General features: G+C 44.1%; 3 protein-coding genes across 7 annotated transcripts; 1 reads left to right on the top strand and 2 right to left on the bottom strand.

Moving 5' to 3' along the window:
* Window positions 1–30,185: 30,185 nt before the first annotated feature.
* Window positions 30,186–41,333, bottom strand: TMEM42 (transmembrane protein 42). Its single transcript, XM_039528031.1, has 3 exons — window positions 40,837–41,333; window positions 32,726–32,872; window positions 30,186–30,788 (listed from the first exon to the last, which is right to left on the bottom strand). The coding sequence occupies exons 1-3, from the start codon at window positions 40,993–40,995 to the stop codon at window positions 30,645–30,647; spliced, it is 450 nt and encodes a 149-aa protein (XP_039383965.1). The 5' UTR covers window positions 40,996–41,333; the 3' UTR covers window positions 30,186–30,644.
* A 23,133-nt stretch (window positions 41,334–64,466) lies between these two features.
* Window positions 64,467–95,539, bottom strand: ZDHHC3 (zinc finger DHHC-type palmitoyltransferase 3). 4 transcript variants are annotated; one of them, XM_039524751.1, is made up of 7 exons: window positions 95,236–95,539; window positions 81,725–82,165; window positions 80,034–80,158; window positions 75,443–75,539; window positions 73,103–73,184; window positions 69,294–69,424; window positions 64,467–66,103 (listed from the first exon to the last, which is right to left on the bottom strand). In XM_039524751.1, exons 2-7 carry the CDS (start codon window positions 82,028–82,030, stop codon window positions 65,945–65,947), a joined length of 900 nt encoding a protein of 299 aa, XP_039380685.1. In that variant the 5' UTR covers window positions 82,031–82,165; window positions 95,236–95,539; the 3' UTR covers window positions 64,467–65,944. The 4 variants fall into 4 exon arrangements, with proteins under 4 accessions (XP_039380685.1, XP_039380686.1, XP_039380687.1 ...); XM_039524752.1 differs by lacking the exon at window positions 95,236–95,539 and adding an exon at window positions 95,073–95,208; XM_039524753.1 differs by lacking the exon at window positions 95,236–95,539 and adding an exon at window positions 94,312–94,327.
* Window positions 95,540–97,394: 1,855 nt separating this feature from the next.
* On the top strand, window positions 97,395–131,963 carry EXOSC7 (exosome component 7). Of its 2 annotated transcripts, none has more exons than XM_039524750.1 (8): window positions 97,395–97,550; window positions 99,129–99,230; window positions 101,084–101,178; window positions 113,340–113,505; window positions 118,927–118,997; window positions 125,977–126,100; window positions 128,201–128,356; window positions 131,764–131,963. In XM_039524750.1, the coding sequence occupies exons 1-8, from the start codon at window positions 97,494–97,496 to the stop codon at window positions 131,866–131,868; spliced, it is 876 nt and encodes a 291-aa protein (XP_039380684.1). In that variant the 5' UTR covers window positions 97,395–97,493; the 3' UTR covers window positions 131,869–131,963. The 2 variants fall into 2 exon arrangements, with proteins under 2 accessions (XP_039380684.1, XP_039380683.1); XM_039524749.1 differs by lacking the exon at window positions 97,395–97,550 and adding an exon at window positions 97,675–97,782.
* The last annotated feature ends 5,306 nt before the right edge of the window (window positions 131,964–137,269 follow it).

The following is a 137,269-nucleotide window of genomic DNA, read 5'->3' as shown; positions in this document are numbered from 1 at the left end:
GGACTGAAACAGAAGCCCTACAATGAATACAGATGAATAAATGTATAGGCCAAGCCATCTCATAGATCTCATGAGGCAAAAAAAAAAAAAAAAAAAAAGAGAAATATTTGAAACAAGTAAATGACAAGTACATTTCCAATATGCCATAACTTTAAACCTTCTTTCCTGGTTGCTACCAAACTTTCCAAAAAAGCTTTACTCAGGAATGAAATGTGACATGCAAAATTTCAGGAAGATCAATTTATTTTCAGGTGTGGTAGTAAAAATTATGCTTGCAGGGGAGTGCCAGCTTCAATCTTGACTGTGGCCCAACTCTTGCTGCACCAGAATAAAGCATTTGGATATAATATGTTATAATTTTCAATGTATTACACTATGTATATAGTTATATTATATTTTTCTGAATTTCATAAAACTCCTCGGAGTTTGCAGCAACAAATTTCTTTCAAAACACAGACAACACCTAAAGCAAACAATTATGTTCTTACAATTGTAAAAGGCGTTGATAAGAGTTAAATAAATTAGTAGACCATATAATGATTCAGGGGTAAAATGGTTTATCAATATGCAAAAATTATAGCAGTGGAGAACCAGGAAAATATTTGATCAAATACCTCTCCACCTTCAGCAAACGAATAGAGATGTGTGTGCACGCATGAGAAACAGGAATTTCCAAATCAGTGTGTTAGAAAAATATATTTCCTTTTTCAGGCCTCCATTCTTTTTTTTCTACAGTAAAAACAATCGTCTTTCATGTTTGCTATGGTTCTTTGGTATCTGGATTAAACAAAGTTAATACAGGAAAAGAAGATATAGGTGAGGTTAAGCAAAACTACATCTCTGCCAACTTGCACTGAAACTCAAACTAACAGTTAGAAGCAAACAAGAAGCTGATCCTGCACAGATGTGCAGGCCTGGGCATCTCTGGATAGGGGATCAGTCCCATAGCATGGCATAAAGTTACTTAGGTGCCCATGATATTGCAGGTTCAGGGCCTTTGACCCTGATCCTAGAAACTAGCACGTGTGATTTTATGTAGGTGAATAGTCCCATTGAATTTGACTGGACAGCTCATGAGTGTAAAATTACACACATTCATGTATCTCTGCAAGCTCAGGGTCTCGGGGCGTTAGTCTTTGCACTTACTGGCAGTACAGCAAACTGTGATTTCAGTAACGTGGAAAATCTGGAAAAAATCCACCCAGAGTCCGGTTGGTGTAACAGATCAGAATCTGTCCCAATAACTCAGAGTGGAGAGCTAGCAATGGTCTCAAGTTCTGGATGTAGGAGCAGGGCCGGCTCTACAGTTTTCGCCGCCCCAAGCAGGGCGCCGAATTGCCGCTGCAGGCGGGGTGGTGGGGGAAGCAGTCCCTGTGCCCTTAGGGCGGCAGGCGCGTTTCCGCCGCGGCGGCAATTCGGCGACAGCTTCTATGTTTAGCTGAAGCCATCCCGGACAGCTAAACATAGAAGCTGCCGCTGAATTGCCGCGGTCCTAAGGGCACACGGACTGCCCCCCACCCCGCCCGCAGCGGCAATTCGGTGCACTGCTTAGGGGCAAAAGAAGGGGGACTGCTGCCCCTTGCAGAATGACGCCCCAAGCACCAGCTTGGAATGTTGGTGCCTGGAGCCGGCCCTGTGTAGGAGTGTAGTGAAAAAGAAAAAAAGTCACTGAACCAGCCTAACTCCTAGATTGAGAAACATATGGCCACTAGCCAGCAGAAGCTACAAAACAGGGTACTACATTGAAATATGGAAAGTATACGGGCTGATTCAGTCCTCAGCAAATTTCTTTCTTTGCTTTCAATGAAAATAATCTAGACATTGCAATAATGGATTTGCAGTATTTATAGTGAATAATGTGACAATGTTTAGACAGTGGGCACGCTGTGACTGCTGCTTACCACACCAATCATTATAGTTTCACTGTTACCTCGTCCTCCTTCCCATTAGTTACTTCCACCTTCTGTGCCTTGTCACATACTTAAATTATAAGCTCTTTGGGGCTGGGACATCTTTTTTATTATGAATGTGTACAGCGCTGATCCCAGAGAGGGGGGCTCTGTGCACTAATGCAATATCAATACCAATAATAACTCATCACTCAGAAGCAGATTCCTGAAGATTTCTGATGCCTGGTATAAATGATACAATATTTTCAGTGCTTCTGAGTCAAGTCTGCCCTGTTACTACTATTCAGCAACCACTCTTCCTTAATTATTGTGCATTGAGAACAAAAACATCAGGATTATTAAACATACTTGGAAACCAGAACAGATTCCTTTATGGGATCTGAAAGTAATTGATTACTGAATTATTGATTCAATTATTAGAGAAATAATAGACTACTCACTGCTCGGTTACCACAGCAAAGCAAAAGGAAAGCACTCTATAAATGCCAAGCATTAGTAGCATTGTAGATTAGTGTTCTGTTGTGTTCTCAAATACCACCTCTCTCTCCCCTCCCTGCTTCTCAGCAGCTGCACTTCACAGCAACACTACGGCTAGTCAAGGCCAGGGAGGCTAGATTCAAATGGGTGAGCACAGGGGCGGCTCCAGGCCCCAGCACGCCAAGCGCGTGCTTGGGGTGGCATGCTGTGGGGGGCGTTCTGACGGTCGCCGGGAGGGCGGCAGGCGGCTCCGGTGGACCTACCGCAGGCATCCCTGCGGAGGGTCCGCTGGTCCCGCGGCTTCGGTGGAGCATCCGCAGGCACGTCTGCGGGAGGTCCACCGGAGCCGTGGGACCGGCAACTGGCAGAGCGCCCCCCGCAGCGTGCCGCCGTGCTTGGGGCAGTGAAATGGCTAGAGCCGCCCCTGGGTGAGCAGCCCAGTGTCTGTGGGTCAGCTGTGAAACAGCAACTGATAAAGATCAGGCTGAGCCTAAGCTTTGCAACCCTCAGGTCTTGCACCGCAGCCTCTCTTTCAGAAAACATCTGAACCATTTGGACTAGTCCACACTAGAAAGTTGTACTTTTAAACAGTCTCTCAGTCTAGTTAAATCAGTACAACCCCAGCAGTATAGATCCTGCTATCTTGGTATAAAGGTCCTTTATACAGGTACAGCTATTCCCTGGGAAGGAGAAGAATTATAGCAGTTGTGACAGACCCAGACCAGTGGGGTACAGGAGTCTGGTAGAGGGCAAATATACTGGTCACTGGATGAGTAGTTTTCTGTTCCCTGAGTGACCAGAGCAGGGGCTGCACTAGAGTAATCAGGAACCTGCTAGAACAAATTAAGACAGGCAGGATAATTAAGACATCTGGAGCCAATTAAGAAACTGCTAGAATCAATTAGGACAGGCTAGCTAATCAGGGCACCTGAGTTTAAAAAGGACCTCACGTCAGTTTGTGGCATGCATGTGAGGAGCTGGGAGCAAGAGGTGCTGAGAGTGAGGAAACAGACTGCTGGAAGACTGAGAAGTGCAAGCATTATCAGGCACCAGGAGAAAGGTCCTGTGGTGAGGCTAAAGAAGGTGTGGGGAGGAGGCCATGGGGAAGTAGCCCAGGGAGTTGTAGCTGTTGTGCAGCTGTACCAAGAGGCACTCTAGACAGCTGCAGTCCACAGCGCCCTGGGCTGGAACCTGGAGCAGAGGGTGGGCCTAGGTTCCCCCCAAACCTCCCAACTCCTGATCAGACACAGGAGGAATTGACCCGACTGTGGCTTCTACCAGAAGGGAAGGTCTCTGGGTTGTTTCCTGACCCACAGGGTGAATCGGTGAGGTGAGCAAATCCACCAATACGTGCAGGACCCACCAAGGTAGAGGAGGAACTTTGTCACACAGTATAAGGCACCTTTCTACTGGTATATCCATGTCTACACAGGCTTTTACTGGTATAACTATTGTTGAAACAAATCCCATCCTAGTTATTCTCTGCCTCATCTGGAATACTGTGTGCAGTTCTGGTCTACCATGTTTAAGAAGGATGAATTCAAACTGCAACAGGTGCAGAGAAGGGCTACTAGGATGATCTGAGGAACTGGAAACCCTGTCTTATGAAGGGAGACTCAAAGAGCTTGGCTTGTTTAGCCTAACCAAATGAAGGCTGAGGGGAGATACGATTGCTCTCTATAAATATATCAGAGGAATAAATACCAGGGAGGGAGAGGAATTATCTAAGCTCAGTACCACTGTGGACACAAGAACAAATGGATATAAACTGGCCATCAGGAAGTTTAGACTTGAAATTTATAGAAAGGTTTCTAACCATCAGAGGAGTGAAGTTCTGGAACACCCTTCCAAGGGGAGTAGTGGGGGCCAAAGATATATCTGGCTTCAAAACTAAGCTTGATAAGCTTATGGAGGGGATGTTATAATGAGATTGGTCTCTATTAGTGGTAAATATGCCCAATGGCCTGTGATGGGATGTTAGATGGGGTGGGATCTGAGTTACTACAGAGAATTCTTTCCTGGGCATCTGGCTGGTGAGTCTTGCCCACATGCTCAGGGTTTAGCTGATTGCCATATTTGGGGTCGGGAAGGAATTTTCCACCAGGGCAGATTGCCAGAGGCCTTGGGGGGGTTTTCGCCTTCCTCTGTAGTGTGGGGCACGGGTCACTTGCTGGAAGACTCTCTGCAACTTGAAGTCTTTAAACTATGATTGGAGGACTTCAATGGCTCAGACACAGGTTTGATACAGGAGTGGGTGGGTGAGATTCTGTAGCCTGCATTGTGCAGGAGGTCAGACTAGATGATCATAATGGTCCCTTCTGACCTTAAAGTCTACAATTCTATATTGATAAAACTTTTAAATGTAGACCAGGCCTTTGTTTGCTTGTTCTGAAGTTATGCAGATGCACTGATGACCTACTCACAATTATCACCATTTATTTTTTGTATTATCATAATGCCTAGGAGCCCTCATCATGGACCAGGATCCCATTGTGCTAGGCTCTGTACAAACAATGACACTTTTTTTTTCCAGAGTGGTTACAGTTAATTTAGAATCCATCACAACGTGAAGGAACACTGATTGTTTCTCCTGAGTTTGCACTTATCTGCATGGAATGTCATTTCTCATCACATTGCCCAACTCATAGACTCTAAGATCAGAAGGGACCATTATGATCATCTAGTCTGACCTCCTGCACAATGCAGGCCACAGAATCCTACCCATCCACTTCTATAACAAACGCCTAACCTATGTCTGAGTTATTGAAGTCTTCAAATTGAGGTTTTAAGACCTCAAGCTGCAGAGAATCCTCCAGCAAGTGACTCATGCCCCATGCTGCAGAGGAAGGCGAAAAACTTCTGCCAATCTGCCCTGGTGGAAAATTCCCTCCTGACCCCAAATATGGTGATCAGTTAAACCCTGAGCATGTGGGCAAGACTCACCCGCCAGCACCCAGGAAAGAATTCTCTGCAGTAACTCAGATCCCGTCCCATCTAACATCCCATCACAGACCACTGAGCATACTTAGCTGCTGATAATCAAAGATCAATTGCCAAAATTAGGTTATCCCACCATACCATCCCTTCCATAAACTTATCAAGCTTAGTCTTAAAGCCAGATATGTCTTTTGCCCCACTACTCCCCTTGGAAGGCTGTTCCAGAATTTCACTCCTCTAATGGTTAGAAACCTTCATCTGATTTCAAGTCTAAACTTCCTAGTGTCCAGTTTATACCCATTTGTTCTTGTGTCCACATTGGTACTAAGCTTAAATAATTCCTGTCCCTCCCTGATATTAATCCCTCTGATATATTTATAAAGAGCAATCATATCCCCCCTCAACCTTCTTTTGGTTAGGCTAAACAAGCCAAGCTCTCCAAGTCTCCTTTCATAAGATAGGTTTTCCATTCCTCGGATCATCCTAGTAGCCCGTCTCTGAACCTGTTGCAGTTTGAATTCATCCTTCTTAAACATGGGAGACCAGAACTGCACACAGTATTCCAGATGAGGTCTCACCAGTGCCTTATATAACAGTACTAACACCTCCTTATCTTTGCTGGAAATACGTTGCCTGATGCATCCTAAAACTGCATTAGCATTTTTAACGGCCATATCACATTGGCAGCTCATAGTCATCCTGTGATCAACCAATACTCCGAGGTCCTTCTCCTCCTCTGTTACTTCCAACTGATGTGTCCCCAATTTATAATTAAAATTCTTATTATTAATCCCTAAATCCATCACCTTGCACTTTTCACTATTAAATTTCATCCTATTACTATTACTCCAGTTTATAAGGTCATCCAGATCTTCCTGTATGATATCCCGGTCCTTCTGTGTTAGCAATACCTCCCAGCTTTGTGTCATCTGCAAACTTTATTAGCACATTCCCGCTTTTTGTGCCAAGGTCAGTAATAAAAAGGTTAAATAAGATTGGTCCCAAAACTGATCCCTGAGGAACTCCACTAGTAACCTCCTTCCAGCCTGACAGTTCACCCTTCAGTATGACCTGTTGTAGTCTCCCCTTTAACCAGTTCCTTATCCACCTTTCAATTTTCATATTGATCCCATCTTTTCCAATTTAACTAATAATTCCCCATGTGGAACCATGTCAAATGCCTTACTGAAATCGAGGTAAATTAGATCCACTGCATTTCCTTTGTCTAAATAATCTGTTACCTTCTCAAAGAAGGAGATCAGGTTGGTTTGGCACGATCTACCTTTTGTAAAACCATGTTGTAATTTATCCCAATTACCATTGACCTCAATGTCCTTAATTATTTTCTCCTTCAAAATTTTTTCCAAGACCTTACATACTACAGATGTCAAACTAACAGGCCTATGGTTACTCGGATCACTTTTTTTCCCTTTCTTAAAAATAGGAACTATGTTAGCAATTCTCCAGTCGTACGGTACTACCCCTGAGTTTACTGATTCATTAAAAATTCTTGCTAATGGGCTTGCCATTTCATGTGCCAGTTCCTTTAATATTCTTGGATGAAGATTATCTGGGCCCCCCGATTTTGTCCCATTAAGCTGTTCAAGTTTGGCTTCTACCTCGGATGTGGTAATATCTACCTCCATATCCTCATTCCCATTTGTCATCCTACCATTATCCCTAAGCTCCTCATTAAAGACTGAGGCCAAGTATTTGTTTAGATATTGGGTCATGCCTAAATTATCTTTAACCTCCACTCTATCCTCAGTGTTTAGCGGTCCCACTTCTTCTTTCTTTGTTTTCTTCTTATTTATATGGCTGTAGAATCTTTTACTATTGGTTTTAATTCCCTTTGCAAGGTCCAACTCTACATTGCTTTTGGCCTGTCTCACTTTATCCCTACATGTTCTGACCTCAATAAGGTAGCTTTCCTTGCTGATCACTCCAATCTTTCACTCCTTGTAGGCTTTCTGTTTTTTCTTAATCACCTCTCTGAGATGCTTGCTCATCCAGCTTGGTCTACAACTCCTGCCTAGGATTTTTTTCCCCCCTTTTCTTGGGATGCAGGCTTCTGATAGTTTATGCAACTTTGACTTGAAGTAATTCCAGGCCTCCTCCGCCTTTAGATCCACAAGTTCTTCAGTCCAGTCCACTTCCCTAACTAATTTTCTTAATTCTTTAAAGTTAGCCCTTTTGAAATCAAACACCCTAGTCCCAGATCTATTTTTGTTTATCCTTCCATCTAGTTTGAACTGAATTAGCTCATGATCACTCGAACCAAGGTTGTCCCCTACTACCATTTCTTCTATGAGGTCCTCACTACTCACCAAAACCAAATCTAAAATGGCATCCCCTCTTGTTGGTTCATCAACTACTTGGTGAAGAAATCCATCAGCTATCACATCCAGAAAAATCTGAGCCCTATTGTTACTAGCACTTGACCTCCAGTCTGTATCTGGAAAGTTAAGTCTCCCATGATCACACAATTCCCATTAGTGTTTACTTCATTAAAAACATTAAAGAGGTCTCTATCCATATCCAAATCAGATCCCGGAGGTCTGTAGCACACCCCAAGCACTATCTCGGGAGGCTCTAGTAGCTTTCTTTCCCAGTGTGATTTTTTTTTTTTTTTTTTTTTTTTTTGCCCAGACAGACTCTGTCTTGTCCATTCCATCACTTCTTATTTCTTTACAGTTAACATCATCATTGATATACAATGCTACTCCACCACCTTTGCCTTTATTTCTGTCTTTCCTAAACAGCACATAGCCTTCAATACCTGTACTCCAGTCATGACTACTATTCCACCATGTTTCTGTTATCCCTATAATATCCGGTTTCACTTCCTGCACCAGTAGCTCTAGTTCCTCCATTTTTTTTACCTAGGCTCCTCGCATTAGTGTACAGACATCTTAATTTTTGCCGTTTGGCTTCACTGACATTCTTTTACCCAGTTAGGCACAGACATTCTACCACTAGCATCACCTATTAGACTGGTAGCTACAGTACCCTTCCTCCTGATGTCCATTCTTCTGCCCACAGCTGTATCCTCTTTTACTTTGTTTTCTTCCCTCTCAATGTTAAATTCCGGCGTGGAGATTACCTGGACATCTCCCAACCATCTCCCTCAAATTCCTAGTTTAAAGCTCTCTTAATCAGTTGGGTGAGCCTCCATCCTAGAAGTCTATTTCCCTCCTTACTGAGGTGAAGTCCATCCCGAGAGAACAGTCTTCTGTCCATGAATGCTTCCCAGTGGCCGTACATCCCAAAGCCCTCCTTATAGCACCACTGCCTGAGCCATCTGTTGATCGCCATAATCTTGTCACACCTTTTTGTTGCCCTTCTCTAGGAACCGGCAGAATCCCACTGAAGATCACCTGAGCCTCGATTTCCTTAAGCGTCTTCCCCAGCCTGGCATAGTCTCCCTTGATACGTTCCAGCAAGAATCTAGCCATATCATTTGTTCCCACATGAAGGACAATCAACGGATTCTTTCCTGCTCCCGTTAGGATCCTTTTCAGCCTCAGGTCCTCATCCCGTATCTTAGCACCCGGCAGACAGCACACCCTTATGTTCTCTGGATCAGCTCTAGTTACAGGCCTGTCTATTCTTCTCAGTAAGGAGTCCCCAATCACGTAGACCTGCCTTTCCCTGGTGACAGTATGATTCTCTGGTCTATCCCCTGCTCCCATTGGCTGCAAGTCCTCTCGATTCCTATTCTCCCTTGCAATCCTCTGCAACCCTTCCCATATCCTCCTGGGGCTCATATTTGGTGTTGTCTCCATTGACTCTTCCCCTCTTCCTGTAGGACTAGCAGCTCTTCTTTTTCCTTGCCCTCTCACCTTCAGCGACCACCTGCTGTACCCCTTTTTCATTTTCCAACTCTGCAAACCTGTTCCTGAGCTCTATTTCTCCTTCACTGGCCCATCTTTTCCTCTGCCTGGTTCTCAGTCACATGCTTCCACCGTCCACTTTCGTCACCCAGCAGTCTCTCCTCAGAATTCTTTGGTCCTGCTGCCATCTGCAAGTCTGAGCTTATCCCTTCAGCCTCCTCATGTCTTTGCTCCATCATCTGCTCGAAGCCCCTTCTAAACTCTACCAGAATTTCCACCTGCATCTCCAGTCCTCGGATCTTTTCTTCTATCAGCTCTATCAGGCGGCACTTCATGCAGACAAAACTCTTTTCAGGTACCCCCTCCAGGATCATGTACATACTGCAGCTTCCCCATCCAGCCATCCTCATTGTGTCTCTCACTGCTGCCTCTGTATCGGTCATAGCCTTCCCACCTAAAACCTGTTAGTCCAAGAAACACAAACCAAAACAAACCCCCAACAGGCACCAGAACACTGGCAGACCACCACCCACTCCCTTCACTAGCCTGTCAGTTCCTCTGCCTAGGTCTCTTAGTCTCCCCCGTAAACTCCCAGTGAAACTCCCCTGTTTACAGCTCTGTTTGCTGGCTGCTGCACTGCTGCAACTGTCTATGCCACTGCCTGACTAGCTGGCTACTTTTATAGGACCCCTAGGCAGACAAGCCCCGCCCCCTAAACAGGGCTCAGCTTCTCTCCCAGCACACTGCCCCTAGCAGCCTCCACACATACAAGCTGCTCCTTCAACAGAACTCCCAGTGAAACTCCCCTGTTAGCAGCCAGCAAACAGAGCTGTAGTACCCCTGCAGCTGTCTAGTTTTTGTTTGGTCCTTCTGAAGCTCCTAATACCTGCTTTTAGCCTTGAATAACCTAAAAAAAAATTAGCATTATTCCCAAATTTTAGCACAACACCATTCTCTCTCTTTACTAGGTACTAATAAATACACTTTACTTGCATCACTGCCTTAATTCTTACTGGTACGGTACCGCCGCCGCCGCTCACAAAAATGTTCTGTGACTAGAGCCCTACACGGATATAAATGTATACCCGTGGGTGCAGATATCCACAGATAGAAATCAGTATCTGCTGAACTGCAGGGCTCCCCCAGGAACTGCAGTGGTGAAAGGAGAAGAATATGGGGCTGCCATTCTCAGGAGCCAGCGCCCCACGCCACCAGCTCCTCCAGTGTGACTGTACCACCTCCAGCCCTGCCTTCAGCCCTGTCTTCCAGTGGGGCTGTACAGACTCCAGATAGGAGATGCAGTTGTGTGGAAGGGCTTGGGCCACTACAGCTGTGCTGGAAGAGCTGCCATCATGGGGCGCTGGCTCCTGGGAGTGGCAGCCCCATGTTTTGCTCCTTTGGCCACTGTGGTTCCTGGGAGAGCCCTGCAGTTCAACAGATACAGATTTCTATCTGTGGATATCCACATCCCTGGGTATAAACTTGTATCTGCGTAGGGCTCTACAATTCATTCTTGAAAATGTCTTTCTGGTACAGCGTACCAGCAATAAATATCTTATGGTCAGGTACGCCATACCATTACCAGCTTACCTGCACCACTGGTTAAAGGGCAAGTGTTACATTAAACCTCCTTCCAACCTTGATAATAATCCAGTTATTTCTCCTGTTTGTTTTCTAATTCTGTCAACCAGTGAGTTTACATTAAAATGATCCCTTTGTCTGTCAACTGGAATGTGAACAATAACTCTTTCCCTTTCTGCAGGGTTGTTGTGAGTTAAGGAGAACAGGCTAAGATTCTCAACCGGTGTAAATCAGTGTGGCTCCGTGAGGATCTGGCCCAGAGTGTCAGACTCGGCTTTCGATTTCTTTGTCTGGATGTATCAGAAACTACACTTTCTGTTTCTTATTGAATAAATGAACACTTGGTGCTAAAGGAACCAAAGAACAACGCTGCATAGTTCTCCTGAGAGGAAGGGATGGCAGCCAGCCACATGAATGCCATAGGACAGAGGGTGCCAAGCGCCTCTGGCAACCTGACGGTTTAAGGCAGGGGTCGGCAACCTTTCAGAAGTGGTGTGCCGAGTCTTCATTTATTCACTCTAATTTAAGGTTTTGTGTGCCAGTAATACATTTGAACGTTTTTAAAAGGTCTCTTTCTATAAGTCTATAATATATAATTAAACTATTGTTGTATGTAAAGTAAATAAGGTTTTTTAAGTGTTTAAGAAGCATCATTTAAAATTAAATTAAAATGCAGAGCCACCAGGACCCAGGCAGTGAGAGTGCCACTGAAAATCAGCTTGCATGTCGCCTGTGGCACACGTACCATAGGTTGCCTACCCCTGGTTTAAGGCTTTGAAAAGATAAACTGTTATATCCTTGGGGCAGCCGGTTTAGGAAGAAATCACTTGAGGCCAGAGAGCAGACAGCTAACCAAAACCTCCATTTTATTTACAGAGACAGAGAGCTCACTCAGCCGGTTGAAACCGGCTGAGCTATCCCTTAATAGTCTAAATCAGTTGCCATAGTAACAAAACCCATGACAATCAAATACACAACATAAACACCTCTCTAATTTTAACACTCTGGATATTCTCCCAACGTCTTAATAAAGAGACTACAGTGTACGGCTGACTGAGAATGCATAACACTGTAAACGTGGCACATAAACGGATATAAATTGGGTGTGTTATTTTATTTCTTTATGATGTATGACTGCGGAAGAGGATATCTTTTCTTTAAAGAAGCGTTATCCACAATTTTGATTTTTCTTAGAAATAGGAAGAATGCCAAGTGTTGCCTTCCTGGTTCTAGCTGGAGAACTCATGGGATGGCTCAGAAATGTGGAGCGGCAGCTTTTTTCAGACTACAGCTGAAAGGACAGAAATGATGAAACTTTCACAAACAGCCTATTCCCATCTTCCCATTATTTACATAAGGGTAGGGCACTTGGAGCGAGGGTTAGGTGCCTAAGGGTAGGGCACTTAGAGCTAGGGTTACAGTTCCTGGGGGAAGGGTATCCTACCCTAGGGTGAGGGTTCCTACAGGTAGGGATTTACGCTATAGGGGTAGGGGGCATAAGGGTAGGGAACTTGGAGCTAGAGTAAGGGTTCCTATAGGTAGAGATTCCAGACAGAGGGTTAGGCTCCCTACCCATGGGAACCCTAACACAAGGGCTGGAAGCACTACACTTAGGAATCCTAACCTTAGGGTGGGAAGCCTTACCCATAGGAACCCTACCCTAGCTGCAAGGGCCCTACCCAGAGGAACCCGAACCGCAGCTCCACGTGCCCTGCGCATAAGAAGTCGAAACCAAGGTCGGGAAGCCCTACCAATAGGAAAACTAACACTAGCTCGAAGTGCCCTTCCCATAGCAACCCTAACCTGAGGTGGGGAACCCCTACCCATAGGAACCCTAACCCTAGCTCCAAGTGCCCTGCCCATTGGAACACTAACCCTAGCTGCAAGAGATCTATGCATAGGAATACTAACCCTAGCTCCAAGTGCACAACACGAAGGAACCCTAACCGTAGGTCGGGAAGCCCTACCCATAGGAACCTTATCCCTAGGTCGGGAAGCCCTACCCATAGGAACCTTAACCCTAGCTCTAAGTGCCCTACCGGTAGGAACCCTAACCCCAGCTCAGGAAGCTCTACCCGTAGGAACACTAAGCCTAGGTTGGGAAGCCCTACCCATAGGAACCCTAACCCTAGCTCCAAGTGCCCTGCCCATCAGAACCCAAATCCTAGCTCCAAGACCCCTGCGCATAGGAATGCAAAACCTAGGTCGGGAACCTCTACCAATAGGAACACTAAAACTAGCTTGAAGTACCCTACCCATAGGAACCCTAACCCTAGCTGCAAGTGCCCTATCCATAGGAACCCTAATCCTAGCTGCACGTGCCCCACCCATAGGAACCCTAACCCTAGATTGGGAAGCCCTACCCTTAGGAACCCTAACACTACGTCGGAAAACTCTACCCATAGGAAACCTAACCCTAGCTGCAAGTGCAATACCGATAGTAACCCTAACCCAAGGTCGGGAAGTCCTACCCATAGGAACCCTAACCCTAGGTCGGGAAGCCCTACCCATAGGAACCCTAACCCTAGCTGCAAGTGTCCTACCCATAGGAAACCTAACCCTAGGTTGGGAAGTCCTACCCATAGGAACGCTAACCCTAGCTCCAAGTGACCTGCGCATAGGAACCCTCAACTTAGCTCCAAGAACCCTGCTCATAGGAACCCGAACCACAGCTCCACGTTCCCTGCACATAGGAACCCGAAACCTAGGTCGGGAAGCCCTACCCATAGGAACACTGACACTACCTCGAAGTGCCCTACCCATAAGAACCCTAACCCTAGGTCGGGAAGCCCTACCCATAGGAACCCTAACCCTAGCTAGAAGTGCCCTGCCCATTGGAACCCTAACCCTAGCTGAAAGTGCCCTATCCATAGGTACCCTAACCCTAGGTCGGAAAGCCCTACCCATAGGAACCCAAACCCTAGTTGCAAGTGCCCTATCCATAGGAACCCAAACCCTAGCTGCAAGTGCCCTATCCATAGGAAGCCTAATCCTTGCTGCAAGTGCCCTACATATAGGAACCCTAGCCCTAGGTTGGGAAGTCCTACACATAGGAACCCTGACCCTAGATCGGGAATCCCTACCCATAGGAACCCTAATCCTAGCTGCAAGTGCCCTACCCATAGGAATATTAATCCTAGGTAGAGGAGCCCTACCCATAGGAATCCAAACCCTAGCTCCAAGTGCCCTACCGATAGGAACCCGAACCCTAGCTCCAAGTGCCCTGCCCGTAGGAAACCCAACCCTAGGTTGAGAAGCCCTTCCCATTAAAACCCTAACCCTAGGTCGGGAAGCCCTACCCATAGGAACACTATCATTACGTCGGGAATCCTAACCATAGGAACTCTAAACCTAGCTCCAAGTGCCCTGCCCATTTGAACCCGAACCCTAGCTCCAAGTGCGCTACGCATAGGAACCCTAACCCTAGGTCTGGAAGCTCTACCCTTAGGAACCCTAACCCTAGGAAAGAAAGCCCTGCCCATAGGAACCTAAACCTGAGCTCCAAGTGCCCTGCCCATAGGAACCCTAACCCTAGGTCGGGAAGCCCTACCCATAGGAACCCGAACCCTAGCATCAAGTGCCCTTCCCAGAGTAACCCTAACCCTAGGACGGGAAGCCTTACCCATAGGAACACTAACACTAGCTCGAAGTGCCCTAACCATAGGAACCCTAATCCTAGGTCAGGAAGCCCTATGCATAGGAATCAATAGGGCAACAAAATGGCAAATGAAATTTAATGTGGATAAATGTAAAGTAATGCACATTGGAAAAAATAACCCCAACTATACATACAACATGATGGGGGCTAATTTAGCTACAACGAGTCAGGAAAAAGATCTTGGAGTTATCGTGGATAGTTCTCTGAAGATGTCCACGCAGTGTGCAGAGGCGGTCAAAAAAGCAAACAGGATGTTAGGAATAATTAAAAAGGGGATAGAGAATAAGACTGAGAATATATTATTGCCTTTATATAAATCCATGGTACGCCCACATCTCGAATACTGTGTACAGATGTGGTCTCCTCACCTCAAAAAAGATATTCTAGCACTAGAAAAGGTTCAGAAAAGAGCAACTAAAATGATTAGGGGTTTAGAGAGGGTCCCATATGAGGAAAGATTAAAGAGGCTAGGACTCTTCAGTTTGGAAAAGAGGAGACTAAGGGGGGACATGATAGAGGTATATAAAATCATGAGTGATGTTGAGAAAGTGGATAAGGAAAAGTTATTTACTTATTCCCATAATACAAGAACTAGGGGTTACCAAATGAAATTAATAGGCAGCAGGTTTAAAACAAATAAAAGGAAGTTCTTCTTCACGCAGCGCACAGTCAACTTGTGGAACTCCTTACCTGAGGAGGTTGTGAAGGCTAGGACTATAACAATGTTTAAAAGGGGACTGGATAAATTCATGGTGGCTAAGTCCATAAATGGCTATTAGCCAGGATGGGTAAGAATGGTGTCCCTAGCCTCTGTTCGTCAGAGGATGGAGATGGATGGCAGGAGAGAGATCACTTGATCATTGCCTGTTAGGTTCACTCCCTCAGGGGCACCTGGCATTGGCCACTGTCGGTAGACAGATACTGGGCTAGATGGACCTTTGGTCTTACCCGGTACGGCCTTTCTTATGTTCTTATGTTATGTTAATCCCAACCCTAGCTCCAAGTGGTCTACCCGTAGGAACCCTAACCCTAGGACGGTAAGCCCTATCCATAGCAACCCTAACCCTAGGTCGGGAAACACTACCTACAGGAACCCTAACCCTAGCTGCAACTGCCCTACCCATAGGAACCCTAACGCTAGGTCGGGAAGCCCTACCCATAGGAACCCTAACCCTAGCTCCAAGTGCCCTGCCCATCAGAACCCGAACCCTAGCTGCAAGTGCCCTATCCATAGGAACCCTAACCCTAGCTGCAAGTGACCTATCCATAGGAACCCTAATCCTAGCTGCACGTGCCCTACCCAGAGGAACCCTAACCCTAGGTTGGGAAGCCCTACCCTTAGGAACCCTAATCCTATGTCGGAAAACTCTACCCATAGGAAACCTAACCCTAGCTGCAAGTGCACTACCGATAGTAACCCTAACCCAAGGTCGGGAAGCCCTACCCATAGGAACCCTAACCCTATGTCGGGAAGCCCTACCCATAGGAACCCTAACCCTAGCTGCAAGTGTCCTACCCATAGGAACCCTAACCCTAGGTTGGGAAGACCTACCCTTAGGAACCCTAACCCTAGCTCCAAGTGACCTGCGCATAGGAACCCTCAACTTAGCTCCAAGAGCCCTCCTCATAGGAACCCAAACCACAGCTCCACGTGCCCTGCGCATAGGAACCTGAAACCTAGGTCGGGAAGCCCTACCCATAGGAAAACTGACACTACCTCGAAGTGCCCTACCCATAAGAACCCTAATCCTAGGTCAGGAAGCCCTACCCATAGGAACCCTAACCCTAGCTCGAAGTGCCCTGCCCATTGGAACCCTAACCCTAGATGCAAGTGCCCCACGCATAGGAACCCTAACCCTAGGTATGAAAGCCTTATCCATAGGTACCCTAACCCTAGGTCGGGAAGCCCTACCCATAGGAACCCTAACCCTAGTTGCAAGTGCCCTATCCATAGGAACCCAAACCCTAGATGCAAGTGCCCTATCCATAGGAAGCCTAATCCTTGCTGCAAGTGCCCTACCTATAGGAACCCTAGCCCTAGGTTGGGAAGTCCTACCCACAGGAACCCTAAGCCTAGCTGCAAGTGCCCTACCCATAGGAATATTAACCCTAGGTAGAGGAGCCCTACCCATAGGAACCTGAACCCTAGCTTCAAGTGCCCTTCCCAGAGTAACCCTAACCCTAGGACGGGAAGCCTTACCCATAGGAACACTAACACTAGCTCGAAGTGCCCTAACCATAGGAACCCTAATCCTAGGTCAGGAAGCCCTATGCATAGGAATCCCAACCCTAGCTCCAAGTGGTCTACCCGTAGGAACCCTAACCCTAGGACGGTAAGCCCTATCCATAGCAACCCTAATCCTAGGTCGGGAAACACTACCTACAGGAACCCTAACCCTAGCTGCAAGTGCCCTACCCATAGGAACCCTAACGCTAGGTCGGGAAGCCCTACCCATAGGAACCCTAACCCTAGCTCCAAGTGCCCTGCCCATCAGAACCCGAACCCTAGCTCCAAGTCCCCTGTGCATAGGAATGCGAAACCTAGGTCGGGAACCTCTACCAATAGGAACACTAACACTAGCTCGAAGTGCCCTACCCATAGGAACCCTAACCCTAGCTGCAAGTGCCCTATCCATAGGAACCCTAACCCTAGCTGCAAGTGACCTATCCATAGGAACCCTAATCCTAGCTGCACGTGCCCTACCCAGAGGAACCCTAACCCTAGGTTGGGAAGCACTACCCTTAGGAACCCTAACCCTATGTCGGAAAACTCTACCCATAGGAAACCTAGCCCTAGCTGCAAGTGCACTACCGATAATAACCCTAACCCAAGGTCGGGAAGCCCTACCCATAGGAACCCTAACCCTAGGTCGGGAAGCCCTACCCATAGGAACCCTAACCCTAGCTGCAAGTGTCCTACCCATAGGAACCCTAACCCTAGGTTGGGAAGACCTACCCTTAGGAACCCTAACCCTAGCTCCAAGTGACCTGCGCATAGGAACCTGAAACCTAGGTCAGGAAGCCCTACCCATAGGAACACTGACACTACCTCGACGTGCCCTACCCATAAGAACCCTAACCCTAGGTCGGGAAGCCCTACCCATAGGAACCCTAACCCTAGCTCGAAGTGCCCTGACCATTGGAACCCTAACCCTAGCTGAAAGTGCCCCACGCATAGGAACCCTAACAATAGCTCCAAGTGCCCTACATGAAGAAATCTTAACCTTAGGTCGGGAAGCAATACCCATAGGAACCCTAACCCTAGTTGAAAGTGCCCTATCCATAGGAACCCAAACCCTAGCTGCAAGTGCCCTATCCATAGGAAGCCTAATCCTTGCTGCAAGTGCCCTACCTATAGGAACCCTAGCCCTAGGTTGGGAAGTCCTACCCACAGGAACCCTAAGCCTAGCTGCAAGGGCCCTACCCATAGGAACCCTAACCCTAGGTATGAAAGCCTTATCCATAGGTACCCTAACACTAGGTCGGGAAGCCCTACCCATAGGAACCCTAACCCTAGTTGCAAGTGCCCTATCCATAGGAACCCAAACCCTAGATGCAAGTGCCCTCTCCATAGGAAGCCTAATCCTTGCTGAAAGTGCCCTACCTATAGGAACCCTAGCCCTAGGTTGGGAAGTCCTACCCACAGGAACCCTAAGCCTAGCTGCAAGTGCCCTACCCATAGGAATATTAACTCTAGGTAGAGGAGCCCTACCCATAGGAACCTGAACCCTAGCTTCAAGTGCCCTTCCCAGAGTAACCCTAACCCTAGGACGGGAAGCCTTACCCATAGGAACACTAACACTAGCTCGAAGTGCCCTAACCATAGGAACCCTAATCCTAGGTCAGGAAGCCCTATGCATAGGAATCCCAACCCTAGCTCCAAGTGGTCTACCCGTAGGAACCCTAACCCTAGGACGGTAAGCCCTATCCATAGCAACCCTAATCCTAGGTCGGGAAACACTACCTACAGGAACCCTAACCCTAGCTGCAAGTGCCCTACCCATAGGAACCCTAACGCTAGGTCGGGAAGCCCTACTCATAGGAACCCTAACCCTAGCTCCAAGTGCCCTGCCCATCAGAACCCGAACCCTAGCTCCAAGTCCCCTGTGCATAGGAATGCGAAACCTAGGTCGGGGACCTCTACCAATAGGAACACTAACACTAGCTCGAAGTGCCCTACCCATAGGAACCCTAACCCTAGCTGCAAGTGCCCTATCCATAGGAACCCTAACCCTAGCTGCAAGTGACCTATCCATAGGAACCCTAATCCTAGCTGCACGTGCCCTACCCAGAGGAACCCTAACCCTAGGTTGGGAAGCACTACCCTTAGGAACCCTAACCCTATGTCGGAAAACTCTACCCATAGGAAACCTAGCCCTAGCTGCAAGTGCACTACCGATAATAACCCTAACCCAAGGTCGGGAAGCCCTACCCATAGGAACCCTAACCCTAGCTGCAAGTGTCCTACCCATAGGAACCCTAACCCTAGGTTGGGAAGACCTACCCTTAGGAACCCTAACCCTAGCTCCAAGTGACTCATGATAGGAACCTGAAACCTAGGTCAGGACGCCCTACCCATAGGAACACTGACACTACCTCGACGTGCCCTACCCATAAGAACCCTAACCCTAGGTCGGGAAGCCCTACCCATAGGAACCCTAACCCTAGCTCGAAGTGCCCTGACCATTGGAACCCTAACCCTAGCTGAAAGTGCCCCACGCATAGGAACCCTAACAATAGCTCCAAGTGCCCTACATGAAGAAATCTTAACCTTAGGTCGGGAAGCAATACCCATAGGAACCCTAACCCTAGTTGAAAGTGCCCTATCCATAGGAACCCAAACCCTAGCTGCAAGTGCCCTATCCATAGGAAGCCTAATCCTTGCTGCAAGTGCCCTACCTATAGGAACCCTAGCCCTAGGTTGGGAAGTCCTACCCACAGGAACCCTAAGCCTAGCTGCAAGGGCCCTACCCATAGGAACCCTAACCCTAGGTATGAAAGCCTTATCCATAGGTATCCTAACACTAGGTCGGGAAGCCCTACCCATAGGAACCCTAACCCTAGTTGCAAGTGCCCTATCCATAGGAACCCAAACCCTAGCTGCAAGTGCCCTATCCATAGGAAGCCTAATCCTTGCTGCAAGTGCCCTACCTATAGGAACCCTAGCCCTAGGTTGGGAAGTCCTACCCACAGGAACCCTAAGCCTAGCTGCAAGTGCCCTACCCATAGGAATATTAACCCTAGGTAGAGGAGCCCTACCCATAGGAATCCAAACCCTAGCTCCAAGTGCCCTACCGATAGGAACCCGAACCCTAGCTCCAAGTGCCCTGCCCGTAGGAAACCCAACCCTAGGTTGAGAAGCCCTTCCCATTAAAACCCTAACCCTAGGTCGGGAAGCCCTACCCATAGGAACACTAAACCTAGCTACAAGTGCCCTGCCCATAGGAACCCTAACCCTGTTCGGGAAGCCCTACCCATAGGAACCTTAACCATAGCTCCAAGTGCCCTGCCCATAGGAACCCTAACCCTAGGTCGGGAAGCCCTACCCATAGGAACCAGAACCCCAGCTTCAAGTGCCCTTCCCAGAGTAACCCTAACCCTAGGACGGGAAGCCTTACCCATAGGAACACTAACACTAGCTCGAAGTGCCCTAACCATAGGAACCCTAAGCCTAGGTCAGGAAGTCCTACCCATAGGAACACTAAACCTAGCTCCAAGTACCCTGCCCATAGGAACCTAAACCTGAGCTCCAAGTGCCCTGCCCATAGGAACCCTAACCCTAGGTCGGGAAGCCCTACCCATAGGCACCCGAACCCTAGCTTCAAGTGCCCTTCCCAGAGTAACCCTAACCCTAGGACGGGAAGCCTTACCCATAGGAACACTAACACTAGCTCGAAGTGCCCTAACCATAGGAACCCTAATCCTAGGTCAGGAAGCCCTATGCATAGGAATCCCAACCCTAGCTCCAAGTGGTCTACCCGTAGGAACCCTAACCCTAGGACGGTCAGCCCTATCCATAGCAACCCTAACCCTAGGTCGGGAAACACTACCTACAGGAACCCTAACCCTAGCTGCAAGTGCCCTACCCATAGGAACCCTAACCCTAGCTGCAAGTGACCTATCCATAGGAACCCTAATCCTAGCTGCATGCACCCTACCCATAGGAACCCTAACTCTAGGTTGGGAAGCCCTACCCTTAGGAACCCTAACCCTACGTCGGAAAACTCTACCCATAGGAAACCTAACCCTAGCTGCAAGTGCACTACCGATAGTAACCCTAACCCAAGGTCGGGAAGCCATACCCATAGGAACCCTAACCCTAGAAGCAAGTGTCCTACCCATAGGAACCCTAACCCTAGGTTGGGAAGGCCTACCCTTAGGAACCCTAACCCTAGCTCCAAGTGACCTGCGCATAGGAACCCTCAACTTAGCTCCAAGAGCCCTGCTCATAGGAACCCAAACCACAGCTCCACGTGCCCTGCGCATAGGAACCCGAAACCTAGGTCGGGAAGCCCTACCCATAGGAATACTGACACTACCTCGAAGTGCCCTGCCCATTGGAACCCTAACCCTAGCTGAAAGTGCCCTATGCATAGGAACCCTAACAATAGCTCCAAGTGCGCTACATGAAGAAACCTTAACCTTAGGTCGGGAAGCAATACCCATAGGAACCCTAACCCTAGTTGCAAGTGCCCTATCCATAGGAACCCAAACCCTAGCTGCAAGTGCCCTATCCATACGAAGCCTAATCCTTGCTGCAAGTGCCCTACCTATAGGAACCCTAGCCCTAGGTCGGGAAGTCCTACACATAGGAACCCTGACCCTAGATCGGGAATGCCTACCCATAGGAACCCTAAGCCTAGCTGCAAGTGCCCTACCCATAGGAATATTAACCCTAGGTCGGGAAGCCCTACCCATAGGAACACTATCATTACGTCGGGAATCCTAACCATAGGAACTCTAAACCTAGCTCCAAGTGCCCTGTCCATTTGAACCCAAACCCTAGCTCCAAGTGTGCTACGCATAGGAACCCTAATCCTAAGTCTGGAAGCTCTACCGTTAGGAACCCTAACCCTAGGTAAGAAAGCCCTACCCATAGGAACACTAAACCTAGCTACAAGTGCCCTACCCATAGGAACCTAAACCTGAGCTCCAAGTGCCCTGCCCATAGGAACCCTAACCCTAGGTCGGGAAGCCCTACCCATAGGAACCCAAACCCTAGCTTCAAGTGCCCTTCCCAGAGTAACCCTAACCCTAGGACGGGAAGCCTTACCCATAGGAACACTAACACTAGCTCGAAGTGCCCTAACCATAGGAACCCTAATCCTAGGTCAGGAAGCCCTATGCATATGAATCCCAACCCTAGCTCCAAGTGGTCTACCCGTAGGAACCCTAACCCTAGGACGGTAAGCCCTATCCATAGCAACCCTAACCCTAGGTCGGGAAACACTACCTACAGGAACCCTAACCCTAGCTGCAAGTGCCCTACCCATAGGAACACTAACCCTAGGTTGAAAAGCCCTACCCATAGGAGCCCTAACCCTAGCTCCAGGTGCCCTACGCATAGGAACCCAAACCCTAGGTCAGGAAGTCCTACCCATAGGAACCCTAAACCTAGGTCGGGAAGCCCTACCCATAGGAAACCTAAGCCTAACTCCAAGTGCACGACCCACAGGAACCAGAAGCCTAGCTACAAGTGCCCTGCCCAAAGGAACCCTAATATAGATGTAAGTGCCCTACCCATACGAACCCTAACCCAATGTGGGGAAGCCCTACCCTTAGGAACCCTATCCCTAGCTCGAGGTGCACTACCCATAGGAACCCGAACCCTAGGTCAGGGGCCCTGCCCATAGAAACACTAACCCTACCTCCAAGTGCCCTGCCAATCGGAACACTAACCCCAGCTCCAAGTGCCTTACCCATAGGAATACTACCCCTAGTTCCAAGTGCCCTACCCATAGGAACGCTAACCCTTGCTGCAAGTGCCCTACCCTTAGGAACCCTAACCCTAGATCGGGAAGCCCTACCTATAGGAACCCTAACCCTAGCTCCAAGCGCCCTGCCCATAGGAACACTAACCCTAGTTCCAAGTGCCCTACCTATAGGTACGCTAACCCTAGCTGCAAGTGCCCTACCCATAGGAACCCTAACTCTAGGTTGGAAAGCCCTACCCAGAGGAACCCTAACCCTAGGTCAGGAAGCCCAACCCATAGGAACGCTAACCCTAGCTCCAAATGCCCCACCCATAGAAACTTAAACCCGGGGTAGGGAAGCCCTACCCGTATGAACCCTAACCCTAGGTTGGGAAGCCCTACCAATAGGAACCCTCACCCTAGGTCGGGAAGCCCTACCCGTAGGAACCCTAACCCTAGGGTTCTAGTTCCTATGGGTAGGGCTTCCTGACCTAGGGATAGGGTTCCTATGCGTAGGGCTTCCCGACCTAGGGATAGGGTTCCAATGGGCAGGGCACTTGGAGCTAGTGTTCGGGTTCCTATGGGTAGGGAACTTGGATCTAGAGTTTGGACTCCTATGGGTAGGGCACGTTGAGCTAGGGATAGGGTTCCTATGGGTAGGGCTTCCCGAGCTAGGGTTAGGGTTCCCATGGGTAGGCCACTTGGAGCTAGAGTTAGGGTTCCTATGGGTAGGCCACCCTGACATAGTGTTAGGATTTCTATGAATAGGGCTTCCCGACATAGGGTTAGGGTTCCTACGGGTAGGGCTTCCTGAGCTTGTGTTAGGGTAGCTATGGGTAGGGAATTTTCAGCTAGAGTCAGGGTTCCTGTGGGTAGGCCACCCCGACCTAGTTATCGGTTCCTATGGGTAGGGTTTCCAGACCTAGGGTTAGGGCTCCTATGGGTATGGCTTCCCAACCTAGTGTTCGGGTTCCTACGGTTAGGGCACTTGCAGTTAGAGTCAGGGTTCCTATGGGTAGGGGTTCCCGACTTAGGGTTAGGGTTGCTACGGGTAGGGTTCTTGCAGTTAGGGTTAGAGTTCCTATGGGTAGGGCTTCCCGACCTAGGGTTAGGGTTCCTATGGGTAGGATAGTTGGAACTAGGGTTCGGGTTCCTATGGGAAGAGCACATGGAGGTAGGTTTAGGGTTCCTATGGGTAGGGCTTCCTGACCTAGTGTTAGGATTCCTATGGGTAGGGCATTTGGAGCTAAGGTTCAGGTTCCTATGGGCAGAGCACATGGAGGTAGGTTTAGGGTTCCTATGGGTAGGGCTTCCTGACCTAGTGTTAGGATTCCTATGGGTAGGGCATTTGGAGCTAGGGTTATGGTTCCTATTGGTAGAGCACTTGTTGCTAGGGTTAGGGTTCCTATGGGTAGGACACCCCCAACTAGGGTCAGGGTTCCTATGGGTAGGGCACTTGGAGTTAGGGTTCACGTTCCTATGGGTAGGGCACTTGGAGCTAGGGTTAGGGTTCCTATGCGTAGGGATTCCCGAACTAAGATAGGGTTCCTATGGGTAGGGCACTTGGAGCTAGCGTTTGGGTTCCTATGGGTAGGCCAGCACGACCTAGAGTTAGGTTTCCTATGGGTAGGGCTTCCCGACCTACAGTTACGGTTCCTATGGGAAGGGTTTCCCGAGCTAGGGTTAGGGTTCCAATGGGTAGGACTTCCAGAGCTAGGGTTAGGGTTCCTATGGGTAGGCCTTCCAGATCTAGAGTTAGGCTTCCTATGGGCAGGTCACTTGGAGCTAGGGTTAGGATTCCCACGAGTAGCACTTCCCGACCTAGGGTTACAGTTCCTACGGGTAGGGCACTGGGAGCTAGGGTTACGGTTCCTATAGGTAGGGCATTTTCAGCTAGAATTAGGGTTTCTATGGGTAGGGCACTTGGAGCTAGGCTTAGGGTTCCTATGGGCAGGGCACTTGGAGCTAGAGTTACAGGTCCTATGGGTAGGGCTTCCTGATCTAGGATTAGGGTTCCTATGGGTATGGCACTTCGAGCTAGTGTTAGGGTTCCTATGGGTAGGGCTTCCCGACCTAGGGTTAGGATTGCCATGGACAGGCCACTTGGAGCTTGGGTAAGGGTTGCTATGGGTACGCTATCCCAACCTCGGGTTAGGGTTGCTATAAGTAGGGCTTCACGACCTAGGGTTAGCGTTCCTATGGGTACGGCTTCACGACCTAGGGTTAGGGTTCCTATGGGTAGGGCACTTGAAGCTAGGGTTAGGGTTCCTATGGGTAGGGCACTTGGAGCTAGGATTTGTGTTCCTATGGGTAGGGATTCCCAACCTAGGGTTAGGGTGCCAACGAGTAGGGCACTTGGAGCTAGGGTTAGGGTTCCTATGTGTATGGTACTTCCAGCTAGGGTTAGGGTTCCAGTGTTTAGGGCTTCCCGACCTAGGGTTAGGGTTCATATGGGTAGGGCACTTGCAGCTAGGTTTAGGGTTTCTATGGGTTGGGCTTCCAGACCTAGGGTTAGCATTCCAATGGTTAGGGCACTTGCAGCTAGGGTTAGGGTTCCTAGGGGAAGGGCACTTGAAGCTAGGGTTAGGGTTCCTATGGGTAGGGCTTCTTGACCTAGTGTTAGTGTTCCTATGGGTTGGCCACTTGGTGCTAGAGTTATTGTTCCTATGGGTAGGCCGCCCCGACCTAAAGGTAGAGCTTCCTGAGCTAGGGTTATGGTTCCTACGGGTAGGGCTTCCTGAGCTAGGGTTAGGGTTCCTATGGGTAGGGCACTTGGAGCTAGGCTCAGGGTTCCTATGAATAGGGCTTTCCGACCTAGGGTAAGGGTTCCTTGGTGTAGGGCTTCCCGACGTAGTGTTAGGGTTCCCATGGGTAGGCCACTTGGAGCTAGAGTTTGGGTTCCTATGGGTAGGGCTTCCTGACCTACGGTTAGGGTTCCTATGGGTAGGGCACTTGAAGCTAGGGTTAGGGTTCCTATGGATAGGGCACTTGGAGCTAGGGTTAGTGTTCCTATGGGTAGACCACCCCGACCTACTGTTTGGGTTCCTATGGGTAGGGCTTCCTGACCTAGGCTTAGGGTTCCTATGGGTAGGGCTTCCTGACCTAGGCTTAGGGTTCCTATGGCCAGGGCCATTGGAGCTAGGGTTCAGGTTCCTATGGGTAGGGCACATGTAGTTAGGGTTCGGTTTCCTATGGGTAGGGCACTTGGAGCTAGGGTTAGGGTACCAATGGGTAGGCCACCCCGACCTAGTGTTAGGGTTTGTATGGGTAGGGCTTCCCGACCTAGGGTTAGGGATCATATGGGTAGGGCATCCCGACCTAGGGTTAGTGTTCCTATGCGCAGGGCACTTGAAGGTAGGGTTTGGGTTCCTATGAGTAGGGCACTTGGAGCTAGAGTTCGGGATCCTATTGGTAGGGCACTTGGAGCTAGGGTTAGGGTTCCTATGAATAGGGCTTTCTGACCTAGCGTTAGGGTTCCCATGAGTAGGGCTTCCCGACCTAGGGTTAGGGTTCCTATGGGTAGGGCTTCCCAACCTAGTGTTAGGGTTCCCATGGGTAGGCCACTTAGATCTAGAGTTAGGGTTCCTGTGGGTGGGCCACCCCAACCTAGTCTTAGGCTTCCTATGGGTAGGGCTTCCCGACCGAGGGTTAGGGTTCGTATGGGCAGGGCACTTGGAGCTAGGATTCGGGTTCCTATGGATAGGGCACTTGGAGCTAGGGTTCGGGTTCCTATGCGTAGTGCACTTGGAGCTAGGGTTAGTGTTCCTATGGGTAGGGCTTTCCGATCTAGGGTTAGGGTTCCTATGGGTAGGGCACTTGCAGCTAGAGTCAGGGCTCCTATGGGTAGGGCTTCCTGACTTTTGGTTAGGGTTCCTACGGGTAGGGTTCTTGGAGCTAGGGTTAGACTTCCTATGGGTAGGGGACTTGGAGCTAGGGTTAGGGTTGCTATGGGCAGGGCACTTGCAGCTAGGGTTAGGGTTCCTAATGGTGGGGCTTCCCGACCTAGGGTTAGGGTTAGTATGGGTAGGTCTTCCCATCTAGTGTTAGGGTTCACATGGGTAGGCAACTTGGAGCTAGAGTTATGGTTGCTATGGGTAGGGCACCCCGACCCAGGGTTGGGGTTCCTAAGGGCAAGGGACTTGGAGCTAGGGTTCAGGTTCCTATGGGTAGGGCACTTGGAGGTAGGGTTTGGGTTCCTATGGGTAGGGCACTTTGAGCTAGGGTAAGGGTTCCTAAGGGTAGCGCTTCCCGAACTAATGTTAGGGTTCCTACGGGTAGGGCTTCCCGAGCTAGGGTTTCGGTTCCTATGGGTAGGGCACTTGGAGCTAGGGTTAGGGTTCCTATGGGTAGGGCACTTGGAGCTACAATTAGGGTTCCTATGGGTCGGCCACCCAGATGACATATTTGGGTTCCTATGGGCAGGGCTTCCCAACCTAGGGTTAGGATTCCTATTTGTAGGGCACTTGAAGCTAGGGTTAGGGTTCCTATGGGTAGGGCAGTTGCAGCTAGGGTTAGGGTTCCTATGGGTAGGGATTCCATACCTAGTGTTAGGGTTCCTATGATTAGGGCTTCCCGACCTAGGGTTAGGGTTCCTCTGGGTATGGCTTCCCGAGCTAGGATTGTGGTTCCTATGCGTAGGGCAGTTGCAGCTAGGGTAAGGGTTCCTATGGGTAGCGCTTCCCGACCTAGTGTTAGGGTTCCCATGGGTAAGCCACTTGGAGCTAGAGTTAGGGTTCCTATGGGTAGGCCACCCCTACCTAGTGTTAGGGTTCCTATGGGTAGGGATTCCATACCTAGTGTTAGGGTTCCTATGATTAGGGCACTTGGACCAAGGGTTCATGTACCTATGGGTAGGGCACTTGGAGCTAGGGTTAGGGTTCCTATGAATAGGGCTTCCCGAACTAGGGTTAGGGTTCCTATGGGCAGGGCACTTGGACCAAGGGTTCATGTACCTATGGGTAGGGCACTTGGAGCTAGGGTTAGGGTTCCTATGAATAGGGCTTCCCGAACTAGGGTTAGGGTTCCTATGGGTAGGGCTTCCTGCCCTAGGGTTAGGGTTCCTATGGGTAGGGCTCTTGGAGCTAGAGTTAGGGTTCCTATGGGTAGAGTACTTGGCGCTAGGGTTAGGGTTCGTATGGGTAGGGCACTTGGAGGTTGGGTTAGGGTTCCAATCTGAGTACCGCTCAGTTCTTACAACTTCTTCTGAAAGAGCTGTTGCTGGCCCTTTTTATAGGCAGCATTGGTGTGATGCAGCCCAGCAATTCCTACGTTCTCCGCATGTCTGAGTTAAATAGGTTGGACCTAGTCTATTCACTAGTTTTTAACCAGTGTAAGCAAACAAGAATCATTTCCCTCTCAGCCAGTCTAGGTCTCTGTGCGTCAGAATCCTGCTAGCTCTGCAGTTATCAAGAGAGTCTTCAGGTTCCACAAAAGACTTGAATTTCCAATGTTAAAAACACAAACACACACACCCAAAATCCATTTAAAAAAAACAAAAACAAATCAGTTCTATTTTATACACCAGCAAGAAGAGAAAAATGGTGCAAGCATAACCTCTACCCCCACCCCTCCTTTGCAGGTTACGTTTAGATGTCTAGCAGATACTTAGCAGATTTGCCAGTGGTGACAAGCCAAGGATACTCACTGGCCAGGGTTCTGATAATGAATATGACTTAGATGGGCCCTAGGTGAGAACTGGCTCTCTGAATTTGCGGACAACTACCAAAATCATTTTAAATGTTAGTTAGAGTCAGGCCTCTCAAGACCGGCAGAATATATGTTTAGAAGATCTAGAAGACCAGATAAACTTGGTAACCCTAATGTTTGGCCAAAGTGGTGCCTCCCATCTCTTATGAACATGCAGAATGCTAAAATTATGGCTAAAGGCCTCAGTACCCATAGTTACAAGAAGATACTGGTGATCCCAGAACAAATTGGTGAAATATCCAGCACAGAGGAGCAAATCCTTATGTACCTTTGTTTCTCTGAATTAGGATTGTTGTTAAAAATTGCCTTCATAAAAGATGTGGTGAAAAAAGAATCTACCTACCTTATAAGTCACACTTTCTCCAGTATGTAATGTACTGAACCTATACACATTCAGAAACCTAGAGGACCAAAGTCCATACTCAGCAATACTGGCATGAATCCAGACTATGGAGGTCAGTGAAGTTACTTTAGATTTACACTGGTATAACTGAGTGCAGAATTTTGGTCCAGAGACTATGCCAAAAGGCAGTTGCTGTATCAATTTCATATCCCGTAAGCACTGGCTCCAATGACTCCTCTGACTTTCCATTGACTCCTTCCTTTCTGAAGGATTATGGCCTACCCTTACAGGGACCATAGACTCTTATGAGTCTATGAATATTTACTGAAATACTAAGGAATCCAAGTTTCTTCATTTCATCCCTTTTGTTTTCCATTTTTTTGTTTCTGACCTGTATGCAATCCACTCCAGTGGCAAAGTAAACTTATTGACCCATAGAAAATGGACCTGGACACCACTGTTAACATTTAACATTCTTTCCAAAACAGCTCTATTGTCAGAGGAAAGGAAAAACAGTCACGGTCCATAAGGCTCTGATGTCCCTACACCTGGAATATCGTTCTCAGATCAGGGCATCTTATGAGACAGATACAGTATTGACATATTTGAGGAAGTTCAACAACAAAACTGATGTGGAGTCTAGTGGGATTGGTTTACAAAGAAAGATTTAAATGCATATAACTTGGTTAAGCATTGACAAAATGAAGGAGACATAACAGGCTATAAATACGTGAAGAATGTAAACACCTTGGAGGGGGAGGAATTTTTTTTAGTGTGTTGAATAGGACAGAGATATGACTGGGGCTCGTAGAATGCAAGGAATATTTAGGCGAAAGATACAGAAAAAACTTCCTAGCAGTGAGGGATCCTGTGCTGAGCTTCTAAGGGAAGCGGTGGAACACACATTGTTTGGGACATTTAGAACTAGACAAGGGAACAACCCCACCCCGGTCAGTAAACAGACTGCAGCAGATGAATTAACAGGTCTCTTCCATCTCTACAGACTCTTAGCCAAATCTTGCTTTCAAGTACATCCTTAGGAATAAACAGGAGCAGAGTTTGGGCCAATGATTCGATACATAGTATCATACCTTTGCCTGCTGAAATGTAAAATAGGAATTGCTCCAAGAATTGTACCACTGGCTTGGAAAGACAAGAGTTCCCACCTGACTCCTTGAATAGCCACCTGCCAACACTGTGGCACATATTATTTACCAAGAACAGAGTGCTAGGTGCCTCACAGCGTACAGAAATGAAACCGTTTGTGTTGTTCTACTTCATGGTACAGTACAAATGCTTTAGTTCACCTTAATCCAGCCCGGTTGTCACTGTCTCTGAGGTCCTAAACAGACAATGCAACCAGGAAATAGCTGTACTATTTTCTATAAATATGGTGCATGGCTGTGTGTGTTTATGATGGGTCACTTACCATGGAGGTAGAGCAAAAGGGTTGTTAGAGGACCCAAGCAGGAAAGGTAACACAATAACATAGATGAGGGTTCTGAGGAAGCAACGGAGAAGCTGTTTATTGGGGAAATAACTCCTAGTAGACTCCAGCCAGGCTAGATTGCTCTTCCTAAGGCTAAGCCTAGGATCAAGAGGAGGATACTAAACATTAGAGGACCCTTGGCCTAGAAAAGGGTGAGGGCTGCAGGAGTGGCAAGAGGCTGCCCTGGGAGTATTAGTGAGAGCTGACAGGCTGGCAAAGGGACACAGAGACACAGCAATTGCAGCAGGGGCAGTCAGCTTTTCCCAATGTAGACAGAGACGACAGGCCTGGCTGAGACACATGAAAGCTGGCAAGGAAAGATTAAGGCTTAGGCTAAGGGAAATCTGCATGTAGCCCTTTAATGTTTGTACCCTTTGCTCTGTGGGAAGGAATACATGATGCATTGTTTTGAAGAAGCTGTTTTGAGTCACTTTTAACCAATTTGCTGGTCACAGGTCCCCAGAGCGAAAAGGCTTACAGATGCCTCACTCAGCTGGGCCTCAGATCACGTGGTTGAGAAACAAGAATTCTGAGACCCAGAGCCAGAGTGGTTGAACTGCATAGTTCCGCCCGGAGTGAGGAGCAGGCAGTCAGGCCTATCACTTAAGAGGAGGGAGTAAAAAAAACAAAAAAACAAAAAACAAAGCACAGTTCGCCCTGTAACCATGACAGCAACATATGGGGAGAATCATCCAAGGAGCAAGTCTGCAGGAGCATCACCCACCTACAGCAGAAAGGCCTGAAGGCTGATTTTGTCATTAGATTGTTGACACAAACTAATCCAGTGGGTTTAGTTTCTATTTGTCCTTCTTCTCAGAATGCTGCTGTTCTGTGTGAGGTGAAGCTGTGTGCAGCAGCAGGAGTCCACAGAGTGTCACGCTGATCCCTACCCACCACAAGAGTGCACGAGTCTCTCCAAAGAGCAGCTTGCCCAGGAAAGCCTGAGGGAAGGAAAGAGAAATACATTCACAAGGCAGAGTTGCCAAAAAAAAAAAAAAAATCTTCTCCAGTACAAAACCAGGGGCAGATCCTCAGCTGGCGTGTACAATGGCCTAGTTCCATTGAAGTCAGTGGAGCTACGCTGAATTACACCACTAGATGATCTGACCTGTGATTCCTAGTATAAAGCCTGCCTAACGAAACTACTGCAACCATCACCAACAGGAACATCTACTGTTACTTAGAATCACCGGAGTTAAAGTTGGAAAAGACCTACCAGGTCACCCAATCCATTTTACAGCCAACACAGGATTAGTCCCTGTTGCTCTGTCCAGCCCAGTAAAAAAGAGGCTTGGCAGATGCTGATTTTTGTTTTTTTTATATAATTTTGACAGATGATAATGTTGACTTTTAAGCATTTTTTTCCAATTTAAATATTCACAGCTGAGGGAAATTAAGGGGCATCAGACAATTATTTAATGAAAACAGATATTGAGATTCAAACAGTTAAAGTTTTATAATTATTAAAACACACAACTGTCAATATCACGTCAAAATATACAAAATAAATATCTTTCCATCAAACTCTAATATGTTCTCAAGCAGCATTCTTCTTACTTTGCCTAGCTGTAACTTTTAATGATCCCTGATGGAAATATGTTTCAGTGGTTTGTGTGTGTATGGTGAAATTGACATTTACCGACATTTACTGATAAAAATCGAATCCTTCCAAGCCTTCTCTTAAGTGTCCCAAGTGATGTGACTACCCTGAAACACTATTCTGCAGATTAAGATGGGAATGTCTTCTTCATATTTGATTTTAATTTTCTCTTTCTTAATTTTATCCCATTACTCTTACTTATAGTCCCTAAATTCCTCTCTATCCTTGGCAAAATTCCCATTTTGTTCAGTGGGCCCAGAATGTTACCTCTAATATTTAACTCAGGGATGGGCAATCTTTGGCATGCGGCTCACCAGGGTAAGCACCCTGGTGGGCCGGGTTGGTTTGTTTACTTGCCGCGCTCGCAGGTTTGGCCGATCGCGGCTCCCACTGGCCGTGGTTCGCCGCTCCAGGCCAATGGGGGCTGCAGGAAGCGGTGGCCAGCATATCCCTCGGCCCTGGTTGTTTCCTGCAGCCCCCATTGGCCGATCCCTGATTTAAGTCATCTCTTGGCCAAACAAGCGGTTTTAAACCTTCCTTGCAAATCAGTGCTGCAGACCCTGATCTTTTTTGCTGGTCATCTCTGTAATCTCTGAATATCTTCTATGGTCAATATCTTTCTGGAAACAAGGGGACTGATCTAAAGTTCACTAAAGTCAATGGAAAGACTTCACTGGACTTTGGATCAAGCCCATAGTGCTAAAAACTGGACAAGAGTGATCTACAGTAGGGGAAAAGAGATCAATATGTCAGTTGAAGAGTTACAGGTAAGCAGGGGCAAGTGTAAAACACCTCATATTCCTAAAGGCATGATGGTTTTGGCTTGGGGCTTGCTAAAAAGTGGTGCAAAGTAAAAAGCAGTTTGTCTCCTCTCCAGTCCCCCTGGAGACATTGTGCATTCTTAAGCATGCACAAAGACAAGGCCAGGCTGTTTCAACCTATCAGAAAATTATGATAAACACTAAACCAATCACAAGCCATTGAGCAAGATAGCATTCGCTTATGTAGTTAGGGAAGAATAATTCCCTTACAGTAATTACTAGGAGAAATTCTACAGCCTGTGTCATGTAGGAGATCAGACAAGATGATCATTGGTGTGATTATCCCACATCTGCCTAATATGGCGTTCTTACATTTTCCTCCGGAGTATCTGGTGCTGGCCACAGTTAGACAGAATACTAGGCTAGATGGACTCCCGGGGGTCTGATCCAGTCTGGCAATTCCAGCGTCACAGAGATCCCTTCTGGCCTTCAAATCTATGACATCAGTTCTACTCACCGAAGAGATGAAGTTGGAGGCTGTTGTTGTCACTGTGGCGGTCGCTGAGGAAGAGGAGTGGTGGAGGGCTTTTGCAAAGAAGGTCCACATGACAGCATTGCACGCAAACACCAGACCGACGCATCCTACTCTGAGCACCACGTGTAACTGCAGAAGGGGGGTGGTGGTGGAAATACAGATGTTTTTTCACTGACAGTTGACTCTCCCAATTATTTTGCAAACACGTTATGCAAAATAAAATGTCACAAGCTGTGAAATGGCCTAGACCTGAATTACAAACATTATTTTGTGAAATCTCAACTCTTGTGTTTCTACATTTACTAATATGCCGTATAAAAAGGAGGCAAATTATGAAGACTGTTCTGACATTTTAAACGGATGATACATTAGAGGAACCGATGCCCTGTTTTTTCCCTCACCACTAAAGAAAGAAAATCTGGAGGGAGGAAAAAAAAAAAGACACGTGGGAAAACAGAACGGTTGCTCTTCTCTTTACCACCTACCACTGAATGAAGGAGAATCCCTCAGTAAGTGCTTGATCCTACAAGATACCAAGCGCCCTCCACTACTATTAGCTTCAAAATCATTTGATGGAGCACATAACCCTATAGGAGATGTTGAGCTTCTGAACAGACTTGGGGCTTCAGAGAATGTCAGTTTCTCAATTTCCTTGGCCTACATTCCCGGAGAAGTAAAATCGCCTACCCTCCAACTGCATCCAAGCTCCACATGTTCTTTATCTTGTGGTCAGACTCTAGTTCCTGGGGTGGGAGTTGGGGACGGACGGACTGGAAACTGCTTTATGGAGGAAAATTCCCTAAGAAGTGGATCCATCCTTGCTGGAACATCCTTAGAAATGCATTATCTGAGAGATCTGCTCTCAGCCTTTGAGCTTAGGCTACCAAAGAGGAGCCAGAGGCCAAAGTTCTGCAAAATCTCAGTCCCCGGATTGACTGTTCTGGGCTGTGAGGAGAAGAAAGGAAACCGAGTGCCTGTGCCCATCTACCAGTTGCTGCTGCTGCTGTATGTGGGTGTAGGGGGTGTCACTGGAGCAGAGGCAGTGGGATATTGGCATATGGAGATGCTCGTTCTTTACTGCTGTTGCACAAGTGATAATGAAGGAAGCTGTAAGAAGACTAGATAGCTCATTGTTCATGGGATTGTTCATGGGAATCAGCAGTATTCAGCAGCTGTTCAGGACATCATTTCAGTTCAGGCCTACAGTGAGTATAAGTTATTAACTTCTGATCATTTGCTCAGTTACCAAGCTGAAATGAGCTGGTCTCCCACAATTCCTAGAGAACAGAAGGCTGCTCCACCAAATCTCCCCCACAACCTGAATCCTCAGCAGAACAGCCAAAAGGATTGAATGGTCCCGCAGAGTGAACTTCTGCCTTGCTAGCAGTGGATCCTGCAGAACAATACTGAGGAGGCGTGGTTGTAGGGGAGCTTACACTGCTGCTACCTGTAGTGCTGTACTACACAAGGACTTCTACCTTTGTGGCTGTCAATCAACACTTTACATGACCACTGAATAACTCCCCACTTTATGTTACATTAAAATAGAAAAGGGAAATGAGCCGCATATAATTGTGTGTCTCAAACTAAACAAACGAGTAAAAGAACATACTAAACTGGCATACTAAATTGCAGAGGACAACCAACGCCACCATAGAAGGAAGCAACTGGAATGTGGATGTAACAATCACAGATGGAGAATGTCTATGTAAAAGAGTGGAAAATCGAGCCTCTCCAACCCCGGTGGGTTGGCCCTTTTCAAGTCCTTCTTACCTCCCACACTGCAATTCAAGTAAGGGAACGGGATACCTGGATCCACCACACCCGAATCAAGCTAGCCCCTAGGCCAGGGCCAGAAGCAGACGACATCAGACTTCGAGGGAGCACCGCCAGCTCTTCCCATCGCGACCCGGAAGAGCCAGAAGCAGTCGATACCTGGAAAGCTGAACCTCTCAAGGGACTAAGGCTTTTGTTCTGACGAACAAAATCCTGAGACTTTGTGACTATGGGTTCTCAGACGGTGCTGCGGTGGCTATTATTTCTGAGCCTGCCCCTTGTACAAGCTAACCCGCACCCAGCGGCTAAACCTCTTCAGCGACTGGCCACGTTGGGACACTTGTCTGACTGTTGGTTGTGTCACCGAACCCATTCTGAGGAAGGAATAGGACTGTGGGCTGTACCTTTAAACCTCTCTGAAACTCTCTCCCTACAAGTGGTGCGGAAAGCTGAGTGGTGGTGGAAAGGAGAATACCAGTCCGATAAGTATGGGAAAACGTCTGAGGTTTGGCATCATAGTTGGGAGGCCCAAGGGGTCCCTCTCTTCGATATCCTTGGGTTTGGGCATAAGCTGGCCCTATGTTTTGAGGCTGTTGACGGGACTGGGAGGGAACTGGGTTACATCCCCTTAGAAGCCTGCAATCAAACCCTTAGGTTTAGTGTTAGAAATGGAACCTTTTACCCCTTAAAAATTGGTGTAGACACCCAGAGACCTCCCTGCCAGTTTCAAAAGGTCTATATTGCGAAATTGACAGGTGAACGTTATCAAGGGGAGTGGTTTCCTTCATTCCTTCCCTTGGGTCCCATAAATGAGACCCAGGCATATTATATGGACGTCTCCTCTGGCATTTTATCACCTCACTCATCCCTTGTAAAAATCTCTGAATGCCATGGGGCGCTAGTAAGCTTTACATCACACTTGTTTGCTGTTACATACTGTGGGGGTATCTTAAACAACACCCACACCATGGGACATTTGAATGCATCCCATTGGCGGTGCCGGGGCTGGATATTTGGCAACTCCAAACATCGAGATGTTAGGGTAGATTGGCGCCACCGAGTAGCAGGAAGCTCCCTCACCCTTTATTTACAGAGCCCTGGTCTGTATTTTATTTGTGGCCATAATGCTTATAAAGCCCTCCCGCCATGTTGGCATGGCCGGTGTGGTGTGGCCAGAGTATTACCAGACATTCAAGTAAACACCACACTGGACTCACGCCAAACCTGGGGACTTATTCTCACAAGCTCTTCACACCCTTGAAAGGGGCTCGGGTTAAACGTGCCGAAACCCCCCTAGTAATCAGGCAAATGGGATTTCATTCCTTTATACATGGACATATTCCTGGACTGGGGGTAGCGGAGCTGGAAAGGGCAGTGGTAAACATTTCTGCAGAACTTAAAAAGCAGCTAATGCCTCCTTGGACGCTTTCCAAAAGTTACAACGAGAAATCGATGACATAGCAGAAGTAACACTGCAAAATAGGCGTGTGCTAGATGCCATGAATGCTGAAGTAGGGGGGGCCTGTGCTCGCATTGGGGAAAGATGCTGTTTTTATATTAATCACTCTGGTTTAATTGAGGAGGATTTGCAGGCCATCAAGGATGAAGCTGTTGTTTTTCACACTGTATCTCTTGATCATACCCTTAATTTTGAGGACCTCCTCCCAGACCTTGGGTCATAGTTTACTGGCCTTTTCCGTAAAATTGTCAAATGGATTATTTTCTCTCTTTTCCTTCTATGTGTCGTTTGGGTAATGTTGCAATGTGCAAAATGTTTGTGTAGTGCTGTTACTAAGGGCTCTACGGTCCATAGGAGAACACAATATCTCTCCCTCCAGCTTGATCGCAAATTGCGTAACGGGCCTGACAATTTGGATTATCAGGCCAGAAGGGGGGACTCTGACAATCAGCAGTGACCCCCTAACAGCTAGTAGCCTTATAATAGCTGGCAACCATTAGGGGAAATTGGACACCTCACGAACACAGTAGCCTGAACTTTTGAACTGTCTTCCCTTATCGGTCTTGAGGCAGTTGAAGCTGGTCCTAAGCCGGTTTTGCTGAGCAGATTGCAGAAGTGCAGGGTTTGCTAACCACTAATCAAATGCTAACACGACCGAAGCCTGTGTGTGATTGTGTATAAAAGATTCTTGGTTTTTGTATGGAGTAGTCTTTGTACCAAGGTGCAAAACTCTCCTTCTTCTGCAGAATAAAGCAACCTTTCCTTATCCCTGTCTGGCTGTCACTGGCTCTCAGCTAGGCGGACCTGACATTTCGGTAACAACTAACTGATAGATTATGCAATAAAATCCAGCCCCTCTGGCTATCTCAGACTACAAACCGTATGGAAGACATACGCGAACAGTCCTATACTGGTAAGGAAGACAAAACTATCTAGAAAGCCCTCTGATTCAGGCTTCAATGCATCTAAACCACTTATTTCCTGCAGCACACAATGGGCCACATTCAGCCCTGGCATAAGAGAGCGCACTGAACCCTGCAGTTGTGCTTGTTTAAGGAAAGGCTAAATCTGATCCAGAATCTGTCCAAAGCATGATATGAAAATCAGATAGAAACCAATGCTCCCTACTACCCTCCTGCTAGCTATTTTGACACAGCGTTTGTAGGGAGACGTTAGAGCAGGGGCAAATCATGTTTCTGCTGAGAGGCATTTGAGAGAACTAAGTTCTATTGTAAATGGTTCTGCACACTCCAGGGAGAGCTCTGCGCTGCAAGGCAAACAGCCAAGTGCAATCCGGCGGCTGCTGAATTCAAGCATCTTCCAGCACTAGCAAGTTTCTAAGACAAAATGAACCTGCAGGTCTAATTAGAAATAGAATCCAGGGTGTGATCCTGCCATGAGCTGTGGGTGAACAGGCCCTTCTGTCTGTGTACAGCTCGTTGTAGGATCAGGGCCTCGGTCTGGAAAAAGGCTGCAGTTTTGTTTTGTTATTTGCAAATCTCCCACTTCCCCCATTAATATACCCGGGTTTCATGCCATGATCTGCTCTATGTTATGTCCTTGAAGTAAGGATATGGAGAGGTGAGGGAGGAAACTGAAATGGCAAAAAAGCCCTGCAAACATCTCATGAGTGCCTGAGAGCAGGAAAAAACATTTTTTTCCTGTGCATTAGATTAATGGCCAAGTCTTCATCGTATATATCTTTATGCTAGATCCAACTAAATACCTAAAAGACATCAATCTTCAATTGATATCAGTACATGAGCCTTTGAACAAACACACCTGAAGGTGTTGCCTTCTCCATGGGGATTAACTATGCTTTGCCTCACCCTCAGGTGCCTTAATAGCAAAGGAGGCCTTTGTTCATGGCAGGGACAAACTGTTTACTGCCAGCCTGGGGAGGCAATTGGATTTGTGACACAATACCTGGTGGTCAAGATTAAAGACAATGGCCCACATAGTAAATTCAGAGACTCTTAATTCTTCAAGTTTTTCTTATTAGGGCCCTGATTTGACTTTACAGCAGGTCTTTGAATGCAGCTTGTTGGGAATAGAACTTCACATTGGTCACGTCTACTCAACCCCAATGAGCCAGTTTATACCTCTGCTCCATTGTTTACACTGTCCCCTAGTGGGCTGACTGTAGGCGATTAGGGTGAGATTTTGAAAAGACTCAGCACTGGCCTAACTCTGTTCCCACTGAAGTTAGTGGTAAAGCTCCCCTGACTTCAACAGAAGCCGAGTTAGGCTAAGGCTGAGCACTTTTGAAATTACTTCCCTTAAAGTCCTTAACGGGATGAGCCCTCCCACTCCATACTCACCACTTCTTTGGTGAACCTTGTCCCGAGCAGGGATTGTGTTCAGACACCACCTGCCTCTTGGGGCTTCTCTGCTCTGTCCTGGGTCAGTGAGTGCTGGGGTGGGCCTGACGGTGCCGTATTTGCTTCCCTTTGTGCTAACCCCTTCTTCATAGCCTGGCCCTCTGTCCCTTTTGTATCGGACAGTCTCCGCTTTCTCAGGGTGGTGTTACATTTCCATATAGTGTTACTGTTGGGTGGGGGGATGTGGGGATTTAGAAATAAAAACCCAACCTCTACATTTTAACTAAATTCAACATATTATTTTTATATTTTAAAAGGGCCCAACAAGATGTGCCTGTAACAAAAGTACTTCTCATTACCAGGCTAGGTGATCATAATGGTCCCTTTTTGGTCTTAAATCATCTACCTTTTCCAGCCACACTTGCCTCCCAGGCTTACCCTTGTTGTCCAGTTTCCCTTGCTAACCTTTGTCTAACATGGGTCTCAATGCTGTAGAGAGTTATTTCCACAGGCAGCCCAATGAAATCAAATGAACTATGCTCTGGAGTAAGCATGTATATGGAAATGACTCTTTGCAGAATCAGGCGCACTGAAGTCATAGACTTTAGAGTCACAGACTTTAAGGTCAGAAGGGACCATCATGATTGTGTAGTCTGACCTCCTGCACAACGCAGGCCACAGAATCTCACCCACCCACTCCTGTAATAAGTCTCTAAAATGCTATGTATGCCTGTGCTGCTATAGAAATCATTGTTTCATTGTTATTACTATTTATTTTCACAGGAAAGGACCAAAGCATTTCCTTGTTTCTAAAAATTGAGCGATCTTATCTTGTTTCTAAGAACTGTTTTGAATATTCAGCCTAATAAATCAAGAGTTACTGGATAGAAAGTTCTTAAGAGCTGAACCTCATTTGAATTTATACTTTAAATATTCCAGGATCTCTCTCCTGTCCCAACAGAGGTAAAATACAATGAAAATGGGGTAGGGGGGCTATTTATAATCTCTTGCCTCAGATTAAATTCAAACCACAACCCCTCTGCAGTACAGAGCTAGTAAGCTGTTGTGTCAAATCAGCCACAAGAGGTAATGAGGAGCCACAGCAGTGCTTTTTTGTTAACTGTCTGCTCTCACAAAACAGGACACGTACCATGCAGCCACTGATGATGGCTCTGTGACAAAAACTAAGAATCATCACCTGGTGAAATGTCTTCTACGCCTCTGGAAAGTATGTTACAAGTTCTAAGTAACACTAACCATCATTTCTTCCAAACCTTCCCCTGTTCATCACACAGTATGTAATGTAGACTCTGCCCAGTCTCCCACTGACATCTCCGGATGACTTAATGCAGGAACAAAAACAACAAGGAGTCCGGTGCCACCTTAAAGGTTTATGCCCAATAAATCTGTTAGCCCTTAAGGTGCCACCGGACTCCTTGTTGTTTTTGTGGATACAGACTAACACGGCTACCCCTTGATACTTAATGCAGGAACAGTTCTTTTCCAATTCTTTAAAATAGCCATTTTAAAAATGCACATGATTATTTCATATTAGTCAACACCAAGTCTTGACCTGGATCTCCACTACCTGCTCTCCCTGGACAGCAGCCACTGAGATGTATGTTTTAAGACTTAAATTCTTAAAAGACTTAAATTCAGTTTCATTTTCACAAGGGAAGAGGGATGCAGACTAGAACTGCTGGGGCAGCAATACAGGACACAGGGTGCACACTGCAGGGCCTTCCAATGTCCTTCTTTTCTCTCTGAAAGGATGGCTCACAGCTTCATTCAAAACATGGCCTGTCCTTGTAGTGGAAAAACTTCCCCCCTAAGCACATACACAGGAGAGGGGACCAGTATTTAGAAATTTAGTAACCCTTCTTAGTGTACGTACTCCCAGCCAGGATCTTTGGATATTAACCTGCTCCTGACAAAGCCATACCCAAGGGTTGGTGTAGTATGTTAACGTCTTATCGGAACTTTGCCTGAGCTCCCCAGAGACACAAGGAAGAGTGAGTGGCTCTGACTGTGGGGTTGATTGCGCAGAGATGGGTGTGCACCGGCGTGGCTCTGCGTAGCTAGGAGAGCAACGACAGCTGTGCTGGGGCCCTGGGAGTAGGATGACCAGATGTCCCGATTTTATTGGGACAGTCCTGATTTTGGGGTCTTTTTCTTATATAGGCTCCTATTACCCCCCACCCCCTGTCCCGATTTTTCACACTTGCTGTCTGGTCACCCTACCTGGGAGTGAGATCGGCTGGGGGAGGGGGTTGCAGGCACTGACTGTGCATCTCAAGTGACCAGATGTCCCGATTTTATAGAGACAGTCAAGATTGTTGGGTCTTTTTCTTATATAGGCTCCTATTACGCCCCCCCCCCCCAAACCCCGGTCCTGATTTGTCACACTTGCTGTCTGGTCACCCGATGCGTGTCTCTTCCAAGGCAGATCACACAGGGGCTGGTTTCTCCGCCTCCCTTAATGGGGGAAGCGACGCTCAGTGGCCAGCCAAGGCAAAGAGCAGCTGCCCGGCTCTTACCCAGACACAGGCGCCGGCGGCCGCCTCCTCCCCTCCGGCCGCAGCCGCACACGCCTCCCGCAGGTAATCGGCGCCCAGAGCCAGTTTAGCGGAGCAGGCGGCCAGCGCCCCCAGCAGGCCAGCCGCGGCCGAGTACGCGGCGCCCCAGGCGGCCAGCATCGCTGCAAGCCGAGCCCGCCGGCCCCGCAGGAGCCGAAGCCGCGCGGTGAGGCCGCCGGCCGCTCTTCCGGATCTCTGACGAGCTCACGTGACGGCTCGCCCCGGCGGCGAGCTCCCCTGGCGGGGTCGGTGCTGGCGGAAGCCAGGGCTAGCGGGAGGAGCTGGCTGCATCGAGCGCCGCCCCCCGAGCCTCTGCTTCCTTGTCGGGGGGCGTCCCCTGCACCCGCCCCGTAACACTCGCGGCTGCCTGTGGGGCCCACGCGCTAAAGCCCTGGTCGGGTGGGAGGCTGCTGGCCCCGCCTGTCTGCCTGACCAGGCGCGGGGGAGCTCTGCCCTTCTCCAGCAAGAGCTCCTCTGGGCGGGAAGGAGCACGCCATGCTTCCTCACACGGGTGGCTACGGTTAATCCTGTCAGAGGCCTGGGGGCTTGCTACCTACTGCTGATGCAGGGTCTGTACCTGTGGCTGATCTGAGATAGTTCCAACCAGCTTTTGTCAAGTAGGATAGCACTCCGGGGGGGCCCAGCTTTGAAAGATGTGTCCTCAGTCCTTTCTCATCAGGGGTTGTACAGGTCCCGGAGGAGCTGGATCATTTCATTACTGATGAGTAAGGCTATGATTTAGTCGGGATATCTTTAGTAAAAGTCATAGACAGGTTATGGGCAATACACAAAAATTCAGGTGCTGTGACCCGTCCATGACTTTTACTAAAAGTATCCCTGACTAAATCTTAAGGGGGTTGCTGCGGGGGAACCCAGCCATGGCACCGGCTGCTGGGGGCTGCCACAGCAGCTGCACCGGTGGCCCGGGGATGCTGCTCAGGCAGTCCCTGGGGCCAACCGCACTGGCCACTGCTCAGGCGGCTCCTGGCAGCTAGCCCTGGGGACTGCCCAAGCAGCCACCGATGCGGCTAGCTGCAGGGCCGCCAGAGCATCTGGCTGCAGAGCCACTCCAGCAGCGGCAGATGTGGCTGGCCCCAGGGCCAGCTGCTAGGGTGGCTCTGGGGTCAGCCACACTGGCCCCTGCAGAAGTCACGGAGCCCTACTGATGAGGAAAATAAATACCTCACTTAAGAGCAGTCCAACCTACCTTGGCTGACACTATGCTCACTAATTCTAGCCTGGACCTTTCTAGGGAAGGTTATAGGAAAAAGTATTGGTGGCTTTTCAACTTGAGTCATAATGAGACAATCTGGTTCTGGACCACTTCCAGTCTAGTTTGCTTTATGAAGACTCTGCTAACGTGACAAATCTGTGTTCAGTGGCTGCTGTGGCCTGATGGCCAATGATCAGTCTTGGTCATGCTCCCTTTGTGAGCTTCCATTGGCACTGTCGAACATAGAGTGTTGCTGTTGTAAATAAGGACCATCACACATATTCCAGAATTGTTTCCCAGTGCATCAAGTTATGCCTGGAAGGCAGTGGTAATGGCCTAATAGTACTCATTCATAGGCCACGTTTAATACACCCCAATGCTTTTTTGTGTGTGGCTTGTTTGCATGTTGCTATAATTTTTTTTTCTTTTTATATACATGGAGCCCTTTCAGCCATGCATCGACATTAGACATAGGAAAGACCAATTAAGCTCATCTAGCCCATCTACCTTCCTGGGCCATCCCAGGACACTGAAGGTAAGATTATACCCTTATGAAAAGCACAAGGAAGTCTTTACTGACCACAAGTCATTATGATATTGGTTTAACAGCTAGTGCAAAAAGTGACAACTTCAGCAGCACAAGGCAAGCAAAGAGCACCACCTACCTACTTCCCTGCAGCACTGAATTTTTCCTGGAGAGCGACTGACAAGGTCCCGCTCTGTTTAGCTTGCAAAATGAGAGGATGACAACTTGAGGTGGTAGGTTTACTGGCCAGAATAACCGTAGTCAATTTTGTGGAGGTCTAAAACAAAAATGTAGCCCCAGCTAATTTCCCTACCTCTCAAAACAGAAATTCTCCCCTGTGTGCAGATGTAATGGCTCTTCCATTGAAATGGAGCTCAGTTATCCGCTCTCCATGCTGAGGCTGAAAGGGGAGAAGGGGCATTGTTCCCCCATCAGTTTTGTGAGGATTACCCAGTAAAAGCAGGAGAGCTCTTTTCTTTTGCTGTAGCAACCCTCTGCACTGCAGAACACTTCCTTTAAAAGGGGATCCAAGGAGAACTACAATCAGACGTGGGTCTGTTAGAGCAGCTCCAATGAGGCTGGACTGCCAAGGAGTGGAGGACAGGAGCTGTTGGAAGGTGTATGGGTGCAGAAGGTCTTCACCCAGCTGGTCCTTGCCTCCTGCAGACTCAAGAGGAACCACAACTCATTCAGCTGTGTGTTGCGCTCTAACTGCCCCAGGTGGACCCTGCTGGACTATGTTAACACACTATAGGTACCAAGTGCCCCAACTCCTGCTGACGCTCACCAGTTTGCCTCTGGCTCAGCTCACACTGCACAGACTGCAGTGTGGAGGAGGAGAAGCTGGAGGGGCAGGAGGAGTGGCGGCAGCGAAGAGCGGGAACAAAACAGAGGAGGGAGAAGAGATGGATCATCCCAGGAAGGAGGGCCCAGGCCCGGCCATGGTAATTAAGGGCCCTCAGTGGCATAGAAGGGCAGCTTTCCCAGGGCTGCTCATCCCCGTGTCCCTGTTTGAGGGTGCCACAGATGGGGAGCGGAGGAGCAAGAGGTTCCCATTTCTCCAGGAGGAGGGGAGATGTGTTGAGAGAGGTCCATGCAACCTCCCTAATTTTCCTCATAGACATCCCTAGACGGGGGCATGCGCAAGGGGAAGGCAAGCAGGGGCACAGCCCCACCAATAATCGGCAGTGGACGCAGAACTCCTCCTGCCCAGGGCTGTGGCGGGGAGAGCGAGAGAGCTCTGCCCACCGCAGCCCTGGGGCTGGAGGAGTTCTGCACCCCTAGCCGGGGCCTTGGGGGTGGAGAATTTCTGCGTTCTCCACTGGGCCCTGATGCCGAGCTCACTCTCCCTGCTGCAGTCCCAGGGTGGGAGGTGTTCTGGGCTCTGCACCTGGGCCCTGTGTCTGGAGGAGCTCTCTCCCCCCCACACCACCATTTTCTACTATGTTTTTTTCTCTTAACATGCAGTGTGCAAACTCAGTGAGGTCATACATGTAACCCCATTACATGAGGTTACAGATACACGTGTGGCAACTTGGTTTGCATATGTTCTCCCCATAAGGTTAAGGAACCTGTATTCCAGGTGCATTAAAGGTACAGTTCATTGATATGGTGAATATACTGCTGTTTATTTCTTTGTATAAGATGTACGTGCATGTGTTGACAGGGTGTAATGTGTGTATTTAATGTGCTCCCTGAAAAGTAGTAAAATTTAAATTCCTGCATACGTCCCTGTCCCTAGAAGTGTCAGAGCAAGCTTGGCATCTCTGTTTGTCTGTTCAGCCTTGCTGAAGGAATGATACACTGAATCTAAATTGTGTATAGAAATGGGTGAAACAGGGGCGGCTCTAGACATTTTGCCGCCCCAAGCACGGCGGCATGCCGCGGGGAGCGCTCTGCCAGTCGCTGGGAGGGCGGCTCCACTAGAGCGGCGGGACCAGCGGACCCTCCGCAGGCATGCCGCTGAAGGCTGCCTGCCTGCCGCCCTCCCGGCGACCGGCAGAGAGCCCCCCGCGGCATGCCGCCCCAAGCACGCGCTTGGCGTGCTGGGGCCTGGAGCTGCCCCTGGGGTGAAAAATGCTGAGTAGTTTCCATGGAAAAAATTGTCAATTTTGAAAAGAAAAAAATTTATTTTTTGCAAACCACTTCTGTATTGTGAACTGAGAGCTCTAGTTGAAAGATCACTTCCACTTCTGCAATCCAAACTATTGCCTAGGAGGTGCCTCCCCAGACACAGAGAGCGGGTAGGTTATCTAGGCAGCATCTGAATGGTTTAGAATATTTGAAAACACAAATCTGAGGTGGATGGAAATATTTAATTCTTTAATAAGTATAACATCTATTGAAGGCACAACATGGAGTTACAAATAGCAAAACAGAACATTTTTCAATGCATAAATTCCTTAGCTGCATAGAACAGCTGTCTAACAAGACCCACAGATGTATATAAAACATAGGAGTACTTTACCCAGCTCTCTTATCCCTATCCCTGATATATTAAACTTTTGTGCTGAAAGATCTAACATTTTTCACTGTATCATGTACCCAGAAAGCTGTATAACTCATTCATTTAAAAACACATTGTTGGTGGAATAGCTCACTACCATAGGCTAATCAGTATTTTTATAAAAGCAGCAAAGAATCCTGTGGCACCTTATAGACTAACAGATGTTTTGCAGCATGAGCTTTCGTGGGTGAATGCCCACTTCGTCGGATGCGGTATTTTTATAACACTGTAAACATATGGTAGGGCTGTTCAGAAAAAAGACAACATCCCTACTCCAAAGACCTTACAATTTAAGGGACAGATCCTGCATATGCTTACCACTGGGCATAGTGCTTTCTTGTGGAGAGTAGACCTGTTGATTATAAGGGGACTACTCTCAGTAGCAGTCAATATGCTCAGTTTGAAGGATCAGGCACCAAGTTAAGACACAACTTGACAAGGGATGGTAATACACATTGGAAGGGGAAGGAGAAAAGTGTTACAGTGATAAGAGCCTGTGGTTTTTTTGGTTAACCGTGACTGTGTCTGGACAATTTGGTAAAAACAACAAAAACATTTGTCTCAGATTGCCAGATAATAATGAAAGTACAGGCTGAGGCAAAACAAGACTTTCCTATTCATTGTAGGAGACTGATTCCATGAAGATATTCTATCACTAGCTGTCTTCTTCAACAGAATCTCAGCTGGCTTTGAAAACACTTACATCACCTTCCATTTGGGTTACAGTAACTCCTCGCTTAACGTTGTAGTTATGTTCCTGAAAAATGTGACTTTAAGTGAAATGATATAAGCGAATCCAATTTTCCCATAATGTAAATGGGGGGAGTTAGGTTCCAGGGAATTTTTTTTCATCAGACAAAAAATTATATTTTATATATATATATATATATACACACACACACACACAGACAGTATAAGTTTTAAACAAACAATTTAATACTGTACACAGCAATGATGATTGTGAAGCTTGGTTGAGGTTGTGAAGTTAGAAGGTGGAAGAGGGAGGGATATTTCCCAGGGAATGCCTTACTGCTAAATGGTGAATTAGCATTCGGCTGAGCCTTCAAGGTTAACACATTGTTGTTAATGTAGCCTCACACTCTACAAGGCAGTACGAATGGAGGGAGGGGAGACAGCATGGAAGACAGAGACACACCCCCTGTGTGTGTGGGAGAGAGAGAGAGATGCGCATTGCCCCTTTACGTACGCTGACCCCACTCTAAGTTTAAAAAGATCAGGAAATTGAGAAAGCAGCTGCGGCCAGCAAGCTCTCTCTGTCCTGAGCCCTGTCATGTTCCCACTCTGCTCTATATGGAGAAGGGGTAAGTGGGGGACAGGAGTAGGGGGAAGGGGGACACCCTGACATTAGCCCCCAACTACCCCTCTCCCCTGCACAGCAAGCAGGAAGCTCCCGGGAGCAGCTCCAAGGCAGAGGGCAGAAGCAGCACAGGCAGTGGTGGGGAGGAACAGCTGAACTGCTGGCAATTGGTAGCCTGCTGGACAGTTGCTGCACAGGAAATTTAGGGGAGTGGGGAGCTGATAGTGGGGTTGCCGATCCACCCTGGTTCCAAGCCCCCACTAGCTCGCTCCAACAGGCTGCTCTTCCTGCAAGCAGTGGACAAAGCAGGCGTCTGCCAAACAACGTTATAAGGGAGCATTGCACAACTTTAAACGAGCATGTTCCCTAATTGATCAGCAATATAACAACAAAACAACATTAACCAGGACGATTTTAAGTGAGGAGTTACTGTATTTGCTTTTGTGTGCCTCTTCGTTTTGCTTCTTAGTTTCAGGTAGGCCCAAAAGCAGAGACACAACCACATAAAAATAATAAGGGGAAGTAAAAATTAGGGCTGTTGATTAATCGCAGCTAACTCACACGATTAACTAAAAAAATTAATGCAATTAAAAAAATTAATTGCGGTTTTAATCACAAATTCCAGCTGAAATTTATTAAATATTTTTGGATGTTTTTCTACATTTTCAAATATATTGATTTCAATTACAACACAGAATACAAAGTGTACACTTTATATTATTTTTATTACAAATATTTGCACTGTAAAAATGATAAAAGAAATAGTATTTTTCAATTAACTGCATACAAGTACTGTAGTGCAATCTCTTTATCGTGAAAGTGCAACTTAAAAATGTAGATTTTTTGTTGTTACATAACTGCACTCAAAAACAAAACAATGTAAAACTTTAGCACCTACAAGCCCACACAGTCCTACTTTTTGTTCAGCCAATGACTAAGACAAACAAGTTTGTTTACATTTAGTGGGAGGTAATGCTGCCCACTTCTTATTTACGTCACCTGAAAGTGAGAACAGACTTTTGCATGGCAATTTTGTAGCCGGCATTGCAAGGTATTTATGTGCCAGATATGCTAAACATTCATATGCCTCTTCATGCTTCAGTCACCATTCCAGAGGACATGCTTCCATACTGATGACGCTTGTTAAAAAAATAATGCATTAATTAAATTTGTGACTAAACTCCGTGGGGGAGAACTGTATGTCTCCTGCTTGGTTTTACCTGTATTCTACCATATATTTCATGTAATAGCAGTCTTGGATGATGACCCAGCATATGTTGTTTGTTTTAAGAAAAAACAGTTACTCACCTTCTCGTAACTGTTGTTCTTTGAGATGTGTTGTTCATGTCCATTCCAATCAGGTGTGTGCGCGATGGCTGGAAGATTTTTCCCTTAGCAGCATCCGTCGGGTCGGCCTGGGCACTCCTGGAGTCGCGCCTTCATGGCACCTAATATATAGCCCTGCCAACCCACCACCCCTTCAGTTCCTTCTTGCTGGCTACTCCGACAGGGGGGAAGGAGGGTGGGTATTGGAATGGACATGAACAACACATCTTGAAGAACAACAGTTACGAGAAGGTGAGTAGCCGTTTTTTCTTCTTCGAGTGCTTGTTCGTGTCGATTCCAATCAGATGACTCCCAAGCAAAATTAGGAGGTGAGGTCGGAGCTGTCCACTGACTGGAGTACTGCTCTACCAAAGGCCGCATCATCTCTGGCCTGCCTAGTAACTGCATAGTGTGTGGCCAAAGTGTGTATTGAGGACCACGTCGCCACCCTGCAGATTTCCTGTGTGGGGACTTGAGCCAGGAAAGCTGTTAATGAAGCTTGCACCCTTGTAGAGTGCACCATTATTGGGGGCACTGGTATTCCTGCTAGATTGTAGCACTCGGTAATGCAGGCCACAATCCATGATGAAATGCGCTGTGTCGAAACAGGCTAGCCCTTCATCCTGTCCGCTACTGCGACAAAGAGCTGTACCGACTTCCTAAGGTTTCGTCCTTTCAATGTAAAAGGCCAGTCGAGAGTGTGGAGCCTCTGCTCCCTGCTACTCGCATGAGGCTTGGGGTAGAAAACCGTGAGGAAAAGTCTTTTATCAGCCAGTCGTTGAGGTATGAGAACACCTGTACCTGATGTCTCTGCAGAAAGGCGGCGACAACTGCCATGCACTTGGTGAAGACTCGAGGTGCTGCTGACAGGCCAAAAGGGAGGACAGTAAATTGGTAATGGGAACCATTGACCACAAACCTGAGGAACTTTTTGTGGTTGTGCGCGATTGCTATGTGAAAATATGTGACCTTCAAGTTGAGGGCGGCATACCAGTCTGCTGGATCCAGTGAAGGGATAATGGAAGTCAGGGAGACCTTGCAGAACTTGAGTTTCCTCATAAACTTGTTGAGGTCACACAGGTCCAGGATAAGCCTGAGGCCGCCTTTGGCCTTCAGTATTAGGAAATAACGGGAATAAAAACCCTCACCTCTGTGCTCCAGTGGAATCTCCTCCACCGCCCCCAGTGCTAGGAGTGACTGCAACTCCTGAATGAGAAGTTGCTTGTGAGAAAGGTCCCTGAAGAGGGACGGGCAAGGGGGGTGAAAGGGTGGGAGGGCACAGAATTGGATGGAGTATCCCTCTACCATGTGAAGCATCCAGCAGTCTGAAGTTATATGGGGTCATGCATGGTAGAAAGGGAATAGTCGGGAGGAAAAGGTAAGGAGAGGTGAATCCAGTCTCTGATTTGGTGCGCTGTCCTTGACCGTACCTTCAAAAGGCCGGTTTAGGGCCAGAGGGTGGTTTGGGCTGGCCTTGATTAGCAGAGGGACGTTGCCTTCTCCTACTGCTCTGGTTCCTCCTCCTAGAATTGTCGCGGCGGTTCTGCTACTGGAACCTTTGATGAGGTTGGGGGGAAGTGTCTCCGCTGTATGGCAGGGATATGCTAGCCCAAGGATTTGAGGGTGGCTTGGGAATTTTTTAGTCCATAGAGCCATTTGTCCATCTTCTCTGAAAACAGAGTCTCACCCTCAAACAGGAGGTCCTGAATTGTTTGTTGGACCTTGTAGGGTAACCCTGAGACTTGCAACCAGGCCCCCTGCTGCATAGTCACTCCTGTCACCATGGCTCTTGTAGCAGCGTCTGCAGGGTCTAAAGCTGCCTGCAATGAAGCGCAGGAGACCAATTTCCCTTCTTCCACCAAGGGGGTGAATTCTGACTGAGAGTCCGTGACTCCTGGGGCAGCGTTGGAGGAGGTTTGTTAGCGCATCTGGTGCTGGGCCCGTAGGTGTCGTAGCAAATGTCGGGCGTCAGCATCAGTCTCACCAGAGGCAGCTGCATCAGCACGCTTACAGGAGCCGCCGGAGTTGGGGGGCCCTGTGCTGACATTGGCACCGGGGCCATAGGTGCCTGTATCAAGGTCGACGTTGACAATGGTGCAGGCATGGGAGACGAGTGCATCGACGTCGTGAAGGCTGGTGCTGAAGTTCGAACCAAGCACAGTGCCGGAGTCGATGACAGGGGCCGGAGGCAAAGGCGTTGGAACTGTAGGCGCCGGGGGCAGATTCACAGCGGAAGGTTGCATGGAAGTGGCAGAAGTGACTGAAGACGTGACTGAGCGTGGGTCCTGGGTTCCTCCCTGGCCCTGGTGATAAGCCCAGGGAGTCCAGAAGGGTCACTGAGGGAGATTCTGCCACTGCGGAGGCCATGCCTGATGCTCCCTTCTGTCTCTGCCTGACCTTGCTCTACGGCTTCTGCTCCTACTCAAGCGATAGGAGTCGGGCTCTGACTCAGAGGTCTCAGACACTGAAGACCACGGAGGAGCCGATCCTTGGTGCCTCGAATGTCGAGAGCTCGGGGAGCGGGAAGGCTCTCTGTCGGAGCGTGTAGGTGCCAATGGACAAGGCGAAGGGGAGCGCCTCAACTTCATAGCCAGCTTTCCCTTAGAGTGCACTGGAGGACGGGGCTCTGTCGGCGCTGAGGGTTTCTCCCTGGCAGGCAAGAATGGTGCTGTCAGGTGGAGTAGATCTCTGGCGGCCTAGTACGCTTCCGGCGTGGACGGGAGCTGGAGCTGTTGCGTAGGCGCCAGTGATTGAGGTAGGGCCAGGACAGGAGTCGACACAGCCCTGGAAAGAGACACCGAGGAGTCGTCCACCTGGGGTCGCACGTCTCGAGGCTTAGCCAGAGGAGAATGGTCATCTGGCTTTTTCTTCTTTTGAGGCACTGGCGAGTGGGAGCCGTGCCTACTATCAGATGGACCCCGTGAGGAGCCGTGGTGGTGCCGAGTGTCTCTCGAGGAGTCCTTCCTCAGCGCCGGGTGCTCCGCATCGAGGACGCCACCATAGGTGTCAGGTCTCTCGAGCCCGGGTTGGAGTGGGGGTGTAAGGCTGCCTCCATGAGGATCACCTTCAGCTGCTGTTCCCTTTCTTTAAGTGTTCTTGGGTGGAACTTGTGGCAGATCTTACAACGATCTTTCTGATGGGTTTCCCCCAGGCACCAAAGACACGACGAGTGCGGGTCACTGCTTGGCGCAAGCCACGCAGTTCTTAAAGCCCGGGAACCACGGCATGCCACGGCGCCGGGGCCAGAGTGTGGGGGAAAACCTCCCAACTACTAAACTATTAACTGGAGTACTACTAGGAACTAACTAACTATATACATGGAATAGAAAACTGGCTGAGCAGGAGCCAAGGGAAGTTCCAGCCACCGTCACTGGTGGTAAGAAGGAACTGAAGGGGTGGCGGGTCGGCAGGGCTATATATTAGGCGCCATGGGGGTGCGACTCCAGGGGGCGCCCAGGCCGACCCGACGGATGCTGCTAGGGGAAAAATCTTCCAGCCATCGTGCACGCGCGCACACCTGATTGGAATCAACATGAACAAGCACTCAAAGAAGAACACTTTCACTGCAGATTTGACAGAACACAAAGAAGGTACCAATGTGAGATTTCTAAAGATAGCCACAGCACTGGACCCAAGGCTTAAAGAATCTGAAGTGCCTTCCAAAATCTGAGAGGGACAAGGTGTGGAGCATGCTTTCAGAAGTCTTAAAAAAGCAACACTCCGATGTGGAAACTACAGAACCCGAACCACCAAAAAAGAAAATCAACCTTCTGCTGGTGGCATCTGACTCAGATAATGAAAATTAACATGTGTCAGTGGTCCGCACTGCTTTGGATTATTATCGAGCAGAACCCATCATCAGCATGGACGCATGTCCTCTGGAATTGTGGTTGAAGGATGAAGGGATATATGAATCTTTAGCGCATCTGGCACACAAATACCTTGCAACACTGACTACAACAGTGCCATTTGAACGCCTGTTTTCACTTTCAGGTGACATTGTAAATAACAAGCTGGGAGCATTATCTGCTTGGCTTGAGGTAGCATGGTCTAGTGGCTAAAGCACTGCACCAGAGATTGGAAACCTTGGTTCTATTCCTGGCTCTGCTATTGTTTTGGGGGGAGGGATAGCTCAGTAGCTTGAGCATTGGCCTGCTAAACCCAGCGTTGTGAGTTCAATCCTTGAGGGGGCCATTTAGGGATCTCAGGTAAAAATCTGTCTGGGGATTGGTCCTGCTTTGAGCAGGGGGTTGGAATAGATGACCTCCTGAGGTCCCTTCCAACCCTATGATTCTATGAAATGTAAACAAATTTGTTTGTCTGAGCAATTGGCTGAAGAAGAAGTAGGACTGATTGGACTTGTAGGGTCTAAAGTTTTACATTGTTTTATTTTTGAATGCAGGGTTTTTTTGTATATAATTCTACATTTGTAAGTTCAACTTTCATAATAAAGAGATTGCACTACAGCACTTGTATTAGGTGAATTGAAAAATACTATTTCTTTTGTTTTTTACAACACAAATATTTCTACTAAAAATAAATATAAAGTGAGCAGTGTATTCTGTTGTAATTGAAATAAATTTCTGAAAATGTAGAAAACATCAAAAATATTTAAATAAATGGTATTATATTATTTACAGTGTGATTAATCATGATTAATTTTTTTAATTGTGCAATTAATATCAATTATTTTTTGTAATTGCTTGACAGCCCTAGTAAAATACAGGAGTCCTGTATTCATATTGAGCAGGAACAGGTTAAAAAAAAAAGGCAGGAAGAAATAGATTCCCTTCAAATGGTCACCACTCTCAAAGAAACTGTGATTGTGCTCATGTCCAAGAAGCAGCAGCACCATCAGAACGCAACAAAAAATAGTTTTGTCTCACATGGTGAAGTCCTCGCTCCATTGAAGTCAATGGACGTTTTACTTCCCCCGGTATTCTCAGGCAGGTCAGAAACAGTAGCTGAAATCTCATACTAAAGCCTGTTTTTATATGATGACCGCTCTGACTTCAAAAAGCTGAATGGCTTGTATCAGAACAGTCAGAGGTGTATCCAAAAAAAATTATTTTAACAATTAATGTACAGTCCCTGCAACCATTTTATTTCAGCAAATACGTAACACACGTGTGCCAGTTGTTCCTATTTTTCCCCAAGCAAAACAGATACTATTTCCCATTCTAATAATCCTCATTAGCCCTGATTTAGCATTTCAAAGTAATTTACATTGCAAACATTAATTAGTCCTCAGATAACCCAGTGTTGCTATGGCCTTTTTACAGCTAGGGCAACTAAGGCCATGTCTACACTAGCACTTATGTCGGCAAAACTTTTGTCACTAAGGAGTGTGAAAAAAACCACCCCTGAGTGACATAAATGTTGCCAGCATAAGTGCTGGTATGAAGAGCGCTATGTCACCAGGAGACACTCTCCCATCGCCATTGCTATCGCTGCTCATGGAGCTGGTTTTATTATGCTGACAGGGGAGCTCTCTTCCGACAGCATAGAGCGGCTACATGAGCACTCTTACAGCAGCACAGCTGTATCGGTACAGCTGTACGCTTGTAAGTGTGGACATGGCCTAAGACAGAGAAGTTAAATGTCTTACCTCAGGCCAAACACCAAGCCAGAACTAGAATACACGAGTTAGAAGGTCCAGTCTTATTTTCCCTCCTTAAATATTCCCCCTCAATACTAACTCCCCTATGTAGCTTCTTAAGTGTCCCTATTTGCCCTCTCGCTTTGAAGCCCTGTTAGATACAAGTGCACTTTGGGTGCAGAAGAGTGACAGTTGCTCACTTTACTATAGTCAGATACAACTACATCCTGATCAGTTTACAGAAGAGACATTCTGTTTGTTTCTAATGACAAACAACAGCTTAGTATACAGAAGGGCAGATTTTCTTTTAAACTAAGCTATAGATTTAGGAACAAACCTGATTCTTAATTCCTGTTGACTAGAGCACCTAGAAAAGTTTCAGATTTTCTCAATTTTTAAAAAAAAAAGGGGGGGGGGACTTTTCTGAAATATTTGCTCAAAAAGTTTTCCTGTTTTTCAACGAACTGCCTGTAGCAGCTGCCAGAGTCTGGGCATACTCACCCACATCAGATAATAAGGGGATTAACTTATTGTGACCCTCACCCATGGCAGAGGACTGGAACAAAGACAGTCTCTTTTCAGTACTCCCTAGTGTGTCAAGTTATTACACACTAAGGCCATGGGATTTTGTTTTATTTTAAATTCTGAACATTTTTCAAATCAGGTTCGTTGGTACAGGTTCCATCTGGTGTGTCTTTAATAAATACAAATATCACCTACCTCTTACATCATAATTCCTTTCATCCATAGATTTCTATGCACTTCAGAGAGGTGGTATGTTTCATTATCCCTGTTTTAGAGAGAAAAACTGAGGCACTGAGAGGGAAAGCAACTTGCCCAAGGTCACCTGACAGGCCAGTGGCAGGGCCAAAATATGGCTTCCCCAGGTTCTATAGAATTACATTGACAGTAACTAAAGTATCTGTTTTTACAAGGAAAAGATGACAGAAAAAGACCATTTAAAAAAAAGGCTAAAATATTCCTAAAATAAACTTTTCTTCATTCATATTCATTTGCAATATAGAATCTGTGTAGGACAATGTAATTTGATATAGAAGATTTTATTGGCCTACTTTTAGGATGGCTCATACAACTCATTTATCACTTTGCCACTCATGAGCTGTTTAACCATTTCAACTCATGGTAATAAAACTTTTATATCTAGCATGTATTCTCATGTAAACATTTACTAACTACAAATGTGTAACTATCTAAAGTATTCCATAGTGGTCACCTTTAAAAAGTCAACTTCTACCAAGAATTGACAGCTGAATATTTAAGATATTGACATTTAAGACAATATTACAGCATGTCAGATACACTCTTTAATGGAAGCTATTGTAACTAAGCAGGTTTCCTTCTTAAAAGCAATCCTGCTATTAACAGTAGAGTACAATTTCATGACACACTGATGAAGACTTGATCTGGCAGATTTACCGTGCTGCCAAGATTCATATATTCATCTGTTGTATTTACCAAACAGTAGCAATATACCAGATTCACCTATTGTGTCTGCCACTGTTGCAGACTTAGGGCCTGATTCAAAGCCCATTCAAGTCAGTGGAATGGCCCCTGTTGACTTGAATGGGCATTGGATCAGGCCCTCAAATGGAAGAATCTCAGGCAGTAGCTGGAGTTACACTGGGCTAAATTTATTCCCAGCACAATTCCAGTGATGTCAGTGGAGTTACACCAGGATGAATTTACCCATCTGTTGCATCTGCCCTGAACTTTAAGATAGCTGAAACCTGAACTGAGTGAAAGGCAGCATCAGTGCCTGGTGAGCCAAAAAAGGAGTCAATCTTTGAACAAACATTTGGGAACTGTGCAAAGCTGGGCAGTTGCTCGTTACTTAATAAAACCATTCCAATGGTGGAAATAGCGCTTATACGTTACATCATTGGGTGGGCATTCAATAGAGATTTGCATTGCTTCTACTAGGACTGCACCTAACTTCTGGACAAATATGTCCAGATGTTTTCTGCACCATGGCCCCTTAAAGCTAAATCTGGGGTGCAAACATTTCATTAAAACGGAGAGCTTGTTGACATTTTGGAGAGCATTTTGCTTATTCATTTACCACTTGGACAGCAGCCTCTTGTTCCAAGAATTGCTCAAGAGCCTCTTCAGTCACTATTTCAGGTGGAGGAACTGCTGCCACCCCAGAGGGTGGAGCCTTTTTGCAACTCAGGCCTGAAAAAGGATTGAACCAGCTCAGGGAGAAATCGCCACCAAAAGCCAGTTTCATCCCTTCCCAGCTTGTGACTTTTTCCCAAGTAGGCGTCTGATTCTTAAGGCGCTCGATACCCTGTAGACAAAAAAAGAAGAGATTTTTATAATTTATTACTGGCAATTATACAGCACCCATTACTATCGGGGGGTGGGTGGGCTCATGCATATCTATCCATCTATATCCATACTACTGATTGTGTTGCAATCTCCATTTAAGGCAGGGCAAAATGTTTTGTTTTTTATATTTTACTGATTGAATTCAGTTTCCAAGTTTGGCGCGTGCGCGCACACACAAATTTTCAGAGAAGAACAATTTTCTATGCAATGTTTCAGTAAAAGATTCTTAATTTTTTGAGCACTCTCCCGTCAGCATGGAGCGGCTACACAGGCGACTTTAGAGTGGCGCAGCTGCAGCAGTACAGCTGTACCGCTGCAAGCTCTCTAGTGTAGACATAGCCTTAAATTGTGAGTTCTTTGGGCCACAAACTGTCTTTTTGTTGTGTGTTTGTTTAGTGCCTATCACAACAGGGCTCTGGTCCATAAATGGGCAGCCTAGGCTTACTGAAACAAATAATAAATCTAGAGTAAGAACTTCCCCCTTCCTTAATTAAAGATATTGGGTCTTTATTAAAGATCTTCTCTCAGAACTCTGCTAAAGTTAAATAGGAACAGAGACTGACTAAGGCCTGGTCTACACTACAAGTTTAGGTCGAATTTAGCAGCGTTACCTCGATTTAACCCTGCACTCGTCCACACGACGAAGCCCTTTTTTTTCGACTTAAAGGGCTCTTAAAATCAATTTCTTGACTCCACCTCCGACGAGGGGATTAGCGCTGAAATCGGCCTTGCCAGGTCGAATTTGGGGTAGTGTGGATGCAATTCAATGGTATTGGCCTCTGGGAGCTAGCCCAGGGTGCTCCATTGTGACCGCTCTGTCAACTCAGATGCACTCGCTCTGTCAACTCAGATGCACTCGCCAGGTAGACAGGAAAAGTCCCGCGAACTTTTGAATTTCATTTCCTGTTTGGCCAGTGTGGCGAGCTGATCAGCATAGGTGACCATGCAGAGCTCATCAGCAGAGGTGACCATGGAGTCCCAGAATCGCAAAAGAGCTCCAGCATGGACTGAACAGGAGGTACGGGATCTGATTGCTGTATGGGGAGACGAATCTGTGCTAGTTGAACTCCGTTCCAGTAAACAAAATGCCAAAACATTTGAAAAAATCTCCAAGGGCATGAAGGACAGAGGCTATAACAGGGACTCGCAGCAGTTCCGCGTGAAAATTAAGAAGCTCAAGCAAGCCTACCAAAAAAACAGAGAGGCAAACAGCCCCAAACATGCCGCTTCTATGGTGAGTTGCATGCCATTCTAGGGGGTGCAGCCACCAGTACCCCAGCCCTGTGCTTTGACTCTGTCAATGGAGTAGGACGCAACACGGAAGCGGGTTTTGGGCACGAGGAAGATGATGAGGAGGAGGTTGAAGATAGCTCACAGCAAGGAAGCGGAGAAACTGGTTTCCCCAACAGTCAGGATCTGTTTCTCACCCTGGACCTGGAGCCAGTAACCCCCGAACACACCCAAGGCATGGTCCCAGACCCTGCAGGTGGAGAAGGGACTTCTGGTGTGTGAACCTTTGTAAATATTATATATGGTTTAAAAGCAAGCGTGTTTAATGATTAATTTGCCCTGGCATTCGCGTCCAGTACAGCTACCGGAAAAGTCAGTTGACGTGTCTGGGGATGGAGCGGAAATCCTCCAGTGACATCTCCATAAAGCTCTCCTGGATGTACTCCTAAAGCCTTTGCAAAAGGTTTCTGGGGAGGGCGGCCATATTCTGTCCTCCATGGTAGGACAATTTACCACGCCAGGCCAGTAGCACGTAGTCGGGAATCATTGCAGAACAAAGCATTGCAGAGTATGGTCCCGGTGTTTGCTGGCATTCAAACAACATCTGTTCTTTATCGCGCTGTGTTATCCTCAGGAGAGTGATATCATTCATGGTCACCTGGTTGAAATAGGGTGGTTTTATTAAGCGGACATTCAGAGGTGCCCGTTCCTGCTGGGCTGTTTGCCTGTGGCTAAACAGAAATGTTCTCCGCTGTTAGCCACGCAGTGGTGGGAGGGGTGAAGCCATCAAAATGCGACCTTGTAATGAAAGCACGTGCTATGTAATGTTAACAGCAAGGTTTACTGTGAAAGAGTGTACCCATTGTTCTATAAAATGTATCTTTTTAACTACCACGCTCCCTTTTTTTTCCTCCAATAGTTGCATATGTTTCTCCTTCCCAGAGGCTAGCGAAGATTAGAAAGGGAAATAAACACACTCAGGATGAAATGTTCTCTGAGCTCATGCTGTCCTCCCACACTGACAGGGCACAGCAGAATGCGTGGAGGCAGACAATGTCAGAGTGCAGGAAAGCACAGTATGAACGTGAGGAGAGGTGGCGGGTTGAAGAGAGTAAGTGGCGGGCTGAAGATGATAGGTGGCGTCAGCTTGCTGACAGAAGGCAGGAGTCAATGCTCAGGCTGCTGGAGCATCAAACTCATATGCTCCAGCGTATGGTTGAGCTGCAGGAAAGGCAGCAGGAGCACAGACCGCCGCTACAGCCCCTGTGTAACCAACTGCCCTCCTCCCCAAGTTCCATAGCCTTCTCACCCAGATGCCCAAGTACGCAGTTGTGGGGCCTCTGGCCCCCCAGCCACTCCACCCCAGAGGATTGCCCAAGCAACAGAAGGCTGGCATTCCATAAGTTATAAAGTTTAAGTTTTAAAGTGCAGTGTGGCCTTGTCCTTCCCTCCCTTGCACCCCATCCAGTGCTTCCCTCCTCCCCAACCCTCCCAGGCTACCTTGGCAGTTATCCCCCTATTTGTGTGATGAATTAATAAAGAATGCATGAATGTGAAGCAAAAATGACTTTATTGCCTGTGTCAAAGTTAGACTCAGGACTCACAGTATGTCAGACAACTCTGTTTTATTAGCACAGCGCTCTGCTAATAACACCCAGATAATGTGAGCACCATGCAAGACACAAACTATCTTATTTATACAGATAAAAGGGTGAGAACTTAACAAGATAACAAAGGAAGCAGAATCAGATAAGTTTACCTGGGCTAGGCATGCATATCTTATTTCCTTACTATTACCCATCTTCTGTTAATGTTTTGCCATTAGCACCATTGTTTATGCCTAATGTTTCTTTTCCTGGCACCTGTATTTCAACATTTATTATTTTATTTCTGCTTAAAGGTACATACAACATTTCTTTAATCCATTCTTATTTTTACAATATAATTCATTCTACTTTCACACCTGCAAGCGGTGACTGAAGGAGGGAGGGGAGGGTGGTTAGCTTACAGGGAAGTAGAGTGAGCCAAGGGAAAGGAGGGTTCATTAAGTAGAAACAAACAGAACTTTCACACTGTAGCCTGGCCAGTCATGAAACTGGTTTTCAAAACTTCTCTGATGTGCACTGCAACCTCCTGTACTCTTCTAATTGCCCTGGTGGCTGGCTGCGTGTAATCAGCAGCCAGGCAATTTGCCTCAACCTCCCATCCCACCATAAACGTCTCCCCCTTACTCTCACAGATATTGTGGAGTGCACAGCAAGCAGTAATAACAATGGGAATATTGGTTTCACTGAGGTCTATCCGAGTCAGTAAACTGCGCCAGCACACTTTTAAATGTCCAAAGGCACATTCTACCACCATTCTGCACTTGCTCAGCCTATAGTTGAACAGCTCCTGACTACTGTCCAGGCTGCCTGTGTATGGCTTCATGAGCCATGGCATTAAGGGGTAGGCTGGGTCCCCAAGGATAACTGTAGGCATTTCAACATCCCCAACGGTTATTTTCTGGTCTGGGAAGAAAGTCCCTTCCTGCAGCTTTTGAAACAGACCAGAGTTCCTGAAGATGTGAGCATCATGTACCTTTCCCAGCCATCACATGTTGATGTTGGTGAAACATCTCTTGTGATCCACCAGTGCTTGCAGCACCATTGAAAAGTACCCCTTTCAGTTTATGTACTCGCTGGCTTGGTGCTCCGGTGCCAAGATAGAGATATGGGTACCGTCTATCGACCCACCACAGTTAAGGAATTCCACTGCAGCAAAGCCATCCACTATGGAAGTCACTACCCTTGATAGCAGCAGCTCAGTGATTGCGTTGGCTACTTGGATCACAGCAGCCCTACAGTAGATTTGCCCACTCCAAATTGATGCCCGACTGACCGGTAGCTGTCTGGCGTTGCAAGCTTCCACAGGGCTATCGCCACTCGCTTCTCAACTGTGAGGGCTGCTCTCATCTTGGTATTCTGGCGCTTCAGGGCAGGGGAAAGCAAGTCACAAAGTTCCATGAAAGTTCCCTTACACATGTGAACGTTTTGCAGCCACTGGAAATTGTCCCAGACCTGCAACACTATGCGGGCCCACCAGTCTGTGCTTGTTTCCCGGGCCCAGAATCGGCGTTCCACAGCATGAGCCTGCCCCATTAACACCATGATGTGCACATTGCCGGGGCCCGTACTTTGTGAGAAGTCTATGTCCATGTCTATGTCCTCATCACCACACTGCCATCACCTCCTTGCCTGGTTTCGCTTTTGCATGTTCTGGTTCTGCATATACTGCAAGATAATGCTTGCGCATGGTGTTTACAGTGCTCATAATTGCCACCGTGATCTGAGTGGGCTCCATGTTTCCAGTGCTATGGCGTCTGGGCTGAAAAAAGGCACAAAATGATTGTCTGCCATTGGTCTGACGGAGGGAGCGGCGACTGACGACATGGCTTACAGGGAATTAAAATCAACAAAGGAGGTGGCTTTGCATCAAGGAGAAACACAAACAACTGTCACACAGAATGGCCCCCTCAAGGATTGAACTCAAAACACTGGGTTTAGCAGGCCGTTGATTTCACGGAGGGAGGGGGGAGCAAATGAATACAAAACAAATCGGGTCTATTTCTTGTTTTGATCCACTCCATCTATCTTATACATCTTAGGCTAGCAGCAGATGGTGCAGTATGATTACTAGCCATCGTCATCTCCTGGGTGCTCGCCAGAAGATGGTGCAGTATGACTGGGGAATGACCTGGCTGAGTCAGTCCCATGTCTGCCCAGGAGCCCCTGACCGACCTCACCCAGGTTGGCTAAAAGAGCACTCAGGAGTACGACGTCCTCTTGCTTAACGTTATTTCGATCTTATGTCCCTGCTCAATTACAGAACATGCTCCATTTAAAGTTGTGCAATGCTTCACTATAATGTCGTTTGGCTGCCTTTGTCCAGAGCTGGCAGCCCCCATCAGCTCTTCTACACCCTCCCCCAGCGCCTCCCGCCCACCAGCAGACCCCACAGATCAGCGCCTTTCCCCTCCTCCCCCCGCCTCCTGCCCATGGCAATGAGCTGGCTTGCGGCATTCAGGAGGGACGGGGAAGGAGCGAGAACTCGGTGTGCAGGCTCCCCCTCCCTCACGCACTCCACAAACCACCTGATTGCGGCCGGCAGGAGGCAGGGGAGGTGCGCCGTGTCCTCGCTCCTCCTGCCCCCTGAATGTTGCAAGCCAGCTGATTGCCACTGGCAGGAGGGATGGGGGAGGAGCGAGGATGCAGCACACCTCCCCCCTCCCTCCAGCAATCAGCTGGCTTGTGGTGTGCAGGAGGGAGGGAGAGTCTGCACCCCGAGTCCTCGCTCCTGCCTCCTGCAGACTGCAAGCCAGCTGATTGCCATGGGCAGGAGAGAGAGGGGGGAGGAGCGAGGATGCAGCATGTGGAGTAAAGGGGGGGGAAGAAGAGGTGGGGGCTTGAGGGAAAGGATGGAGTGGGCAGGCCGAGGGTTGAGCCCCCCCGCCCCTGGTGCTTCAGAGTAGGGGAAGCTGCTGCTACTGCTGCACAATGTGCTTCTCCTAGCCTACAGCACCTTCAGCCTCCTTGCCTGCCTCATTGTCTCCAGTGCCAGTGGGCTGTGCCGTTGTGGGGTAAGGCAGGGGCACCTCCCAATCATAGGACTGTACTGTATGGCAAAAAAAAATTCCCCAGAACCTAACCCCCCCCCCATTTACATTCATTCTTATGGGGAAATTGGATTAGCTTAACATCGTTTCACTTAAAAGTCAGATTTTTTAGGAACATAACTACAATGTTAAGTGAGGAGTTACTGTATAGGTTTTCAGATAGTAGCAGTTGTAGTTTCAAAATAGAGATTTGGTATAGGCAGGCAGAAGAGAAAGAGCACCATGCAATTCTGTGCATTAAACTGGAACCTTTTGCAGAGTTCATTTAGAGAAGTTTTCCATTGGTTGACACAAGTCCAGAAGCCAGAATTTTAAGAGAGACTTTTAAGAATGCCCATGGCCTAAACAGCTTGCAGAAGGGATGAGGAAATATACGGCTTTGACAACATATTATACATTCTAACAGGAAGCCCTTGCAAACGTAGGCACCATTACTATTATTGCTGCTTGGCGAGTATGGTGCTCAGCTTCTGTTCTTCTGTCAAGCAGTACGGGAGGAGACAGGCAATATTAACACAGAATAGCAATGCCTTTCTAGCCCCATTTAAAACTACTGTTCATGTCCCTGTGAGAAACTAAGCAAGTCTGCTTCAGAGTTCTGCAATTGCGCTCTTGGGGTGGTGAGCTGAAGCACTTTTCAGTTTAAAGCACAGAAGCAGGTTTAGGTTCTCTGCAGTTTGCTAGCTTCTGGGTTTATCATCTGCAGAGTTAGAACCAAACCGTTCCTATCCTCACCGCTGTTTATAGCATTTATTTTTAAGAACTAGTGCAAGTGTGTGTAACAGGAAGGGAAGAGATGGGAAACCAAGTTCTTTTTCTACTGCTTAAACTGATTCCCAAACAGCAGAGCCTATAGGCCTGATTCACCGTTGTGTTAATTCCTTTTTCACAGTTTCTATGGTGAACTGGAGTAACAGCCCTATAACTTTTCGGTAGCATTTTTAATTTTAGATCCCATGCATTATCTAGTAATTTAGGCTGTCGTACAGTACACAAGGTCAACATGGGGTTGTGCTAATTAGAGTGCAGTTAATCAGATAATCATATTGTGCAGTGCCCAGCAATCCACTTAACGTGCATTCAAGACATGGAGATCACTGACTATTAAAACTCTGTGTCCTGGTCTAATATGGTGTCAGCTGTGCTGCTGTCAGGATGTCTAAAGCAATGGTTCCCAAACTTGTTCCGCCGCTTGTGCAGAGAAAGCCCCGACAGGCTGCGCCGCTTCCAGCAGCTCCCATTGGCCTGGAGCAGCAAACCACAGGTACTGGGAGCCGCGATCGGCCGAACCTGTGGACTTGGCAGGTACACAAACCGGCCTGGCCTGCCAGAGGCTTTTCCTGCACAAGTGACAGAACAAGTTTGGGAACCACTGGTCTAAAGAGATGGTCTAGAGAGGGGATGGCTGAAGAAGGAAATGTGCCTAAGATGCATTAAAAAAAGACTCTAGAAAGAAGAGAAATAGTGATACAAAACTAGGAAAAAACAGCACCTTACACAAAGCTTAGTTAGTAATATTCCAAATTAATTGATTCATGAGTACTCATTTAAAGTTAGTTCTCAAATGAAAACTCAGAAAATGCTGCTTACAATTTGAATGCATGAGAAAGGCAGGAGAATTTCAAAAATAAAGTCAAGTAACGAATCACTTCTGGGAATTAAAAAAAAAAAGGACTTACTTTGAAACAACTTGGTATGTCTGCCTCTCACACATTCAAATACTGGGCTGCATCTCCTATGGGGTAAACTGCATTAAACTGTACCTCCTGCTAGGAAGTATCAGTAAAATGACAGACCACTAGTCACTGTCAGATGTACACAGTTCTGGAAATAGAGAAAACCACGGGTATTCCTCAAAGCTGTTTTGAAATTTCACTTAAAAGAAAAGTGTACTATATTAGAAAAAATATACAATGTAATATTTAAATTATTATATGTAATTACAACAGTTATCCTCAAAATAACCATTGTCTGACAACATTTGGATTTGTGAGAAAAAAAGTTTACCAAATTTAAGACCAATAAAATGTTCTGGCATTTTAGCTGCTCATGTAAACAACCCTGTGGCATGTAAATATTTCTATAAATGCATGAGAAAGGCAGAAATGAATTCAAACTGGAACTTGCCAGTCAGAGAAATGTTAAAAGAAACTAATATAGCAAAAATAAGTGTTTTAATTTTCAGTTTTAATAATTTGGATTAACATAGTTGATTGTGTTTTTAAAATGTTACAGGGCCAGAGTCTTAGCAGGTGTAAATCAGCTTAGCTCCATGCTCCCACTGGCGAAGCCAATTTATACCAGCTGAGGATCTGGCCCATTATTTTTAACCAGACAGCATCACTAATTAAATCTCCTATCATACCACAAATTAGAATTAAAGTAAACATATTCTGGGGTTTTCAAACACACATAGGACAATGGCTTTCCCAGTAGAGATGGATCATAAAGAAAAATAAAAAAAAGTCTTTCTGCTCCTGCAACTGTCCCTTACAAGAACTGTGTGCATGCTAAAGGCATCTTTCTTCCACCTATGTCTCCTATTGAAGCATACAATGAGATCATATAATCCTGTGTGCATTCCTATAGCAACTAACTGAGATGATATGAACACACTACTGTGGATTTACTCCTCAGCAAGCAAGAGGAAAATATGGGGACTGATTGCCCTCTGGATGCAGTCAATGATAGCAATTTAACCACCTAAAAGTAGTTAAATGGCTAACAGTGCATTACTGATTAATTTTTAAACTTTAAAACTGAGCACCAAAGTTACTTAACCTTCATGCTTCTCCCAGCTTGGCTGCAGATGAAAATTTAAAGAGGCACTACAAACTATGCATACATTTAGAGTAAGAAAGTAGCAGAAACAGTTTTTGGAAAAGTTTTATTGCATTTGTTTTCCATATGGAAGCATTGACAGAATTGAAAAGATGCAGCATTCACATTACTTTCAAAGTGAGACAGATCCACTAGCCTTTTCCTCCCCGTATTTCCCTCCTTCCTCCCCCATGGCTTTGATTCAGTCTAATTGGTCATTTTCCAAAATAAAAGTGTTTTCAAAAAATGAAAAGGTTACACTGGAATCCATGGCTACAGCTTATTTACATTTTTTCCTTTGTTTATGATTGATTGATGAGTCCCACTGGCACTATGCTAACTGCCCCTTTTCAAAATGATTCAGAATATAATAAAATTCCTGCCCAGATACAAAAACATTAGTTTCAGTCACATAAGATTTAGTTTTACCTGAATTTGTTTTTGCTGGAATGCCCTCTGTCCCTCCCTCTGTCCACCATTTACTGCACATAGTTTACTATCCACACAATCATGACAGTAGGCATGCATACTCCTTAACACTGACATTTCCCAATTTAAAATATTTATATGTATAAACATAAGAGATTTACAAAGTTATAAAGATGAGTAGTCCTAAGAACAGAAAATTAATCGATCCGGTAGACCCTACACAAACCATCAGTGCTAAGCTTTTATGGCAAGTTGTCATGTTCTACATGTTCACTTCAACAGCTTATTTATCGAAGACAGACATACACAAACAAGATGATCCTAAGAGTTTTAAAATGAAATTTCTTTTTTCCTCTAACTGTAAGGCATTTAATTGAGAAAGTCTTCCACCAAAACTGCCGTATTTTCCCTAGAGGGGCAACATTTCCTGCTTACAAGGGAGGGAGCAGTCAAAAACATGCCAGAAAGATGGAATCAATTTTGTCTCTGGAAACAAAAAAGGTGATATTGGCAACATTTGTTTTAAATACTTTAACTGCATGTGACCACATTATTAATTGGCTCTTGCACAGCATCACAACCTCATCTTCCACCTTTCAGTGTTCAGTAAGCAAAGTGTCTATTTCCCAGCTACCATCCTCTTTTATGAGAGAAACTCACTGCCCAGTCAGAGCTGTACACACCATTAGGAGGTCCAAAGATGTCTGTGTAGGAAGATGGCACTGCTGGCACTTACACAGATACCCTCACAGTCTAGAGACAGCATTACAGTCTACTCGGTTAGCAGAGACAGGCACAACAGAGAAAGAGGGTCTCCCTCACATTAATTATGCCATACAGAAAGCAGATAGAAACAAAGGCCAGTAAAGTTAACAAGTTAAAAAAAATAGAAAAAAGAAGACACTTCAGCCACCAGAGACATAGTATTATCTAAAATTGCAGAATACAGGGCTTTTTTTTTTCTCTGCAACGAACAGCCTTTAATAGACATAAAAAGAGTTTCTGTTTTGCGTTTTGTTTTAAACATTCATATAAAAATTATATAACAGTAGTGCTGAAATGTGGTTTTATTTTAGTGGAAATTCTGGTCAAGAATTCTTCAGACCACATACTGGTATGGGTCTGCCTTTCCTTGGTCTGGAGTAGCGAATGGGCTAAGCCATGCTATAGAGAACGGATGGCCAAATACTGCTTTCATGTTCATCCATTTTGTTTTTTTAGCCCATCTTCTCTCTTCCTTTTTCAATTGTTCTATTCCCTGAAAACAGAAATATCACACTTTCAGTCAAGCACTTAATTGCTGTGGTTCTGCTTTCAGGAAAAGGATCTCTCAATTACCCCTAATCACAGGGATGGAGTAAGAAAATACCAATTTACCTATAGAGAGCCTTTCCTTTAAAAAAAGGATAGGAAATATTCCTTGGAAAACAAAATTATTGCAATTTTTTAAATCACATTTCAAAATATGCTCAAACCTTTAAAAAAATACCCTGCAATTGTCACATACGTCAATTTTAAAACAGAAATACAATATGTACTTTTATTGGATGAAAGCATTACATATGCCTAAGTTGGATAAGGGAAAGTTTTATATGAACCCATTTATATGTTTGCAGACAAAAAAAAACCAAGATAATCCCTATAACGCTCCCAGAGTCACCATGCAAGTTCAGGAAATGGCCTATGTTCAGCATGGCTGAACGTACCCAGTGCCTCTTAAAACTGCTGCCAAAACATGCATGGGCAGGCAGCAGGGCGAAAGAGTTAAATAAGTATACTGAATGGAGAGAAAAAATGGATATTGGTTTAGTAAAGATTAGAGGGAGAGCAAAAATAGGCTTTCAAGCAATCAGTTGAAACAGTCCTTAATCAATCAGGTAAAAAAAATCCTTATAATATTTGCAATCCATAAAATAAATTAGGTCTTAAACATACAGCTCTTGTTGCTATAAATACATTGTTTGGTTTTGATTTCAGTAGAGAATGATAATCCTTGATTCTGGCTATCTGTAATGGGCAGACCGTTCCAGTCTTTAATTTAGGGCCTTTTCACAAAATCATCTTCTTCCTGTCTATTGTCAATACATGCATCCCCTGCACTGCAACTCAGTGCATTGCAGAACAAGTGTGTGTCTTGAACTCCAAGTCCTGGAAGTTATGTGCAAGCAGGAGTGTGGGCAGCTCCAAAGAGGGAATAAGCACTTTGCACTGCTCACTTGTGATGCCATCTCCATAGGTAACACAAGGAGCAAAATTTCAGGCTCTGTCAGAAACTGATCTAGTCCTTTTCTAGCAGAGGAGAATCACCACTGGGGGTATATATGAGAGGGTGGGGGTGAGGAGAGGAGATTCTCAGAGCTCGAGTCTGCATTGGAGGAAACCTGCTCCACCCCAACAAGATGCAAGATGAAAGAAGTAAAAAAGACCACATTTAATAGCATTTCATTTCTAAGTGTTCGTCAACATAAGAATCACATGCCAGATAGACGCAGCCTTGATGCTAACAAATTGACAATGATGTGTAACACGGAAGGAAGTTGTAAAAGAATAAAAGCCCTCCAGCTACCTTTAAAAACTCAGGACCCTATATTCAGGAACCTATATCCATATGTGCAAAAACGATATAAGTGACTATTTCTAAAGATGCCCAGCATGTATGAAAATCCGGGCACTTCTTTAAGTGCCTAGCTTTAGGGACCCAAGTTTGAAAATTTCTGCCTGTATTTGTTGAAAATTCAGTAATGACTTCACAGACACCACCATTAATTTATATAAGCTGATAAATTTTAACCTTGGTAGGAGCTAGTTGTTCAGCAATATACTCTCCTGGGACCCCACTCGGCAGAAAATATCTGCAACTTTCCCTGGAACAAAGTAGACCTGAATGCAAGTGTCATGGAGCTAGCTGAGGAATGAAGAGCTGAGAGAAGCAGACTGCTCTCGCATGGTCCTGAATGCCAGATTCTAACTTTGTTTAAACTCTCCTTAGACTTGCCCACTAAACACAGGGGTTCCTGTGGCCCACCGACAGTCCTGGGGGGTCTGCCATGGGCAGAGTTTGGGAGGGCATTGCCCTGCAAACTGTATACGTTGGTGGAGTGGTGGAAGAGCCCAATGCTGCTGGTGGGTGGCAGAGGGCGAAGCAGAGCCACCAGGCGATGGGCAGAGGGTGAGCAGAAGGAGCCAGCTCTGAAACGCGACCGGCTCCCCAGGCGGCTGGATGGTTCCGTCACTGTCGGGCCCCCTGAAGAATCTTGGCAGTGCTGCTCTGTTCCCACTTGGACAATGCTGTGATTGGGACCATCAGGTAATGGCTGGGCCCAGCCTGAGCTTTTGCCTCTGCCCGACACAGGCAGCCCCCGAGCCCTTCCCTTGTTCCCGGGCAGGGGTTGCCTATGAGGCACGCCAGGGTGTTGGGTGGGTGATGGGGCGGGGCTGCCAGGTGATGAGCTCAAGGCACTCAGCAGGCTGCTGAGGCAGAGGGCATCGGCAGGAGCTGGCAGTGGCCCCTTCACCCTCTTGCTGGTCCTGGTCCCTGCTGAGGCGAGGGACCCTGCGGTACCCCTCTCTCTGACAGATATGTGTTAACAGAGGGCCGCAGTGCCCATTGCAGCTGCCCAGGTGGACCTCAGGGAAAAAAGGTTGGGAAACCCCTGCACTAAGACACTCAGCTGTGGCCCCTTTAAGGTCGTCACTTCCCCCAACCTACCCAATTAGGGAAGAGCTAGGACTTCTGTTAAGCTATGACAGATACCCTGAGCAGGACTGGTGAAGTCTGATACCATTCTCAAGGGTAAAAGTACTATTACAAGTCAGGGACTTCACCTTTGAAGAAGAGGGCAGGATGCAGTGCTGAACAAGGGACTCCAGCGTCTCTGTGTAAGAGCCACCTTGTTGCCTTAGCATCCTGGATAACTTTCATGGCTGCGGAGCACAGCAAGGGTGCTGGATTTCTGTGTAGCTGCAGACAGCTCCCGATTAAGTCAATTATAGAAAAGTCTAAACTGGAAATTTACTGAACAAAATTCTTTTTTCCACCTCACTGGTTTCATCTTTGCTTTTCAGCACTTGAAGCTGTAAATAGTAACATTAGGTACTACTCACTGGAATCTTTAATGATTCCTTAGCAGCAAACACTCCACAGGGAGTCTGTTGTCTAAGACTCTCCATTCCACTGGGATGAAACTCAGTGCAGAGTAATCCCAGTTACTTGTGCTTGTTAAGATAAAAATATCACTCATTGTTGCCGTAGTTGCAACATCCCCACACTACCCAACTTCTTATGCTAGCCATCCAGGAGTGACCTCAGCCACTGTGCAGGCTTAGTTTGTTTTATATCAGCCTCAAGCGATCCAACGCATGCTAGAGCAGTGAAGCAGAACCACATGACATTTCACAGATCTTACAACTGTGAGCAGCAGGGAAACGCAAGACCATGGAGAACTCACCGTTTCATCAGTGCAGATGGAGTGAACCTGGGTCCCAAACATTACAGATGTGAAGATGAGAAACAAGAGAGCCTCAAAACACAAGAGGATAAGAAGGATCACTGTCGTTGGTGGAGAGAAGGAGCTGCATTCTGTGAAAACATATGACAAAACAGTGAATACTCAAAAATAAGGGACTAAGGAACAAAGCCCACACGTAAAACTACAAACAGGTGTTACTAAGCAGTAAATTCTGCCACTGATATTACGTATCAGATTATCTCAAGTTCTCAACAGTTCGTCAAACAAAATTCTCCTATCAAAATAAAAAACTGACATGACCGCCATAATCACAGGCCTACAGAAAGGAAGTGGGATACTGAGATAATTAGTACTGTTAATATGAAGAAAAAGCAACCTGTGCTGTGATGTGTATGGCATGCAATTTTCTTTTCCAACTAAGCCCCCCTCCAGTTCTCTCACCTGGACCCTACCACTTGCACATTCTATCTGTGGAGTTTTTACTAATTTTCTCTATGATGAAGTCCATTAGGAAGTGGCGCCTCAAGTTAATGGTAAGGACACAGAGGAAACCAGAGAAGATTACTTCTGTAGCACCAATCGTCCATTATAAAAAGCATAGCATGTTCCTTTCATAACTATATTCTTGGTTCTCTCAAACCCATCCCTTTTTTCCCCCCCATGAGGTTTATCTATACTGCAATGTCCCTGCAAGGTTAAGCAGGGTTTAAAAGGGTAGCTGTGAAAGTCTTATGACTGGAATATTGGTATAGAGGGATATAGCTTGTTCAGGAAGAACTGGCAAGAGAAACAGGGAAGTGGTGTTGCATTATATATCAAAACTATATAAACCTGTTCTGAGGTTCACAAGGAGATGAGCAGCAGAAAGTCTCTGGGTAAAGATAAAAGGGGTAAAAAAGTAGGAGTGATGTCATAGTAAGGGTCTACTACAGACTTCCAAATCAGGAAGACAAATATCGATGAGGCATTTCCTGAACAAACAACAGAAATATGCAAAACACGGGACCTTGTAGTAATGGGGGACTTTAACTACCCAGACACCTGTTGGAAAACTAATACAGCAAAACACAAAATGTCCTATAAAGTTTTGAAGTGTACTGGGGACAACTTTTTGTTTCAGATAGAGGAGGAAGTAATCGGGGGGAGGCGGGGGGAGAGGGGAGAGAAGGGGGCATTTTTGATTGATTCTGACTAACAGGAAGGAATTGGTAACAAATCTGAAGGTGGAAGGCAATTTGGGTGAAAGTGATCATGAAATGAAAAGTTTTATGATACTAAGGAAAGGAAGGAGTCAGAGGAGCAAAATAAGGAAAATGGACTTCAAAAATGTAGATGTTGTTAAACTCAGAGTAGTAGTATATAAGGTCCCATGGGGGAAAAAAATCTAAGGAGAAAAAGGAGTTCAGGAGAGCTGGCAGTTTCTCAAGGATATATTATTAAAGATACAACTGCAAACTATCCTGATCCAAAGGAAAAACAGGATGAATAGTAAGAGGCCAATATGGCTCCATCAGGAGTTCTTTAATGACCTGGAAATCAAAAAGGAATCCTACAAAAAGATGAAACATGAACCAATTGCTAAGGAGAAGTACAAAAGAGCAGCATAAGAATGTAGGGACAAAATCAGAAAGTCTAAGGCACAAAATGAGTTACACCTAGTGAGGGACATAAAAGGCAAAGAAGAGGTTCTTTAAATACATTAGGAGCAAGAGAAAAAATGAATGAAAGTGCAGGTCCTCTATTTAGTAGGGAAGGAGAGCTAATAACTGATGACACCAAGAAGGCGGAGGTGTTTAATGCCTATTTTGCTTCAGTCTCCACTAAAAAGGGTAATGATGAGCAGATACCGAACACAAGTAATACTAACAACAATGGGAAGGCATGCAAGCCGAGTAGGGAAAGAAAAGGTTAAAGAAGATTTAGTTAAGTTAGTTGTATTCAAGTCAGCAGGGCCTGGTGAAATTAATCCTAGCATACTTAAGGAACTAGCTGAAGCAATCTTGGAACTATTGGAATTATCTTTGAGAATTCATGGGGGTTGGGTGAGGTCCCAGACAACTGCGAAGGGCAAACATAGCACCTATCTTTAAAAGAGGAACAATGAGGACCAGGGGGAATTATAGACCAGTCACCCTAACTTCAATACCTGGAAAGATACTGATACAAACTATTAAACAATCAATTTGTGAACACCTGGAGAATAACAGGGTTATAAGGAATAGCCAGCATGGATTTGTCAAGAACAAGTCATGCCAAAATAACCTAATTTCCTTCTTCGACAGGGTTACTAGCCTAATGGATATGGGGAAGTTGTAGACATGATATCCTGATTTTAGTAAGTCTTTGACATAGTCCCACATGACATTCTCATAAGCAAACTAGGGAAATGCAGTCTAGATTATTTTACTATAAAGGTGGGTGAGACACCGTACTCAAAGAATAGTTATCAGTGCTTTGATATCAAACTGGGAAGACATATCTAGGGGGTCGTGCAGGGTCAGTCCCGGATCTGGTATTATTCAGTATTTTGATAACGGAGGAATGTACGCTTAGAACATTTGCAGAAGATACCACGCTGGGAGGGGTTGCAAGCACTTTGTAGGACTGGATTAGAATTCAAAAACAAAACTTCACAAATTGGAGAATTGCTCTGAATTGAACAAGATTAAATATAATAAAGATAAGTGCAAAGTACTTAAAGAGGAAAAATCAAATGCTCAATTACAAAATGGAGAATAACTGGCTAGGTGGTAGCACTGCTGAAAAGGCTCTGAGCGCGACAGTGGATCACAAACTGAATGAGTCAATAATGTAATACAGTTGCAAAAAAGACTAATAGCATTGTCCTGCTCTACTTGGCACTGGCGAGCCCTCAGCTGGAGTAGTGCATCCAATTCTGGGCATTACAGTGTAGGAAAGATATTGATAAACTGGAGAGAATCAAGAGAAAAGCAACAAAATTGGTAAAAGGTTTAGAAAACCTGATCTATGAGGAAAGATTTAAAATACTGGGCATGTTTAGTCTTGAGAAAAGAAGACAAAGAGGGGACCAGATAATCTTCAAATATGCTAGGGCCACTATAAAGAGGAACGTGATCAATTGTTCTCCATGTCCACTGAAGGTAGAACAAGAAGAAATGGGCTTAATCTTCAGCAAAAGAAATTTAGATTAGATATTAGGAAAAACCTTCTAATTATAAGTGTAATTAAGCTCTGGAACAGGTTGGACAAACACCTGTCAGGGATGGTCTAGATTTATTTGGTCCTGCCTCAGTGCAGGGGGCTGGACCTGATGACCTCCTGAGGTCTCATCCAGCCCTGCATTTCTATGAGTCTAGGAAAGTGAGGGGGAAATAAGAAAAATGATACAACAAACAAAATTTAATTACTAGCTTATGAATTAATTCTAATATATTCTCAAAGTTCTGTGAAATCCAATAATGAGAACTGCTTAAAAACAGTTCTCTACCCACAAGAAAGCCACTTGCAGATATTGCCCTGACCAAGGATTCTAAATTTTACCAGACACCTAATACCCAGAGGCCAATACAAAAGATGAGGACCCCATCAATAGGGTCCAGAGGCAGCAGTAACAACAGATTCCTAACAGGATAGGTGGAATTTTAAAACCCCAGGAATGGTCACAAAAATAAAAAGTAGCTCATAACATTAACAGCATTCTCTGGCAACTAGCAGTAAAAAAAAGCTGCCCTTCCCCTAAACTATATCACAATGCTTTCTCTACAGGTTAATTTGGTATTTGAAAGGAATACTTTGTCAATACTCACTTGTCCAGTCTTCTTCAAAGCAATACAGGAAGTGAAATCCCACCATGATTAGGGCATGCATGGAAATTAGTGCTATATACATCTGAAACACAATGTATTTAAAATATTTAAGCATAGCTGTAAAAGCTGCTTATACACATATGTCCAAATAAACTACATTAAAAGTGTTAAGGCTGCAAAGTCGAGCACTCAAAAATTAGGAAGTGCCAAAACTCAGGTAGACAGCCTTAATTTGGCCCCCTTGTGCATATGCATTCTGATGCAATCTTGTTATATGATGATAACACCTAGCCCTTATATAGCACTTTTCATCAATTAAAGGATGGTCATACAAAGGAGGTCAGTATCATTATTCCCATTTCACAGATAGGGAAACTGAGGCAGAGAGATGCAGTGAGTTGCCCAAGGTCACCCAGCAGGACAACAGCACAGCTGAGAACAGAACCCAGGTTTCCTTAATTCCAGTTCAGCTATCTAGCCACAAGGCCATGTTGCCTATCATATACTATTTGTAGTCTCTACTGCACAATATAGTCTCTACTGATAATGTGCAAAATGAGATTTTTAGAGGCCAAAATTGGGTGGATCTTCAGGGAGACAGCAAATGGCACACCCCTGATACCAGGGCAACACTGTCAAATTTCAAGTCACTGTTCCAAAGCATGGAGGCGCTAGGGCTTTTCAGTATAACAGCTGTAAGTTTTCATTGAGTTTTTGGTTTTATTTTTACTATTGGCAAAATGTGTTTTTCCTTGATCTCATTCTGAAAAACAGCTAAACCATTTTCACTTAAATTTAATAAATAAATAAATAAAATTTAAACATGAGGCAGACATTTAGCACGGAAAATTTTATATTGTTACCTATAGGCATTGCTACCCCCACCACTTGCACCACACACACATATACGTAGGAAGGTTTTCATTGTAGTGGTACAGAATGAGACAAATATTAACAAATATGGGAACATAATATCTTCCAAATGAGGTGCAAGTGAAAGACAATGGAAAAATATTTTTCTTTTGATGATTTTATGTGCTACCATCCTTCCTCCTCCTGAACCCTTAAAAAGAGATTAATAGAAAAACTTGTTGCATCTTTTCCTCAGATTAGGTTTAAAATATGGTCCATTTTGAAATAGAGACTTGTCAATTTTAGCTGAACCTGAAATCCAACATCCCACATTCAGAATGAGCCAGCTAGGAATAGTATTCCAATCTGTATACTGAAAGGAGAGATATAAATATATTTCCCATTCCTCCCTCTTAAGCTAGTACAGGCTTAATCAGACGGAGGAGAGAGTAGTCTGGTGGAAAAGTACCCGGTGTAAATATTTTCCTGTTTTCCCAACTAAACCAGGAATTGTGCAGCAAAAAGAAAGATGACAAGGTGTGCCTCTGGCAATAGCACAATACACCATACAGTGAGAAGCAAATTAAAGGGTTCATACATTTATTTTCAATTCTTACTTCAAGCCTGACTGAAGACTTGCACCTATTTCCTAATATTGTAACAGACCATCTTCCACCTAGAGACTTACCATAAAAGATTACTGATAAAATGGAACAACACTGGAAGTCAATTGTGCAGCTGTAATATTCTCTTGACATGAATTTTTTGGGTGAAATCCTAGGATTTTTGTCATGGACTTCAATGGAGCCCAGATTTCACTGTTTACATGGAAAATATTGTAATTAAGTTTGCACTCCCATACTTCTGCTCTATATACAGTAGATACAGCACACAGTCAGAAAATCAGAAGCATTTCTGCCTGATTTTTGAGTGCCAACATTGACTACTTACAAGTAGAACCCTTGTAATCCTTGCCAAAAATATGAGGTTTCTCTCCACTCTTGCAGCAAAGAGGTAACAGCAGATGCAATAATGAGGCACAATCATTATTATTATTTGTATTATTGTAGCATCTTGGAACCCTAGTCATGGACCTGAACTCCACTGTGCAAAGTACTGTATAAATAAAATATTAATACAGAATAAAAAGTCAGCCCCTACCCCAAAAAGCTGATTGAGACTTCACTATTATTACTGTGGAGTATTTTGTGAGGTATATTTACTGCTACGCTATGTATTAGCGTATCAATCAATGCTACACAATTGACAAAATAAATGGCAAAGTACCTTTTGTGATGACTTATTCCTGTTCTTTTATTACATTTGCTTCCTAATTATTTAATTTTGCTAATTTGTAACATATTTCCCAGTTCTACTTAAAAAAAAAATTAAAAAAAATTAAAAAAAAAATCTTCACAGCCGTTTAACAGTCATGCTTGGAATTTCATTGTCTCTGGTTAGACAGAAAAATTTACTCAAACAACTTACTGTAAACAGTACAAAGTACTTCTGGTTATTCTCTCCCACACAGTTATTAACCCATGGACAGTGATGATCCATCTTCCGAATACACCTCTTGCAAACACTGAAATAAAGAACAAAAATCTTTATAGTGTGTGGTTTTCAGAAAATACAGCAAGAGTACAAAGAAAATATCGGGCATCTGGAAAGATAAAAGGAGAGAATCCTGAAATACAATTTGAACCTGAAAATAAATAAATAAATAAATAAATACACACACACACACACACATACACACACGGCTTCTTCTGTTCAAAGTTGTCAACCTAAATTGTCCCTAATTGCAGTTGTGCAAAATGTAAATGTCAGATCACAACAAAGTGACATTATGATTAATGGTTCCACTAATATGCAGAGATTGAACATTAAATTTAAGCAAATGAAATTAAATATATTTAATCTAGTCTGGGTTTGACCTCCAGGCTCTGAGAGAGTTTCAAAGTAGTAGAATAAAAAATAAAATCATAGGATACAGCAATGGATAAACTTCTCAGAATAACCTTTGTAACAAATTACTGAAATTGTTCCTATTTATTAAATTTACTCTCACAGGAGATTTACTTTAAAAAAATAATAATGGAAAATTCTAATTATTTTTTCAGAAAAATATCTGACAATGAAGTCAATCAGGCACTGGATTAATTTACCAGTGGGAGTCACTGAGACACCACCACCACAATTACAAAATTAGATTTTAAGCACTCAGCAAAAGTGGGCAGAAGCACTAAAGTGTAACAATTCTAATTACAAATTTTAATAAACAAAAGTCCTGCAAACGCATACTGTGCTTAGGAGTCAAACAATCAAAGATGATTAATTCATTGTCATGTTAGTTTCTCTTAGTTTATTAGTCACTGCTGCTTCACTGGCATTTTAAATCTCCAACTATCATCATAAAAGCCTTTTTGCTCTTCTATCATATGATACATCAGTGAAGGAAGCCAGTCTCCTGGCACTAAAATGCACACACAAAAAAATAGTGGTTTCACAACAACCCTCACAGGATTTAAACAGAAATGGAGGGTTCTGCTTATTATATTTTTCTTATTATAAAGTTAAACTGTTTTGACCTTAAAGAAAAAACTCAAACACTTAAAGAAACTAATTACAAGAATGTACTGATAATAAAACAAAAAAAAGTAAGTTAATAAATATTAACATCCCTATTTTGAAATAGTCGAGTATTTATTACAGATCCTGGAAGGAAGTAGTCCCCAAAAGCAAGAAATAAAATTCCCATGATGCAAATAAGCAACTAAGATCTTGATCTTGGATGTCAGACTGTGCAGGCTCAGGACCAGCACGCTTTGCATGACTGGGTCCTAAGATTTTTTCTCCTCAAGCAAACAAAGTTACTCAGGTCAATATTTGCCCCCAGATTCAATAGTCATAACCCACCCCAGACTGAAAGTAACTGCAGTCCCTTCATGCAAATCCTCTAGGAATATACTGGGGGGAAGGGGAATGATGAAGCTCATACAGATCCTTTAACTACTTACTGAAACAAAAAGTTTTTCTATTTTTTTTTTGTAAGTATAAAAGAATCATCAGAAATTAATGACCTAAATAACGGTTTTAATACTAAAAGCTTATTGTGAATAACTCCCCCAAGGATGTTTGTCTCATCAAAAAGAGAGAAGGAAAGTGGGGAGAGGGGAGGGAAGCCCCCAACTCCCCACCACAGGTATAATTTAGGTCCCATAATTTTGGTTTGTCTTTGTAAATCAAAATATGGAAATCTGAAATTAAACTACCTGTATTTAAAGCAAGTTTTAAATTAATTTAGTAGTAATAAAAAAGGCTAATTAAAGCCAAAGTCACAAATGCCATCAGGTCCGTGAATGAAGACACTAGTATTTTGAGACATGCCACTTTTTATGGACTTACACACATTTTGATTTCTGACTTCTGTGACTTTATATTTATATGTCCTCTCTGGGTCTTCTTCCTCTCAGTTCACTCTTTCACCCATTTCTCTTCCTGTTTCATTCCCACTTACCCATATTGTATATCATTGATTATCTTGACAGAGGACCCAGTGACAGACTAGCAAAGTAAGATTTAATACAATCAGAGCTATATCAACCTTATGCAGTCTTGCTACTTATAACTGCAACTATAACTTTCATGTGCTCACCGTTGAGCTGTGTGCAACAGCCTTCCCTGTATTTATACACCATTTTCCCAGAAAAAAATACTTTATTTTAAATAATATTATATTTCATAACTGTGAAAAGTGATTTAAAAATCATTAAGAATTTTTTATGCCTTTTAAAACTTCACACTTGTCATGGACAAGTGACTGACATGCTTGAAGAAATTTGGTCCACAAATAAACCATGACAAAGAAAGTACTATTCATGACTCACATGTCATTTTCAACTGCTTTTAACCACTGGTGAATAATTCTGGTTCAAATCTGTCTGTGACCCAGAGATCTTTTTGTACCAGACAGGGGTATATACGGGTTAGAGGGATCCCCTTGCCTTCACAAAATCCCCTGGCAATGATTTCCACAGGTTGACTGCGCACTGTGTGAAGAAATACTTCCTTTTGTTTGTTTTAAACCTGCTGCCTATTAATTTCATTTGGTGACCCCTAGTTCTTGTGTTCTGAGAAGGAGTAAGCAACACTTCCTTATTTACTTTCTTCACACCAGTCATGATTTTATAGACCTCTATCATATCCCCCCTTAGTCATCTCTTTTCCAAGCTGAAAAGTCCCAGTCTTATTAATCTCTCCTCATACGGAAGCTGTTCCATACCCCTAATAATTTTTGTTGCCCTTTTCTGAACCTTTTCCAATTCCAATCTACCTTTTTTGAGATGGGGCAACCACATCTGCATGCAGTTTTCAAGATGCGGGCGTACCATGGATTTATAAAGAGGCAATATGATATTTTCTGTCTTATTATCTATCCCTTCTTAATGATTCCCAACATTCTGTTTGCTTTTTTGACTGCCGATGCACGTTGAGTGGATGTTTTCAGAGAACTAGCCACAATGACTCCAAGATCTCTTGCTTGAGTGGTAACAGCTAATTTAGAGCCCATCTCTTTATATGTATAGTTGGGATTACGTTTTCCAATGTGCATTACTTTGCATTTATTAACACTGAATTTCATCTGCCATTTTGTTGCCCCAGCACCCAGTTTTGAGAAATCCCTTTGTAGCTCTTTGCAGTCTGCCTGGGACTTAACTACCTTGAGTAGTTTTGTATCATCTGCAAATTTTGCCACCTCACTGTTTACCCCTTTATCCAGATTATTTATGAATATGTTGAATAGGACTAGTCCCAGTACAGACCCCTGGGGGGTGGGGCACCACCTTTTACCTCCATTCTGAGAGCTGACCATTTATTCCTATCCTTTGTTTCCTATCTTTTAACCAGTTACCAATCCATGAGAGGACCTTTCCTCTTCTCCCATGACAGCTTAAAATCTGACTGTTACCAGATGTTTCAGAAGAAGTTAACAGAACAGGGCAATTTATCGAGGGACCCATCCCATCATCAGTCCGAGCTTCTGGCCACCAGAGTTTTAGGCACACCCAGAGCATAGGGTTGCATCCATGACCATATTAGCTAATAGCCACTGATGGACCTATCCTCCATGAAGTTACCTAACTCCTCTATGAACTTACTTGGGCTGTGTAAGGGGAGGGGAGGAGAGGAGAGTATCAGCTTCTGATGCTCGCCTCACAGCACAGTCCAGGTGGGGAAAGTGACCTGGATGCAGGGAGTCCTGCTGTTGCTCCTCACTCCCCCGATCATAGCCTCCTAAGGTGGCGCGGAGGAACGTTGTGGGGAGGGGACGAGTAGTATCTGTGCATCACCGCTCACACCCCCGCCGGCACCCCCCATGTGTTACCTCTGCGAGTTTGCAGCGCTCCGCTGCCAGCTGGCAGCACACACCTCTGCACTGCCTCAGACCACCCCTCGTTCCCCCCCACCCCCTGGCACTCTGGGCAGTCGCCCTCGTGGCCCATCCCTGACTCTGGCTGTGTGTGAAGTGGAGCTGTGTTCTAAGTCTAAGTAAGAATTAGTAAGCTGTGGTGTACTGTTCCTTTGGGAACAGCAGGCCTGGTAATTCTGTGAGTGTCCAGTGAAACAGGGGCTGGACACTAAAGGGGATTCTCGCAGGACTCAGGGGTTGGTGTGTCCCTACTGCTAACCTGTAAATATAGCACAAGACTTGGAGGGGAGTGCTTGTGTTGCCAGGAGGGTCAAGGAGCTGACCCCAAGCAAGCCACAGACAAAGGCAGGTAGCAAAGTGCTTCACAATCAGAAAGCGTCATAATGTCAAAAGGTACAATATCGAAGCATTCTGGGACATGCTACATTTTATGGTTTTCGTTAAGCACTGGGATTTTCAGAGGAACTTAAGAGAGTTAGGCACCCAACTCACATTAGGGTTCAATGGGAGTTAGGTGGATAAATTCTTTAAGCCCCCTTGGAAATTCCATCCTACAACAGTACACTGGTCCACCACATAAGTACTTTCTTTTAATCCTGAACCACAGCATCACATCATTAAATCACACCACACAAGTGACTATACCTGCAGTGATGTGCTCTGTCTGGTTTGATGCTACAGCATTTTGGACACTTATAAACGACCTGTCCCGGCTTCAGCTGTAAACTCTCAATGAATTCTTTTGTGGCATTACCTTTGGGCACAGCACCCTGGAAATGAAAACAAAGATTTCAGTACCCACAGCGTTTGTCAATAACATCAAGAGACCCAGTTCAAGCTCTTGGAAGGGAAGAGAGATACAAGTTTCCCTAACATAAACCACAATATTTCACAATTTGATTGAACAAGAGAAAGATACAGAAAGGACACTATTGTAAGGCCACACTATAGTACATAAATAATAAGCAGGGTGTAATCCTTATCTGTTTACTTGGACGTATCATCTGACCTTGTGTCACAGCAACTTGGACATATGCATGTGTGCTCATAAAAGTTACACAACTGAAATGTTTTTGCTTACATTAAAACATATTTTGTGTGTGTTCATAAACGTCCAATTTGTTTTGGGTTTTTTAAATGAGAACTTTTAGAGAGATGTTAAGTATACAAATACCACTTAAAAAAAAAAAAGGCCCAGAAAAAAATCAGATTAGGTAACATTCTTGCATTCACTATGATGGTGCAGTTTTTTAAGTCTCCCCTTAAATATGCATCTTTACTATTGCTGAGTTAATGTTGCTGAAGGAATCTTAACTCTCAAAAGACAAGAAATTAAAGATCTCTAACCTTAATATTAACAATTTCACTGCTAGGTCAGTTTCCTGCTGACGTGCCTGAATAAGATGCAAGCTAAGCAATAAATACAGGCATTCGAGTTTTCATGGTCGTGGGTTTCACCCACAAAGTGGAGCTTGGGGGAGGGATCAGAGTGGCAGAGACCCTTTCAACATTCCCAACACCAGCGACTAGACTCTGAAGGCAGAAGAGACAAAACTTACTCTCCTTTCCGTCAGCTAGAAGAACAAGAATTTTAAATTTAATCTACTAGACAGATATCAAAGAAGATTTAGGGATAGCACTCTGATAAAAATCCCCTTCCCAACCGTTCAGAGATGTGAGGAGAAAGGAGGGTAGGACTGTGTTTCTGATCAGGGCAAAGTCCCTGGATATTGCACTATCCATCTTGTGTTTCAAATCTAACCTTAGAATGTTTAGCCTTCCAGTTACAAAGAGTCTGATACATTTTTTAAGCCACAGAGATATGGGCTGATATTATTAGGGAGATTTAATGCTAAAACAGACAACCAAATTAGTAGGTATAATCCAATAATTTCAGCTAAATCGTTAATGTGAAAAAGAATCGTAACTTTTTTATTAGAGAAGTCCTCGTAATTTTTTTCCTACCCCAGTCTGCTGTAGTGACATTTGATGAGACATACAATAGAAACAAGTTTTTCTAGCTTTCCGGCTTGTCAGGTCATGACAAGCCACAAACATTATATCTAGTACTAGTGAGTAAAAGGGTGGTAGTCTCTCTCTCTCTCTTCCCCTTTTCACACCAATAGAAAGCTGTTCATACCAGACACAAGAGAATCTGAGATTTGGTCCTTTACATTTGGCGAGTCAATCTGACACAACAGAATGATATATTAGCATACCACAATACCAAGCTTACTCATCATGATGACACAGACAAGTTATTTAAATTTGCTATGCACCAAGGGCCCAAGTTACCCTATATCTGGCAGGCAAGAAAAACGGAACAGTATACTTACCGGATCTGATAGCATAGCTCGAAAATGTGAAGCCAAAGCCAGGAAAGCCAACATGTTGAACAATATCCCATTGATCACGCTATAAATATAGTCTCTTGATGGAACTAACATAACAAGAAGGACTACAAAGTCTGCATAGAAGACAAGCATCCAGGTAACAACAGCACATGCAATACCACAGCCGTCTCGAATAAACCACATTGTTCCCAAGGAACTATGGCTAGGAGGTGGAACACACTTGTCTGGCTGGAGGTATTCAGGTTTCCTCTCAATATCTCTGAAGCGGTGGATTGGAGTAATCATCATAGATTATAATGTCCATACTTGCATGTGAAAAAAATCAAAAATAGTCGTCTTCTGCTTTACAAATGAAACTCAGAAAGCTCCTTCTACATAACGGTATGAGAAGCATGTAGAAGATTCCAGGCTGCAGAATGGGAGCTGAAATACAAAAAGTCAATAAATATAAAACTGTGTTTTAGAGATAATCTAACGTTTATACAGAACTTCTTGTCCAGAAGGAGCCCAAGTGCTTTTCAAACTTTATCAGAAGACTTATAAATTATACATAGGAATCCCTTAACCCACCACTGCAACGCATCCACTGCTGGGGAGAAATGCTTCAACTATTTAACAAAACACAACACAGCAGTTAGGTAGGAGCTGGTAGGAGCAGCTGCAGAAGCAGCCAAACCAGGGACTGCAGCACTGGGAGAGAAGTGGGTAAAATGGGTCCAGCCAGGGCTGCTCCTCCCCCTGGCATCCCCTCAGATGCACAAGTGCGAGATTCCCCCACACTCTGAGGAAACTACTGCCCAGGTGGTTCCTTCCCTCCACACCTGGTCTTGGGGAAAACCTGCAGAGAAAAAGCAGCCAGAGACTCCAGCTGGAGCAGCAGCCAAATGTTTGGGCATTCACAGAACTTTGCATAGTTCTGACTGGACTTTCTCTGCCCTGTGCTGATTGACTGACTGTTTGCTCCAGCCCTCTCCTTCACTGTCTCTTCACCCTTAAGCTTTACACCGCCACCTGCCCCTCTTATCCACTTCACCCCCTTGATGTCCCCTCTTCCCTTTTTCCTTTCCATTTACGTTATCCCCTCCTAACTCAACCCACCAAAAAAAAAAATTTCCCCAAAGATGTTAGCTACCATCATATTGTTCACTCTGCTTTCATGTTAACACCCATTTCCTTCACGTGGTGCCTGTCTTGTATATGTAGATTGTAAGCTCTTCAGGGCAGGGGCTGTCTACTACAGTACTCCATGTCTGTACAGCACCTAGCACAATGGGGCCCAATGCAGTTGGTCTTTATGCACTACCATAATTAATAATAATACTACCATGATTAATAATAATAAAATAGGAAGTGAGGATCATATCCAACTGAAACAGCAGGTGAATTTAACACTGTAGAACCTTCTTACTCAAACTGAAATCTGACCATGTTCCAATGTTACCAGCTTTAACAACACTTGCACAAAAATGTCATTAGATTTTTTAATTACCACGGGAGAACAGCTCCCCAGTTTCACATCTCATCCAAAAGGCTGATGATCATATACGTTGCCCTATAAATTGTGTGTAACTGAACACATGGTATTAATAAGCAAACTACATTCAGCCATAGCAACACAAATACATCCTCTGTGGTAGGCAATTTTTTCCCTAGACCGTTGGTTGCAATTTCCTAATCTTTTCTTTTCTGTATTTATACCTTCTTCTTCAATATCAAACTGGAAAAATCTTCCTACAGAAAGCTACATTGGGAGATTTTTAACATTCAGAAGAAAATGATTTTTCTCACTTGGTTGAAATGGGTCACTTTTGCCAAAATTTAGCAAGGTCCGTTGTATACATGATTGCTATGTTTGATGCATATAGACAACATGGACCAACAGGTGAGGATGACTGTCACTAACAAACCCTTGAGTAGGAATGAATTCCTCAATGGAAAGGATTCCTTTTTTTCATAAAGAACATGTATTCTAGTGCAGATAAAACAGTATCAAAACAACTGCTAAGGTATCTGGTAGTTTCTGAACTATAGCATGTTTATCTGGCTTCCATTATAAACCACTATTTCTAGGATTTTATCTCCCTTTTAAAAAGGATCTATATTACTGTTTCCCATTAGAAGTCAATATCTTAGTCTGGAAATATATATTTAAAGTAGGGTTGTCGATTAATTGCAGTTAATTAAAAAAAATTAATCACAATTAATCGCAATTTTAATTGCACTGTTAAACAATAGAATACCAATTGAAATTTATTAAATATTTTGGATGCTTTCCTACATTTTCATATACACTGTATTCTGTGTTGTAATTGAAATCTGTGTATATTATTTTTTATTACAAATATTTGCACTGTAAAAATGATAAACAATAGAAATAGTACTTTTTAATTCACCTCATACAAGTACTGTAGTGCAATCTCTTTGTCGTGAAAGTGCAATTTACAAATGTGGATTTTTTTGTTTTGTTACATAACTGTACTCAAAACCAAAACAATGTAAAACTTCAGAGCCTACAAGTTCACCCAGTCCTACTTCTTGTTTGGCCAATCGCTAAGACAAACAAGTTTGTTTACATTTATAGGAGATAATGCTGCCCTCTTCTTATTTACAATGCCAACACAAAGTGAGAACAGGCATTTTTGCATGGCATTTTTGTAGCTGGATTTGTAAGGTATTTATGTGCTAGATATACTAAACATCCGTATGCCCCTTCATGCTTCAGCAACCACTCCAGAGGACATGCTTCCATGCTGATGACGCTCATTAAAAAAATAATGTGTTACTTAAATTTGTGACTGAACTCCTTGGGGGAGTTCCCTGTATGTCCCCTGCTCTGTTTTACCCACATTCTGCCATATATTTCATGTTATAGCAGTCTCGGATGATGACGCAGCACATGTTCATTTTAAGAACACACACACTGCAGATTTCACAAAATGCAAAGAAGGTACCAATGTGAGATTTCTAAAGATAGCCACAGCACTGGACCCAAGGCTTAAGAATCTGAAGTGCCTTCCAAAAACTGAGAGGGACAAGGTGTGGAGTATGCTTTCAAAAGTCTTAAAAGAGCAACACTCTGATGCGAAAACTGCAGAACCTGAACCACCAAAAAAGAAAATCAACCTTCTGCTGGTAGCATCTGACTCAGATAATGAAAATGAACATGTATCGGTCCGCATTGCTGTGGATTGTTATCGAGCAAAACCAGTTATCAGCTTGGACACACGTCCCCTGGAATGGTGGTTGAAGCATGAAGGGATATATGAATCTTTAGCACATCTGGCACTTAAATATCTTGTGACGGCTATAACAGTGCCATGAGAATGCCTGTTCTCACTTTCAGGTGACATTGTAAGCAAGAAACAGGCAGCATTATCTCTTGCATATAAACAAACTTGTTTGTCTGAGCGATTGGCTAAACAAGAATTAGGACTGGGAGCACTTGCAGACTCTAAAATTTTACATTGTTTTATTTTTGAATGCAGTTTTTTGTACATAATTCTACATTTGTAAGTTCAACTTTCATGATAAAGAGATTGCACTACAGTACTTGTATTAGGTGAATTGAAAAATATTTTGTGTTTTTTTTACAGTGCAAATACTTGCAATCAAAAATAAAGTGAGCACTGTACACTTTATATTCTGTATTGTAATTGAAATCAATATATTTGAAAATGTAGAAAACATCAAAAAATATTTAAATAAATGGTATTCTATTACTGGTTAACAGTGTGATTAATCTGATAGCCCTAATTTTAAGATTTTAAACTCACTGATTTAAAAAAAAAATACAAGAGAATAGCTTTATTGACTCAAGGTTTTTTTTTTTTTTTTAATATTAGCTAAAAATTGAGATAAGAAAATCTTGGCAAGGGAGCAATCAATTTGGTTTAATGACTTAATATTTTCAAAACTTATTGCATGTGTACAGTGGCTGCTTTTCAAAGCCTAACATGCCAGGTGTGTTTTTAAATCCAGAGACATGTCAAAAAAATTTTACATTATGCCAAAATACATATGTACACAAACCATAAGTGTTCCTAAAGAGCCATTGCCATCCTTCAATATAAAAATCCACCTTTCAGCAAAGAGATTTTAACAGTTCCTTCTACTTTGCATTTAATAGTCCTCTACAAGTGGTTAACTTTCTGCATCTACTTTTAAATATTAGGATTACTTGTCTATTTGGAAGGTACTGCCAAAAAAAAAAAATTTAATGGAAAAGTGCATTTTTCCATCCCGATACAGAGGAGAGGGACTGTGTGTTCATCAAAAGTCAAATTGCTGAGTTTCTAGAGACAGAATGTGTGCTGTGCCTAGTTTTCAGTTTAATTGTTAAAACCTGTCCAGCATCTCAGATACTGGAGATGGGTGCTAAAGAAAAAGTAGTCAGAAATACAGAAATATTTAGGACTTAACAAATCGTACTGTCAGAGAAACTTCATTTATTGTCTAACTGAGAAATTAATGCATCTGCTGATCTGAAATCTCAGTACTGGATCCCACTATCAACCTGCATTACACAGGATGTGCATTTTAACTGAAAAGGTCCTCATTGACTTGGTCTGATCCTCTGAATAGCTGTGAACTCCCTTAGACTCTGATTCTGCAAAATAGGTCCATGCTTAACTTTACTATCAAGTATTAATCCCATTGATTTCAGTGGTAATAATGTTAAGCACGTGAGTAAGTTCTGCAAGGTCAGGGCCTTAATTGCTAGATAATATTACCACTGCTACTATTTGAAATCTGCCAACATTTAACTTTCTGAAGTACATATACACTTTCTGAAATTAGAGCATCATAATGTTCACATCTTGTCTTGGAATTTATGGTCACCTAATCTGACTTCATGCATAACATAACCCAGAGTATCTTACACAGAGAGAGAGAGAGAGAGAGACAGAAAAAGAATCTGACTTCTTGAAAGATCTGCAAATCTAGGTTATACTTAAAAACATAAACATGATCTCAGGTATAATTGTATCATTTCCTTTCACTTCAGTGTTTTTTTTAATTAAAAATATTTAAGAGACACTGTGGTTGTGCGTGTTTCACAGAAGCTATACCAATTCATTGACACTATTTAAAGAACAGGCAGATGTGGTACTGAAATAATACTTTTTCAGTAACCAAAGGGATTAAATGCATTATCATTTATCTCACATCCCCAGCAGCTAAGAAAGGTGTTCTAGACAGGAAGTATACATCTTTAAATAACTTAGTCTCAATAAAAATGTCACAAAAGAGCAAAAATATATGTTTTTAAATATACTGCAAACAATAACTATTTAGGAATCTGAATTTACCACTTCAATTGAAAGCTTCAGTGATTATACCTATGAAAACTAAATGAATCTTTTCAAATAAGGGTATCTACTGTGACAGAAATTGGTAAGGAGGTTTATTTGTGTACCTGTAACTGTGAAAGGGTGATCTTGCTGCACCAATTTTATGCAACATAAATCTTCTCTGTATCTAAGATGTGCCTGCCAAAATTTGCCCAAATTAATTCTACCAAAAGATCTGTGGGATAATTATAAAGCGACAGAAAACTTTAATGTTTTCTAGTTGCTTCTGTTAAGACTTTAGCACTCTAGTTGATCAACAGGAGGGGAACTCATTGCCCTAGTTTACACTGAGAATTTTTAGCAGTTCAGCCATGTTTGGTCTAGCCCTTAGGTGCTTCTCTAGTGCCAGCGACATGGAAGCAATGGTATAGACTGGACATAGGTATTTTTAACACTTTGATTTCAACTTGCTGGAAGCAAGATCAGATGACACATAGGAAAAAGTTGTTCTGGCTACACTAGCATTCCCATCATTGCTAGCACTAACGGAGCTGCACCGGTCGGTGGTAGGACAACTGTTTGAGGTTTTCTTTAAAAGTCTAGCATAAAAACAATTTTTCTGGGAAGAACATATTAACCATGTTAAGGAACACTAGTTTAGCTTAGGTACCTATCAATGTTCAAACAACCGTGCTGCAAACTCCCATGATTTTATCATGAGTCACATGATATTCTTCTTACAGCTACAGCTCTTGGAGTCAATATAACATCACTGGGTCTTACCCATGGTTCACAAAACAGTGTTCATGTGGTTATCTTTGCAGTTTATATGGGGCTATAGCTAACAGCTTTATGAAAAAATCAACTCTTCTTAGCCAATGCATCAGAGGCCAGAATTGTATTTCTTTGATTTGAAGCCTCTGGTTTTGGGTGGAGGTTTAATTGGAGTTGTATATTTCTGAAGGAAGCAGTTGAGCAAGGCTATGAATATGTAAAGGGAACTTTTCCCTGAGGAGTAGGGGGAGGTAGAAATCAGCCAGCTTCAAAGGCAGGCCTGGTTTGTCTGTGAGGCTGAAAATCAGGTCTAGAGACTGTTCTGACAGCAGCAGGCAGGGCTGTATCTAATAGGCAATGAGGAGATATGGTTGTTTAAGAGACACAGAGCCCAATTCTCCTCTCATTTACACAGTGTAAATAAGCAGTATCTCCACTAGTCAATGGAGTTACATCAATATAAGTGAAAGGAGAATGAGGCCCATGGTTTCTCAAATGAAGAGAGATGAATATTTTCTGTCCTAAGTAGCAAAGAGCTTTGTTTGTGGTACACTATTTCTCAGAGCAGATGGTAACAGTTTTTGTTTGAAATCTATATAATTTCTGTATGCGTTTACCTTGCATTAGAAGTTATTTTGCAGAAAGAATCAATGTATGGCATTTGGCACTGTTTAAAGCACTAACCACATCACCATCTGTTAAGGGCATTTCCACCTTGCTTTGTTCGGTAAGAAGCTAACAAAGAAAGATGAAGTTAGTGCTGGGCTACCTGTCTAATGTAAGGATGCATTGGATCAGGGTGAACCATGTCTAATAGCAAGAGACTGGACATAAAAAAAGACTAAGGGCCTGATCCAAAGCTCATTGACGTAAATAGGCATTTGATTAAACACCTGAACAGATCTACAGCAGTTTCAGAACATGCAGTAGCATTTAAGAAAACGGATCCTACACACACCACATTTTAACTGCCACCAGAACAAGGAGGGCAGAAGTTTTCTTGTTTCTTAAGATTTTGTGGGCTTAGAAAGGGCTAAAGAAACATCAGCTACTCAAGCTGCATAAAGAGAGAGGTATAAATCCTGGAAATATAAACACAAAGGAGCTGATGACCAAAACAGTGAACGGGGACATCATGCTTTCAGCTACTAACTATAAAGCTTTACAAGATGTTGGACAGGATAAATATCACTGGTCTTTTAGGCCAGCTTTGCTATTTTGATGCTAGCCCAGGACTTAAAATAGTAAATTCCAGATCTCACACCAGTGTAATTCACAATATCCCTCCAGTCCGCAGCAGTCGCCAAAGGTACAGTCATCATGAAAAAGCCTGCTTATGTGATGAAGAAGGTTTTCAGTCTCCATTTTGCGAAACATATTGCTGTAAGGAGCGTGTTACCCGGAGAACCACAGTAGTAAATGTTTAGTGTTGATCGTAAATAAGAAGCTGGAATTTACAACTATAATTTCCAATAATGTCCAAGACAAGGAGTGTTAAGGCAGAAAGGGCACTCTGAGTTAAGAGACTGGAACAGAGAGAAAATTATACAGCAGCTAGGGCTCTAACCTGGGACTTGGAAGACCTGGGCCCAATTCCCTAGTCTGCCACAAACTTCCTGTGTGACGTTGGAAAAGTCACTTAGTGTCTCCAGGCCTCAATTTCCCCACCTGTAAAATGGGAATAAAATTTACCTCACAGGGATGTTGTGAGGATAAATATATTAAAGACACTCATATACTAAAGTCATGGAAGCCATATAAGTACCTAAAATAGATACTGCATGACACATCATGCACATTTAAAAAAAAAAACAACTCTAAACAGCTTTTAGAAATACCCTTTCATTACTTCATTTCTAGTCAAAGAATGAAGCTGCTGTAACAATTATTATTTTGCAGCAGGGGGGCCTGTTTGATTATATCAAGTTGGACTGTGAGAATCTACTTTCCCACTAGAAAGCATAGAAAAATATGATATCCTTGAAGTTGTAAGGTAAATTCTACAGATTAACCCCCAAATTAATTTTAAAACATCATCTCTAACCTAGAATTTCTTTACTGCAGTTTAAGCTTAGTATTTCTGTTCGCTGAGACTAACTCCCAAGAATAATTAATCCCTGTGCTCATTTTAATGTTCCTTTACATATCTGTATAGCTTAATAATTTTTGTTGCTATCCTTTGAACATCATCCTTTAAAGTATAGTGCCCAAATGTGAACACTGTACTCCAACTGAGGTTTAACCAATATGGAGTACACCAGGGTAGTTACTCTGCATGTTAATTGCGCTTTAGCAACATGACTATCACAGCTGGGGTGAGGGTTTTGCAAAAGTGTCACATTGCTAGCTCTCTTGATTTATTACCCATTATAACACCTTGATCATCTTCTCTCTGGCACTGTACTACTACCTTCCCACTATTTCTTCATTCTGTATCTGTGCATTTGAATATCCCTTCTTTATGTGCACTTCTTTATCTGACCTTTGCAGAATCTCAGTGTACTGATTTCAGCCCATTTGTTTTATTTCTGAAGACTGTACTGCATTTAAACCTCATCCCCTCAGTTTAGCACTATCTGCAAGACTATCATACTCTGCATATCATCATCACCCCAGTCACTGATGAAAATACTGACAAGTGTCCCACAGCACCCCATTCAACACTCCTCCATTCATCTGAATGGAGCATTAACACAATCTTTTGTGTCTCTAGTCTACTCCTCGATACAGCTATATGCTAAGGATTTTCTAGAGACTTCGGCTATCCCAAAGCCTGTAGTAGCAAGTATTCTGACTAGTTATCTACTGCAGTGGTTCTCAACCTTTTAGGAGTCCAATTTGTCTTGTGTAGCCCCAACTTTCACCTCACTTAAAAACTACTTACTTACAAAAATACAAAAGTGACACAGCACACTAGTACTGAAAAATTGCTTATTCTCATTTTTACCATATAATTATACCATAAACCAACTGGAATATAAATATTTTACTTACGTTTCAGTGTATAGTATATGAACAGTATAAACAAGTCATTGTATGAAATTTTAGTTTGTACTGACTTCGCTAGTGATTTTTATGTAGCATGTTGTAAAACTAGGCAAATATCTAGATGAGTTGAGTACCCCCTGGAAGACCTCTGCGTACCCCTAGTTGAAAACCACAGACTTAGTGGATGATATATAAGGGGTTGCTGATAAAACGTACTGCTCTGCAATATCAATGAGACTGCAAGCAACCTTCTGTTCCTTGAGTTCATGCACCCTGGAGTATATTCAACTACAATTAGGATAGTTTCAATTTCTAATCGTCTCTGAAATTACCTTAAATTTGAGATTAGCCTGATCTAGAGTATAGAACAAAGAGGATCCACTAGCTACTGTTAGTCACGTCTGGATTACTTTACCTGGTCAGCTTGTAGAGAAAAAATTTTCAAGTAAGATGTGATATAGTATTACTATACCTCTTTCACAATTAAGGGCAGGAAAGTAGCATTCCGAGATATTATACTAAGATTCTTGTTACGCTAAGGCCAAGTGTACACTACAGACCTATGTCGGTATAACTATGTCGTATAACCCAATGAGCATGTAGTTATACCGCTCTTAACCTCCTGTGTAGGCAACACTATGTCAACGGGAGAGCTTCTCCCATCGACATAGCTATTGCCTCTCGGAGAGGTGGATTAACTACGCTGATCGGCACAGGAGTGTCTTCACTTAAGCGCTACAGTGGCACAGCTACACCAACGCAACATTTTAAGTGTAGACCTGCCCTAAGACAAGAAAAACTAGTCATTAAAAATGCAAACAAGGGAACAAAAATGTCATCACAAGACAAGTTCCCACATCTCTCGTACAGAAACCTATTAAGATTTGTAGTCACAGTTTCTTCTCTTAACCTAATCAGAGTAAAGACAACAGTCCATAGGAAAGGGGAGAAAGCTGGATTAATAAAACAAATATTGTCATGAAAACCTCTCTGTGAGGGACTTATCTTATTGAGCACGTTTTTAAATAGGTATGTGTAGTTTATCTATAACTGCAGCATTTAAATAAAAACTAAGAATTGAAATACAACCTTTATTATGAAAAATGATGCAAAATATTTCTAGTAAGAATTAATATGCTGAAAACTTTTGATTTATTTGGAAAAATCAAGTTTCTTTTACGACAAAAAAGATCTGCAATTGCATCAAATTTCTGGGGTCCTTGTCTCTAAATTTCTATGAACGTTTTGTCCAAAAGCAATGCTTCTTATTATGATCAGTCCCATAGATGAAATAAGAACTACTCATGGTAGTACATTCTACAGTCAAACAGCAGTAGTGTTTGTATGACTGGCTCTTTAATGCACTTTTAAAGGCAATGACAGAAACAAACATGTAGCTTCACTTTTACATAAAAGTTTCTACATTGACAGTCATTACCTTATTTTAAATAAGCCTTTTTTGTTGCTTTCATTAAACACTGAAAAACATAAATTTCACTGAAACTGCCTCAAGATCCTATTGTTTTGTCGTAGACCAGACGTGGGCAAACTACGGCCCGTGGGCCACATCTGGCCCGCGGGACTGGCCTGCCCGGCCCCTGACCTCCTGGCCGGGGAGCCTAGTCTCCGGCCCCTCCCCCGCTGCCTCTCCTCTCCCTCAGTCTCGCCGTTGCGCGGGCCGCGCTCTGGCCTGCCACTCCCACTGGGCAGCGTGGGGAGTGCAGCTGGCTCTGGCCGAGTGTCACGTCTGTGAGCTCCTGCTGCTGGTAAGGGGGCAGGAAGGTTGCGTAAGGGAGCAGGGGTCCTGGGGGGCAGTCAGGGAGGAGGGGGCGGTTGGACGGGGTGGAGGTTCTGGGGAGGGCGGTCAGGGAATGGGGAACAGAGAGGGGTGGGAGACCTGGGGGACTTTCCGGGGTGGGGGTGTGGATAGGGGTGGGAGGCGGTCATGGGACAGGGAGCGGGGGTTGGATAAGGGGAGGGATCCCGGGAGAAGTTGGGGCAGAGGGTCCCAGGAAGGGGTGGTCAGGGGACGAGGAGCAGAGGGCAGTTGGATAGGGGGTGGGAGTCCCGGGGCTGCTGTCAAGGGGTGGGGGGTGGATAGGGTTCGGGGCAGTCAGGGGACAGGGGAGTTGGATAGGGGGGTGGGGGTCCTATGAGAGGGCAGTCAGGGGACAAGGAGCAAGGGGGGTTGGATGGGTTGGGAGTTCTGAGGGGGGCAGTCAGGGGGCGGGGGCCAGGCTGTTTGGGGAGGCACAGCCTTCCCTACCCGACCCTCCATACAGTTGCACAACCCTGATGTGGCCCTCGGGCCAAAAAGTTTGCCCACCCCTGTTGTAGACGGCAGTCATTTGCTGTAAAATATCAACACACTTTCTATGTTACCCTCATAATGGAATAATATGCCATCATAATTTGAGTGAAAGCCTCTCTCTCCCTGGCTTATTTGCATCTTCATCACCTTGAAAGTCCAGCACAGTAGTCTCATTTGTGTGTCTGAAAAGAGACTTGCCCTTATTTGGATTGGGAGCCAAGAAAAATCTAACAGAATTCTGATCTGCCTTCTGGGAACAGATTCAAAGTGATTGCAGGTGAAAGATGAGTATTTGTGATTTCTATTCCTAGGTTTTCTCAAATGCTGAAGAGTTCTAGTGAACAATACTGAATTTATATATTTATGGAAAAATTATTCTATAATAATGTTGAAAGAGTACTAGAAATATTTAAAAGTATTACAAATAAATCAATAGGAATTACTTTTCATTAACATAGAAAAAAATCTGTTATCCTTTTTAATTTATCAGACCCCTTATAGCAGTGGCTCTCAACCAGGGGTACATATACTCCCAGGGGTATGCAGAGGTCTTCCAAAGGGTACATCAACTCACCTAAATATTTACCTAGTTTTACAACAGGCAACATAAAAAGCATTAGTGAAGTAAGTACAAACTAAAATTTCATACAATGGCTTGTTTATACTACTCTATATACGTTACACTGAAATGTAAGTACAATATTTATAGTTCAATTGATTTATTTTATAATTATATTGTAAACATGAGAAAGTAAGCAATTTTTCAGTAATAGCCTGCTATGATACTTTTGTATTTTTATGTCTGATTTTGTAAGCAAGTAGTTTTTAAGTGAGGTGAAACTTGGGGTACGCAAGACAAATCCGATTCCTGAAAGGGGTTAGGGTGACGACAACAAATGTGAAAAATCAGGACAGGGGTGGAGGGTAATAGGAGCCTATATAAGAAAAAAATCCAAAAATCGGGACGGTCCCTATAAAATCAGGACATCTGGTCACCCTAAAAGGGGTACAATAGTCTGGAAAGGTTGAGAGCCACTGTCTTATAGCATCATAGTTTTAGAACGGCTTATACGTAAAACTGGAGATCATAGCTTTTATACAGTAATATGCTGTTATAAGCTCCAATTAATCATCAAATGATGTACAAAACACTTTTCAGATGAGTGCACATGTTTAACTGTTCAAATACTTGTTAAAGATCTCACCAGCATTCAAACTTCTTTATTTTAATTCAATCCTAGGTTGCCAGGACACTGTCCAACTGTGGAGGCTGCAGAATTTAAATCCCATGGCACCTCATTAAAGGATGTGTTTATATACTGTTGTGAACAGCATTGTTCACTAACACAAACAGTGCTGGGATGCTGAAGGCCTAAATGTAGTAAAATAAAAAATTAAAAAATAGTTAAAAGTCTATTTAAAAAGAGACATCTTCCAGGGCAGCTGCATGCAATTTACCTTTTAAACAGTGCTAGTGTGAAAATATTTGACTGGTGCAGAACCCAAATACCAGATGTATGTTCCCTTGGCAGAAACAGCTCTAGTAAATGATATGTTGGGGCCTGATCCTGTGCTGTTTGAACACACCCCAACTTCCGCACATTTCCAAGGACTTCAGTAGACATTTGAGGACCCCAAAGAGCGTGGAAATGGGCTCCTGGCCGCCTGGGGGAGTTCTTTATATGCTCTGAACATACGGCAAAAAGGGTGGAAAGGGACCCTCGATGGTTATGAAGCACTTGGGGGAGACCCTGTTTGTTTTGCATTCTTCTTAGCCACATGCTCCCCAAGATTTGTCTCTTCCCAACAGCCTATGCATTGAATCACTTCTTCCGCCCCACCCCCTTCCAGCTACATCTCCTGAGCCAAGCGGCCAGGGATCCCACTGGAGCTCAGGCGTTGCACGGCACGAGCCACACCTGCCCTTGGGGACACCGGCTTCACCTTGCAGGAACACACCGCTCACCCTTGCACGAGACAATACCAAGCTCCACCTCGAGTTTCCTGACCCGCCTGTCGCCCGCATCTCCCTGCAGAGGGGGTGCGGCTGCTGCCGGCCCCTGGCTAGGCGTGTGCGGCCGCTGCAGGACCGCCCGCTGCCCCGCTACCCACCGCGAGGCTCAACCTACCCGCATAAAGAGCCGCCGCCGCCGCCGGTCCCCGCAGCTGCTGCTGGTCCAGCCCGTCCGCTGCCGCCGCCCCCGCTCAGCGAGCGCGAGCTCGGAACCTCGCAGCCACCCGGGTCAACGTTCCGTCGCCCAACGCAACGTTCCATTCGCCTCGCGAGCCAGGGACGCCAAGCGCGCGACGCCCCGGGGCTGCTGCTGCAGCAGGCGGCGTCAGTGGCTATCCGTGCTGCCCCCTATTCCTACTGGGAGGGGGAGAGACCAGGAAGTGAGCAGCGCGGAGAACTGTCACGCCCTCTCCCTTCACTTCCTCGGCACAGCGTCATCTCCTCCTCGGGACCTGGTCCCTCCCACACTGACTGAGCGAAATCCCGCGATTGAGGGAAGCCCGGGCACGCAAAGAACTGCAATGCATTGGCTTCGTACAACTGTTTATGTTCACTCGCTAAGCACCCGCTGTATCCATACACAGGGCTTGTGGTACTGCCACTGACCTTACTGATGTAGGATGCATATGCGTCTATATGTACACATATTACATTTATGGTATATATATAACCTGACATTTCCCACCCAATACCTGGATTGTTCCGCTTGTATGTTACAACCTCTTCCACCTTCTTCTGTTTTATTTAAACTGCAAGATGTTTGGGAAAGGGCCTATGGTGTTTCTTTGGTGCCAATCACAATGGGGCTCTGATCCCTGATTTGGGGTCTTTCAGTGATACTGGCAAACAATAACAAAAAGAATAGCATATGTGTGTATGTGAGCTCAAAAGCTTCTCTCTCTCACCAGCAGAAATTGGTCCAATAAAAGATATTACCTCACCTGGTCTATATGTTAAACACACATTTTCATAACATGCATATAAAGATGTGTGCTACATCCACCTTGTGTATTCACATACTGGAGATGAATGTGTATATACGTACACACTAGTCACTACAAATATATATGCGTAAGCAACGGGAGTTGCAGGTGCTCAGCACTTTTGTGTTTACAGCTTAAGCCAGGTCAAGTGGCTTGTGAGTGTCCAAAGTGCTCTAGTATAAAACATGACAGAATATAGCTGGAAATATAATCACTTCCACTGACTCACTCCTTATCGTTTGGGCAGGTAGCACAGCCCATTATTAAGGCTGCTGGACACTTTCTATTATTTGACCGTTTTCAGTTGCTTGTAACTTTGTCAAACTTTAACTGTTTGGGGCAGAATTTTACATGCCGGAGAGAACAAAGATAAAGAAATATATGTTGCTTTGCCCATCTTAAAAAATTCTGGCAAACTGTTATTTGAGCAGCTCAGCTCAGGTACCCCCTTGTTTTGGAGCAGGGACATAAAATTGACTGGCATGCATTAACTAAGCCATGGGGCCACACACTGAATTATAAGGAAAAAATGAAATATTAAAACACTCATTGAGGACGGTCCATCCTTTGGGAAAAATGGTATCTTGTGTAATTAAAGACTGTCATAAAGCAGTTGCCAATTTTGGTTGTATTCCTAGAGGTTTCATCACATGGAAATCTTTAATTAAAGATTAATCTTTAATTCCTGGAGACTCTAGGACAATCCTGGAGGGCTGGCAACCCTAGTTGCACACGTAACCTTACCTCTGACATTTCCTAACTTTTGACAGCCTGACTCTGCAATTTAACATCGTTTTTATGTGCACTATCTGTTGAAGATTTGCAATTTACTGCGTGACACTGTGCAACCATGGGAAAAACCAAAGCCAGACATACCACAGAACTCAGTCCACCATTCTGTCCTTTGCCAGTTAACATTTCAGTCAGCCACGGCCAATGCACGCAGGCGGTGCCCGAGACATGCACAGCGCAGCACTCCGGCAGGCTCACAGACAAGAACGCACATGCACACACGAGGCGCGTTCACTCAAGGGATCCGGGACTCCCCTCTGCACCGCTACTATTCGCACGTGGGAACATTTCTTCCCCTCCCCCGGCTCAAGCTCCTCCCTCCCCGGCTTGTCACACGCTGGGAGCTGCCCAGCCGCTCTCTGTCCGTAACACGCGCCCCAACCAGGCCGTGACTCAGAGTCACCCACTGAGGGCGGAGGGCAGGGGAGGCGGTGCTCGCGCGCCCGCCGGGCCTCACGCAGACCTCACCACGCGGATGATGTAAGTACGTGCGGGTGATGGAGAGAAAGGAAACGTCGCGAGAGTTAGTTTTCGTCGCGTTTTGGTGACGGCATCACCGGGCGGCGGCCGCGGTAGTGTTTGGAACCCGGCGCGCGGCATGGCGTCCGTGGTGCTGAGCGAGGCGGAGAAGGTCTACATCGTGCACGGTATCCAGGTAACGGGGGGAGGGGTGGTGGTGGTAGTGAGGGGAGGGGGAATGGGCGGCGCTGCCTGCAGCAGCAGCAGCACCCCGGCCTCTCCCCCCGATCAGCCTCCCCCGCGCTGCTGGTAGCCGGCTGCCTGCAGAGCCTGTAATGCGGAGCACGGCGCGGCTGAGCCCTTCGTGTCCCGGGTCGCCGCTGCCGACACAGCTCGGGCGAGACAGCACGGGACGTGTTAGCTCGGGGGTGGGGCTATTGCCAGCTGTTTAAAATGAAATACAGTCGGTTGTTTTCAGGGGAAATAAATATTTTAGCCTGTAGAGGTTGTGTCCTCCAGGATTTCTCCATCGTTGTTCCCCTCTGCACTTTTGGCCAAGGAAAGATTTGCAACCGGCGCTGTGTGTAGATTGCACTTGATAGAACCAATGGTGCAGGAGAGCCAGTTATTTTGTTCTCTTTATTTTGCCATTGTTTATAACTAGATACTTGTCCTCTGACCGGCTTAGACCCAGCATCCTTAAATAAACAGACTTAACAGCTCCATGTGAGGGAAGATTCTGATCTTGGGTTTTCTGCGAATACAGCTCCATTGACTGCAGTGGAGTTATTTGGGATTTATATCTATGTAACAGATAGTAAGATTTGATCTCCTGTCTACACTAAACATCCCACATAGAACAAAGCCATGAAAGATCCTAGATATATCCTTTCTGCTACAGGATGTTTTCATTTTATACCAACTTTTTTTTCCTTATTGGAATTGCTATCTTAGGCCTAGTCTGCACTTAAAAGTTTTGTCCCCATAGTTGTGTGGGGTGTTTGTTGTTTTCTTTTTCCTTTTTTTCCCTTTGCCCAGCATATTTATGCTGATAAAAGCTTGAGTAGACACAATTTATATCAAGAAAAAAATGCTTTTTGCCTTAAAGCTTATTTATCCACAAAATAACTTTTTTGCTGGTATAAACTGTCTACATTAGGAGGGTTTACCGGTAGACCTATACCAACAAACCTCTTAGGTGAAGACAAGGTGTATGGACAGTTTATTATTTTGCTTAAAGGCATCAGTAACTTTGGCTGGCAATTCAAACTACCCAATTCTTTCTTCATCATCAATTTATGTATGTATTCTCTGGAGGCCCCAACCAAGATCAGAGCCCCATTATGCTAGGTGCTACACAAACACACAGCTGTTGCCTCAAAGAGGTTAAGGCCCTGAGCCTGAATGAGCTGTGGACACAGGTTTCCATCTATGCATAAGGAGGTGCACTGAAGCTGAAAGGTGTCTGCCCACATGGAGCATGTTGCAGGATCAAGACTGAAATATTCATGTTATATGCTTAGTTTGTATTGTATAGTATTACCTTCTCTCTCCATTTTACAGTTCATGCAGGAAGTCAGTGACTGAACTGTGAGTTAAACCTAGATCTTTCAAGTCGTACTCCAGCACTTTAACTACAAGACCATCTGTTTTTCTCCATTTAGCTTTGATGACTTGCACATTTTTATCTGGGATTATTTTAAATTTATATTTGACTTATTATTATTAATATGGATCAGTTATATCACTTAAAACTTGTGGTGTCTATGCTTAGGAGGATCTTCGGGTAGATGGCCGTGGCTGTGAAGACTATAGATGTATTGAAGTGGAAACAGATGTAGTATCAAACACAAGTGGATCTGCAAGAGTGAAGCTTGTAAGTACAGATAGGAGGAGTTTTTATATATTGCTTGTGGAAGCTCCTAAATTATCATGACTTTGAGGCTGTAGGTCAAGTCCAGACTTTATCACTTGACTATTTGTATTAAGTTTTTATTGTTTTTTTTTTGCTTGTTAATACAAACGTAAAAATACACACACAAAAAGTGAATACTGTTAATGTATAATTACTATTTGAAATATACACCGCAGTATTAACAGAAACTTGACTTTAATGATATGTGGCACAAACTGAAGCTCCTGTTTGTTCCCTTTCACCACCTCCTGACAATCAGTGACAGATATTCCAACCCTGTGCAGTGTCTTTGGGTTTCATTAATTGTTTATGTATAATTGTGTTCTGCTCCATGGGGGTGGGCTACCACTGCTCCTCCAGCAACTAAAAAACAAAGGGGTGATTAAGGGAAATTTCTCAGGGCTTACAACCTGGGGACAACGTATACTGGTTCAAACTGGACTCTCCAGAGACCAGCAGACAAAGAAGGGACTTTTGGATAAAGAGCCTGACTTGAGGCCTTCTTTCTGATCCAGCAAATGGACAGGACCTTCTGTCCTGAAGGGTGGGGAGTTGGGGGCAGCATGCCTTGCAGAAGGGTTTGAAGGACTTGTCCTACTAGGGCCCCATAAGACTAATAGGTAACCTCTGCTGAGCTTTTAGCATGCATATCGGGTCTCATTGTTTTTTGAAGTGTTTTCTCTGTAATGCTTTTACCTTAAGAATAAATATGCTTGCTTAGAAGGAGGTGTGTGCTAACTTATAACTGCAGGCAATATACTGGTCATAGCCTTTGGAAAGAAAGCCAGGTACTGGCCTGGTTAGGGCTTGTTGGGGATAGTATAGTATAATCTGGGAAGCTGTGCAGCCTTAAAACTCTGGTCAGGAGAGAGTGCAACATAGTTCGCTGCCCATGAGAGATGTTGGCTGAGAGCCAACAACTTTTAAGTGGGTACCCTCAAGGGACTGTGTAGGGCGGGGGAATATAGGTGGAGTGAGCCTGAAACTGTGACACTGTCCATAAAGAGTGGTTACTCAGTCCTGGTCTACTCTACAACCTTGTGTCAGTATAGCTTCATCGCTCAGGGATGTAGAAAATCCACACCACTGAGCAATGCATCATACCGATCTAACTCCCGGTGTAGAGAGCACTGTGTCAATGGGAGGGCTTCTTCTGTCAACATAGCTACCACCTCTTAGAGGGGTGGAGTACCTACAGTGACAAGAGAAACTCTCTTGTTGGTGTAGGTAATGTCTTCAGTAAGTGCTGCAGCTTCACCCCGGCAGTGCTGTAAGTGTAGACAAGCCCTTGCTGCGAGCGAGATCTATTGACAAAGTACATTGAGGCCAGGGGAAGCTGAAATAATCCACCATTTAAACTTGTGAAAGTAATGTCAGTAGTATGACTAATAAATAGAGAAATAATTCTTCATGGTGTTCATATCACAACAAATTAAAACTGCTGCTTTAATGGATGTTGTATGTACAGACAGTGGCTATCGCTCAAGATATTAGAATAGTTCTGCATATGTATTTTATTCCAGGACTGAATGTATAAAGTCATGGATATTTAGACTGTCCTATTAGCATAGAGAAATGTTGTACGTACACAGGGTTTATTTGAGGAAACGTGCTCAACCTTAACATTATCTCTTCGAAAGCTTTGATTTATTAAAATAAAATCCTGGGTCATGCTCAAAATGTTATTTGGCAGAATAGTTTGTGTAGATAACATAAAGATAAAAATTAATAACCGCTTGACCCCTATGTGGATAAATTGTGCAAGCTGTGGTGTGGAATATTTTTCTGGTTGAGTGATGCTGGTATTTTAACAGGGACATACGGACATTCTGGTAGGAGTCAAAGCTGAAATGGGAACACCAAAGTTGGAGAATCCAAATGAAGGATACCTTGAATTCTTTGTTGACTGGTAGGTACAATAAGGAAGAGTACTGAAAGCCCAATACTTTCAGTGACTAATGTGTTTAGAAAAGCTGTTTATCTAAAGTATATTCCTTAATTCTGTTGGCCTGCTGTAGTGGTCTACATAATAGAAATAAGCTATTTTGTTGCTTTAGTTGATGGTAAAATTTGGGAAAATGCTCTGCTACTCCTTCAGAGTTGCTGTTTTGCATAGTTCTAGAAATTACAAGCAGAAAATAAAGGAACAGTGTCAACTTGGTAAGCAGACTTTTGCTGAAATACCCAAGATTATTATAACTGGAAAAGATTAGAAGGGAAAAATAATTTTTTTTCGGTTTGTTTACTCTTCGTGCATTTGACAGAACTTTGTATGGAGTTTGTTAGTTCCCCCTGTTCTCTCTGGGACTTTCTCAAAAAGAAAATGAGAGAGAGAATATCCATTTAAAAAAATAATAGGTGCACTCAGGGATAGGTATGCTACCTGAAACTGTTTTCTTTTATTGAATTGCCTAGATTTCAAGTTGTTAAGGCTGAATCCCCACTCTGTCACTTCGAGTGTAGGAAGTGGGGGGTCTGCAAGGATTTTAAAAAATATTTGCCATTCCAGGCTTGTATTACACTCCCAAGGTTATAGCATCTCTCTGACCTTGGCTTGGTAAACACTGCCACCACCCAAATGCAAAAAAACCCAAAACCTTTTAACCCAGGAAGGAGCACTTGGCAATTCCTCCCTGTGGGGTAACCTCAAGCCCTTTCTCACACAGCCACATACACAGACACACCTGAGAAAGACACAAAGGAAATTAGCTGTGGCTGTCAGCCAATCAAACAACATGCACAAACCTCTTAGGAAATCAATAATCCAATCCTGTTCTTAAAAAAGGTAAATTTTTATTAAAAACAAAAAGGAAAAAATACATTTGGAACTTAGGCTTTTGCTATATTTTAAAAGAGCAATTCCAAAAATTAAGCACCCAAAATAGCTTTCTTGGGGGTTCAGCTTAAAGGTTACAAGCAAACAAAAGCATTTGGAGTTAGCACAGACGAGATCTACAAGCCTTAAAAAATAAACAGAAATAAACCTGATCGTGTTTAGCTAAACATTCTGATCTACTTACACCTTTGGATTGTTAAAAGTAGTTATAGATATGATCTGATGATTTTCATATCTGGTTCAAGCTTTATACAGCATTCCTGCTGCCCTGTCTCATCAGCCCAGAGAGTAACAGACAAAGGGAAAGTTTCTTTCCCCATTTAAAAAAGTTCTACTTTTCCATTGGCTCTTTTGGTCAGGTGCCCACTCCTTCTCTTACCTGTGGGCCTATTAACCCTTTACAGGTAAAGCAAGCAGAGAATAGACCAAGAGGGATTTAACAGCTAACTGGCTGGCTGGGTGTCCATCAAAGGGAGTTACTCTCCCCGCACCATCTCCCAATGTATCACACAAGTGTATGGTAATTAGAAGTTGTCCTTTTTTTATTTGAACACAATAACCCTGTGAATTCGAGATACAACAGTTAATTGCCTTGAAAATAACATTCAGAATGGCATTTTTCAGTAAAGCCCTATTTCCTCCATGAGCTAGAAACCAGGGTTCATGTTTAAGCATGTTTCTGACTTTCTTGACCATGAATGAGGCATTACTGCAAACAGCTTTCCAGTGAGCAGGGTTATGGAATTAGCTAGAGGGAGTCCAGGAGCCTCAGCTTGTAGGTTGCTTTAAGAGTTGTCACAGTTACCACCTACTGTAATTAAGGGTTACACTTGCTGTCATTTAAGTGGGAGCACGGGGCATGTTAGATGGACTTTCTAAGCTCTACTTCATTTACGGAACAGATACAAATGGTTTTTTACCCACGTAAGCTTATGCCCAAATAAATCTGTTAGTCTTTAAGGTGCCACCGGACTCCTCATTGTTTTTATGGCCTTATGGGCTGTGATTGGGGTGCAGAAGGGAAGCAGCAGCCCCTTTCCCTTTCTGGTCCTCCTGGATGCACTGCCTTGGTGTTGGTTTCTGGGGCTTCCAGCAGGGGTTGGGCCCTAACCCCCTCTGGAGACACTTGGGGCACAATGCTGAAGGAGCAGGCAGCTGGTGAATGCTATGCCTCTTCAGAGGTGGTGGGGCTCAGGCTTTGGGCTCCCGCCTGGGAGTGGCGGGGAGGCAGATTCCAGCCATGTGCCTTTTGGTTCCGTCCCCCGTGGGGCTTCAGGCTCCATTCCCCCCACTGCCTCCCCCAATCCAAGGCTTAATTTTTCCTTAGACTTGCAGAGCTGAGTAAGTCTGCTGTGAAAAGTGCTACTTGTATGTATGTCAATATCACATATATGTTAATATCAGCAGACTTAGTAGCTAGTAATACATAAATTACAGTTTTTTGGGTGTGCATATTTATTTTTCCTGAAGCTAATTAAGTATTTTAGGAAAAAGTGTGAGTGGCCACAAGCAAGAGTTGGTGGCTGCACTCTGAGGCCACCAAATACACCTCTACCCCGATATAACACGAATTCAGATATAACGTGGTAAAGCAGCGCTCCAGGAAGGCAGGGCTGCGCACTCCGGCGGATCAAAGCAAGTTCGATATAATGCGGTTTCACCTATAACGCGGTAAGATTTTTTGGCTCCCGAGGACAGTGTTATTTTGGGGTAGAGATGTAATTTGTCCTAAGAACCCCTGCGTTAGAGGTTTGATAGTCATAGACTTTAAGATCAGAAAGGACCAATATGATCGTCTAGTCTAACATCCTGCACAACGCAGGCGGCAGAATCTCACCCACCCACTCCCGCAACAAACCCCTAACCTGTGTCTGAGCCATTGAAGTCCTCAAATCATGGTTGAAAGGCTTCAAGGCGCAGAGAATCCTCCAGCAAGTGACCTGTGCCCCACGCTGCAGAGGAAGGCGAAAAACCTCCAGGGTCTCTGCCAATCTGCCCTGGTAGAAAATTCCTTCCCGACCCCAAATATGGTGATGAGCTAAACCCTGAGCATGTGGGCAAGACTCACCAGCCAGACACCCAGGAAAGAATTCTCTGTAGTAACTCAAATCCCACCCCATCTAACATCCCATCACAGGCCATTGGGCATACTTATAGTCAAAGATTAATTAATTGCCAAAATTAGGCTGTCCCATCATACCATCCCCTCCATAAACTTATCAAGCTTAGTCTTGAAGCCAGATATGTCTTTTGCTCCCCTTGGAAGGCTGTTCCAGAACTTCACTCCTCTGATGGTTAGAAACCTTCATCTAATTTCAAGTCTAAACTTCCTGATGGCCAGTTTATATCCATTTGTTTTATGTCCACATTGGTACTGAACCTAAATAATTCCTCTACCTCTCTGGTATTTATCCCTCTGATATATTTATAGAGAGCAATCTCCCCTCAGCCTTCTTTTGGTTAGGCTAAACAAGCCGAGCTCTTTGAGTCTCCTTTCATAAGACAAGTTTTCCATTCCTCAAATCATCCTAGTAGCCCTTCTTTGTAGCTGTTCCACTTTGAATTCATCCTTCTTAAACATGGGAGACCAGAACTGCACACAGATGAGGTCTCACCAGTGCCTTGTATAACAGTACTAACACCTCCTTATCTCTAGTGGAAATACCTCGCCTAATGCATCCCAAGACCGCATTGATAATAGAAGTACTGAGGCTGCTTGAGTTAACTGCTTGGCAATCTGTTTGTAATATAAATAAAAGAAGTGTTAGTGGGTTGCCTTGATAGATTTGTAAAAACATTTGGTAAACTTCTTAACTCCAAACTGGAAGCCCCACTGTTCTTCCCAAAGTATAGGGCTCCTTGCTGGTCTTCTATAGTTTAGATTTTAGTACATAAAGGAAGTGCAAGAATTGCCTGGGGTGGGGAATTCCAATTATTTTCAATCTCCGTTCTACTCCATTCCATTCCTCTCCTAAGAATATAGAACCTAACAGACTGGATAAGATACAAAGATACATCTAGTCCCGTATCTTTTCTCTGGTAGTGGCCAGCACCCAGCTGTTTCAGAGGAGGGAACACAAAACTTTCCAGTAGGCCGATATGGGTAATTTCTGCTCACCTCTGACCTAGGGAAGTCTTTCTTACCTTTAATAATTAAATATTGGTTTTTGCCCTGAATAATTAGGTTTTATCACTTCCAAATTACGTTTGTGAGTATTTACTATTAAAACTCTGGATATTGCTATCCATATAAATGGCCAATCCCTCTTCGAATTTTGCTCAGTTGTTGGCCCAATGATCAGGGGGGAGGGATAGCTCAGAGGTTTGAGCATTGGCCTGCTAAACCCAGGGTTGTGAGTTCAATCCTTGAGGGGGCCATTTGGGGATTGGTCCTGCTTTGAGCAGGGGGTTGGACTAGATGATCTCTTGAGGTCCCTTCCAACCCTAATATTCTATGATCCTCACCAGGATTTGGTCACTTACTCCTTCTCTCCATCACATGAGTCTCATGCTATTCCATATTTTTCTGTTTTAAAAAAGAAAAACTTAATTTATTGCACCACACCCAAAGCTTTTACCGCTGCGGGAGTACTACATTCACGTATCTCACACGTCACAGAGCCTTTGGCTCTCCAACTTGCAAGATCTAAGTTAAGATCAGAGCCCAGTTTTTGGAGGGGAACATCAACATATGAGTTCATTTTTCTTCTGCAGTTGCTGGTAGAGGAATGTCTGGCAGGGAGCTTTTTCTTCCCCATCTGGTCCAGCTTCCAGAGAGAGGGAGAGGTCTGGTCTGTGAGTTGCAAAACTTGAAGAGGCCAAAACTGGGTGGTTTTTTTTTTTGTTTGTTTGTTTTTTTGTTTTGGCTTCAAGGCTGGTCCTGACCAATACTAAATGAAAAAAGCCTAAGGCTGAGAGCTGCTACCTCCTTCTCCCTCCTTCTGTCATTCAGTAATGTTGAATGAAACCACCTGCCCACGAGAGTGTTTTGTGTGTGTGCGTTAACAAATGTCCAGTGCTGTTCATCAGTTAGTTTGGAGAGATGCCCAGTAACGAGTGCCCTAAGGGGCCACAGAAATTCATTGTAGCATTGTTTTCATCAACGGCTAGTATTACAAATCCTCAAATGTTTCTTAAATTAGTTTAGTTTTAGATTCTATTTTATAATTGCCAAAGAGATAGAAGCAGATGTGAGGGCCAGGATGATTGGAGAACCTCTCCCTGAACTGTATCAGAAGGGTAGCCGTGTTAGTCTGGATCTGTAAAAAGCAGCAGAGTCCTGTGGCACCTTATAGTTGGGTGAATACCCACTTCGTCAGACGCATGTACTGAACTGACAGTCCTAGTTGACCTCCTGTATGTAAAGTGGTTTTCCCTCAAGGTAACAACATGAGGGTAAGAGCCTGGCTCTGGAGACCTGAATGTTGAGTTCCAGAATGCCCAAGTCATAAGAGGACATACATGTCTAGTTGCCAGAAAGATTTTAAAATAAAATGTGGAGCTTTTGGCAGAAGACTTTTTTTCTGTAAAGTGTGGTATATCCAAATGTGCTGATACCAGTATTTTATGTGTAGTTGTAATGTATGACACTTTTTCAGGCTGCCACTAGATGGTGATGATTGTGCATAATTTTACAATTGGGTCTCTGTTATTGTAGAAGTCTTATGGTGCTGTGGTTTTTATTTTTTCAAATTAAGATTTGTTTTCCTCAGTGCTGATTGTGTCATCCTTATAATGCTTACTATCTGATTCTTTCTTGGCTTCTTTGTAGATTTTAAAATCTACTAGTTTGCTAGAGCTGATTTAGCCATCCAGACATATGTGGTGATCATCTTCCACTCAGAAAATACCATTTCCGTCTTCTACCACCCTTTTTTTCTATCTCCTTATTCTGTGTCTATCTTCTTCTGAACCGGGAGAGGAACATTTATCCCTCTTTAAACTATGCACAGTGCCACTCCTTGGAATGGACGATTTGGGTGCACTGGTGATGTTGGAACTTGTTCTGTTTTCCCCAAAAGCAATGGAGTTGCCTGTGCATCCTGCAATGTAGAGAGTGGAAGTCCTAGATCTTCGTTACACACTGGAATGCTGCTGCATCAGCAGGATAGCTGCATTTAAAAAAAGTGTTTTTCTTGCTTATAACTTTGTAAAATATTGACATGTTAGTTTTTTTTACTATAATAATCTGTCATTTTTTGTGGTATAAAATAGCAACCAAAAAAAGCCCATACCACAGTTGAATCTGTATACAATGACACTTTCAGAGTACATGCTGGATATTGGGTTTAGAATGAAATTGACAACGAGGGAGGTGAGAATTTATACTTTTGTCCCCAGGTCTGGCCATTTGCTTCTCCAGATTGAAAGGAAGACTCACCTTAGCTCCTGGTGGACCTATTTCTCTAGTACATGCATGGAAATGTAGGGACCACATCCATTTCAGGTGTTTCTTAGCTATAACATCCTATAGCTGGTGGATTGTTCTGTTGATGTCCTCATGCAATATCATGATCATTTGTTGTTCAGCCATCAGTAAGGCTCTTAAATGTTGTTTTCAGGTCTCATATGTCATGTACTATACAGATAACTCATGATAAATGAAACACAAGGAGTGGAGGCTAAAGTTCTCATAGCACTCTTGTTCCCAGGTCAATCAGTTGGGACATCTCAGTGCTTGAATCGTGTGCTGTGGTTTATATGAAGAGAACTTTTTTTTCTCTTCATAAAGTCTATGAAGCTTGGTAGATAAACTGCAGTTCTCAACCTGAGGGATTTGTCAAATCGTTCAAATTTGGCCTGACCACTCCTCCATCATGATGGTGGGGTGGCTGAGCCAAATTTCAGTGAATGACATTGCAATCAGGCGTGTGCAGTCATTATCTCCACTAGCACTCTTTGATGCTGAAACTGAGACATACTGGCCAGAAAACATTGTAGAAATTAATGTGTTTTTAAAAGGTTAACTATGCACAGTTAGATAACAGGATCAAAGGACTGATTTACTTAAAGCAGAATCCCATTTATTGGAATAATTATATTAATGGCCCTCGTTCCATTGGAATTACATTGGAAATTCCCATTTTGTAAAGGGTGGGCACTCGGGGGAAAAAAGGGGTCGGGGAGGAGAAGTTGGAGGGATGTATTTTAAAAAATTTTGAGAACCCCTGATGTCATGGAACTGGTCACAGCAGGAGGAAGGAAGGGGAGAGGAGGGGCGGGATAGATTACTAGATGACTGTTTTTAACTTGTTTTTAAGATCACATTTAGGTTTTAGGTTTGTTTTTTTTTAAACTCTTTATGAATAGACATGCTTTCATTTGGAGGGATTCACTACATCAGTCTGGCAGAGACAAATGCCACATGTCTGGCAGTTTCAGTCAGTTTTGCTCATCAAAGTTCTAAATGTTCTGAGAGCACTTCTGGGTGCTATCTGCACATTAGAGTTATGGGGAGGTCTGGGGCTCACTGCTGTTGGAAATAATGAGAATGCCTCCTTAAAGGAGGGCAAGATGTTCTAACCAATTCTACCAGCCTGTGGATGTGGGGAGAGAAGCTTAAAGCAGGTGCCTATCTAGACCATTTACTTAAGGTACTTTATTTTGTAAAACTGTACTTCTTACTACAGACAGTACATCATATGTAGTGAGACCATTTAATGAGGCTCCATTGTAATACAAAAGTTCAGGGAAGCAGATTTGAGGTTGCAGTGGGAACCCCAGCTCTGAATTTCTTGACTTCCACACAAATAAAATCTCAACCTTAATGCATTGGGAATGTAGGTTTATTTTGATGTGCATGCAATTAGCTGTTAAACTCCACCAAAATTTATAAACCCAGTTTGCTTTTAATTTAAGACTAAATTGTACAGTGCAAATAAATGATATACTCATTAATATCTCTGTATATGCAAATTGTCCTTAGAGGCTTCCTATGGTCCTATTTAATCATATAATGAAAACTTAATTTTTTATTAACTACCTGAGGCTTGAAACAGGGAGGTGGATAGAAGTCTGTCAGAGATGAAATAAACTAAACTATTCAACAGGAAACAGCTGGACAGATAACCTCAGAAGTGCTGACATGGAGAGGTACTTAGTCTGTGATGGAGGCTTCCTTACACTGGATTCTCTAGAAAGTCTTGATTCTCATAATATGTGGCTGAGAGCTGTTTCTTAACTTTTTGGGGATTTTATTTTAAGTATTATTCGAGAATAAGAATGGCACACTCACTTTGGCCCCTGCTAGATCGGTGTGTGTTCCACAAATACGTTTTTCTGAACTCCACTTCTGAGATTTGTACAGTGGGCAAAGTATTTCAAATGAGTGAATATAAACATCTCTGCTACTACACTATTGTGATATCCAGAGACCTTAGGGTGGCAGTATTTACCATGTATTCAGAAGTGATGTGGCTAGGTGTAGATCAAGGCTTAGTCCCTTGCAATTAATAAAATGATTAAGGTTATGATAAAATTCAGCGACACCGTTATCCAGATCAAATACTCTAAGGCCTGGTTTACACTTAAATGACCTAAATATGTTGCTCAAGGCTGTGAAAAATGTCTTGCCATGAGCATTGTGGTTAGGTCGACTGAACCCCCAGAGTAGGTGCAGCTAGGTTAATGAAGAATTTTTCCGTCAGCCTAGCTACTGCCTCTCACAAGGTGGATTAGCTACCTTGACAGAAGGGATTTTTCTGCCAGTATAGGGGAGTGTGTATGCTATGGCATTACAACAGCACAGCTGTATTGCTGTAGTGGCTATAGTGTAGGCATATTCCAAGTCTATCATTTATTACAGCTGACCAAGTAAAAATTTCAGCATTTGACTCCTAGTTAATACAAGTAAAAACCAAAGTTTTCAAAAAAATAGCTTTTATATCTGCTGTACTATGAGACCTGCAAAATTTTAATTGGGGTTCAATTTTGCAGTCATGTTTAGAGATGAATGGTTTCACTGACTTAAATGGGAGATACATTTGCTGAATTGAGCCCTTCATTGGTATGTAATTTAATAATTCTGTTGATAAGGCTCTTTTTAAATTTGATTATAGTTCTTCTGCTTGGGATTATAATTTTGGCTCATCATTAATTGTAATCTTATTACAATGTGGCATTTATACATCTGGAAATAACATCTTGCCTTTTAAGGACAGGGGGAGGAAAAGGAAAAACAGTTAAAGCATTTGAAATTTAAAGTATTAAGTAAGGCTTTCATTTTTAACAGCATCCCTTATTTCCTCTACCACCACCACCCCCCGAGAGAGATTTTTAAAAGGACCCCCCCACAGCATAACTGGCTTTCTTTTAGGTGGAAAAAAGAGAAATTTAGTTGAGATTGGCTGGAGCTGTTCTTGTTGAAGTCTGATCCTATTTCCTAGAAAACAAAACAACACACACACACACACACAACAGTGGAGAGAAGAGAATAGCAAAGATAGAAGATGCAGCTTCTGTCTCTGGTGTTGACTTTTACTTGCAAACTCACTGCTGGAAAAACACAGGTCCAGCACAGTCTTATCTATCACTCTGAGGCAAAGTTGTACAGTGTTGCACTGTTCGATGCATTGCTTTTAACTGCCTTTTTCTGGTCACAGGCTCACAGTAATGTTGCAGAATACACAGTCTTAGCTGGTTAAGCCAGACTCTTACTAAACAGATGGCAAAGGAAGAGAGATAGGAAAAAGAAGATATAAGGTGGGGAAAGAGGAGAGCACATGATGCACAAGTGTGTCTGTGACAAAGTCTCACGTCCCAGGTGCTATTCAAGATGTAACCAATGATGGTGGAGGTAGCAATGTCATCTGGGTCCCTCAGGACATCTCTCAGGATTATGATGAAGGGAAAATGGTGTCATGTCAGATTTTGGGATCCCAGGAGATGGGGGATGGCAGCCATGATGGGGAAGCTTGCTCATTCCCATTCTTTCAGTCAGCCAGCATTGCGATAGCAGCTTCTCCCCCATCCCCAAACTCTCTTTCTGAGGACCCCAAAGGGAATGATTGGCAGAATAGCCCGTTCTCTCATATTGTCCAGCAATTAGGCCTAATTTCCAACACAGCAACTTTAGTTCATTGACTTTATTATAGACCAGTTAGCTTAACTTCAGTACCCCGAAAAATAATGGAGCAAATAATTAAGCAATGTTTTTGCAAACATGTAGAACATGGGTGGGCAAACTTTTTGGCCGGAGGGCCATATCTGGTGGGGAAATGGTATGCAGGGCCATGAATGTAGGGCAGGGGGTTGGGGTGTGGGAGGGGGTGCAGTGTGCAGGAAGGCGCTCAGGGCAAGGGGTTGGGGTGCGGGAGAAGGCTCAGGGCAGGGGGTTGGGGACACAGGGTTGGGGTGCAGGGTGCAAGAGGGGTTCAGGGTGTGGGCTTCTGCTTGGTGCCACTTACCTCGAGCTGCTCCAGAGTGGCAGCAGGGCTAAGGCAGGCTCCCTGCCTGCCCTGGCCCTGTGCCACTCCCGGAAGCAGCCAGCATGTCTGGCAGTGGCTCCTGGGGTTGGGTGGGACAGGTGGCTCCGCCGCATGCTGCCCTCACCTGCAGGTACCACCCCCGAAGCTCCCATTGGCCGCGGTTCCCATTCCTGGCCAATAGGAGCTGTGGGGGGTGGTGCCTGCAGGCAAGGGCAGTGCACGGAGCCCTCTGCCCCACGCCCCCAGAGGATCTGGGGGTCATAGTAGATCACAAGCTAAATATGAGTCAATAGTGTAGCACTGTTGCGCAAAAAAAAAAAAAAAGGGCAAACATTCTGGGATGTATTACCAGGAGTGTTGTAAGCAAGACATGAGAAGTAATACTTCTGCTCTACTCTGCACTGATTAGGGCTCAACTGGAGTATTGTGTCCAGTTCTGGGTGCCACATTTCAGGAAAGATGTGGACAAATTGGAGAAAGTCCGGAGAAGAGCAACAAAAATGATTAAAGGTCTAGAAAACATGACCTATGAGGGAAGATTGAAAACAATGGGTTTCTTTAGTCTGAGAAAACAATGAGAGGGGACATAACCTTTTATGTACTTGAAACCCGTTGTTACAAGGAGGAGGGTGAAAAACATTTCTCCTTAACCTCTGAGGCTAGGACAAGACACAATGGGCTTAAATTGCAGAAAGGGCCGTTTAGCTTGGACATTGGGAAATACTTAACTGTCAGGGTAGTAAGCACTGGAATAAATTGCTATGGGAGCTGTGGAATCTCCATCGTTGCCTAACCTGATCTTAATCTCCAAACACCTGTCAGGAATGGTCTAGATAATACTTAGTCCTGCCATCAGTGCAGAGGACTGGACCTCTCGAGATCCCTTCTTGTCCTATGATTCTATAACTTCTGGCCCCAGGCGTCTCTTGTTTACCAGGCATGATCTTAACACAGTTCTTGAACTATACTGGTAGGCCACCTTATTTAGGCTAATTCAGTCAGCCTCCCTTTTGCACCTTTTCCCATCAACATTTATCATTATATGATTGAAACATTTTGTAAACTTTGCCGCAGTTGAGTTCACAATTAGGGTAAGCTTATAGGCCCAGTTATCACAGCACAACCATGTTTTTGCCTTCTGTAGAATCAGGACAAGATTCAGAATGTTTGTTGGTTTGGGGATTTTTTTTTTATAAACATGCTGCCTTTGTTAGCTAAAACCTTTTGTTTTTAGCTGTGTGTAAGACCCAGGGCAGCTAGGTATCTTCTTGCATGGATGCTTGCTTAGATAATAAGACGCTGTCTGCAAGCAGCCCCATAACAGAGTATCCAGTAAAGACATTAATAATTAAAGTCATGCCATTCTAAAAAGTCTCTCTTGCTTGTCTTTTTTTCACCCTTCTTCTCACTGGTGTCTTTTGTCCCATTCATCTTTAACAGGCTGTATTGTTAACCATTTGGAACTTACTGTAATTTTCTTTTCTTTTCTTTTTTATCATGAAGGGCAGAGATAATTTAATATTAGTCTTAAACATTTCTGCAGAATGTCAAGGAACTATACAGTGTGGTCTGGTGACTAAAACAGATACTGGACTTCTGTATTCTTTTGCCAGCTCTGATGCTAATTTTGTGTGTTACCTCAAGTAATCCGTTTCCCTTTTCTGTGCTTCATTTCTACCCTTGTAAAGCGCAAATAGTACCTCCTTTGTGATGATGATATGGGCTTACTGTTTGTGAAATGTTTTGAGTTCCTTGGATAAAGGCTGCTTTAGATATGAAAAGTATCTATTTTCTTTTACCCCCATCCAGTTCAGCAAATGCCACTCCTGAATTTGAAGGCCGGGGAGGAGAAGAGCTTGCCACAGAGATAGTAAATACTCTCTACAGAATATTTAGCAATGAGAGCACCATAGACGTGAAATCCCTTTGTATTAATCCCAGAGAGCACTGCTGGGTTCTCTATGTTGATGTTTTGGTAAGTGAAGCAAAGAAGAGGTAATTTAAGTTCAAGGGAGTCTTCAAGGTACTGAACTACAGAACATAAATATAATTTAGTAATATTTTTTAAATATGTGCACAGTTTAAATATCATTGCAGGTCCATGCCTCACTGTAATGCGGGGGAGGAAGAGAGGAAAGAGGGGTGGCTAGCATAACTACTCACACCATCTATCTCTTGACAGTGTATTATTGCTGGTGGATCCTTGGAGCAGAACAAAAGCTTTATATAGAAGTGATGGGGCTTCCCCTTTCTCCCCCCCAGAAGGTTTAGATTTTATTATTGAAGTAAGTGTGTGTGTGTAGAGAGAGTGAATACTTGATCTCTTTCTAGAATGGAAACTAAATTTTGTTCTAAAGCTAACCTAATTAGTTGCTAAATCACAATAATGTGCTTAAAGTTCTAAAAGAGAGAGAGACAGCAAAACTTGAATACAGGTTTGGGAGCCAGGAACTCCTGAGCTCTGTTCTCAACTCTGACACTGACTGTGTGACTTGGACAAATCAATATTTCCCTATTTTGTAAAATGGGTAATAACTGGTAACTTCCTCCAACAGATGGATTAGTTCATGTTTGTAAAGTGCTTTGAAGATTATAAAGCTCAGTGATAAGTACAATTGCCAAAGCCAAATGTAGATCTCTATTAACAAACAAGAACATTCAGAATGTAGAGACCTAAATTAATTATGTATAAAAATACAAATTCATTATGTTCTTTTTTTAAAAAAAGGCATTAGTCTAATTATATGGGGATGTGCCTACTGTGACTAGCAGTAGTACAGAACGATCAGATTTGTACTGATGCAGTTTGTTACAATCTCAGCAGCCATCTTAGCAGAACCTAAAATAATTTAATTGAAAATGAAGTGCTGTTTTTGAAGAGTAGCCTGGGGAATTCAAATTATTTGGTAAACGTGAACAAAGCTACAGATTATTAGATGATATGCATATTTGTATAAAGTCAGAAAATCACTTTTAAAATCTCATGTCTCTTTTACTGCACAATATTTCGAACTACTTGTTTGAATTGTTCATGATACTGCCAAGTTTACCTTAGCAGTAATTCTGTAAACCTCCATGTGTGAGCAGATAATGTTAAGTATCAGAGGGGTAGCCATGTTAGTCTGGATCTGTAAAAGCAGCAAAGAGTCCTGTGGCACCTTTATAGACTAACGGACGTATTGGAGCATGAGCTTTCATGGGTGAATATCTTGCATCCGACGAAGTGGGTAATGTTAATGATGGACATTTTGAGTCTTCTTACTTAGTCAAATTTAAATTGATACACACACTTATTTCTATATAACTTTAGTCCTCTTAGATTGTTAAATATATCAGTATCTCAAAGCTCCTTATGTTATATACCTTCTTGATTCACATACTTCCTTACATGGTCAGCTTTATGCTTTTTGCCCAACTGAAAATTGTATTAGTAAGTCTAATGGAAATGTGTTCAGGACTAGGATTTGTGCTGAATAGAGTGTAAAGGTAGAACTCAGATTGTAAGATTTATTGTATTTAACTCTCTTGTTTCTTTTGGGGGTGGGTGGTGTGTGCCATTGAAGAACTACTTACTCCTGGGGAGTTCTGCACCACTACGCACATGCAGAGTTCATGTCCTCTGCAGATTTCTTTGCTTCCCTGTGGAAAAATGACTTTCTGACGGGGAAGCAAAGGGAAGCCACAAAAGGAGTCTTACACCCCTGGGCATGTCTTTTCAGGCACCCGTAGCAGCCAGCAGAGGGGGGCGGGTGAGGCTGGGGATGCCTCAGATGGTGGTGGCTCCTATCCTGCACCAGGCTCAGCTGCTAATCCCAGGGGGCTGGGGCGGAGAGGACAAGACTTCTTCCCCTGCAAGGAGCAGCCAGGACTGGGTCAGACCCACCCCCAGAAACCTCCCCTGGCGGCAGGAAGCTCCACCCCCTCATACTTCCTGTCCTCATCACTCCTCACCCATGGAGGAGGGGTTACTGTATGTGGAGCTGCTACCCTGTCTGCTCAACCCCCCCATGCATCCAGGCTCCCAACCCACCATACCCTCACCCACCCTGCACCCAGAGCCTCCCACCCCAAGCCCCCCCAGCCTGAACCCTAACCCCACCAAGCCTCACCTCCTGCACTTGGAGCCTCCCACACCCTAGCCACAACCCCTCTGCATCCGGATCCGCCCTCACCCCCAGCTGAGCCCCACGCACCCAAACCCCCAGCCCAGCTAGTCCCACTCCCCTACACTTGGACTACCACAACAAGCCCCTTCACCCAGACCCCCACCCCTGAGCCCCAGCCAGCTGTACCTGGTCCCCCCCCTACAGAGTCCCATTGCCTCTGCCTACGGAACCCCCAACGAGTCCCTGTGCATCCGGATTCTTCCCCCCTCCTCCCACTGAGCCACCCATACCTAGATTGCCCCACAGAGAACCCTCTCACCTTGCACCTGGATTCCCCCCCACACTAGGCCCCTTCACACTTGGATCCTGCCAGGCTGAGCCTGTCTGCCTGCCCACACCTGGTGTACCTGCATGGAGGGGCAGGGCCCCCTCATGTGGGGCCGGCCCAGCCCTTGCACCGTGTCAGGGTCAGGTGCAGCCTCACCGCTGAGTCCATGTCTTGGTAGGGGCTGCAGGGTGTTCTCCCACCTCTGTGCAGCCAGTGGACTGTGCTCTCCACTGCCATTCTGGAGCCTCCACATTTATTTATTGACCACATTTGCAGAATTATAAAATCTTGTGCACAGAATTTTTATTTTCTTTGGTGCAGAATACCCTCAGGAGTTACTACTTGTATTGCTACAGCAAACATCATTAACGTATGGATCTTTTCAAATCTCAGTATTTAAATTTACCAAGATATTTGTACTATTTCCTATTATAACTATAGGGACTACCATAAGGTAGAGTAACGATGTTACAATGCAGTAAGAGTCCAATATTTATAGGTATTTCTGCCATACTTGCTGTGTGAGTGCTCACTGTACTACATTTTAACGTTATACTAATGACTCATTACTGTGAAATTATCTGTAGTGTCCACACTAATATCAAGTGGACTTTGCTATTTTTGAAAGTTTAACGATGAGCAGATTAATGAGAGCACTTTTTACAGCATTTCCCTCTAGATGCATAAGAATAGCTCTTTTTCATGTTAGTGGGATTTGCACAGTAAATTGAGGGGAGAATAAACCTCATTCAGTTTCTGTCAGAAGTTTTAAAAAATACTGCATTCTTGGATATGCAATAGAGTGCATAGACTATATTGGTTACTAAAATAGCTTGTTCTGAAAGATATGGGGGGAGGGATAGCTCAGTGGTTTGAGCATTGGCCTGCTAAACCCAGGGTTCTGAGCTCAATCCTTGAGGGGGCCATTTAGGGAACTGGAGTAAAAATCTGTCTGGGGATTGGTCCTGCTTTGAGCAGGGGGTTGGACTAGACCTTCTGAGGTCCCCTTTCAACCCTAATCTTCTATGATATCTGATTTTGATGGATTCTCGCTCCATTTCTTATTGCCGTTCATATAACCATCCACAATTCCACAGAAGTATCTGAGTTTCAGCTCTTATTTGAGGGTAAGTTTTGACCAGTATATGCAACTTCAGGAAGAAAAGGGAGAAGAGATTTCTTTAACAGATGGTGTTGATGCAAAGTCACTCATCTAAAAAAAGAGATTTTTTTCTTTGTTAGTGGTCAGTATTTCGTCTCCAGTATAGTTGAGACTTGTCTTAGTTGGTTGCACAGTCACACTGTTAATGTTTAGTAGACTGAACCAACAGCAGTTAAGACTACAAATTTGCATGCAGAAGCCACCCAGGGGCTCTTGGCTAATGCTCTGGTTGTATAATAGTGATCTCAAAAGAAATGATCATTCTATTTTTTTTTTAAATGTAAAAAATTCCATTATCCATAGAGCAGCACAGTGAGTACAGAAACACCCTAAACCATGGATCTGCAATCTTTTCACACCTACAGTTTCCTTTTGTTGCTGATGTTAAAGACAGGCTTTTAGGAGGCTTTTGTCATGATTGACACATTTATAGTCATCTTCACACAAATTGCTCCAGCAGTCTGTCATATTGGATGGTGAGCATGAGTGTGTGGTTTTTCCACCTCCTTACAGCACAGTATACACATGGGAAGGCTACATTAGGCTCTAGTAAAATCTTAGCTTTTCCTGTTGAGCATCCATAGAAGGGGTTTTTCTGTCACTACTTACTTGGAGACTTTTCCTCAAGGAGGACTAGGGCCAGGCCAGGCTTAGAATTTTATTTAACCACTCTTGAGTTTATTGTGGTTTGCAGAGGAAGAGGTAGCTTTTTTTTTTTTCTTCCCACAACTCAAACAGCTGAACAGATTGAACAAACAAACATTCACCTTGTAGGAATGTTAATCTAAAATATATTGTTTTGAAAAAGTTGTTGTACCATGGGTAGCATGTTATTGTACCCTGGCCTGTAGGAGCTACTGTAATACAAATAATAAAAGTTTATATTGGAGGTCTGAACATAACCTTAACTACAGTACAGACACATCCTGTCTTTAAATAAAGATTGGTTTTATTGCATTTATCCAGTAAAATCCAATAACAACTGAAAATGACGGGCTAATTTCTCTGTATCAAGCAATTTTTGCATAGCACTAATTTGGTCACCCTCTGTCTTTTAGCTTCTGCTTTCACCTTTTGTCAGTTTCACCTTTCAGTTATCAGTCTGTCTTGGTACAAGTAATCAATCTGAAATATAACCCTTAGTTAATTTAGAGTTCATTTACTCATAGGCTTTTTAGTTTTCTATGTTGATTACATTGACCATACTTCAGAATTGTATACTGTGAAACTTAATCCACTATATTCACATGAGCCGAGTAGATTGGTGCATCCACGCATCTCCTGTTAAGATAGGGGCAAGTGCTTTCATCGGGTAGGTTTTTAAAAGAAGAAGAATTACATGGATTAAGAATGAATGCCATAATGCTCTTATTTTGAGTTTATTTTTAAATATTGCCATAATTACAGCTGGCTGAAACTTCCTACATTTCACATTTGACAAAAAAGTATTTTCAACAACTATCCCCCCTTCAATTTTCACTGAAAGTTTTAGAGTTTTTCAAGTAGCTGTCGTGGTAATGAATGCTCTTCTAAAAATAATCCTTACCACTGCATTTTTGTAATCACTATGCTGTGCACTGTGCTGTGTATATTTGATGGTTTTAAAATTGCATTTTAAAGCATTCACTTTAAAGTGCAATTTTGGAAAGAAACTGATACCGTATAGTTGGCTGTGACTTCATAGGTAATGTTGAGTATAATTAAATATAGAAAGTTTTTTAGTGTTTCAGTGTCACAACTATTTAGGGATTATTTTGATGTTCTTATTATAGTTTATGATTTTTGTGTTTTTTACCTCAGTTATTGGAATGTGGTGGCAACCTCTTCGATGCAATCTCTATTGCAGTGAAGGCAGCTCTATTTAATACGAGGTAAGGCACAGTTCTTAATTTTCTTGGGAGGATAAATACTTTCTGAGCACTTTTAAAGCTGAACCATTAAAACAAAAATTAAGGGATTGGATGTCTAGGTCAATTTACGTCCAGATACAAAACCGATCATTTACATCCAGCTGAAATGAATTAGTGATTTCAGTCCAATTTCTGTTGGGCAGGTATCCTCCTTCATGACAAGGATGCTTATTGGCAAAGAGTTGAAAGATTGAATGATCATGGTAACTGTTACCTTGTCATCCCTTTAAACATGGCTAACTTCAGAAAAAGCTTATTTTTTGGCAGTGGTGTATAATTATAAAGACCTTTGTGCCCTAATTTCCAGATGGGCTGAAGTCCATGGACGCTGCAGATGCCTGGCACCTCTGAAAATCACTTCCTCTGTCTGTAGGGCTGTCAGACTGTCACCAGCTCTAAATTCCTGTATTAAAAAAAAAAAATGAGTGTTTTTTTTTCTTTTGCATTAAACAACATGAATCATGGTTCATAGTTTCTTCACGGAACTATTGACTGAGAGAAGGAAAGTGTCACTGAGTGCCAGAGCTCACAAACTTTTGCACAAGTGCAATGTCATTAACAAAAACATCAATTTTGCTTTGCTACCTACTCTGCACATGGAGTGGCGCATGATGGAAGGCAGGGAGTCTGGAGCCAGAGGCACTTTGCTTGCCATTTCTTGATCTGCTTGCTAACGATAGCTAAATGTAGCAACATAGATTTGCACTTACAGGAGTAAGTTAGCCAATACTTCAGGTGAATGGGTAGGTTCTAAGTACAACCAGATGAAGAAACTCCCCAATAGGCAAGTGTTACATTTCTAGTTTGTCAATAAACCTTTTCAGCAATTCTTTCCATCAAGAATGTGATGAGTGATCTTGTGAACAAAAGTTGCCAAATGTTGCATAGTGAGACTCCAGAATAGCTTTCCAAGAGTTAAAGTTTATGTTGCAGGCACAAGAGGTCTGAAGGTGATCCAAACAGTTCTACAGCAGTGTATTGAAACTCCATTGGCTTCAGTAGAGTTACTCCTGAGTTACGCCAGAGTGAAATCTGATTGCAGCTCTATGGTTGGAAAGCAGCATACAAGGAAAAAAACATGGTTCTGAAGAGGTATATCAGGTTGTTAAAATCTGTTTGTTCAGACATGAAGAAAGTCTCTTGAGATTGAGAAAGACAAGATGGGTGAGGTAATATCTTTTATTGAGCCAACTTTTGTTGGTGAGAGAGACAAGCTTACACAGAGCTCTTCTTTAGGTCTGGGGAACATATTCAGAGTGTCACAGCTAAATACAAGGTGGAACAGATTGTTTAGCATAAGTAGTTGCTTTGATTGGTCCCTTGAAATGTGTTAGGTGACCTGTTAACACCTCTCCAGTTGTAGTGGGGGAGAGAGATTGAGACAATAATTCTGCCACACTTCCTTCCTATTGGTATTTTACTGAACAGTCTCCTGCTTTAATCATCCTTTTTTAAAGGAGTAAAGTGTTCCTGTAATGTGGAATCCATTAAAAGTTATATTCTCACACATTGGGAAGGTGCCAAAGACTTGTGAACTTGCTAAGGGTGAAAAAACGTTGCAAAACGATTTTATGGGAAAGCTGCCTGGATGCTGTTAGTCTAAATTCTAAGTTTAGTTTGTAACAGCTGCTGTTCCATGGTTTTTTTTTAGATCACTTGTTTGTGCTTTATGTACAAGATATCTGGGCTTTTTGAAATGTAGTTTAAACAGAAGTCCTATTTTGAAGGATACTGTGTATAAAGAAAATACAAAAACTAAAACAGAACAGCATTGGATTAGGAAAAACTTATTGCAAGCGAACACTGGAGGACATTATGCATGCAGTGCTTGCTTTAATAGTTCTTTCAAAAACAGTGCCTTTTAAAATAGATATCTTTTATCTAGCATTTGAGTTAGCTTCATCACACTTACGAAAGTGAGAGACTAATGGCTTGAGTTTGGAATAGTGTGGGCAAACACTGTCTGAGCTTCTCCTAAGCCACTGCCAGTACTTTTTTTTTTCAGTTTTGACCTACAAGAATCTTACTCAGGGGTGTGCAAACTTTTTTTGGCCTGCGGGCCACATTGGGTAGGGAAGGTTGTGCCTCCCCAAACACCCTGGCCTCCGCCTCCTCCCACTTCCTGCCTCCTGGCTACCCCCCTCAGAACTCCCAACCCGTCCAACCCCCCCTGCTCCTTGTTCTCTGACCTCCCCCTCTTGAGACCCCTGCCTCTAACTCCCCCCCCAGGACTCCACCCCCTATCCAACCCCCCCTCCTTCTGTTCCCCTGACTGCCCCGACCTCTATCCACACCCCTGCCTCCTGACAGGCCCCTCCGGGACTCGCGCGCCTATCTAACCGCTCCCTGTCCCCTGACTGCCCCCCGGAGTCCCCTGCCCCTTATCCAACTCCCCCCCCTCCCGCACCCCCCTCCCCCCATACTCCCCGCCCCCTTACCATGCTGCTCGGAGCACCAGGACAGGCAGCCGTACCTCATGGCCGGAGCCAGCCACGCCACCACACTGCCCGGCAGGAGGTTGCAGCCATGCCGCCCAGAGCACTGGCGGCACAGCGAGCTGAGGCTGCGGGGGAGGAGGGACAGCAGGGGTAGGGCCAGGGTCTAGCCTCCCTGGCTGGGAGCTCAAGGGCCAGGCAGGAGGGTCCCGTTGGCACGACATGGCCCACGGGCCGTAGTTTGCCCACCTCTGGTCTTGCTTATTTCACTTTAGCACAACTGGCATTCTTTGCTCAAGTATGAACTGGGAAGAGCTGTTGTTGTGGGGAACATGAAGAAACCACCAAACTCACTTTTATTTGTGAACTAAGAATTTGAGCTCTGGTCTTGAGAGGTGAAAGGCACTAATCCACTATGCAATCTAGTCATTCTTTCCTTCCCCTTCTCGTAGTTCCAGATATTTACTTCTTTACAGACTACTTCAAAGTTTCCTACAACAGCTACTAGCCCACCAGAAAAATGTCACTTCAATCATGTTAATCTATTTAAAAACTAACTATTTTTATCAATGCCAATCTTACTGTCCTGAACTTGTCTCTTACAGCTATACTACTTTTCCTTCAAAGTAATTTTGTGACCAAGTTTCCATTATAAACCTGTTTTCAAAGGTGTATACATCAGCTTTAAAAAGACCAGCTCTTGCTTGAAACCTGGAATCCAGATTAGTGTGTTCTGGCTGCCATTGTTTTTGAAGCATTTAGTTCTCAAAGGCCTATCTGAGCCTTGTAGAGCAATAATTTTATCCTTAAAAACAAGCTTGTATAGCTTCCTTCATAGCTATGGGGGCTCCTTTCTTTAGGCTTCAAGGAATCCAAGATGGTGACCCAATATGGTGGTATATTCATTAATCTAAATGTTTGCATTGTTCAGACAGTTTTAAATGACATACCAAATACTAACGGAATAGTATCCCTTCAGTTCTAGTACTAAGTAGGTATCTAAAGGCACTTAGGGCCATATTCCGCTATAGTAGAAATCTGTATTTTAGTGCAGCTGTACATACACCAGGGCTGAATTTGCCCCATTGTATTTCCACTGTTGTGTTTTGGAACACAAACCTCTGTATGCTGGGGCCTGGAACAAGATTCCTCAGGTTATTGCATAAATGTGCAAACACTCACAGTGCTGTGGTTTAGCATATTACAATGATGCATATCCTATATTAGTTTAACACTGGCAAAAGCTAGATAGATTGTGACTTTAGGCACTTGTAACTGAAAATAGTCATTATTTCAACAGTAGATGTCACTCTGCCCCTTACCCAACAACATGGTAGTGATGGAATTGGGGGGGCCAGTAGAAACCACTTGCAGGCGTAAAGCTAGTTTTGCAGGCGGCAGTTCTAGATCTCCTGCACTGAACTGAGAGCATTGCTGGTGTGCCACTGCGAACTGCTGTGCTGGCTTTGCAGTTGCTGCACTAATGAACCTTCTGCAGGTTTTAACACTATTGTGGGAACTCAACAAATAAGTACAGTGCACAAAAACAGAATGATTAGATTTACAGTTTGCTTAGTCTGGATTCTGGAGCGAAGGCTTTTCACAAGGGGAGGGGGTAATCTGGTGCTTTCCAGGAATGCCCTTGATCCTACAAAAATCTGTTTCTACTTCTTGCTTATTTACCAAGGTGGCTGTAATCACCTCCCCACTTCTTCCATGCTACTAACATTCTTCTTTGTCTGCCCAGCTCATGCTGTCCTCTTGCCTTAGTAGATGTTGGTTCTTGTCTATAACTTCATCTCCTCTTGTCTTGAGTACTGCAACTCCTTCCTCTAGGGACTTTCCAAATACTAGCTCTTGAAACTGCAGCATATGGAGATGCATTACTACTTGCCGCCTTCTGTGTACAAGGAAATAATGACTCTGTCATTGTCCTCTTTAAACTTTGCTGTCTACTTCCTATGCAATTCAGAATAGGGGTTAAAAATTGCTCTCTATGGACTTGATTTTAATCTTCTTCTAGCCTGTCTGCTTGTCTAGCACACTGCTCTCATTCTGTCCCTCCAAACACCCTTGTCACCGTTGGCTCAAGAGCCTTCTCCTTTGTAAAAGCAACAAAGAATCCTGTGGCACCTTATAGACTAACAGACGTTCTGCAGCATGAGTTGGTGGTGGTATATTCCTTTCAGATGTCAGTCAGGTGCATCTCTGAAGAAGTATTCACCACCAATAAAGGTGCCACAGGTTGCTTTGTTGCTTTTAGAGACTACAGATCAGACCCCTCTGATACTTTTCCTTTGTAACATGTCATCTTGTATCAGCCTATGTGTAACCAGCTAACTGTCTTGCCCTCTCAGTTGTAAATAGTGTTAATCATTTTCAGCAGAAAACATCTTGTCACATTGATTGTATTATATAACTCTACAAAGGGCTTTAGATGCAGTTATATATAAGTTGCATTCTGCTTACTTTTAAAATATTTTTGTTTTGGTCGGTCAGTATTATGCAGGGAATATGCCTCTTCTCTCTACAGATGTCTAAGCACTTGTCATTAGTACTCGATCTGAACTGCAACTAAAATACTTTCCAGGGATCAAAAAACAAAACAAAACACTTTGCTCCTGTAAGGAAAAAATATTCATTAAATCCATCCAGATATTTTACTTTAAAAGATGTTACAGAATGCATAAAAGAAGTCTCTCAAGTTTAATTTGTGTAACACACGACACTGTGCTGTAAAAGTATTAATATAAACAAACATTGCTGTTTGATGTCATCCAATTACCAAAGCTAATTTTTCAGAGATGCACTGAGGTGTGTTATATCTTCAAGGAAAGCACATAGAAATGGGAGATCTGTTTTCTTTTTATTGGCCTGCAAAGTAAGAGCTTTCATGCTATATTCATCCCTGAGGGGAAGCAGCCCTCTTACACCAATGGACTCCATCAGAATTGCACCAGGGCTGAACATGGCCTTCACATTATGGGCAGGAAAAGTAAAGCAAGTGATTATTTAGAAACTGTTCCAACTGCTCTTTTATTCATGAACATAACATTCTTATGGTAATCTTTTTGTAAAATTTCCATGGAATTTATACATACTGTGCATATAATATAGCCAACTATGTCCTATAAGTCTGACAAATTTCAAAATATGGAGACTTAACCTTCACATTCACATTTTAAGTAATATGTGAAATCGAAGATCTCAGGCATTACTTCATATGTTGAACAAAGGATTTGGGGAAACTATATATAATCCCTCTGTAATAAAGTGTAAAATCTGTTCTGGATGAAGAAGTCTGAAGAATTCATTTCTTGCTCTTGATTAGACTCCTCCCAAGAGGGGGAATGTGTCCTAAAACATTCACCTATACAAGGTTATCCCATCCTATACTTCTCCAGACATGTGCCTCTTGATTTTCATTGCTGTGGCGGATAGGAATAATGGAATTGATCAGGAAGGTGAGGGGGTAATTTCTATTTGGCAGATGTCTAGCACAGGGACTGAAATTGACCATATACTTCTTGACACTAGTTGAAGGTCTAAACCTACTAGCCAGAGGTAGACATGAAATTTGAAGGCCAAACCAGCTAAATCAGCACCTTTGTGAGAGGTCCAGCCCCCTGACATCCCAGCTTTTATGGAGGATGCTGGGATTTCTACTGAAGCTTCTCTTGGGACCCTGTCTGATGGCTCTATTTTTCATATCTACCTCTACTAGCAAGCAGGAGGCTGTACTATAGAAGGGGGGGAGAATCTCTCAACTGGTGAGGAAAGCAATCTGCCACTCTAGCATTCCCCCCAGTAGTTAGTCTCCTTCCCCCTTGAATAACATTAGTGCTTATGTCTGCTTCTAGTCATAGCTTTTCCAAGCATTAGCAGCAACACAAAATTGGCATGAGTTCCACTGTCACCCACAGGATTATGGACAGTAGCACTGAAACAAGATCAGAGCCTTGTTAGTTTAACCAAGCAGGAACAGAGTTAAGCTAGCAGCAGCAGCAAAACCCAGAGAAGTTGCCATCTGCAGACCCTGGGTGACAACATTGCATCACTTTACAGTTGCTTCATAGTGTAGCTGTGTAACTGTAAGAAGAATCTTAGTATTTAAATTAATCTAAATGCTGAAGAAATGGATTTTTGTAAGCACTCATGCTTGCCATGTGGGCATTGGTTTCTCCCCCAAGCCCTAACCATGTATAGTTGATCACTTACTTGGGGGTATGTTTAAACAAAATACGCATTTTAACATTAACTGATGTGACTGTGGAGATCAGAAGCATTCTTTAGAATTAAGACTAAAATCCTTCAGTACTAAAATGGGCGTGTTTGGTTTTGGTGGTTTTTTAGTAGTCTTTCATCTGCATTCCCTTTCTTTAAAAAGTTATCTTTAGAAATCTTAACAGCTTTATTTTCTCTAGGAATGGGGCAGGCCTACATAACAGATTAGAGAGTGGTGAAGTGATATCCAGTAAGTTTTGCATATGCTTCTGTTTCAATAGGATACCCAAAGTGCGTGTTTTGGAGGATGAAGAAGGATCAAAAGAGATTGAGCTCTCTGATGACCCTTATGACTGTATTCGACTTAATGTGGAGAATGTACCCTGTATCATCACATTAAGCAAAGTAAGCCTGGAGAAGTTTGTGAATTATCTCTTTTAGCTTTTGACTCTTCTATAGACTTTGGCTACAAGAACTGACCTGCCATTATGGGTTGGGAGAAACCATCTTTTCTTTGATGACCAGAGCCATGAGATACCCCCATACTAAAAATAAGTTCTTGGCTTCCATCCTTGAGTTTATTTTTTGACTTGGGAGGTGGGGAAGGAAATCTTTGTGGAGCGAGTGTTCCATCTCCCTCTCAAGTTGTATGTCTTGGCATGGGAATCTGCAATAGCTAATCCTGCTGTATTCTTGGGCTGAAACAATTAACTATCCATCCATCAGCTGCTTGCTGATAGTGAAATGGACACTAGTATTGGCTTCTCTAATATGCTAACATAATATCCATTAGCCATTTAAAATGTTGGACACCTATTTGGTGAGCCACTGAAGAAACAGAAACTTTGTTGATGGAGCTAAGCTTATGCCTACCAACACCCTGCGAGATAGGTAAGCGTTATTGCTAGGGCCCTACCAAATTCGCGGTCCATTTTGATCAATTTCACACTCAAAGGATTTTAAAAAGAGTAAATTTCATGATTTCAGATATTTAAATCTGAAATTTCACAGTGTTGTGCCTATAGCAGTCCTGACCCAAAAAGGAGTTGTGAGAGGATCCCAAGGTTATTGTAGGGGGGGGTTATGGTACTGCTACCCTTACTTCTGTGCTGCTGCAGGTGGCAGCACGGCCTTCAGAGCTGGCCAGTTGGAGAGTGGCAGCTTCTGGCCGGGAGCCCAGCTTTGAAGGCAGAGTAGGGCCCGCAGTCAGCAGCCACCACTCTCCAACCACCCAGCTCTGAAGGCAGCGGAGCAGAATTAAGGGTGGACTTGGTCTGATATTGCCACCCTTCCTTCTGTGCTGCTGCTGGTGGCAGTGCTGCCTTCAGAACTGGGTCCCTGGCCAACAGCCACCACGCTCTGGCCATCCAGCTCTGAAGGCAGCAGAGAAGTACGGGTGGCAATACCACAATACCCCTAAAATAACCTTACAACCCCCCTGCAACTCCCTTTTGGGTCAGGACTCCCAATTTGAGAAACGCTGGTCTCCCCTGAGAACTCTGTATAGTATAGGGTAAAAGCACAAGACCAGATTTCATGGTCTGGAATGCATTTTTCATAGCTGTGAATTTGGTAGGGCCCTAATTATTGCCATCATTTTTTCAAATAGAGGGACTGAGACACAGAGAAGCTAAGTGACCTACAAACAGCAGGGACTCAGAGCAGGAAGCAGAACTTGTTCATAGCTGTTAGGTCTACTCTCCCTCTCAGTACCACTGTTTTCTTAAATTCTCTCTAAAGTAAATTGAGGGGGGGGGGGGTGAGAGAGAGAGAGATATCCCACTTAATTCACTGCTGCATCAGTTTGTTTTTTTATCTGCCCATTTTTCCAACCACACAGCAAGTGCCATAATATCAACTGTCCTCCTTGGCTTGGTCATGAGACAGCTTGCATGCCGTCATGCAAATTATTCTGTTTTCTAAGTGTTACATAAATAATAATAAAAGCTGTCACTAAGGCAGAGACTGAATCTCACCTCTCCTGAGCCTCAGACATGTGTAACTTTTGTGAATAAAATTCCACAGTTGGGGAAGGAAAAGAAGCCTTTGGGTGAAAAGTTGATCCCTTTTTTAAAATATATGTATAAAATTTTAAAGGAGCTTCTCACTATTGCCAGATGTTTATAACGTTAAACTAAATTCCATGTGGATGAATTAAGAGTCAGGATGTAGGTCAAGTGGCCAAAGGTGTGTGTTTGTCCTATGTACATAGTATGTTTATAAGCATGCACATACAATAACGTTGCACTGTCAGAAGTTACAATGTCCTATATCAAGGTGCTGTATTTAATGACTGACACAGCTGCAGTGACTTACATGAGCAAGACCAATGATCAAACAGTATTTATATTTCTTAGGATTGTAGCATACAGATAAACTGACAGGTTAATGGTTTGGTGGAATTACCTCCAGTGCTCTAATTCCGTCACCCAGTAAGTTCATAATTATCTGGACACAAAACAACTTTAAAAAATCCCAAAGTAAAATATGTCCTTGGTTCTGCAGATTGGTTGTAGGCATGTGGTTGATGCTACCCTTCAGGAAGAAGCTTGCTCTTTGGCCAGCCTGCTGCTTTCTGTTACCAACAGAGGTACCATTACGTGTATGAAGAAATTGGGGAACGGTAGTCTTGATCCAGAGAGTATCTTTGAGATGATGGAGGTAAGAAGTGCTGATGAGCGACTTCAGCTCACATAATGGACAAGTGGATCTTGAGCATATGAAAAATTGCAGTGTGGGCATAACTAAAGGGATACTGAAAACTTACTTAGGGGCAAAAAGTCACTTGTGAAAGGTCCCAGGCAGCTTCCAAGGAATCTGAAATTCCTATGGGAATGAATTTCACTTATGCAAACCATTTGGGATATCCCCTCTGACATTGCGATAATCTGGGTTTTCTTCTAAATAGTAGTGTCATACTAGCAAAGCTTCTTAAAAGTTAAGGTGACTAACATAATTTACAAATCCTGTATTTACTTCAGAAAGAACAAGTTTCAAGCCTGATAATTTCCCTTTGAAAGTCAAAACAAAACTTATTTAACATACAGCAGTTACCACACAACAGAACTGAATCTTGTTGTGAACTGGTACTTCACAGTACATAATCTTTAATTTGTATAACTTGTCTTCATGTAATTAACTTATTTAGCTAGTAATCGTTACAATCCTAGTACTTTACTTTTCACATTTTGTTGTAATATCTTTGTATCTGTCCTTTTTACTGATGTGAGCCTCTTCCCTTTCTATAAAAATATTTATAAAATGCTGTGGTAGCTGGCAACAGTTCAAGTTGACTTGGGAATTTCACTTTAAATCCTTCTTTAGGCCTCTCTCTGAAGCTTCCCTTTTGGTGTGAAATTTCTCATGCCCAGACTTGGCCTTAAAGTATGTACAAATGAGTTTTGTACACAAGCTTTGTATTTCATTTGCACTTGAATTCAAAATTGGATTTGTTTCTGAAACCCTTCACATTTGGCATAAAGGTGGCCCTTGTGAGAAATAGATCTAGGTGGGAAATGGTTTCCCCATCCTGTGAAAATTGGAGATTTCAAAAACCTTTCCCCTTTTGCATTGGGATGAAACGTACCTTTTTTGAAGCATTGGTGAGAAAGCAGAGAGACGCCAACTCCAGAATTAATAGCGTGGTGGCTAGGGCACGCGGCTGGGATGTAAGAGACTTGGGTTCAAGTCTATGCTCTGAATCAAGTAGAGCAGAGACTTGAACCTGGGTTTTCCACATCTAGGCAAGGGCTTTAACCACAAGGCTTTTAACTATACTGGGGGTTCTCTCTCCCAGTTCCATTCTGGACCTGAAATTATTGTCAAAACTAGTATGTTCCTACAAAACATTTATTTTGACAACTATGCGTTTTCCAGCAAAACAATGTTTTTTGTCAAATTCCTGATCAGCTGTAGTGAGGAATGCAGAAATTGGACCCAGGTTTGAAAACAACTGGTTAAAGTGGAAATGACATACTAAGCACACACAACACTTTACGTTCTCTTGATGTAATTTTAAAGCCTGGGTGTTAATCTACCACTGAGCTCCTGCTTGCTCTGGGAAAAGTCATTTCACTTCTGTGCCTTAGTCTACCCATTTGTAAAATAGTAATTTCTAGCCTGCCTCACAGGTGTGCTCTCAGGATCGGCGTTGGTATAGAGCTTTGTATGCACCAAGGGTCAGATATTTCAAAGGTATTTAGCACCTAATGATGGAGATAGGAGCCTAATGGGATTTTCAAAAACACACAAGCAGGTGAAGCACCTAACTCCCATTGAAAAAAGGCAATTAGGCACCTAACTTACTTAGGGCCAAAAGCTCCTAAATGGTACGGTACAAACAAGTATTGACTCCTGTGCAAGCCTAAGAGTTAAAACTTAACTCAGTAGCCCAGTATGTTATGTTGCCCCTCACCTATTTTAAAGAAATCTCTCCTCCTTAAGTGGTGATGTCGTTCACTGAAATAAACAAGAAAAGGCTTTCGGGGGAAGTAAAGAATTCTTTCTTTGGCTGGGGGTCTGACTGGTCTTGTTCCCAACACAGCAGCCTGTTTGGGGAACAGATGGAACAAACAAAGCCAAAAGCACAGGGTCTGTGAAATGGAACAGTTTCATAAGCCTTGCTTGACACTTCTATATCCTCCGGTGGATTGACTCCAGCCCAGAAAATGTTCAGCATTATCAGCCTTGGGGTGAACAGACATTCTAGCCAGTACATCACTTTTAGGAAAGCAGCGTAACGGTTCAGCTTTGGAAAGGTGCCATAGCTACCTCTTACTGGATTAAAGTTATCATAAGGGAGTCAGGCAGAAATAACTGAGATGCCAGTGGGCAAAATACAGGACCCATGCACCAAGCAAGGGTAAACGAACCTTGTGTTGGATATAGCTGGGCTAGATATCTGGTGTGGGAGTGGAGCAGAATACTTCATGATACCCCCTTGGGCTGCAAAGTTACCCCAGTCCATTGATTGTAACAACTTCTGCACCTTCCCTACATAGGGAGTTTTGGTCAGTGGATCCACATAGTCATATACCACCTCATCTCTCCCAAGCTTTTCCCAAATACTCTTCTTGAGGCTACAGAACAGTACTGCATGAGGAGGGGCTGGGGGAGTTGTAGTATCCTTCTCGGTGTCAAGTGTCAAGAAGTATGCACTTCTTGCATCCGAAGAACTGGGTATTCACCCACGAAAGCTCATGCTGCAAAACGTCTGTTAGTCTATAAGGTGCCACAGGATTCTTTGCTGCTTCTACAGTATCCTTCTCAATTGCCTGGCTCCTTGATCAGAGCATCTGCTTCATTTTATGGTTTCATGCCTCCATGTAGGCTTGGACTTACCCCCAATTAAATGGTAGGTAGTTTTATGGGTCTCTAGTTATAAAATGGAGGAGCAGCTTCCTTCAGACAACTTGGCTATAGTTTCTATTCAATACTCACAGCTTGAGCTGCCCATTGACCTTTTAAGGACAGTGAGCGAGGTTCCTCTCTGCTCAGGGAATCTGATCCTATGCCAGCCAGACCTAGGGGAAGTTCTGATCTACACCACTGCCGTAAGGTACCTAAGAGATGTTTGCCAGTAGAGGGTCAGTGCAGGCTCTCCTCCGACGTGTTTTCTCTTTCAGCATGTCCCTACGCTAGAGACATGGGGGAGGAAGCTGGTGCAGGAGTTGCTTCTACTGTGTTTATGCCATTGGAGAGTTCCCTGCTGCAAAAGAAATTTTCTGCGGGCCATTTACAGACCAAATCTAGCCTCTCTGAGGCTCCTGCCTGGCACAGAGGGGCAAGATCATACTAGGGATTCTGGCCCGCTGAGCTTTTTTTATGAATTGGAGCACTTGCCCCTGGTTTGAACAATTTTGCTTTAGAGTGTTTTTTCCCCAAAACTTTTGATCAAGTTAAGAGTCCCCCACATGCAGTTTATCTTAGTTCAAATATGTCATTTACAACAGCTGGTGTCTATTAATCATTAAGGGAAAAAATAGTTGACAGAAGGGGAAGTGTTCCACATAAATTCTCTTCCTGTTAGTAGGATGCCTCAGCTTTGTCTTGCCTTCTTTGCCTTACAGACAGGAAAACGGGTAGGCAAAATGTTGCACACTTCCCTACAGAAGATCTTAGACAAAGAAGAGAGTCTGGGGACAACACGACAGAAGGTTGGATTCCTAGGATGAGTTGTTTTACCAATGCAGATGTACATTTTCAAGTTATTTTTCAAAGCATGATCTTGTCAGTTTGTATGTGAAATAAAGGATATTTTTGGTTTTAATATTGTGTCCTAACCATGTTTAAGATACTTTTTAAATGCAGTTAGCAAAGCATAAGGAAAGTCTTAAATGAAAATACATTAATTTGAAATGCTTCATACTGCCTTCTGCTCTGTACCCAGGAATTGCACCAATCTAACAGTCAATACAGCTACCTTGCATGACACTCCTAAATTAGTTTTGGTGGCAATTTTTTTTTTCCATCGCTACAAAACACGAGCAGTTGCACACTGGAAGTCCACATTTGGCTGTAGAAGTTGCTTTATTCACTCTGCAGATAAAACAAATTGAAGTAATAGGGGATTATCTAATCAAAGAACGTTTGATTTCATGCATTAGTTTGAACTGGACATCTACCTCTGTGCTTATGAATAATAGCTGAGAAGTAAATTCCTAATTTGCATTTAAGACTAAAGTTAGTTTAACCTTTAGAGTCATATTTTCCCCCCTCTTCTAAAGTAAACAGAAGAGAAGTGTCAAATTCAGCTTCCAGCTGTGACTGGCTTTTCTCCTTTCTGCACCCCCATCCAAAGCTCCAAATATGAAATTGAGGTGAGAAGAGGGAGTTTAACTGCTGCTCTCCTCTGCACCAGGCAGCATGAACTTTTTTCTTGGACCCATCAGTTGTTACCTCTGTACAGTTGATGCAACGGTATAACTCCTGAAGAAGCAATGCTAGTCTCTCCTTGTACTGAACTACTTCCAGACCCTTGATCATTGTTGTTTCCCTTCTGTGAACCTTTTCCTGTTCCACTAGACAGGTATCTTGTTGAGATGAGGTAACCAGAGCTGGACACAATATTCAAGGTGTGGGTGCACCGTGGATTTATATAGTGACAAGATATCTTTCTATCCTGTTCCTAACATAGTGTTAACCTTTTTGACTGCTGCTGCACTTTGAGCAGAAGATTTCAGAGAACTATTGAACATGAGGCCAAGATTGTTTGTTTTTGGATGGTAAAAACTAATTTAGAACCCCTCACTGTATATGTGTAGCTGGGATTATTTTTTTCTGGTGTGCGTTACTTAGCACATAATGTTCAATTTCATCTGCCATTTTGTTGCCCATTCTCACCCAGTTTTGTGAGATCATTTTAACTTGCTACAGTCGTCTTATCTTGACTAACTTTGTATAGTGTGAAAACTTTGCATTTTACTCTTCACTTGACATCTAACATTCCTTGTCCCTACATGATGATCTCATAAAGCAGAATCTGCTCCAAAGTAGGTTTTGCAGGAAGTTAAGACATCAGTTCATAAGTTTTGATTTCACTCCTTAGCTGAAGTTGTCAAAACTCAGATGCATATAGGAGAGTAGATGCAGGATAAAATTGTACAGTACAACATAAGCCTTTAAGTCACAATAGTTTGAACAATGCATGTGCAGCTTCTGTTGGCAGACATAGCTAAAAGAATGAGATGTGCTGCATTCAACAGGGAGGAGAAAGAGAAGGCTGGAGGGAGAAGTTTAAATAAATAGTTTGAAGGAGCTGATTCTTTCAGCCAAAAGCATCCAGATGTTTGGAATGATCCTTTTGCATAAACATTGAGGCAAAGCCACTGCTGTCCGCCAGAAAGCAATTAACATGCTTTGGGGCATGTAATCCAAGTTGTTGTTTTTCCAGTTTCCATTATTTAAGCTTCCTAACATTTTTAGCTTGACATCTCACAACTCAGAATTAAGAACGGAAAGAGAGGTTTCTTTCCGTGGGTGTGGGCTGTAGGATCTTTTGCAGACCACTGTGTTTTGGGCTAAATTAGAAATCTTATCCATGTTTTCTAAATGATTAGAAAAAACATACTTTCAAATCTCCATGAATCCTTTTCCTACCCCCTCTCCCACTCCCATTGTTGGATAAGAGTTCATCTTAAAATAAATATAAATGCAGCCCTATCACCCATGCTGCCTCTTTGGTCCACTGAAATTCAGCTGTAAGAGAAGTTCTGGGAAGGTAAAAATTGAGGCCACCCAATGGGCTGAAGAACACAGGTTCAGTATAACATTCAGGCTTTCAGTACCTGATAGCAGAAGATTATAATAAGAAAAGTGACTTCTGCCAACACAAGACAAATATTTCATCTCATTGCTTTTCCTTGTGCTACAAAATTGACACATCATTAATGAAGTCTGTTGACATAGAACAATTCAGTTGCAGGTTTATTTTGTGCAAAGACTTATTTGATGTGACTAGCGGCTATAGCAGGGGTGGCCAATTTGTGGCTCCGGAGCCACATGCGGCTTTTCAGAAGTTAATATGCGGCTCCTTGTATAGGCACCGACTCCGGGGATGGAGCTACAGGTGCAACTTTCCAATGTGCCGGGAGGTGCTCACTGCTCAATCCCTGGCTCTCTCACAGGCCCTGCCCCCACCCCACCTCTTCCTGCCCCCTCCCCTGAGCCTACCATGCCCTCGCTCCCCCCCAAGCCTCCTGCACACCACAAAACAGCTGATCAGGAGGCGCGGGGAGGGAGGGGGAGGCACTGATCGGCAGGGCTGGGAAGGGTGGGAGGTTCTGAGAGTGGAAGAGGGCTGCTGACATATTACTGTGGCTCTCTGGAAATGTACATTGGTAAATTCTGGTTCCTTCTCAGGCTCAGGTTGGCCACCCCTGAGCTATAGTGTGTTCCTTAGCCTGCAAGCTGCAGGGTAGGATGAGTGTGGTGGTGGGGGGAAACCAATTAGCTCATGTTTGTATTTCATAATAGGTTTCAAAAACAAAAAACATGCTGTACACATGACAGCAAGCATCTAAATCTAGCTGCAAACCTTTCAAGCCATGGAGCCACCAGCATGACAGCAGCAATTGGTCTGACTGGCCCATTATGCTATCGATTAATAGTGAGGTACCAAGAGTTGCCCACAGGTATTTTCAGAGTGAATTTTGTAATCTGGTGGTGATAGTCTGCAGTTAGATAGCATCTCAATATGCTTTACAGGCATTAATGGATCGATGCAGCAGGTCACTCGTGTACAAGGATCCACAGTTGTCAGTTCCTTGCATCTTTGAACAGTATTTTACTGGAGAAGACAAAGTTTCTATACATGGTACTGTTCAGAATCTTAGCAATAGAAACTTTAGGCATCCACTCGTGGAAAAATTTTGGCTAAAAGTTAGATACCGAAATCCATGTTTACTTCAATGGGAATGACAGGAGCTCAGCACTTTTGACCATCAGGCCACTTATTCAGGTACCTTTTTAAACAAAAACAAACAAACAAAAATCCCACACCTCCTCCCAGATGTTGTTGCCCAAGTTTGAAATTGTATTAAAAATAAAGGCCAACATAGTATTTTGAGGTGCTGCTATGATAAAAGATTTGCTTTTGTGAATAAGGCACTGATCCAATCACACCCCACACAGAAGAATTGTTCATTCACATTCATTTGAGGCAGTGCACAGGCGACACATCCTTACCTACAAAAATAAGGGGTGCAAGTGACTATAGCTAAAAGCATTACAAACAGCTGTCAGTTGTCCTTGCTGCCCTTGGAGATTTGCTGATGTGAAGTCATATCCCAAATGGACCATCAAATCTCCTACTTACTGGGGAGAGTCAGAAGGACATATTTAGCCTATGTCACTCTAATGGATCTTTATGGCGCTGTTGTTCTCACACACCCTGCAGAGATTTGGCTCTCCCACCAACTTCTGTTTTTGAGGCATGTATTTAACAACAAAAACAAAGCACCACTCTAACTCAACTAGCACTCATTTTCTTCATACAAACTCCTGTTGCCATTTGGGTTGATGGAAAGTTCCATATGTTGCTGTGCAGATATTGCCACGTTTTCATTGACAGGAATCCAGTAGAACTAAAAGGAAACATCTGTGGTGCAGGCGAGCTTAGTGTTTGTCCCAGAAAGTTTTAATTGCCGTTGCTCAGAGTGTAGATAGTCCATAAGCTGCACATTAGAACGGAGGATTCTAACAGCACCTGATAGGTTGGGCCAAAAATAAATGAGTAAAATAAAAACAAAATGATCTCTCCCCTCGTAAATAGCTTACCCTTGTTTTTCTGCTGCTGCGTATTCCAGCCTAGTGCCCATCTCCAAGCACAGTGTTGGGGCTTGTCTACACAGCATACCACTTAGGGCTGCCAGTTTTGTTTGGATGTAGTCCTGGAGGTTTCATTACATGACATAATTAAAGATTAATCTTTAATTCCAGGACAACCCTAATACTACTGCACACTAGAGAGGTATCGTTTCTAAAGCATGTTGATGTGCTGGACACTAGCTGGCCAGTGTGGACCCTGCTGGTGCACACTAAAAATTCCCTAGTGCTCGTTAACATAGGGCTATTTGCAGTAGGGACTTTTAGTGCATGCTAGCAAGCCCTACATGTGCCAGTTAGCATCCAGCATGTTGGTGTGCTTTAGAAATCACACCCCTCTTGTGTGGATTTTCAGGCCATTGGGCCATCCCTTTGAAGCAGAGAAGAGGGGCCGAATGTAGGTCAGTAATGCTGTGGAAGGTGATTTTTGTTTTGGCTTGGTGGAACAGGGATTGGTTTGATATTTCCAGGCTTCTGTGTGTGTGCATACACAGATTTAAAGTACTTGTAGAGCAGACTCACCTAGCACAGAAATCTTTCCTTTCCTTAGCTTTTCAGCTAGAGTAGCAGTTCCAGGATCATGAACCCTTTTTGTGGTGGCTCATGGCAGAGTTAAGTTTTATTAAAAGGTGTTTCTATAGTCCCTAGCACAATAGGGTCCTAAACTTGGTTAGGGCCTCTAAACCATTAATTTATTACAAAATAGAGACAGCACCTAGGTGGCATGGGTTGCGTTAGAGCTTCATCCTGAAATCCTTCTGCATTAACATTAACGGGAGTTTTGTCTGCAGAAGTTTTCCAAGCTCTGAGAGTATTTTAGGCCCAGATCCTCAAAGGTATTCAGGTACCGAATTCCCATGGAAGTCTGTGAGAGTTAGATGCCTAAATACCTTTGAGGATCTGGGCCTTAATAGACTACTTCACCAGTTCTTTTAACCAGATGATGTCCTCACCCACTACCTGACACCACTTAAAGTACCACATAGTTAAGAACTATAGGGGAGAGAACTGTTGTGGGAGCTCAGAAACTGGAGCACCAAAACTTTGACCCTGATTCAGCACGCTGCTTTTTCACATGCCTGACTTTAAGTATACAGATAGTCCCATTGAAATTAATGGCATTTCATGTGCTTGAAGTTAGGCATGTGCTTAAACACCATCAGGGTTTCTCTGATACCAACTTCAGAATAACAGCTCCAGAAAAATCCATAGATAGGTAGGTATACTCCATGTAAATCCTCAGAATAACTA

The sequence above is a fragment of the Mauremys reevesii genome, linkage group 2, assembly GCF_016161935.1.
Source record: "Mauremys reevesii isolate NIE-2019 linkage group 2, ASM1616193v1, whole genome shotgun sequence".
NCBI classification, from domain to species: domain Eukaryota; kingdom Metazoa; phylum Chordata; order Testudines; family Geoemydidae; genus Mauremys; species Mauremys reevesii.
Note: the sequence above shows the minus strand (reverse complement) of the source record. Positions and strands in the feature narration are given on the sequence as shown.

Excerpts from the sequence above, each read along its gene's own strand:
- TMEM42 (XM_039528031.1), bottom strand. The coding sequence starts at position 40,995 with ATGCTGGCCGCCTGGGGCGCCGCGTACTCGGCCGCGGCTGGCCTGCTG. Across the intron at positions 32,873-40,836 it reads CCGCCGGCGCCTGTGTCTGG|TTACACGTGGTGCTCAGAGT; the intron begins GTAAGAGCCGGG and ends CCCCTTCTGCAG. Across the intron at positions 30,789-32,725 it reads CCTCCAACTTCATCTCTTCG|GCTTTCCTGGGCAAGCTGCT; the intron begins GTGAGTAGAACT and ends TCCTTCCCTCAG.
- ZDHHC3 (XM_039524751.1), bottom strand. The coding sequence starts at position 82,030 with ATGATGATTACTCCAATCCACCGCTTCAGAGATATTGAGAGGAAACCT. Across the intron at positions 75,540-80,033 it reads GACAGAGCACATCACTGCAG|TGTTTGCAAGAGGTGTATTC; the intron begins GTATAGTCACTT and ends TCTTTATTTCAG. Across the intron at positions 73,185-75,442 it reads AGTACTTTGTACTGTTTACA|ATGTATATAGCACTAATTTC; the intron begins GTAAGTTGTTTG and ends ATTGTGTTTCAG.
- EXOSC7 (XM_039524749.1), top strand. The coding sequence starts at position 97,690 with ATGCGGAGCACGGCGCGGCTGAGCCCTTCGTGTCCCGGGTCGCCGCTG. Across the intron at positions 99,231-101,083 it reads GATCTGCAAGAGTGAAGCTT|GGACATACGGACATTCTGGT; the intron begins GTAAGTACAGAT and ends GTATTTTAACAG. Across the intron at positions 113,506-118,926 it reads TTCTCTATGTTGATGTTTTG|TTATTGGAATGTGGTGGCAA; the intron begins GTAAGTGAAGCA and ends TTTTTACCTCAG.